General features: G+C 40.8%; 6 protein-coding genes across 6 annotated transcripts; 1 reads left to right on the top strand and 5 right to left on the bottom strand.

Annotated features, from left to right (window-relative positions):
- Positions 1-10,552: 10,552 nt before the first annotated feature.
- LOC120105093 lies at positions 10,553-11,716 on the bottom strand. The gene has a single exon (XM_039117184.1). The coding sequence runs from the start codon at positions 11,714-11,716 to the stop codon at positions 10,553-10,555; it is 1,164 nt and encodes a 387-aa protein (XP_038973112.1).
- A 34,923-nt stretch (positions 11,717-46,639) lies between these two features.
- LOC103721267 (LRR receptor-like serine/threonine-protein kinase EFR) lies at positions 46,640-50,388 on the bottom strand. The gene is made up of 2 exons (XM_017846216.3): positions 47,428-50,388; positions 46,640-47,255 (listed from the first exon to the last, which is right to left on the bottom strand). Exons 1-2 carry the CDS (start codon positions 50,348-50,350, stop codon positions 46,858-46,860), a joined length of 3,321 nt encoding a protein of 1,106 aa, XP_017701705.2. The 5' UTR covers positions 50,351-50,388; the 3' UTR covers positions 46,640-46,857.
- Positions 50,389-80,295: 29,907 nt separating this feature from the next.
- Positions 80,296-103,031, bottom strand: LOC103697470 (probable aldo-keto reductase 2). Its single transcript, XM_039117189.1, is given in 6 exon segments — positions 80,296-80,556; positions 80,558-80,871; positions 84,954-85,056; positions 85,135-85,307; positions 102,444-102,644; positions 102,727-103,031. Coding segments are annotated over 6 exon segments (1,023 nt in total). The 5' UTR covers positions 102,940-103,031; the 3' UTR covers positions 80,296-80,537.
- Positions 103,032-105,468: 2,437 nt separating this feature from the next.
- LOC120105092 (SKP1-interacting partner 15-like) lies at positions 105,469-107,375 on the top strand. Its single transcript, XM_039117183.1, has 2 exons — positions 105,469-106,065; positions 107,355-107,375. Exons 1-2 carry the CDS (start codon positions 105,469-105,471, stop codon positions 107,373-107,375), a joined length of 618 nt encoding a protein of 205 aa, XP_038973111.1.
- Positions 107,376-108,484: 1,109 nt separating this feature from the next.
- LOC103700686 (probable aldo-keto reductase 2) lies at positions 108,485-132,891 on the bottom strand. The gene is given in 6 exon segments (XM_039117188.1): positions 108,485-108,750; positions 108,752-109,065; positions 127,799-127,901; positions 127,981-128,153; positions 132,297-132,497; positions 132,580-132,891. Coding segments are annotated over 6 exon segments (1,023 nt in total). The 5' UTR covers positions 132,793-132,891; the 3' UTR covers positions 108,485-108,731.
- On the bottom strand, positions 120,599-127,792 carry LOC113461339. Its single transcript, XM_039117190.1, has 3 exons — positions 124,247-127,792; positions 124,084-124,159; positions 120,599-123,991 (listed from the first exon to the last, which is right to left on the bottom strand). The coding sequence occupies exons 1-3, from the start codon at positions 124,331-124,333 to the stop codon at positions 123,558-123,560; spliced, it is 597 nt and encodes a 198-aa protein (XP_038973118.1). The 5' UTR covers positions 124,334-127,792; the 3' UTR covers positions 120,599-123,557.
- Positions 132,892-144,179: the final 11,288 nt, after the last annotated feature.

Raw genomic sequence — 144,179 nt, 5'->3', positions numbered from 1 at the left:
TATTGGAGTCGACTCGTGCTTGACTGGAGACGACTCGGCCACTGTTCCAAATTTGAATTAAAGTGCATGCCTTGTCCTAGGGTCGACTCGGACCAAACTGGAGTCGACTCGCCAATAGTTGGAGACGACTTGGGCACTTGGGGGTCGGCTCATTCTCAGGAATCCAGAGGACATATTTTCTGATTTTCTTCCTCGAGTCGACTCGGATTCTCTTGGAGTCGACTCGGCTCTCAGAGTCCGAAAAGCCGATCCTCTGTCTGTTGATCTGTGCTGCCTCGGAGTCGACTAGCAGAGTCTCGGAGTCGACTCGGCTGACTTGGGGTCGACTCTGGAATTCTCGGAGTCTACTCGTTCGCAGGGTTACTAAGTTTGATTCTCTGCCTTTCAGTCAGCTTTTCTCTGAGAGTCGACTCGGGCATACTTAGGAGTCGACTCGCCAAACATTGGAGTCGACTCGCATCCTTCTGGAGTCGACTCGGTAACATGGTCTAAAACCCATCTCTCTGTCTTTCTGTCTGTTACTCCTTGGAGTCGACTCGGAACTGTAGGAGTCGACTCGAGCGTCGTTCCTTTGAATTTTTCTTGAAATTTGCTCTTCTAAATTGAAGCCTTTAAACTTGAACCTTGGGCCAATGAGGTGTGGCTTTCTTCCAACTTTTCTTGAGAGCTTTGGAGGCCTTCTTGTATTCTTCCAACTTGCTATGTTCCTTGCAAAATAAATATCTTTCTCCTTGCAACACAAACATTAGTAATTATACTTCAAGGTTTTGTGATCATCAAAATCAATCGTTAAATCAACCTTTGGGTCAGCAATCTCCTCCTTTTTGATGATGACAAAACTTGGAGTTTATGCAATATAAAATAGATTGTGTTTTAGAACTAATGCATAGCTAAGTTGCATGAAGTAGAAAACATGCATATTTAAAACATACTTCATGATAATATTTTAGATTTAATCAATTGATTAATCAATGCATAAAACATTATGAGCATATACTCAGATATTCCTCCCCCTTTTTGACAACATCAAAAAGGTTGCAAGATAATGAAACATTAAGCACAAAGATAATAATACTCAAATATTTTTTTTCCTTATTGTACTCTGATTTTCAGTTAATGCATGTCAAATTATTGCAAGAATATGAATCATATAACTCAAGGCAATAATGTCAGATTGAGATTAATCAGCATAGATCAGAGCCAATTAAGATGATTTTAGAGCAAATTATAAGGAGAGCACATCAAATGTGATTCCAAAGATAGTTTTCAAATCAAGTGTAGGTGGAACCTTTTTCAAGTTAATTCAAGGAGCATCAAGACTGATATTCAAGGAAGGCACGAATGGAAATCTAACCCCTTTTTTTGAAAGATCTTTAATAACAAGTATGAAAGCTTGTTTATTTAAGATCTTTGCCCAATATATTAAGTATTTAGCAACATGAGATCAATTTAATTAATTTTCAGAGTATAAGATCAAAACTTATATTCTTGAAAAACATACCATCATGTTGGATCATTAGTTCTTAATGACTTCAAAATTCTTTTATGATAATAAGAGCATTGGGGCACAAATACCAAAATATGAATTCATGCAATTTTTGATATATCTTAGAGCTCTTTTAAAGACTTTCTTTTATTCCTTTAGAGAGAAACACATTTTGATATATATAAGAATGAATTGGCACAGGATTGAAACTCTAAAGAGCAAGCCAATAAGAACTCATTAGTGAATTCCAAAATAGATTTTCTAATAAAGACAGATGGATTTTTTTAAAAAAAATAATTTTCAAAACAGTTGATTTGCCAATTAGGTGTATTTTACCATCTAAAAATCTATCACATATAGTAGTTACTTGAAATTTGTGTTCATGAGAAATACTGAAGGAAATTTAGCTCAACACATTATTCTCCCCCTCTTTCATTAAACTAGAGACTCTTAAGATCAACTGTTTGAATTGTAATTTGGTTCATGATTGATGCACTAACCAAATAACAAGCCTCAAGGTATATCATACAGATTTTCAGATTTAAATTTCAGATGATACATAATGGAGAGTATTAGGATCACTTCTCATTTAATATTCTTTCTTTCTCCTTTAGTTATGGATTTATGCGATTAAGCTCCATATGATCTCTCCTCCTAAAAATTTTCTTTCTCCCCCTTAATTTAACATTCCATTTAAGAGTTTAGAATTTGAAAATAATTTTCAATAAAATATTCAAATTGTCAATCTTGAAAATATATGTTCTATAGTTTCAGCAAAGCTTATACTAATGAGAGCATATTGAGATAAGACAACCTTTATAAAACTCAACTCAAGGTATAGGCTTTATATAATTAAGACAAGTAATGGCAACACAAGGAGGTTCATCAGAATCAATTCATAAAATATTCAAGGTATGCATCATATGATGGTAACTTTTGAATAAGATGAAAAAAGATTGATATGTCTAAAGCTTCCCCTCAAAAGATGCATTCTTATTTAATCATTCTTTTCTTTTTGTTGAATTTCAGATTTTAATGATGAGCGTGAATAAAACTAAAATTCTATGATATCAGGAATGTAGAGTGATCTAGAATTATTCAAAATTTGTAGCAATCACTCTTTTTAATCTTTCAAGAGCAAGTTATGTTTCCTCTTAATCTTTGAAAAAATGTTCTGAAATATTAATTTGAAAATAATTAATTTGAAGCTCAGTTTCTTTCAAAAGCAATTACATTTTCTTTCTTTTAAGAGTCATTTGAGTGAGCTGAATGTTTCTAGCTTTAAGATCGTTCATTCAAGGGATATAGAAGATCATTCAAGTGAATGTTTATAGAATTTAATTTCTTACTCATAGATTCAAAGTAATGCATACATGGAATGCAATGAATCGTTTTAATATCAAAATAAAGTTATATATTTAGAAACATTTATTCGCAATCAAGATCATTGAAAAATACATCACTTAAACCAATTTTAGTACACTTTAAAGATAAGAAATGATATGTTTCGGATGCGTATCGGAGCAATCAACCAAGGCATCAAAATTAATTCTATTTTTCCTAAGTTAAGATTTCTATTTAGAAATCATATTGAGTTATTCTCCTAAATGATGCGATCATTGAAGCATATAACTAAGGTTACAAAGATGTAACGATATAAGTATTTTTTTTTAAAATTAAGTTGAAACTTTTATACAAAATTGGATTCTGAACTTCATAAAAATTTTCAAGGAGGCTTTCAAGGTTATAATTTGAGATATGTATCTTCCAAATTGTAGCTCATCTTAAATCATTACGATTGAAAACATATATTTCAAACATATTAGAGCATATTCAGAATCTTTGTATTTAATGTTGAGTTTTGGTACGAATTAGAACATTATATACCAAAGTTAGGCTTGAAGGATAAAACAAAATCAATTCATTTTGCCTAAATAGAGATATCCTTCTCTTCTCCTTTTTACAAATTTATTCAACTTTCATATTTTAAAGATGATTGTGAACGACAAATCTAAAATTTCTTTTCAATAATACCCAAAAAAAATTTTATGTAGTATTTCAAACATTCAATCAAATTATCCAAGCATAGAGCATTCCAAAATATTGAGAACCCATAATTCAAAACATCATGCCATATGCAAAATATATTATGTGTTAAGTCATGCATTAAAATATTAAGAACATGCATGTCAAGGATCAAAATCAATTCTTTTCAAATAAACTCCCCCTATTTAAATATAATCTTGCACTGATTTCATCCTTAAGGTGTGTTTTCAAGTGACTAAAACTTGACTTGATTCTTCTTATATACTTTTATTTACTTTATCATTCATTTTCTCATTTTTTTTTGAATTTCTTTCCTTAACCAATTAATGGATATTTTGATTTTTTTTATTTTTACTTTTTTATGCTCTATACTCTATTTGCTCCCTATCCGGTGGAGTTGGAAGGGGCACGAGGTACTACCACTAGCCTTCCTCTTGTGCCGTCCCTAATATACCCTACACCGAATAGTTGGGTCAAATAGTGCCGGATACTACCACTAGCCTCCCCATTGGCACCATCCCTATGATGAGCAATTTAAAAAGGTTAAAATGTTCACTTCAAACTCTCCCTGTTTAAGTGTAATTAATTACGGATTTTACACCTTCCAAAAAAAATGCTCACACAAGTCTCACAAATGTGCCGAATATATTATGCTTGTTTTGATTTTCCTTAAGATTGGAGTATTTGCCTTTACTTAGATTTTACTTCTCTTGAATAATGTTCATTTTCTTTTCTTTATCTCTCTCTTTTTATTATTCTCAAGTATTACATGAAAGAGCAGAATAAAGAAATAATCTTATGTATCATATAGATGTATATCAGCAAACAACATTTTCATTATGCTCAAGGATTCATAGCTTCTCACAAGTTATTTTAAATCAAAATTTTAAGCATACACTTGTGTATTTCATGGTTATGACATAGGCAAAGATATATTTTAGTTTGGGCAAACCGTGAAACAATTTTTAAAAGCATAAGTCAATCAATACATATATAGACATGATATTAAGAAATTAATAATTAAAGACTATAATCATGCCATAATAAGATTTAAATTATTGACTTTGCTCAGTTAATTTATGAGAGAGGTATCTAAAACTACCGATTCATTCTGCATTCTTTAAGTCAAATACCTACTAGATTTCTTATGTGTAAACTTTTGGCTGAAGAAGATCCTCTCTCTTGTTTGCATGTGAATGTTTATTGTATCTTACGTGGAGGTATCCTTCAAGTTGAAATCTCTCATTTTCTTGCTCAAGGATCCTGCATTATTAACAAAATCCTTTTCTTTCTTGAAAGAAAGTCATTAGTTTCTTCAAGATACAAAATATTCATCCAACATATTTCTTAACTAGTTGACTCAACATAAGATATGACAATAATTGAATGTTGAGTCACTTTACTCAAGAGATTGCCTAAATATAAGTAAGCACACGTCACTTGGACTAAAGAGACATATTCATTAAGCAAGAGGGTTCAAGGACAAGCATGTGAGACAATAGGAAGATCCATCAAGGTCAAATCATTTCTTTGTTTTCAGAATCAATTTAGCTTAGATTCTATTTGCTAAAGATAATTATCAATACGATATACAAGTTAAGTTTTGATCAAATTATCTTAAGTAGCTATTTCTATTAAAAATTCTGATTATGACTCAGATTGTGACATAAAAGTAAAGTGATAAACTATATTCTCAATAAAAGATCTAGTTTTGATAAAAATAGTATGAATTAATATTTCTATAACTAGTATCTTTTCATTGAGTATTCTATATGCATTGCTTGATGAATGAAATCCAAAGATAGAAATATCTTCATCAGATTTGGCATTATTTTCATAAGAACATATCAAGCATATCATGTATAATTGAAAAATATGAAAGATATGCAATAGCTCATTTTCTATTTTTCAGAAGATCAAAAAGAGTTTTCATCAAAAATAGATCTAATAGAGACCATATGTATGACAAGTAGTGATGATAGCTTTTAACAAAAATCATTTAAGTAGATGACTATCATACAACATTGTCTTTTTCATTTCTTCAAGGATTCTATTAACCCTATTGTACTTATGGTGTTCTTGGTGCAGAAACAATTATATTCAATATTATTTTCTGTGCACAACTTAATAGAAAATTGGTTTTCTAAACTATGCCATGATACTTCTTTATCAATTCTTTATTTTCAGAATCAATTTAGCTTAGATTCTATTTGCTAAAGATAATTATCAATAAGATATACAAGTTAAGTTTTGATCAAATTATCTTAAGTAGCTATTTCTATTAAAAATTCTGATTATGACTCAGATTGTGACATAAAAGCAAAGTGATAAACTATATTCTCAATAAAAGATCTAGTTTTGATAAAAATAGTATGAATTAATATTTCTACAACTAGTATCTTTTCATTGAGTATTCTATATGCATTGCTTGATGAATGAAATCCAAAGATAGGAATATCTTCATCAGATTTGGCATTATTTTCATAAGAACATATCAAGCATATCATGTATAATTGAAAAATATGAAAGATATGCAATAGCTCATTTTCTATTTTTTAGAAGATCAAAAAGAGTTTTCATCAAAAATAGATCTAATAGAGACCATATGTATGACAAGCAGTGATGATAGCTTTTAACAAAAATCATTTAAGTAGATGACTATCATACAACATTGTCTTTTTCATTTCTTCAAGGATTCTATTAACCCTATTGTACTTATGGTGTTCTTGGTGCAGAAACAATTGTATTCAATATTATTTTCTGTGCACAACTTAACAAAAAATTGGTTTTCTAAACTATGCCATGATACTTCTTTATTTTCACAGTTTTCAAACCTTTTTCATCCCTTTTTGTGAGTTTGATCCAATGCAGAAAATTTTTCACTTTAAGTACCAAGAACAAACCCAATGTAAGCTTTTGAAAACTTAGTGACGGAAACAACATCTTTAGATTTAGAAATTGATTTTTGGTTTGTTTCCTTAGTTAACATGCATAGCAAACTTTGACCTTGCAAAAGATAATCTAAGTAAACCAATGATAAGGTCTTTTGAAATTAGGTCCATACTAGCATAAGTTAATTTTACATGCCCAAAAAAAATCTTTGATATTAGTATTTATAATGCATATTTTTTTAGAGCATAATAAGTACATATTCTTATGTCTATGATCAATAGAAGATAATGCCATGGATAAAACTCTCAATCAAGCATATAGAGAATTCATAGCGTTATTCTTAATAAGTTGATTAATCATTTAGCAACTTATCCAACAGTAAGTAAAGCATACAATAAAATGAAGTGATTTCATTATATATATATTTTTAAAAGTATTACCTATATCACAACATTGATTAATACCTGCAATTCATGTTTTAATCAGATACTAAGGCAAAGAGAATGCAAGGGTTACTAATTTCATTATTCTTTTCATTTCAATTACTTTTCTTAAGTATATTTTAAATTCTTTAACATGTGTCTAGAGCACCCATTGTTCAGATAATATCTTTTATTAGAACCTTGGAGAGCTAGACACACCTGCTGAAAAATAATCAGATTTTCAACTTAGGAACCCAAACTCTTTTGGGTCCTTGCAGGTTAACTATTATTGTTTCTTTTGGAACCCATATTTTCTTAATAGCTATTTTGTCCATAGGCTTGTAGATTTTAGGATTACAAGATGTGTATTTCTGCATATTCTTGTTAAATTTAACAGTCATAGATTTAACATAAGTAGATGATGAATTTTTAATTTTCTGATTTTGTTCATTAGGTTCATCGAATTTATGAAAAACTATTTTAGGATGAACAAAAGGGATTTTAATTAACTTTTGTTCATCATATTTATAAGAATCTGTTTTAGGATAGGCAACGGAGCATTTAACAACTATATTCTTGAAAGATTTTTGGATGTACCATGGTTGATATCCCAATCCAACTTTGTCATATCTAGCTCTTGAATTTTCTATCATTGAATTTAATTTTTCAGAGCTAAGAGTGAATCTTTCAACAATAGGTTTCAAATTTTCAACTTCTTTAGTTAGTTTTCTATTATCTTCTGAAAGCAATTCATTGTTTTTCTTAAGTTTATCATAGCTTTCAGTAAGAAGTTGATTTTTCTGATTTAGTTTTTTATTTTCTTTAATTAAGATTTCAGTTTCTTTAGTATGTTTCTTCATTAGTGTTTCATCTATAAGGATTTGTTTTTCATTCTTCAAGTTCTTGTTCTTACAAATAAGTTTCTTATATTCTAGATATAAATCAGAAAAAGCATCATAAAGTTCATTAAATGTGAAATCAGATTCAGGATTTACCTTATCTTCTTGTGCCATAAAGCACAAGTTAGTTACCTCTTGTAGTTCTTTGGAGCTGATTTCATCATTATTGCTCCTGGCTTTCAATTTCTTGCTTGACTCTCTCTTGGTCAAGGCTTTCTTGTTTTTAATTTCTTTCTTTCTTTCTTCTTGCTTCCTCTTCTTCTTTGTCTTTAGGAAGCTTTTGAATTTTTTAGGGATTGATGATGGATCTTTGTCTTCATCCCCAATATTTTCTTTTTCTGAGCTATCTTCCTGGTTTAGAGTGTTTTCTGCATGCTCAATGTTAGTCTTGCAATTATCCTTAGGTAATCTAATATGGGGTTTCTCAGAAATATCTTAAAGTTGCTTCAAGAAAATTCCATATTTGTTTGGCAGATAAACATATACAAATTTGGTTGAAAATATTTTCATTAAATGCACAGTACAGAAGGTTCATGGCCTTTGCATTTAGTTCAGCCAAATTTTTATCAAACATACTTTTAATCAATTTCGTGGGTGTGTGTAGGCCATTTGTTATGACATTCCATAGCTCATAGTTTTGTGATTGAGTAAAGATTTTCATTCTAGCTTTCCATTGAATATAGTTAGATCCATCAAACAGTGGAGGTCTGTTTGTGGAAAGTCCCTCAACAAATAATATGTTATGTGGGGTTGTCATGATCTTTGGCTCTAGTCGGTTAAGACTACAAATAATACGAGAGCACTTGCTCTGATACCACTTGTTGCCCAAGGTGACAACCCAGGGGGGGTGAATTGGGTTTTCTAAAAATTATGTTTCCTAATTTTTACTTTGAATTGAATGCAGCGGAATGATAAGATGTTATTTACTTAAGCTTTAGGCAATTACAAGTAAAGCAGTGAAAAATTAAGCTAGAGCAATTATACTATGGCTTTAGGGTGCAATTGATCTAAAATTAACTTATAGTTGTATGATCAATTTTAATCTATGTGTATGATAAGAATGGAGTGGAAGCTAAGCAAATTCTGAACAATCACTTATAACTCTATAGAAAACAAAGCTAGAGATATTACACAATCAAGTATGAATGTAAGGCATGAAATACAAGAGATAAGGCATCACAAACACAAAGATGTATAGTGGTTCGGTGCACCCCAGCACCTACATCCACTTCCCAAGACCTCTTGGAAATTTCACTATAATCCCTCAGATTACAGCCGGTTGTTTTACAAGCTCACAACCTAACTTCTTGTTTTCACGAGATCACAACGAACTCGGTCGGTTTTCACAGGCTCACCGACTAGAACCAACCGATTGTTTTTCTGGGTTCACAAACAAACCCAGTTGGTTTTTCCCGGTTCACCAACCACAACCTTACACCGTTGGTTTTCCTTTGGCTCACCAACAAACCTTAACCCCTTGATTCAATTTCTTGATTGAATCAAGTTACAAGATATTAGAACAAGAGTTTAAAACAAATACAAGCTTCTTAAACAAGCAGATATAACAATATAAACAAATAGAGTAAAGAGAAGAAGCCCTCAAACAAGTTTTGTAGATGAAGAAACTCGGCTTCTTCTTTACTCGACCCTCTTCTGATTTCACATGAGGTAAAGGATCACTGAGGCAGTACACAGTTGGAGAGGAAGCTTTGGGATTCACTCGGATGCTCTTCTTCTCTCACTTTTGCTTTCAATGGCCCTTTTGTGCTTTTGGAAGGTTTCTCTTGAAATCTCCCTTGAAATCTCTTCCCTATGTGTTCTCTCCCACTTTCTTAACTTCTCTCCTAGCTCTCCCCTTGATTTTATAGCTTTTGAAGACTTGGGAACAGAGATCTAGCCGTTAGAGACAAAAATAGAGCCGTTATGACCCGTCTGCACATTCTGATAATGTATCCGTTGGGATTGGAGTCGACTCGCGCGATCTGGAGATGACTTGGCTGTTATTGGAGTCGACTCGTGCTTGACTGGAGACGACTCGGCCACTGTTCCAAATTTGAATTAATGTGCATGCCTTGTCCTAGAGTCGACTCGGACCAAACTGGAGTCGACTCGCCAATAGCTGGAGACGACTTGGGCACTTGGGGGTCGGCTCATTCTCAGAAATCCAAAGGACATATTTTCTGATTTTCTTTCTCGAGTCGACTCGGATTCTCTTGGAGTCGACTCGACTCTCAGAGTCCGAAAAGTCGATCCTCTGTCTGTTGATCTGTGCTGCCTCGGAGTCGACTCGCAGAGTCCCGGAGTCGACTCGGCTAACTTGGGGTCGACTCTGGAATTCTCGGAGTCGACTCGTTCGCAGGGTTACTAAGTTTGATTCTCTGCCTTTTAGTCTGCTTTTCTCTGAGAGTCGACTCGGGCATACTTAGGAGTCGACTCGCCAAACGTCGGAGTCGACTCGCATCCTTCTGGAGTCGACTCGGTAACAGGGTCTAAAACCCATCTCTCTGTCTTTCTGTTTGTTACTCCTTGGAGTCGACTCGGAACTGTAGGAGTCGACTCGAGCGTCATTCCTTTGAATTTTTCTTGAAATTTGCTCTTCTAAATTGAAGCCTTTGAACTTGAACCTTGGGCCAATGAGGTGTAGCTTTCTTCCAACTTTTCTTGAGAGCTTTGGAGGCCTTCTTGTATTCTTCCAACTTGCTATGTTCCTTGCAAAATAAATATCTTTCTCCTTGCACCACAAACATTAGTAATTATACTTCAAGGTTTTGTGATCATCAAAATTAATCGTTAAATCAACCTTTGGGTCAGCACATCCGGACTCTAGGACTGGTCGAGGAGCTCCACACTTGTACATCTGGTCCACCACTCCGAGGTAGGGAGAGAGAACGAACCCTCTCCGCCAGATGCTCCCCGAAGAAGCGGGCCAATCGAATCTCATCCCAGTCGGCCTCCTCGGGGGACATGAGATCACAGACATGTAGACCCTCTTTAGCATCGACACTAACTGTAGTTGGCCAAAGGCGCAGGGGAAGGACATCAACCCATGGGTCACCGGTCACATCGATACTGCGCCCGTCGCCTATCAACCATCGGGTATGATCCGATACCATGGGCACATACCTCGCTATCTCACGCCATAGAAAGGAACAACTCCACCCTCCTCGGGCCCAGCCCTTCAGGCCTGCCCTCCCATAGCGTGCAATCATGATCCGGCTCCAAAACCCCTGCGGCTCCAGGATGAAGCGGGAGGCATGCCGGGTGAGGAGCAGCTCTCGTTTCTCCAGGAGAGACAACACCCCTAAACCACCTTCCCTAAGAGGAAGGCAGACACTCTCCCATGCCACCAGGTGCACCCCACGGCCCCCGCCAAGCGAGCCCCATAGGAAGCCCCGAAGAAGTCGCTCGATCTTCAGAAGGACTGATCTTGGTACCACCTTGTTTGCCATGAGATAAATGGGCATAGAGCCCAGTACAGATCTAATCAGCGTTACTCTACCCATCATAGATAGAGACACTGCCCTCCAACCCTCTAGCCTACTCTGGACCCGTTGCACCATCCCGGTGCACTCGGATACACGCAGTCTCCTACCTGTGATCGAAACACCCAGATAGGTCCAGGTCCCATCCTGCTCGGGCATCTCCAGAATCCTCCGAACCCCCCGTCGAATCCCGGGTGGCGTACTCGGGCTGAAGGAGATGGTGGATTTCTGGGCATTCACTCTCTGACCAGATGGATGGCAGTAGGTGGCCAAAACCTGCCTGATAGCCTGAGCATCCGCTATGCGGGCACGCGTCAGGAGGAGGCAGTCATCGGCAAAGAGTAAATGTGATATCGGCTGGGCCCCTAGGGCTGGGACATAAGCCTCCAGCTCTCTGACGGTGCACGCAGCCCGCAATGACCGAGACAAGACATCAGAACAGATGATGAACAGGTACAGGAATAGCGGGCATCCCTGCCGAAGCCCCATAGTAGATCTAAAGAAAGGGGACGGTGAGCCGTTGACCAAGATAGAAAATCTCGGACCCCAGACACACCCCATAACCCAACCAATTCAGGTGTCATGGAAACCCAGACTCGCCAAGGCTAGCCTAAGAAAACTCCACCTGATTCTATCATATGCTCGCTCCATTTCCAGTTTGATAGCCATCAGGCTCCGTCGCTTCGAGGCCCGTCGAAGATCCCACATCATCTCTTGGGCCACCATAACGTTATCGGAAATACTTCTGCCTCCCACAAAAGCATCTTGCTCTTAACAGATAATGCCAGAGAGAAAGGGCTTCATGCGATCCATCAGGATTCTTGCCACAACTTTGTATAAGGTAGTGCACAAACTGATCGGTCTAAAGTGACTCGGCTCGGACGCGTCCTGGCGCTTTGGTATCAGCGTGACAAATGTGGCCTTCCAGTCGTCAGGCATCGCTGCCTGACTGAAGAAATACAAAACTGCTTCCACCACTGCAATCCGGACAATGCCCCAGTATGTTGACCCCCTAATGGATTTTGATGAATACAAAACACTAGAGTATAATTCCATTTATCTTAACAATTTAATTGAGGAATTCATGTGTTTTATTAAGAATATTGTTAAGAAATGTCTAGGCAAGTTCCCATAATTTTTAAGGATTTATTGAAAAATTTTTGAGATGAAGAAAACAGATCAGGGACAGCCGAGACGTCTTCGGATAGTCTCAGAGACGTCTCTAGCACAAACAGGAAGAACTGGCACACTTGGAGACGTCCCCGGCACCTGGCGAGGCGTCTCGCAGGGTCGTAGTCGACTCTCTCAGTAGCGGAGTCGACTCTCTCAGTGGCGGCAGAAAGGCAGATTTCAAGTGATACGCGCGAGCCGTCCCCACAGTACGCGGAGTCGTCCCCGCAAGTTAAAAAGCTGAGTTTCCGAGTCGTCCCCAGTGTAGCGGAGTCGGCTCTCTCAGAGTTTTCCAGAGGATGTCTTTTTCGGAGTTAAGGCAGTGGAGACGTCCCCTGAAAGAGCGGAGTCGACTCTCTCAGAGAATTCCAGAAGACATGTTTTTCGGAGTTATAACGACGGAGTCGTCCCCAAGGCAGCGGAGTCGTCCCCATGCAAAAAGTGCAAACAAGCCGAGACGTCCCTGTAAAGCGCCGAGGCGACCCTCTCAGAAAAATAGAAAAACAAGGATTCAAACCGTTCATCATCGGAGTCGTCCCCGTAAAGTGCCGAGTCGACCCCAAATAAAGTGAAAAGTAAATTTATACAGCCGAGACGTCTCGTGTTGAAGCGGAGACGTCTCCGGAGCGCCTGGGACGCGACTGACAACTTTTGCAGGTTTGGTTTGAATTTCAAATCTCTTTTACTTTATCTCTAACGGCTATATTTGCTTTTTGGGCTATAAAAGGGAGTGCCTAAGTGCTTCTCAACAACTTCTAACCAACCCAAAAGCAAGATCATTCAAGAGAGAAGAAAGAAAAAGAGGTTCAAGGGAGTTAGTGCATTCAAGTGAAGAAATCAAGTGCTTTCAAGTTTTCCAACTGATTTCAAGCTCAACTACTCTCTTCCGCTCGGCATTCAAAGCTCACACTCAAGCCTACGCGATCCACATCGGAAGAATCATCATTTCCCACGCTTCCAACGGCAAAAGGATTCTTCCGGGTTTTAAAGTTTATCATTGTTATATTTGCTTATTTAGAGCTTTCCAATCGTTTGTAAAACTCTTTCAATATTGTGCTTGTTCCAGTCAAGGGACTTGGAACAAGGGAAAGGCGTCCCAAGCCTAGGTGAAATTGGGGGTTATAGGGTTTGTTGTTAGCCCGGTGTAAAACAACGAGTTGGGTAGTGCACTCGCAAAACTACCGGACTGTAATCTTGGATTATAGTGAAAATTCCCAAAGGTGCTTTGGGGAGTGGATGTAGGAGCAGTGGAAGCTCCGAACCACTATAAAACCTTGTGTTTGCGATTGACTGTTCTCATCCCTCTATCTTTACTTTAGTTCTTACATTTGCGTGTTTTATTTTTAATTAGTCAAAAAGTTTTAAAACACCCAATTCACCCCCCTCTTGGGTGACCATCTCTGGGCAACAAGTGGTATCAGAGCGGGTGCTCTGTGTATTTCTTGAAAGACCTAACCGTCTTAGCCAAAGATCTAGATGGCAACACCCTTTAACAATGTTCCTGCTGAGGGGCAAGCAACCAATAGACCTCCACTCTTCAATGGGACAAATTATACCTATTGGAAGACTAGAATGAGGATCTTCATTCAAGCACAAGACTATGCCTTGTGGAGGATTATAGTCAAGGGACCACAAGAACCATCACACATGGTAAATGGCATTCAAATTCCCAAACCTGAGGAGGATTGGGATGAGAATGATAGTAGGATGGTTCAACTCAATTCTAGAGCCATGAACTCATTATTTTGTGCTCTAGATGTAAATGAGTTTAACAGAGTCTCCACATGTAGTTCCGCTAAGGAAATATGGGATAGGCTTGAAGTTACCCACGAGGGTACAAATCAAGTCAAAGAGTCTAAAGTGAACATTCTAGTTCACAAATATGAGTTGTTTAAGATGGAACCCAATGAAACCATCACATGCATGTTTACACGCTTTACCAATATAATTAATGGTCTAAAAAGTTTGGGTAAATCTTATACTAATCCGGAACTTGTGAGTAAAATTCTCAGGTCTTTGCCAAAAGCATGGGAAGCAAAGGTCACGGCGATCGTAGAAGCCAAAGACCTCAACACTTTGGGATTAGAACAACTACTGGGCTCATTGATGACGCATGAGCTCACAATGAAGCAACATGAAGAAGAGTTGCCGAAGAAAAAGACAATCGCACTCAAGGCTACTTCGAGTGTGTGTGAAGAAGAAAATAGTGAGAGCGAAGAAGAAAGCGAAGATGAGGATTTGGGTTTGATAGTAAGAAAGTTTAAGAAATTCATGAGAAGAAAGAAACCCTTCCCAAGGAAAAAGTTTGGAGGGAGAAATGATTGGAAAAAAGAAAAAGAAAAAGAAAGAGACCCAATCATATGCTATGATTGCAAGAGACCGGGACACATTCGTTCCGAATGCCCTCAACAAAAGAAGTATTTTGGAAAGAAGAAGAAGAAGGCATTGAAGACAACATGGGATGATAGTGACACATCATCCTCCGAGGAAGAGAAGGAAGAGACCGCCAATTTGTGCTTCATGGCGTTCGAAGACAATGAGGTATGTCAAAACACAACTATAAATTTTACTTTAGAAGAATTGTATGAAGCTTTTCAAGAACTTATGAGTGATTGTAGTATGTTAGGAGCAAAGAATAAAGAATTAAAAGCCTCCAATCTAAAACTAAAGGATGATATTAAAAATCTATTGATTGAGAAAGAGAGCGTTGAAAATGTTAACACCATTGCTCTAGAAAATAAAAATTCAAAACTTATCATTGAAAATGAAACGGCAAAAACACTAATTAAGGAATTAAATCTAAAAGTAAAATCCCTACTCGATAATAATACCTCACTTGCACAAAATGTTGAATCCCTTAAAAAGGATAAGGAAGAACTAATTAAAGAAAATTTGAATCTTAAGAATGAGGTACATAAGTACAAACCAATTGTTGAAAAATTTACACAAAGCTCTGAAAAATTAAATCTTATTCTTTCAAATCAAAGAGCTGTTTTCAATAAAGCCGGATTAGGATATAAAACTAACAAACAACAAAAGTATCTAAAGAATTTCTTTGTAAAAGCAAAAGATGTAAAAACTGAAAAACCTACATGCTTTCATTGTGGAAAGAATGGACATAAAGCCTACTTTTGTATTCAAAGAAAGATCCAAACCAACAAGAGTACATTTGTAAAAGCTAAAAACATAACTAAAGTATGGGTGCCTAAGGGAACCAACTACACTAATCACGAAGGACCCAAGAAAACTTGGGTACCTAAGAGCTTCACATGATCATTTTGCAGGTATGCCTTGCAGCCGAGAATAAAAAGAGAATGTGGTATCTTGATAGTGGTTGGTCAAGGCATATGACCGGTGACAAGAGTCTCTTCGTCACCTTGAAATCAAAAGAAAGAGGAGTAGTCACATTCGGAGACAATGCTAAAGGTCAAATCATTGGTGTTGGTAAAATCTCCATATCACCCTCCTCATTTATTGATAATGTATTGTTAGTTAATGGACTAAAACATAATTTATTAAGTATAAGTCAATTTTGTGACAAGGGCTTTAAAGTGTCATTTGAATCATCACTATGCATAATTAGTAGTCCAATTGACAATGAGATCATACTCACAGGACATAGGCATGGAAATGTTTACATGGTAGATCTTGATGATCTCACCATGAAGGATGGCCAATGTCTTGTAGCCATGGATCCCAAAGTTAATGAGACTAGTTGGTTATGGCATCGTAGGTTAGGGCATGCTAGCATGGATTTAATCTCTAAATTAATTACAAAGGATCTAGTCAAAGGACTACCAAAAATAGACTTTGAAAAGAATAAAATTTGTGCTGCATGTCAATTAGGGAAACAAACAAGAAGTTCTTTCAAGTCTAAGAACATAGTCTCAACATCAAAACCCTTAGAACTAATTCACATGGATTTGTTTGGACCCACTAGAACTACTAGTCTAGGGGGTAAGAAATTTGGTCTTGTAATTGTTGATGATTTTTCACGTTTTACATGGGTTTCATTTCTTGCACACAAAGATGAGTCCTTTTCCGCTTTTATCAAGTTTCATAATAGGGTTTCGAATGAACTCAATCTTAAACTAAAAGCAATTAGGAGTGATCATGGTACCGAGTTTGAAAATCAGTATTTTGAAAAATTTTGTGAAGAAAATGGTATCAATCACAATTTCTCGGCACCTAGGATACCCCAACAAAATAGGGTGGTAGAAAGGAAGAATCGCACACTAGCAGATATGGCTCGTACCATGTTGTGCGAATCGAATCTACCAAAGTATTTTTGGGCTGAAGCAATAAATACTTCATGTCATATTTTAAATCGTGCTTTAGTTAGATCCATCTTAAAGAAGACACCTTATGAGTTGATAAAAAGTAAGAAACCAAATATAAGCTATTTTCATGTTTTCGGTTGTCGATGCTTTATTTTAAACAATGGAAAGGACAATCTAAGTAAATTTAGTGCTAAATCAGATGAGGGGATCTTCTTAGGTTATTCCTCATCTAGTAGAGCATACAGGGTCTTCAACAAGAGAACTCTCGTTGTTGAAGAATCCATTCATGTTGTTTTTGATGAAGCTAATGGAGATTCTTCTAGAAAAGAAGAAGATGGTGATGCAGGTATACTTGAAGACCGAATGAAGAAATTCTCCATACAAGACAAACAACATGAGGATGAGATCAAAGAAGATACAATTCAGCAAGATGAAGAAGATCAACCTCCATCAAGAAATCAAGATCTTCCTAAGGAATGGAGGTATGCACATGGTCATCCAAAGGATCTAATCCTTGGTGATCCTTCACAAGGAATAAGAACTAGATCCTCTTTAAGAAACACTAGTAATTATCTTGCATTCGTTTCACAAATCGAGCCTAAATCACTAGAAGAAGCTAAAAAAGATGATAATTGGATGAATGCTATGCAAGAGGAATTAAACCAATTTGAAAGAAATGAAGTTTGGACCCTAATGAAAAGACCCCCTAATGTTTCAATCATAGGCACCAAGTGGGTGTATAGAAATAAACTAGATGAAGATGGAATAGTCATAAGAAACAAAGCTAGACTAGTTGCCAAAGGTTATAATCAGGAGGAAGGAATAGACTTTGATGAAACTTTTGCTCCTGTTGCTAGATTAGAAGCTATTAGACTACTTTTGGCATATGCATGCTTCATGGATTTTAAACTCTATCAAATGGATGTAAAAAGTGCTTTTTTAAATGGTTATATAATGGAGGAAGTTTATGTAGGACAACCTCCAGATTTTGAAAATCACTTACATCCAGATTATGTGTATAAATTGCATAAAGCATTGTATGGACTTAAGCAAGCCCCTAGGGCATGGTATGAAAGATTAAGTAATTTTCTAATTGAAAATAAATTTAAGAGAGGAAATGTAGACAAAACCCTCTTCATTAAAAGAAAAGGAAATGACTTATTGCTTGTACAAATTTATATGGATGATATAATTTTTGGTGCTACTAATGATAGTCTTTGTCAAGAGTTTGCCAAGCTTATGCAGGGAGAATTTGAAATGAGCATGATGGGTGAGCTCAACTTCTTCCTTGGGCTACAAATAAAACAATCAGAGGAAGGCATCTTCATCAGTCAATCCAAATATATCAAGGAAATGTTGGAAAAATTCAAGATGAAGGATGCAAAGGAAATCAGCACACCCATGGGCTCAAGTTGCAAGCTTGACAAAGATGAAAAAGGTAAAAGTATAGACTGTAAATTGTACAGAGGTATGATAGGCTCTTTACTTTACCTTACTGCTAGTAGACCAGATATATTATTCAGTGTTTGTATGTGTGCTAGATACCAAGCATGTCCTAAGGAATCACACTTGCAAGCTGTTAAAAGAATTTTTAGATATCTAGTAGGGACATCTAATGTAGGCTTATGGTATTCTAAACAATCTGACATAAATTTAATTGCTTATTCCGATGCTGATTTTGCCGGGTGCAAACTCGACAGAAAAAACACAAGTGGCACATGTCAATTCTTGGGTGCTAATTTGGTTTCTTGGTTTAGCAAGAAATAGAATTCAGTTGCCTTGTCCACAGCTGAGGCTGAGTACATTGCAGCTGGAAGCTGCTGTGCCCAAGTTCTTTGGATTAAGCAACAACTTGAAGACTTCGGCATCAAAATGGACAACATACCAATTAAATGTGATAATACAAGTGCAATTAATTTAACAAAAAATCCTGTCCAACACTCTAAATCAAAGCATATAGAGATTAGACATCATTTTATTAGGGATCATGTGCTGAAAAATGATGTGATGATTGAATATGTATGTACTGAAAATCAATTGGCCGATATCTTTACAAAGCCCCTTTGTAAAGATAGGTTCAACTTCTTAAGAAATGCTTTGAGCTTGTATGACCCTAGCAAATAAATTCAACTTGTATTGCAATGCCTTGCTACTCAAAAAAAACTAGTAATCCACCTCAAGGTCAACATAAGTGAAAGCATGAATCCATCTAAGCTAAATGACGGACTGTTTGACTTTCCGGAGGATGGTTACCCTCCCTTGGACTCTTCATAGAGATATTTTCAGAGCCTATTTCATAGGTATTCGAAATTTGGTCAAACATTCCTCATTTCAACATTAATAATTCAAAAATCATTATCAAACCTCTATAGGATGTATTATTAAGGGGGAGGATCACAAACAAACTCATTCTGTATTCACCTAAAGAAATCATAATTAGTGTGATTAAATGAAACAAATTGGGAAAAGATAAAAATCAGTCTGAAATTTTTCAGTGCCGGAGACGTCTCTGGCAAATCGCAGAGACGTCCCCCCGGCGAGACATCTCGCCTTAGTCGCGGAGACGTCTCGGGGACCAAACGAGGGTTTTTTAAAATAGGTCGAAACAGCTCGAGCCGACCCGAGCTATCCGTTTCATCCCCGACAAAAACAAAAACCCTAGCCTCCATTTTCTCTCCAACACAAACCCTAGCCTCTTCCTCCTCATTTCACTAGGTTTTCCATTCAATGGCACCTAAAAGAGCTAGGAGGACCGGTGGGAGGCGTCCTAGGGCAGCGGCCGACGGTGAGGAACGGAGGGAAGAACCTTCCGCGCCGTCTCCTCCGGTTGCTCCGCCAACCACGACCATTTTCTGTGCAAATCGCACAGTAATGACCGGTAGGTACATAGACTTTGCATTTCTAGATAGTGAGGGGTTCTCTATTGGAGAGAGACTCCGTGCCCAAGGGTGGGAATACCTTTGTACCCTCAATACCTCGACCTACCCCGGCCTAGTTAGAGAACTATTTAGCAATATGGCCTTAGGGGACTTAGGGTACACTGCATATGTCCGGGGGACATTGGTAGAAATTAATGAGGATATTCTATCCACTGTTCTGCAAATTCCTAAAGATGGTGAGGCTCCGACCTCACATCCCCAAAGGAAAATAGCCCTAAACTTGCTTCTAGGAAGAGAGGACTGCGGCCCTCTTGATGTAGTCAACTCCCAAGACCTAAATGCCGAAATGAGACTACTTCTAAGTATTGTCAATCGGGTCTTGTTTCCTAAAACCGGTCGCTTCGATTTTGTTTCGGAGCGAGATTTAGTTATCATGCACCATATCCTACTAGGGATTCCTCTAAACCTCCCTAGACTCATGTTGAACTACATTGCTACATGTCATAGGTATTCTAGGTTTAGCATACCTTATGGGATGATCCTTACCCTACTCTTCAAACATTTCAAAGTACCCATTCCAGAAAATGAGCCTGCAAAACCCTTGAGAAACACCGACTATTATAATGAGAGCACAATGCATAGAATGGAGTTTCACAAGGTAGATGGGTCATGGGTCAAGGTACCAAAGAGAAAAGCTCAAACCCTAGAGCCTGAGCTCCCACTTCAGGAGCCTGACCATCACTCTCCTCCACATAGCCACATGGACTATCCTGATGTACCCTCCAGCTCAGCTGGACCTTCCACATCCATGCCACCACCTCCTCCAGTCAGTGGGCCCTTCTCCCTATCCGAAGACCAGATGCGCACTTTAGCATCTGTGATATGCCAGCAAATGAGGGAGGAAATGAGATCGATGATCTCTACTGAGTTGGCCCCCATCAGAGCTTCACATGAAGGGATTCTACAAGAGCTGAAGGAAATTAGAGCTCAAATAGAAGCTACAGCGCAAGAACTAGTTGGTGTGAGTGCCACCCAAACCTTCAGATCCATCGAGCTAAAGGATGACTTGAGGAGCATCTCAAATAGCCTTCAAGAGTTGACAAGCCCTGGAGGAAATGTGGGCACCTTGGTTGCCCAACTTAGAGGAAGAATTGAAAGGGCAACCATAGAATTTGAAGCACTAGTGGCAGCCTTCCATCAGTCACAGGGAGATCAATTCAGAACACTGCTAGATTCCATCAATGCTTTCATAGATGCAGCTGCTAGGGCTTATGAGCAACGTCGTCGATGAGGGACATTTTGTAGACATCTAGGGATCTTCTTTTTGTAAATCCTAGGCTATTTTGAAACACTTTTTGTATTAAAAATCAATACTTGTAATGATTTCTTCTCTTAACTTTGTACTGACTTCAAAGGTTTACAATGATACATGAATACAATTTCTTTTGAAACTTTGTGTACATTGCTAACTCTGTGTATGTGATTCTGTGATTGTGATGTGCCATAAAAATCTCATAGCATGCCTTAAGTGGTAAAATTTAACACAACTTATCAATGCATATGACACAGGGGGAGCACATCTTGTGATAACTATGATTAACAAAAAGAGGAGTCTGAAATGAATACCAAAACAAAGGGGGAGTGATATGAATGACTAAATTCATTAATAGAAATAACTTGGACAAGGGGAGCACAACTTGAATATCCTTGAGTGGTTCATGGAAATATGCTGAATTTTACTAGGAAGTATGCTTTAAGCACCTAAGGATAATTTGTCCCCTTCATTGTTGATGACAAAAAGGGGGAGTAGATATAATAGAACTTATAGAACTTATATATTAAGTAGACCCAATATGGATATTAGATACATTGGAATGCAAAATTTATGGGAAAATAAAGTAGATATATATATATATATGGAGTATATGGAGTAGAACTTAATTATGAAATGCAAAAAGAGGGAGTAGAACCAATATGGATATTGGATACATTGGAATGCAAAATACGAAATTCATACTCCAAAGTTGAATTAGAAAAGATAAAATTGAAGAATATTGGCTTTAAGATAATTGCCCTTCTGGAAAAGAAAGGGAGAGTCAAAAAGAACTTAGCTTTTAATTATCTTTAGCATCAATATTTCATTTTAACTTGATTCAAATTCAGTTGATATGCTAAAATTGCTCAAGAGCTATTAAGATTAATTTTATGCATAAGGATAGAACTGAAAATTGACTATTTTAAATTATGCACATTGTATCTAGCTCTAATCAAAATATTAGACTTGTACATCTGATCAAATACTGTGTATATGTTTAAAATTCGAATTTTGCATATACTCAGTGTTTTGTCATCATCAAAAAGGGGAAGATTGTTGACCCCCTAATGGATTTTGATGAATACAAAACACTAGAGTATAATTCCATTTATTTTAACAATTTAATTGAGGAATTTATGTGTTTTATTAAGAATATTGTTAAGAAATGTCTAGGCAAGTTCCCATAATTTTTAAGGATTTATTGAAGAATTTTTGAGATGAAGAAAACAGATCAGGGACAGCCGAGACGTCTCCGGATAGTCTCAGAGACGTCTCTGGCACAAACAGGAAGAACTGGCACACTTGGAGACGTCCCCGGCACCTGGCGAGGCGTCTCGCAGGGTCGGAGTCGACTCTCTCAGTAGCAGAGTCGACTCTCTCAGTGGCGGCAGAAAGGCAGATTTCAAGTGATACGCGCGAGCCGTCCCCACAGTACGCGGAGTCGTCCCCGCAAGTTAAAAAGCTGAGTTTCCGAGTCGTCCCCAGTGTAGCGGAGTCGGCTCTCTCAGGGTTTTCCAGAGGATGTCTTTTTCGGAGTTAAGGCAGCGGAGACGTCCCCTGAAAGAGCGGAGTCGACTCTCTCAGAGAATTCCAGAAGACATGTTTTTCGGAGTTATAACGACGGAGTCGTCCCCAAGGCAGCGGAGTCGTCCCCATGCAAAAAGTGCAAACAAGCTGAGACGTCCCTGTAAAGCGCCGAGGCGACCCTCTCAGAAAAACAGAAAAACAAGGATTCAAACCGTTCATCATCGGAGTCGTCCCCGTAAAGTGCCGAGTCGACCCCAAACAAAGTGAAAAGTAAATTTATACAGCCGAGACGTCTCGCGTTGAAGCGGAGACGTCTCCGGAGCGCCTGGGACGCGACTGACAACTTTTGCAGGTTTGGTTTGAATTTCAAATCTCTTTTACTTTATCTCTAACGGCTATATTTGCTTTTTGGGCTATAAAAGGGAGCGCCTAAGTGCTTCTCAACAACTTCTAACCAACCCAAAAGCAAGATCATTCAAGAGAGAAGAAAGAAAAAGAGGTTCAAGGGAGTTAGTGCATTCAAGTGAAGAAATCAAGTGCTTTCAAGTTTTCTAACTGATTTCAAGCTCAACTACTCTCTTCCGCTCGGCATTCAAAGCTCACACTCAAGCCTACGCGATCCACATCGGAAGAATCATCATTTCCCACGCTTCCAACGGCAAAAGGATTCTTCCAGGTTTTAAAGTTTATCATTGTTATATTTGCTTATTTAGAGCTTTCCAATCATTTGTAAAACTCTTTCAATATTGTGCTTGTTCCAGTCAAGGGACTTGGAACAAGGGAAAGGCGTCCCAAGCCTAGGTGAAATTGGGGGTTATAGGGTTTGTTGTTAGCCCGGTGTAAAACAACGAGTTGGGTAGTGCACTCGCAAAACTACCGGACTGTAATCTTGGATTATAGTGGAAATTCCCAAAGGTGCTTTGGGGAGTGGATGTAGGAGCAGTGGAAGCTCCGAACCACTATAAAACCTTGTGTTTGCGATTGACTGTTCTCATCCCTCTATCTTTACTTTAGTTCTTACATTTGCGTGTTTTATTTTTAATTAGTCAAAAAGTTTTAAAACACCCAATTCACCTTCCTCTTGGGTGACCATCTCTGGGCAACACAGTATCTCCGAAAAAAGAAGGGAGGGAAACCATCTGGACCCGGGGCCCTATCCTCCCCCAGAGCCCAGATCGCCGCTCGCACCTCCCCCTCCGTCACAGGTCGAACCAACAGAGCATTCTCGGCCACACCGATTTGGGAATCAGCTCTCGGGAGCTGGCCAACGGCGACGGGTCCACTATCCTCCGTCCAACGAGAGCGAAAGAAGTCGAGTAGGATATGGCTGATCGCCGAATCATCCTCAATCCTGTGGCCCTGCTCATCCCGCAAGGAACGAATCATGTTCCTCTGTCTTCTGATAACCATAGATCGGTAAAAGAAACTAGTATTCTGATCGCCCTCTCTGATCCACTGAATTCTAGATTTTTATCTCCAGAATATCTCATGTTGCCGCAGGATTGAGTGGTGGGTGGCGAGAAGACCCTGGAGGCTCACCATATCGGCCTTAGGGAGTGCGCCCACTTGATCTTCTCTTCTTTGGAGGTTTGGTGTCGCTTAGTCAACTCCAATTTACGTGAAACCCTCTGCATGGCGTCACCGCGAACCGGCAAACCCCAAGCTCCCCGGACAATGTCCCAGGATTGAGGAAAAGACATCCAAACCTTCTCGAAACGGAATGGGCTTTGGTGACTCGAACCCGATACCGTCGAAATCAGCAAGGGACAATGATCCGAAGCAATCTGGGGTAGATGACTAGCCCTATAGGAGGAAAATCTGATGAGCCAGTCAGTGGAAGCAACAGCCCTATCCAGTCGCTCCCACACCCTAGCTTGGCCGGACTGGTTGTTACACCAAGTGAACTGCGGACCGCAAAAGCCCAGATCAACTAGGCCATTACACGAGAGGAAATCACGGAACTCCCTCCTATCTGTAGTGTCTGTGAAGGCCCTACCCCCTCGTTTCTCACTTTCCGCCAAAATGCAATTGAAATCACCCACCATTGCAGTTGGAAGACCTTGAGCAATTAAGAGGGTGAGCTCATCCCACGGAACCCTCCTGGTCCGATAGTCGGTACTAGCGTACACTCCGCTCAAGACCCACGGAGCAGCATTAGGTTCCGAGATAATCATGAGAACCTGTTGGGAGCAGTTATGGAATACGTCGACTGTAGCCACACCCCGCTTCCACAGGGCCACGATGCCCCCGGACAACCCCTGGGAATCTACTACACATGACTCCCAGTCAACCTCAAACCGTCGTAAAACACGACCAAGACCTCGACCAGATAGTCGAGTTTCATAGAGTAGGCAGATCTCTGGACTATGGATCTGGATCAACCTCCTAAATGATGACATGAATGCCGGCTTTGCCGCCCCCCTACAATTCCACGCAAGAATCCTCATGGAGAAAAGTCCGAGAGGTCGGCCACAGGTACGTCAACCCTCTGGGCCGCAGGGTCCATCACCACCTCGTGGGTAGGGTTGACCTGCTGACCCTCATCCGCACTCGCCCCGGAGACGACTCGCAGCACTGCCGCCTTAACCCGTTGTACAACCGTTGAGTGATCCGCGGACCTGCTAGCAGCCCCCTCGAGACCACTCGAGTCACCTACCCCCAGCTCCATAGGTGCAGGCATATCCCGCTCTGCCAAGGAGTCACTCATAGGGCAGTCAGCACAGGCAATTATATTTCTTAGGAAGTAGTTTTGGCATACTCGGTGTACACCATGACAACTATGACGAAAAATGCCAAGAGTAGGAGTATGAGTCAAGGTGCAAGTATTCAAGAAAAAGTTCACAATCGGGTGAGTAAAATTGATCATATTCGTAGGCATGAACAGTCTTGAACTTGAGAAGATGGAGCTTGTGATTTTATATTGAAAGAAATTTAGATCCTCATCAAAAAAAGCGCACAAATATCAATGACCATAATATGGCCAATATTGTACAAACTGGTCCCAATGTGGCTGGAAATCAGAATGATGATACGAAAATAAATTCATGATGATAGCCATAACATGGATGTAGCTCCTGCCAAATTCAAGTCAATATTACCACAATTCTTTAGAGGCTTGATAGCAATAGATTAAATGAACAATGCTCTCGGACTATAGAAAGAAGCATTGAAATTCTGGTTTAAGCATCTCAAAGGCTTCAAAATAATAGGTCTGGGATCCTATTCATCCCCTTGGATGCCCTAAAAACAAAAAAAAAGTCTACAATCTACTCAATTAGAACGCAAAAACTATGCTAAAATAAGCATGAAAAGAGAAATACAATCAATTTCGTCATCAAAGAGCAGAAAATTTAATTTAAATCAAGTTAGTTATAAACTATTTCTAGAGACCCGCAATATTAGAGTAAAGAAAACAAAAGAAAGGAAAAGAGAGCTTCTCTAATAGTAGATTGATATAATTTGGCTCATTTCCTCCTCTTTAGAGCAGACCTTGAAATGCCTTTCAAAGAGGAGTATTTCCTCCTCTGTTTTCCTTCCCTCTCCTCCCTTGGTTTCCTTTTCTTCTGCTAGCCGAGCACCATCACCTCCTTCCTTTGCTTCCCCGACCAAGTACTAGTGAGACTGCCTTTCCCTTCCTCCGTTGACCCCACTTTCCCTTGTTGCACATGCTAGCCATATTAGATATAGTGGGTTGTGGCATAGAAGATTTGGACATATTGGAATGAGTACTATAGCTAAAATCTCAAAAATGAATCTTGTTGTCGGTCTTCCAAGCATCAAATTTGAAAGTAACAAAATATGTGATGCATGTCAACCTGGGAAGCAAACAAGAGCCTCATTTGAGAGTAAAAATTTTGTCTTGACCACAATACCTCTCCAACATCTCTACTTTGACCTATTTGGTATTTCTCGTACTCAAGTCTTGGTGGAAAGGCATATGCTTTTATCATTGTTGATGATTTCTCTAAATTTACATGGACACTATTTTTAGCCCATAAAAGTGATACTTTGGATACATTTAAAAATTTTGCTAAATTAGTTTAAAATAAAAAAAATTAAAATTAAAAGTATTAGAAGTGATCATGGTGGTGAATTTGATAATCATGCATTTAAAAATTTTTTGTAATGAACATGAAATATTATAATTTTTTCTCCCCAAGAACTTTCGAACAAAATGGAGTTGTTGAAAAAAAATCATATCCTACAAGAAATGGCGCGTACGATGATTTATGAAAATAAATTACCAAAGTATTTGTGGGCTGAAGCAGTAAATACTACACATTATGTGTCAAATAGAGTATTAATATGACCAATTCTTAAAAAGGCTCTGTATGAGTTATGAAGAGGGAGAAAGCCGAACATTAGTTACTTTCATGCATTTGGCTGTAAATGTTATATTCATAACAATAGTAAAGAAAATCTTGATAAATTTGATGTTAAATCTGATAAAGGTATATTTCTTGAATATTCAAATACTAGTAGAGCATATAGAGTTTTTAACAAAAAACTTTAGTAGTTGAAGAAACTATGCATGTTGTATTTGATGAAAATAATAATTTTACAAGTGAAAGTGTAGTAGTAGAAGAGAATGTAGGTACTCTAATTATTCCACTTACTATAACTCATGAAGAAGCTAGTGATGCTAACACTATAGTTGATGATGAAAGTGAAGAAGAAATCATTGAAGCGCAAATCATGAGTCAAATGAAAGTGAAGAACTCACAAATGATACGGAGCTAAACGAAATGGACGAACAAACAAGACAAAATATGGAGCAATGTTCAATAAATAGAAGGATTCTAAGAGATCATCCCACAAGTCAAATAATAGGTGATCTATCAAGAGTAACCACGAGATCATCATGTCGTACGTAATGTATGCTCACTCTTCACATTTTTGTCACAAATTGAACCTAAATGTTTCAAGGAAGCATAAAATGATAAGTTATGGATTAATGTTATGCAAGAAGAATTAGTTCAATTTGAAAGAAATAAAGTATGGAAACTTGTGCCTGGACCTAAGAACCAACCTATAATAGGAATAAAATGGGTGTTTAGAAGTAAAATGGATGAAAGTAGAGTAGTTGTTAGAAAGAAAGCTAGACTTGTCGCTAAAGATTATTCTCAAGAAGAAGGTATTGATTATGATGAAATTTATGCTCCTGTTGCTAGACTTGAATCCATTCACATGCCATTAGCTTTTGCCTGTCATAAAGGTTTTAAATTATTTCAAATAAATGTTAAACATGCTTTCTTAAATAGTTATATTAAAGAGGATGTCTATACTGAGCAATCTGAAGGGTTTGAAAACCCCAAGATGCCAAATTATGTCTACAAACTCGACAAAGCTCTATATGGACTTAAATAAGCACCTCGTGGTTGGTATGAACGCCTATCGATGTTTCTCATAGATAAGGCTTTAAGCGAGGAAGCGTAGACATCACACTGTTTACAAAAGGATATGAACACGATTTACTAGTTGTACAAATTTATGTGGATAATATAATTTTTGGTTCCACTAACGAACTCTTGTGTAAGAGCTTTGGTGGCCTAATGAGCAAGGAGTTTGAGATGAGTATGATGGGAGAGCTCACATACTTTCTTGGACTACAAATCAAGCAAGGCAAACAACGGATTCATCTAAATCATGCTAAATACGTAAAGGACCTGCTCAAAATGTATGGTATGAATTACTCAAAGTCGTGCCCTGCACCTATGAGTACTCCAACCAAACTTGATAAGGATGAACCAGGTAAGTCCGTTGACCAAAAGCTATATCGTAGCATGATTGGCTCTTTGTTATATTTGACTGCTAGTAGACCTGGTATCATGTTTGTTGTTTGCTTGTGTGCTCAATTTCAATCATCTCCAAAGGAATCTCATCTAATGTCGTCAAGAGAATTTTCAAGTATTTAGCACTACCCCCTTTTTAGGTCTATTTATTTCTAAAGATGCATGCTTTGAATTTCCTATTCTGATGTTGATTTTGGTGGCTACAAAATTGATAGAAAAAGTACTAGTGATCCATGCTTCTTTTTAGAAAATATGCTTATTTTTTGGTTTTCTATAAAGCAAAATTTAGTTGCTCTATCAACTACTAAGGCTTAGTACAGAGCAGCTGGTAGTTGTTGTGCACAACTTTTATGGATGAAACAACAACACTTTGACTATGGTTTCATTTTTGAGAAAATTTCTATACACTGTGATAACACTAGTACAATTTGTCTCTCTAAAAATCCTGCACATCATTCTAGGACTAAACATATTGATATTAGACATCATTTTATATGTGATCATATCGAAAAGGGGATGTAGAATTGCACTTTATTGATACTAAAAACCAAATTGCAGACATTTTTTACAAAACCTCTTGATGAAAATACCTACACTTTTTTAAGAGGTGAACTTGGAATGGTTGAATTGGAGCACATTGATTGAATTTCTTGCAATATGATTTTTCATGATAATTGAGTTCATATACATACCTCTGACACATTACCTTCATCGTTCCTCTCATGTTGAAAACACCAAAGATGTCATGAAGTATGGAGTATGAAGTTATCTAAAGTTTTAATGCATATTTCGGGCCTTACTTGATTTGCTTCACTTATACATGTTATGCATGAGTTATGCATGTTTAATGATCACATGATTGATTAAACCTGCAAAGCTTGAATGAGTTTGAATGCTCTTATTAAAATTTCACTATATAATTCAGCCTGAAATATTGTTTTGTCTTTATACATGTGTGTGCCGAATATATATGCTGACATGCCCCTATGTTTTCATTAGATATTCGACAGTGTAGGTTACCTTATCCCTCAAGATACACCTTTTTGATTATCACAAAAAGGGGAAGACAATTGAGCTTTAAATTGTATGCAACTATTAAGGGGGAGCTATGACTCCATGATAACTTTAAATTGTATGCAACTATTAAAGGAAAGCTATGACTCCATGACAAAGGGGGAGCAAAGGTTTTCAATTTGGCATTGACATATACATTTTTTAAAGCATATTCTGTAATCATCAAAAAGGAAGAGATTGTTGAGAAAAATAAGACTATGCATGTGTGTAATAATGTTTTAATGATCACAAAATTATTTAGTTCAAATATTGCATATTATGTGTGTAATATGTTTAGCTCGATCTTATAAAAAATTATTTAAGTTGCTTGAGATTAATGATCTTATAATTTTCGACTAATCCTTAGTGTTAGTCAACCTGCCCACTAATGAGATTTGGCCAGCCTATTAAGGTAAAGTAAGCTCCAATATGCTATGCCAATATGTTATAATGTGTTTGCTAAAAAGTGTACATGTATTTGATTGATTTAATGTATGCTCTTAGAGTCCAAATCAGCTAGGACTCTTTTAAACGACATATGGACTCAATAAACAAACTCCAAACAATCTAGGACTCTTGGACTCCAAATAAACTAGGACTATTGGACTCGAAATAAACTAGGACTCTGGGACTCCAATAAGCTAGAACTTACCCAACATCACATGAACTCAATGTAATTAAGGTTGGAACTCCTTGGACCCAATGTAATTTGGTGCTGGAACTCTTGGACCTAATGCAATTCGGTGCTGAACATCTTGGACCCAATGTAATTAGGTGCTAAAATTTTGTGGACCCAATGTAATTTGGTGCTCACCCAAGGAGAAAACTCAATCTCCATACATGCCTCAGGCTTGGGTTCATGCTCCTACACTACAAGAAAATACACTTTCAGCGACCACTTTCGGCAACTAAATGAATAGTGGTCGCTGCAAATAAGGCTATTTGCGACCAACATATTTGTTAGTTACTGAATGATTGTCCTGCACCGACTAAATGCATATTTGATCGCGGAAAATCAAAACTAAGTTAGCGGGATGGAGGTAAAACGTTTGGCGACTAAAGTTTAGTCGCTGAAAATAAGGCTATCTGCGACCAACATTTTTGTTAGTTACTGAATAATTGTCCTACACCGACTAAATGCATATTTGGTCATGGAAAAGTAATACCAAGTTGGCGCGAGTCCAATATTTCGCACGGGCTGGAGGTAAAACTTTTGGCGACTAAATTTTGGTCCTTAAAGGTTCACCTCCAGTGACTAAAAAAAATTCAGTCCAGGAAAACTTTTACGAATGGCGCCTTTTTTCGATGAAAAAATTGGACAGAAAGTTTGAGTTTTTTAATGACCAAATTTTTGGTAGTGGAAGGTTTCTGTAAAACCGAACGATGTTGTACTAGCCCCCGTAAGATGCTAATTTCTAAGTTCCAAAAAAAAAAAACTGCTTATTTTCAAATGGTGCCGTTTAACACCTTAATTCACTTAGGCATGTCCTCGTCTCTTCGGCTGAATCTCAATCCCACAACTTTCACTACCAGAAAATATGCGTATAGTGACGGAAAACTAGTGACGGCCCGTTATCTGTCACTATTTGTGACAGATTAGTGACATACAGAAATTTGGTCACCGTGGTGTGAACTTAGTGACAGATTAGTAACAGACCGGTCACAGAATACGCGGGTAGGATGGGCGCCAAAACTTAGTAACCACCGTAGTGACGGAATATTTGTCACAAAACTGGTAACCGAAATTGCAACCAGACAGTGACAAATTCAGCCGTCACAAAAATCGTAACTCAAGTATTTATAAATTTTTAAAAGATTATTTTTAGCAGTGATGGATTATTGACCGAAATTTCTGTCACCAAATTTAATTTTTAATTCTAAAAATATTAAAAATATTATTTTTAAATAATTATAATAAAAAAAGTTAGAAAGAGGAAAATTCAAAATGAAACTAAGTGCCGCCGCCCCGCCCAAATTCCCCCCCTTTCCCTTCCCAAAACCCTTGCAGCCGCTCAACCCGCGGCCCCGGCAGGGCCGGCACCCACCCATCCCCCCCCCCCCCCCCCCACGCGATCCCTAACCCCTCCTCCTCCTCTCTAACCTAAATCCAACAAATCCCTAACCGAAAGGCCATCCACAGCAATGACATCCATACCGTGGGGGCGTCTAGCGGCTCTCCGATTTCCACTATCTCTTCTCACCACTATTTTATCCTCTCTCCTTTGCGTTAACTCCAAAACCCTATCTTCCCCAATCCCTCTCCTCTCAAAACTCTAGCTCCCATGGCGGCCCTCCTATCCTCCCAGTCCCAGTGCCGCTTCTCCGCTGCCGCCTCGAGATCCTCCGTTTCGGCCAGGCGGAGCTGCTTCGATGGCCACCGGCGACCTCTAGGTTTTCCCATTTCCGACCATCTCGAAGGAAGAGAAGAAGAGATTGAAGGGAGATTTGGGTGTTTCTCTCCTTGCCTCTTGCTCCGTGCCCTCGCCGGCAAGGTGCGTCGGATGCTGGCTGGCGGGATCATCCGCCGCTTCGAGACGGATATTGTGTGCTTACGGTCCTACTATGGTGGGATTTTTGAGCTCTACTCGATCTAATTTTTGTTACTTAATGGAATTGTTTTCCAATGGAAACGACAAAGGTGGTAATTTGGGGATGATAAATTGATACTTTCTCTGTTGTGGTGGAATTTATGCTATCTATTTCGGAAAATGGATGGAAACTTCGCTGGATTGATGAATTTATTGTGCTTAGTTTCTAAATTAATGTCTTCGTTCGACAACAATTGTCGAACGAGTAGTTCTGACATCCTAATGATGTTATGGGATTCCATATTCTCTTGAATTTTTTTGCAATTTTAGATTGAGGTTCATGCATTTCACTATAGGAATTTAACTTCAATAGTGCAGAAATTGATTGTTTTTTAATGCAATTTTGATTATTTATATTTTTAATAATAAGCTTTGATTATTTTTCTTCAGTTAGATCCAAGGATATATTAAAATGTTAAATTCGCATTAGACTTCTCATAGTGTTCTGATTCTTTTTAGACTGCTTTAGATGTAATGCATTATGTATAATTCTCATTATAATTTCGATATCCTCCTTTTAACTTTTGGCTGTTTTATTGCATACTCTTGGTCAACAAATACCAACTCAGTATATTGGGCATTGATGAGAAATGCTTTTAAAAAAATGGCAATATTTATTTTCTTTCTTCCTAAATCTTTTCTCTTCAGTTCTTTGACGAAATCCAATTCATGAGATTGGTGACTCTTTGATGAAATTGACATCTATCACAAAGGTAAGATTTAAATATTGATATGGTTTTAATTCTTTCATTTTTTTTCGCAACTATGATCATTTATATCAGAGGTTGCTACAGCTTTTCTAACTTACATCTCATTTCAGCTTTCTCTCTCCCATTGTCAAATTCAAGAAATTGGATCTTCCCTCACGTCATGTGTGGTTTTGAAGTCAATAAGTTTTGCTCAAAACAAGATTACAGTATGTTTTACCTGCATAAAATACATGTAATTGTTGTCACAGTCCTTATTTTTTTGACCTAGTCCTAGCTTGTCTCTGTCACTTGTAACCATGTCTCGCTTCATTTCCCAGGCTCTGCCAGCTGAGTTGGCACGAAACATAAAAGTTCATAATTTAGATCTTGGGACCAATCTGATTGAGAATTGGTCAGACTTAAAGGTCAGTGATTAATGATGCCTGACTTTGTTACTTCAACTACATCTAAGGATGCACTAATTTGAGACTTTAGGTTGCATTGCTGCACAATCTGCTGAATTGACAAGGATCAAATGATTTTTTGATAATAAGCAAGGAAAGGTGGAAATAAGTTCCTTAATTGAAGCTTAGGAGTAAGGAGTTGCCTTTAATAGAAGACATAAACTGAGTGAAGCGAGCAGCTGATTCAAAACTTGGTCTTCCATCACATTAGCTATGGAGAGTACAGTGTTTGCGAAGTCAGTAGAATAGTGAAGAACTGGCGGATGTTGAGCTTGCGAGAAGAATCTTTCCAATCCGGTGTGCAATTAACATCAGAGGAGATGTCTAGGCAGGCACTTGGAAAAAGGAAGAGATACATTCTTGGATTTGGGGTTGGGCCGAAGCCCTCTTCATCTTCTTCCACACCTAGTCGTGTGTCACATCTTATAAGTTTGATGACAGAGTTCTTAAAGGAAAAGACTCAAACGCACAAGTCATCTATCCGTCATGATGGGGCCATGTATTCAACTGGTGGTATAAATACTCGTTGGTATGTATTCTCATTTATATTACGTAGGTTATTTAGAGATTTTGACCAAATTAAGCGAAATGTCATTGTGAACTTATACTTGAATTTTAGTTTATTATTTTTCACATGTGGTTATTGATTGTGTATTCTTTTTTACTTTCTCAGATACATGGTGGAGTTATGAGCATGTGAAATCTAGTTTTTGGTACATGGATAGCTTTTGTTCAGATGATCATGGTGGAGTTGTCTACAAGCAGAATCCAGTTTTTGGTATAAGAATATTTTTGTCTACATGATGGTTGTTTGGACGAATAGCAAGATCAGATATTTTGGAATTTTTAATTTACATTTTGATGTGTTTAGTGATGATTATCACCTTAACATATGGTATGGACGAAACATTGTGATGTATGGTTAATAGGTATGCTTGACGTTAGACTTATAGATAATGATATTTATAATGAATGATTATGGATTCTCCAACATTGTGTATACTTCTATTTGGATGAGCAAATGTATTGTGCAATATGGATATTGGATGGGCTGTGTTGGTTGTACAGGATTTAGAAAGAGCCCAAAATAAATATTAAGCTTATAATTTGAATTGTTAATTAAATACAGGTTAATACTTTCTGCCACCAAAAAATGTTTGTTGCCAATGCATTCCAATATATTCTGCGACCAAACTATTGGTGGGGGAAGATAGACATTCAGTGACCAATTTTTTTGGTAGCGGAAGACAAACATTCCACGACCAACTATTTGGTCGGCGTTGAAATTAACGACAACAGATTTGGTCACTGAAAATTTTCTTCGGCCACCAAATGTTGGTCGTTGTTGGTGTACCTTAAGTGACTACACAATATTGGTCGCCAAAATCTTTCAGTGACTAGGGTTCGGCGACGAAGAGTATGCTAGTCGCGAAAAGATTTTGGCAACCAAATATGGTTATTCGGCGACTAGAATCTTAGTCGCTGAATATGTATTTTCTTGTAGTGCTACATCAGGAAGACAGAAAAACTAAAAATCTAGAGAGAAAGAAGGGAATTCGGGGATGACAGAGCTCGATTGTGGTGGCACATCGGTCACCAGAGATTAGGAAGAAGAAGGGAGAGCTCGGTGGTGGACCAAGTAGAGAGGAAAGAGAATTTATAGAAGGCTTTTGGGAGAGATGATAAGCTCAAATCGGACGACCATTTGCCAATTGCAGCGGCCCCCAACGACCGCTGGCCGTTCCCACCAATCCGACTAATCCTCAATGGCCACGACTGAGGTGGCATCCCAACTGCTTGGGGATTGGGCAGAGGAGGAACACATCCTCCTCTGTTTTGATCCTAATTTTTTTGTAGTTGTCTGATTGAAGTCGGTGGGCATTACCGACTTCATTCTGGGATGGGCGCAATTTGGCTGATTCTTACATCCTCCCCTCCTTAAAAAATGTCTTCCTCAAAAATTGAAAACTCTAAAGTTTCTAAAGTTAAAAGTCCTCGACCCAAAAACTCATCATGCTCAAAATAGCTTGGTTTGGATAAAAAAATTCATATATACTACCAAAATTAGCACTAGATAAGTGACTAACTAAAATCTAAGGTTGAAGTCATTATCTACAATGCAGGTCAACTCCAGATTGGACTAGGAGAAATTTAATGCTAACTCCTCACAACAAGATCTTATAACTAATTGTGTTTAGAGTAGAGCTTGAAATGAAGATTCAAGACAAATATTATGGTAGGGTGTGGACCCACAAAAGATAAGGACCAACCCTAATTAGAGTCAAATCATTGATGGCTATATAGGTGATTCACAAAAGAATATGTGGTGATAGGCTTTAGAAAACAATGATCTATATCAAAAAAAATGATTGGTATTAAATCACAAGAGCAAGTCTCAGAAGGCAAAGTATTGATACCATAATTCAGTAAGTCACAAAGGCTATAATTTAACTAAAATTTGTAAATCATAAAAAAGGAACAAATAACGCTTGATTTATTTGGATACTTAAAAATTTAGATCATAATTAATCAATAATCTAGCCATGAAATGCTCAAATTTTTTCTTAGTATAGCCAACAATGAAAGAATCTATCAGAGAGAATAACATAGTCATATCATGATTAGCCTAGGAATCAACAATATTTACCTTCTCTTATTAACAAAAGCCTTCTTTATTAAGAAATCTAGTCTTCTATGATAACATATTACAAAACACAGCCAATATTTTTGACCAGTTTAAAATGACTCAGTTCACAATACTTTTGCTATGCAACTCTGATCAATATTTTCCAAAATTCTCTAACGATCTTAGATCATTTTTTAATAAATTCCAAACAAAGATCATTTTTTTATTCTCCAAGTACACTAGATCATGATTAACCCTCGAGATAATTGCTATATTTGCACCATTGTATGATCAAATAATCATATTCTAGATCCAATTTGAGCTAAGCCAATTCTAGATTTTCTTGACAAATCCATTATACAATTTGATATTGATCTCTCTTTAAAAATATTAATTCTATGCTCTGATGAATTAAAAGATTTTAGATTAACTTACTCATGAGCATATTCAGCCATCTCAAATCTTTTTTTTTAGTTAAACCTGTTTAGGCCTCTCATGAAATTTCACTAGCATTTCACCAATGATGAAACAAAATCCATGATCAACTCATAAACTTGATTTTTTTAATTCAAAAAATTCTAATAATCTAGTTCAAAGATTTAATAAAAATTCCACCAAGATATAAGCTCTATGATTTCACATTAAGATCAATTCCACCAATAAGAAATATTTTTTTTTAATTTCAAATATACATAATCTTGTAAATCAACTAGACTATCTGAAACAAAAATACTAGTCTACCTTAACTTAGAGGATCTACTCAAAATATCATAAATTTATTAACTATTTCATCCTTTTAGTAATAGTCCTTTTTTTAATCAAAACATTAACTAATGTTAATTTAATTGATCTATCACAAAATCATAAACTACTGCATTTTATCCATAGTAGAACACTTGAGCATGAAATATTCTGCAAAACTGATAACTAATTTCAAGTTCTTTCAAAAGCATAAGCTACAAATCTAAAAGAAAAGAGATCTATACTAAAATATTTTTGATCCAAGATCAACTAAAGTAGGAACCAATATTCCATTAATTCTAGACTTGAGATCCTAGAAATATATATATATATATATATATATATATATATATATATATATATATATATATATATATATATATATATATATATATTCATAGAAGATAGGAGAACCTACTAATGAAAATAACACAATGATATCCATAAAAGTCAAGAATCAAAAATACTATCCTTTTCTTTGACAACAAAGTTCTTCTTGTCAAGAAAAAATATCAATAACATTTCCAAACCATAGAGTTAATATTGCTGACCAACTAAAAAAAATAATTAAAACCTCCATACTTTCTCTAGATTTATGAAATAAAATACCAATCTACATTGTAAACTGAAAAGATCTAAACTCTTGAATCTCATCCCCAAATATGTTTCCTTCGATACACAAATTTCAACCTCGAAAAATATTTCAATGAATATCATAAAATATTTTCTAGCCCAAGCCTTAAACAACTTTTTATGAATGAACTTTAATTTGCCATCAAAGTAATTAACTTCAAGCTAGAAGTAACATCACAGTACCCTATATCAAGTTGAACTTCCAAATCACTTATGTACTAATAAACAAATAATTACAATGCACGATAATATTCCATGGCTAATACTCCTTCACTTAATTTTAGTCAAAATCTAATTTAATCATAACTTGAACTACAAATTGCTCCACCGAGAGAACTCTCCAAATAGTTAGCTAGCATTCTAATTTCAATGATATCTCAAACAAAATTCAAGTAAGATAATACAAATTTATCAATAACAAAAGCAAACAAAGACATTTGTCTCCTTACCTAATTTTTACCCATCTCTCAAACTTTCTAACAAACCCTAAGGATCCTAAAAGCTAAGCTCCGATATGACTACTTCAATCACGATTCTTAGTAATCTTAAATCTAAGCTCGATACCACTAAATTTGTCATACTCCGAATCTAGAGTGTAACAGATACTGCATACCTGCATAGCAGACCATACAAGCATGCAAGGCTACAGATCATATCAAAGCAACAATTCTTAAAAATTAATTTAATCAAGATCATATACAAATAATTTTTACAACCAATTGTGCCAAAGTGACATAAGTCATCATATGCTTAATTATTTATTCAAATCAAATAAAATATTATAACTAGTCTAAATAGTTTAACTAGAACTTCAAAAAAAAAGAGAATATCTCCAGAAGATCTAGCGCATTCCCCCAAGTCTTGAGCAATCATGAATCTTGATTTGAAAAATAGAGAAAGAAAAGATAATGAGCTACACTAGCCTAGTAAGCAACATAATACCCCAAAGTGGGGTCTAAGCATGTCAAATAAATAATTAGTTAAAGAGCAAGATATTGTTTGGAAATAAATCAATTTTTGAATCATACATATATCTCTTTTGAAGTTTATTATTATTTCATAAACTAATACTAGAAACCCAACATTAAGATATGGCTACATAACTCAGTGGCATGAGTTAGAATGCACAAAGTGTCGAATACCACTAGTCTTAACCAATCTACTTAAACAGCCATGAATTCATGATTACTGGCTTCTTAGTCTTATATAAAATGCTCCTCGTGCCGTAGATCCACAAGTTAGACATTACTAACCTCCACGCATGCACGATGGATGGCGATGCATGGAAAACATACCGCATAAAATGTCCAATATAAAGACGGGATGGCTTGGAATCACATAAGGCCTAGCCGATCATAGAATGGAAAGTGCGAAGCCACCAAGGTTGCACTCTCTTGTCTTTTCATCTCATCAGCCTTTTACCCCCTCTCTTTCTCCTCCATATTACCATTCTTTTCCAACTACAGATTGAAAGGTGCATTTTCTTCTCCTTTTGCTGCTGCACCTTGTGATCTTATTGGTGCAACTTTGAGGATCCATATGGGTATGTGTTTAGACCCACTTAGATATGTATTGGATAGATCTTAGATACTTGTACAGGGTCAAAAAAAATCTAAATAACACTTTCTAGCTAGCCTTTTTGAGTGAGGTCCTCAGTTGTGACAAATGGTATCAGAGTGAACTCGGCTCATAATGAATGTGGACTAGTAGATACTGCAACACATGTTCATGGAGGTTGACTACGGACCGATCGTGGTGGTTTTGATTAGATTTAAATAATTTGGACCCTTAACCTAATGAAGGCGTCGAGCTTAAACTGAGGAAGTTTGTGACAATCCATGCAGGTATGTGTTTAGTCCCACATCAACTATGCATTAGATAGATATTGGATACTTATATAGGGCATAGAAATCCAAATAATACTTTTTGGCTATCCATTTTTGGTAAGGACCGGCGTGGTGATAGCAACTTTATTTAATACTAGAAGTAGGATAAACTAAGACCCATTTTTGCTCTCATTTGAACGATATTGTTTCTTAAAATTGTGGGTTTTGGAAACTGAACTTGGTGTATAATGTAGACCTTGGGGAGCCCAAATGATGGTATTTGCACCGGTGGCCGTTTGACATGATGGTGGACTTGGTCACATGGAAGACTAGGTTTACATGGTGGCCAAGAAGGAGGTGCAAAGAAGAATCAAAAATCACAGCAGAGCTGTTGGCAGTAGAGCTTTGCCTTATTTTTTTTCTGAAGAATGTTTGACTCTAAAATTGGGTTATGGTGAGTCCTATCTGATGGGGACATCAGAGCCCTTCATTCCGATGATCGCGCCTTCAGAACCACTCACTCGCATTCGCACTAGAGATTGGCATCATTGTGGCTAGAAGATGCTCTTGAGCCATCAGATTGAGTCAGGCCCTAGATTGGATCCATTCGAGTTGGTGTCATATTTTTTTATTACCTTATTAGTTGCTTTTGTTTGAGTCGATTTGGTTGTGTTTCTATTATTTTGGAGTTGATTTGGTTGTTGAGTCAAGTAATTGGATCAATTGATCAATGTAAGACCTAATTATAAAGGTCCAATTTTGGGTGTGATCAATTAGTTTAATGGTCTAATGTTAGTAAGGTTTAATTTGGTATGTAATCGATTTATTGACTTAGTCAATTAATTGAAGGTTCCAAATTTGGTTAGTTGTTAATTATTTGACTTGGTCAATTCATGATGTAAGGCCTATATAAAGACCACCCGCTCATGAATTGGAAATTGATGATTGAATAAAAAACCCTAGCCTCCTTTCTTCTCCTTCTTCCTCCTCTCCTTCTCTTCTCCTTCTTCCTCCTCTCTTTCTCTTCTTCTTCCTTCTTCTCTCTTTTCCCCGCATTGGTCCGTCAGCAGCTTGGTATCAGAGCCTCGGCTTTGCCTCTGCTGCCAAAGCCTCAGGATCCGATTTATGGACGGACCACCTCCGCTTCGTTTTCCATGTCTGCCACACGAGTTCTTCGTTGGATTCATCGCACCGCGGATGCTAGATCGCATTAAGGACCGTCGCGCAATGAGCACTGCGAAGAGAATGGGAAACCTGATTTCCATTTTCTCTTCTCTATCTCTTGGTTCACAACAGAAAAGGGTGGTAAACCCTTTTGGCAGCCCCTACCCACCAGCCACCAAGCATGAGGCGATCTTCACTGCCGGCTGCCGCTAGCAGCGCTGCACACCACCACCCCACCTTGGACCGCTTCTCCCCATCCCCCACTTCTCCAAGACCGCCGGCCACTTCCCCCCTCTCCTGCCGTTGTTGGGGTGACCTCCTTCACGTCTTCATTCCCTATGAGCACGCGCCCACTGCTACTGGTCATTCCGATGAAGATCTCGACGCCTATCGCAGAGTCCTCCTCACTGTGACCCGAGGAAGTCCCGCCGCCTGTGGCCAGTCATCGGAGGCGACCATCGTTTCGAGGTGCTCGCGACCGGCCACCGCCCGTCGCTGCTGTCCATGGAGCCACGGCCGTGATCCCTGCCCCAACCCGCAGCCACCCCCACAAAGATTAGTGTCCTCCCGAATCGTCAGGAGGTTGAAGAAAGGATTAACACGTAAGGCCTAAACCTGTTAACCCACAATCCGGTAGCTCGGATCCGCCAAAAAAAAAAAAAGATGCATGATCGCATGTGCCTGTTAGAGAGAGAGAAAGAGAGAGAGAGAGAAAAGGAAAAAAAAAATAATTACCTGTTCATCTTTCCCGATCATCCGCACGGCCGCCCCTCGCCGCATCTCCAGCGAGCTGCGCCGCCATGCCCACACGCCTTGCGCTCTCCCTCCTCCAACTGGCTCCTCCTTCTCCTTCGTCGGCCGCCGCCCAAAGCTCTCGGCCCCCGCCGCCCTTGAAGTGCGGCTCTTCCCGTCGCCGAACGCCGCCTCCTCCGAGCCCCTCCTCTGATCGGCTCCTCCTTCTCCTCTATCTGTCGCCACCCGAAGCTACTGGCTGGTTCTTGCCTTCTCCTGTTCCGCCGTCGTCCACCGCCCCGAATGCCACCGCCATCCACCATCACCTTCCGCTCGAGCACCACTGCCACCTCCTCCCTCTTCCTTTGCCATCGCTGAGCTCCACCCCTTCGTCCCCTCCTCCACCTCACGGCACCGGCCAACACCACGCCACCCAACCGACCGACCCCCCCATCTCCCTCTCTCCTTCATCTTCCCCTAAGATCCAAACCGCTTTCCACCCCTCTCCACAACACACACCCGAACCCAACATACCAGGATCCCTCTCCCTCACTCCTCTCGATCCACGGGCCAACAGGTCCAGCCTACAGCATCGAGCCCACCACCTCTCAGTTTCTTCTCACGGGCCAAATCTCCCTCGGCCCAGCCTGCAGCCCCTTCTTCTCAAGAGCCAAGTCTATAGTCCCGCACCGATTTAGGGCCCAAGCCGCCTTGCCCCTTGTCACTGTAAGGGTCCAACATGCCCTATTCCATCGCAGGCTGCACAGTTCCGCCCCCTCTTCTTTAAAGGCCAACCAAAACCCGCCAAATTGTAGTGACCAGGTCCGAGTTGGAGTCAGTTGGAGAGACATCAACTGCAACCGTGCCTTGATCGATACCCAGCCTCCAAGCGATTCTGATTATCTGCTTCACGACAGGTAATAAGATTTCTATTTTTCTTGGGCTTGTTCATTTAATTATGTTCTAGTTCTCTTGTATGATAGCCGTATTTTTGAAAAATTACTTTGCTGTCAAAAAAATTCAGAACCTAGAACATCTACTACCAAACCCATCCTATTTATCTTTTAAAATCTATATATTAAATTAGCACACCCTAGCGATAGGACGTTTCTCAACATCCTTCGATCATATTACTTTAGGATCAGAACAACCATAATGCTTGATTGCAACCTAATTTCTTCAATTGATTAATCTTATACTTTAACTCTGAAATAACTGAAGTAAAATCAGCAACATTTAAATTTTAAGTTACTTTTGTGAAAGCTTGCTGATGTCTGAATCATAGTAGGTTGCATTGATATGTTGTCCTACATCATCTTTTAGCATCGATTGAAATCATTATATTTACTAGGGTTCAGTATTGACATTGCATTTCATATCATCATATATAGTGTTATCATTGCATGTCAACCCATAGTAATAAGGAGTACGAAGCCGATCAACCTAAAGTCCCCTTAGCTACCATGGACTCCGAAGTTCTGAAATTCAAGGACCAGTTCGCTGCCTTACGAGCTGAAAGAGAAGAAATCAGATAAGAGATCCATGAATTCTTGTGAAACTGTAGGACCCCTAAACTGCCAACCTTCGTTGCAACCTAGCCTAAAATCGGTTTAGCTGTACCACCTATAGTCCTTCCCCATACCTTTAGGAACCAAACCCAATGTTCTAGGTGTCAATAATTTGGCCACATACCGTCCCAATGTTTCACTAAGGCCTATCTGATTACTAAACCAAAAGCTGAAAACTAAGAGGCCGAATATGTCAAAGAAGTCTATGAACCAAACATAGAAGATTATGTAGACGACTTTGAAGATGAACCCATCGGATTAGAACTTATCCAAAATGATTTCCAAAGAAAAACTATTGACCTAAGCACAAACAAACCACTCCACATCACTATATCGAAAGAGGTAGTAAAAGATGTTGAAAGTCGATTACCCATGTTTACCCGTGTGGCTCGAGTTAACAATATGGAGTCTAGCTTTGAACACCCCACCACTGTAGATCTGATCCCTATGATTCATCAGCATAGGGTGTCTGAGTCTGCACAATCATTTGCATCATATCTACAGATCAGCAAACGCATTCACTCTAATAACTTAAAAAATAAATCTCTTGCTGATTCGCACAAATGTTATCAAGAGTTAAGTGTAAGAGATTATGTCATGGTAAGAATTAGGTGCGAATGATTTCCTTCCGGAATGTTCAAGAAACTGCAAACTCGTAGTGCGGGTTCATTCAAAGTCTTAAAGAAAATTAATTTGAATACATATATTGTAGATTTTTCTGATGACTATAGTGCAACATTTAATATTAAAGATTTAATCTCCTACAAAAGGACAACAATCATTCATTCTGACCCTTTTGTTGACACACCTGCCCTTATTGATCACCCTGACCCATTATCTGCTGTTGAGCCGCCACTTTCAAAATTTTATGCACGCAGAGAACAAAAAGAATATATATTAAATGAGCAGGTTATGTCAACCAAGAACGGTGGATACTAATGTTACCTTGTTCGGTGGAAAGGCCGACCAAAGTCTGACGTGACGATTTCTAGAGCCGAGTTGCAGCACCTTGACTCTGATCTCCTAGAGCAGTACAACAGCCTGCCAGACCTACACCCGACGGGGTCGAGTTTTTTCCACTTGGAAGGAGTTGATAGGGACATCAGAGCCCAGCCTTCCGATGATTGTGCCTTCAAAGCCAGTCGCTCGCGTTCGCATCAGAGATTGGCATCATTGTGGCTGGGAGATGCTCTTGAGCCACCAGATTGAGTCAGATTCTGGATTGGGTCCATTCGAGTCTGCATCATGTTTCTTTTATTACCTTATTAGTTGCTTTTGTTTGAGTCAATTTAGTTGTGTTTCTATTATTTTGGAGTCAGTTTGATTATTGAGTCAAGTAATTGGATCAATTGATCAATGTAAGACCTAATTATAAAGATCCAATTTTATGTGTGATTAATTGGTTTAATGGTCTAATGTTAGTAAAGTTTAATTTGGTATGTAATCAATTAATTAACTTAGTCAATTAATTGAATGATCCAAGTTTGGTCAGTTGTTAATTGTTTGACTTGGTCAATTCATGATGTAAGGCCTATATAAAGGCCACCCTGCTCATGAATTGAGAATTGATGATTGAATAAAAAATCCTAGCCTCCTTCTTCTTCCTCCTTTTCTCTTCTTCTTGCATTTTTAAAACCTCTTCTTCCTACGTCTCTATAACCTCTTCTTCCTCCTCTTTTCCTTCTTCTTCCTCTTTTTCTCTTTTCCTCTTCCTCCTGCAGTGGTCCGCCATCACTATCTCAATCTTTTTGGGAGTAAAGTTTTTTTAAAAAGCTATTTACTGTTTGGTAACTACATTTCTAAAGTGTTGTGAAATGTTAATGTGTTTGGCAAAAAAAAATAAGAAAGTACTTTTGGTATGATAAAATGACCATAAAAGATATTCCATAGTACTATACAAGAGAACAAAATAAAATATAATATATATTAATATATAAATATATGATATAGTATAATATTACTGTAATGTAATATAATATTATTATAATAAAGTAATATAATATTGTATACTATAGCACAATAATATAATATAATTTGATATTATCTAACATAACATATCAATGTATTATGATATAATATCATATTATATTATATTTATAGTATAATACAATAATAAAGATATAAAATATTATAATTATTATCATAATATATTAATATTTTATTAATATAATATTTTTAGAAATTAATTTTTGGATTTTTTATTTTCTTTGTTGGGACTCTTGCAAATTTATATAATAGAAAGGGACATTTTCTATAATTATCATATTTTATCATGGGTATTTTGTTTCAAAAAGGAAAAATTTTATAAAACAAAATAGCTTTTCGACGCATGCTAAATGTGCTTTTTAGAAGAAGCTCCATTTTGGAGTTTCTCCCAAGTAGCTGTTTTAACTTTCTAGCAAAGCAAAAATAGATTTTCATTTTGTTTTACCAAATATCTCTATTCCATTCAAAAGTATTTTTGGAGGATCAGAAAGTACTTTTTGACCCACCAAAAGCTCTGCTAAATAGGACCTAAAGCAAAGTAAGTGGAAACCAGCATGAAAGGAGCACACCTGTTATGCCTCCGCCTGTGCAGGGCACGTGAGGCATCTAGTGCCCATGTGGGGGCCACATATATAAGGGGGAACATGGGGCTCCCCTGCCATATATTGTCTAGTTTTGGGGCCTACACGCGTGCCGCACGCACCGCTCAGACCCCTCTCCGGTTTTGTTTTTCACCCAATACGCGTCTGTAGGATTTGGAGACATCCGTCTCATATGTTTAGGCTCTGGAACGAGTCTTTCCGATGTAGAACTTTTGGGCCTCACACCCTTCCCACTATCGGACAAAAGTCGTCCTCGGCTCTGATACCAAATGTCATGCCCCCGCCTGCACGAGGCACGTGAGGTACCCATGCCCATGTGGGGGCCACATGAGAGGGGAATATAGGGCTCCCCTGTCAGATATTGTCCAGTTCTGGGGACCGTACGCGCGCCGCATGCACCGCTCAGACCCCTTCCTAGCTTTGTTTTTCACCCAAAATACGTCTGCAGGATTTGAAGACACCAGCCTCATATGCCCAGGCTCTGGAATGAGTCTTTCCAATGTGAAAATATTGAGCCTCACGACACCAACCATGCCTCACTCTGCACCGGACTAGTCAAGATGTCAATCGATTGCTTTGCACCGACGTCGTGGAAATTTTCTAGAAGAATCTTTTCCAACCCATCTCTGCTGCTAGCTTAAATTTTACGATTAGGAAAACAACATGATATGGTCGATTATTTTATAGATTTTAGTACTTTGATTCGAGGCTACATGTGACAGCTCTGCAAAATGTAACCAAATTTCCTCGGAAGTTATATTTTCTTAAGATCTTAAATTATGCCTCTTTATTTCTAGTTTTTCAGGCAAATTGGATGCCTTCTTTTTACGTTATGCCCCATCTTGCTTGCGTGCGCAGGCAAATGATAGACGCCCATATATCCTACAGGATTTAGCCCATATAATATGCAAGACTTGCCTGAGATATTATATTTTTCAGATGAATACTGCATAACATCAGGCAGTGGTAAAACTAAAACACTCAGAAAATTTTAAATATTAGAACTTTCGTAGGCAAAACAAATCCAATAGCTATTATCTTCAAATTTGATCATATGTCAATGCATAACATTTTTTTTCAAAACAGAAAAATTCCTAGGTTCTAACTCTTCTGCTCTTAGTCCTATAATCCCGTCCATGCTATTCTTCCATATCTGGAAAGAACAATAAAATATGGTGAGCTAATAACCTAGTAAGTACATATATGTTTCTAATGGGATCAAGCTTATAGCATGCAATATAATGTAAATATAGACATCATTTCCAAAGAAATAAATGCAATTATTGCCGCCCAAAATCTAATTTGATGGAGTTCGTGGTGCTGGTGTTGGTGATTGGCCGGTTCAGGTAAGGTTAGTCTACACAGATTAGGATCTGACCAATGAACAGAAAGACAATTATGGTTTGCCTAAACTCATCCAGCCAGGACCCTCCAATTCCTAAGTTTGGTAGAGCTTTAGTGGAATAGAATTTTGAGGAAGAAAGGAGAGTTAAAGATTACGAGCTATAAGCTATGAGCAAGGTGAAAGATCTTTTTGTTAGGGTTCTCTAGTCTGGTTTATATAGAAAGGAGAACGAGAGTCTACAGGAATCTAGCCACGAGATCCTCCAATGAGTGATTAATTATTCTCTTCCTTATTTGATGCTCTGAAATCGCATCAGTCCGGGCCATTTACTTAGAGGTCCACTCGGATGTTTACATAGGTTACAAAAGTGGAGGGGGAACCGTGTTATTAGAAATGATTTTTCGTGTAAAATGCCTATTTTTTAAGCCATGGTTGAAAGAAGAAACGGAAGGACATATATGCTCATTATTATATATTTAGATACAAGCTAATCTCAACGTCTCCATCTGTCACTCAATGAAATAATTAGTGCAGCAAGGAGCCAGTACATTATTCAAGAACCAAGACGCCCTGACATCCTTAGATATGTAAAAGAAGGTTGCAACAAAGTTGCACCAATATGCTTCGTTTGGCCAAAGCCTTTATTGGCTTCAATCACCAGATAAATTTGACGAGTACTCCTTCTTGATCTTCCTTAATCTAACAACAACGTCTTCCATCAATACTCTCTCTTTGGGCAATTCTTTGGAGCATAGTAAACCCAACTCCAGAACAGATGAAAGACATGCATGCTTTCTGCTCAAGCCTTCCATTAGCCTTTCATTGGAAAAGGTATGGCCAGCGCTACAACCTGCGGCATCTCTCAAAAGGTTGTCATCCACAACATTCAACACTGCGGAAGGAAATGCTTGATTCACCCATTGTCTTAAGCTCAACTCCCCAGCAAACATGGGATCAGTGGGCTTCTTTCTTGTAAAGGTTTCTAGCAATAGTATCCCATAGCTATAAACGTCGCTCCTTCTTGACACTTTTCCATTTAATCCATACTCTGTCAAACAATACACGCATCCAAAAATGAATGTTAGTCATAAGGTCTTTTTTTGGTCCCAAGCTGGTCGATGAAGCAACTATAGCTGAAAGGTGTTTTTGTTATGGCTTAGGAACGTTTTATTGTTGGAAGGCCGGTACATTGCTAGAATTGTGGTTAGAAATTTGTGTACCTGGAGCCATATAGCCAATTGTCCCAGGTGCAGTCGCAGATGCTATGGACCTGCTAATGCCATGAAGCAGCTTGGCGATGCCAAAGTCAGAAACATGAGCCACCATGTCTTCATCCAGCAATACATTGCTTGGCTTCAGATCGCAGTGTAGCACGACCTCCATGTGGTGGTGGTGGAGGTACTCCAGTGCCATCGCCACATCTAGCACAATATTTATTCTCTGAATAAGGCTCAAGAAATAATTGTAGGAGTACAGCCATCTCTCGAGGCTGCCATTGGGCATGTACTGGAGAACCAAAGCCTTGAAGTCCAAGTTAGAAGTGGCGTTGAGTATCTTGACAAGGTTCCGGTGCCGAGCCATGCGCAATGCTCGGCATTCTGCGTGAAAACTTTCAGAGGCTCCTTCAGTTTGCAAGTTTAGAACTTTTATAGCTACAAGTGACCCATCTTCTAGTTGTCCCTTGAACACTGACCCGAAGCTCCCGGATCCCAGAAGGTTGGCCTCACTGAAATTGTTGGTAGCACGGCTGAGTTCATGGTAGGAAATCAACCTATTGTCAGGCACTTGTACCCCGTCAGCTGGAACTGCGGTTTTCTTCCTTCTTCTCTTGAGCTTAGTTATCAGTAAGTAGACGCAGGCAACCACCAGCATCATAGATGCAATAATAGGAAGGGCATATATCAGTATCCGCCTTGTCAATCTCGAATGAGAGACACCACCATCATTATGGGAGCAAGCTGACATTCCTAGTAGTGTTGCCCCGCATAACGCAGCGTTTCCCATCAAAGATTGGATTGTGAGATTGGAGAAGACACCACCTTCTGGAACCTGACCTTCTAGCCTATTAAATGAGAGGTTCAAGTTGTGAAGCAATGTGAGGTTGGCCAAGGATTTGGGAATGGCACCGGAGAAAGAATTGGATGACAGATTCAATGACTGTATACTGATCAACTGACCAAGGGATTGTGGAATTGGACCCTGGAATGAGTTGTGTGATAGATCCAGATAAGCTAGTGTCATGAGACCACCCAAAGTTTCCGGGAGCTTACCATACATTCGGTTAGCAGAGAGGTCCAATTTAGCGATAGCATGTAGGCTTCCCACATCTATTGGTAGGAAGCCTTCCAAAGAATTATAGGAAAAATTAAGTTCCAAAATATCACTTAGGTGCCAAATGCTTGAAGGTATGGCTGATGACAGCAAATTGATGGAGAGTGTCAAGGATCGCAGCCGAGTCATGTTTCCAATACAGTCAGGTATCGAGCCCGAAAATATGTTCTCATCGAGATGAAGCATGAATAAACTCCTTAATCCATCAAGCTGTTGCGGGATGGAGCCTCCGATCCTATTATAGGAAAGATCCAGCATCTGTAGTTTCTCCATGTTCATGATTGATGGGGGAATGGCTCCCGTCATCCGGTTATCAGACAGGTCCAAAGAGATGAGGCTGCTTAAATTGCTCAACCCAGAAGGTATCCTTCCCTTGATCTGGTTGGTGTAAGCTACAAATTCTAGAAGATGTGTCGAGAGGTTCCCTATGGATTCAGGAAGATTTCCATCAAACCCATTTTTGGAAATAACCAGATTCTCTAGGCTCCTGCAGTTGGACAAAGAAGAAAGGAAGTCGAGCCCTCCGCCCAACCCGTTCCTCTCTAAGTTGAAAAACTGTAGGGCCGCTAAGTTCCCAACCGTAGCGGGAACCATCCCAATCAGGGCATTATATGACAGGTCTACCGCAGTGAGCATGGAGGCGTTGCCCAAAGAATCAGGGATTGCACCACTCAGGCGATTCCCCGACAAACTCAGGAGATGGAGCTCGGAAAATTGGCCAATGTCCACTGGAATTTCCCCGTGCAGGCTGTTGTTGACCAGGTCAAGTTCACTCAGCTTTGTGAGGTTGCTCAGGGCACCCGGGAACGTTCCCGTGAGGTAATTGCTACCCAAATATAAATACTCGAGCTCTGACAAGGTTGCCAGTTCCGCCGGAACCGGTCCGGTCAATTGATTGGCCGACAGTGACAGCATGTTAAGATGTGTGCATGTGGCGAAACTGGACGGAATGGGCCCGGTGAGCTGATTAATTGAGAGGGAGGTTCCGCGAAGCTGAGGTAGCCTGAAGCTCTGATTTCCGACTCCAGCAATGGGCCCTGATAGGCTGTTCTGCTCAAGGAAAAGGGCCTGCAGGAGAGACATATTGAGGATGCTCGGGGGTATGGGACCGGATAGCTGGTTATTCTCAAGGACGAGGGTCTGAAGTTGGGGCAGGTAGCCGACGCCCTCAGGAATGGGGCCTGAGAGGTCGTTATTGCCTAGGAGAAGGACGTTGAGCATGGACGCGTTGTTGGCCAGGGAGTGTGGGATCGGGCCGCTCAGGCTGTTGTTTTCAAGAACCAGCTGCTGTAGAGCAGTCAGCCGGGCAAAGTTTGGAGGAATTCCTCCGGTGAGGTTGTTTAGTGAAAGATCAAGATAGTCGAGTTTCGTGAGGTTGCTCAAGCTGACGGGGATCCCTCCTGTAAGATGATTCCCGTCTAGGGCAAGAAATCGGAGGCGGTGCAGTCGTCCAAGAGCATCCGGGATGGGGCCGACGAGACTGGTGTTTTTGAGGATGAGACGCGAGATGAATGAGAGGTTAGCAAGATGGGGAGCGATGGTACCTTGGAGAGGGAAGTCACTGAGCACCAGGGCGGTCACTCTCTGGCGACGGCGGCTACAGGAGACTCCAGTCCAGCTGCAGAAGGAGGTCGTAGTGTTCCAGCTTCTAGCCAAGATGCCGTAAGGATCAGACGCATGGTCCTTGAAGGCAAGGAGAGCATACAAGTCGGTGATGCTGCTATGCGCAGAGGACTCCACTGGTTGGGGGTGCCATGGCGTTGAAATCAATACTAAAATTGCCAATGACGAGAGAAGAGCAGGAACCTCCATGAATGGAGAGAATTCTCCTTTTTAAGATATGTGAGAGAAGGGTGGGGAGTCCGGAGAACTGAGAGTGGGGTGCCTATATATAGAACCCAAGTTTTTTTTTTTTTTTTCCTTTTAATGGCATCTAGTAGAGAAAAGACATTAAGGTTCCCGGAAGTCCATGCATGAATAGTACCCCGAAGTCTTGAAAATTTTAAATTATTTATATTAAAAGATTTAAATTTTTTTAAAAAATATTTCTGTTGCTGGAAATTGGACCCGGGGGCGATCTTGGGTCGGAGAGAGGGGGCAGCAGGTCCTCCCGGCGGGCCGGTGATCCGTTGGCGGGTGCGTCCTCCGTCTGGGTGCCTGCAGACAAACCGGTGGCCGGGTTTTCCGGCGCCGGCCCTCCGACGCTCAAGTCAGAAAGGAGGGCAAACAGTGTGGACAGAAGAAGAGAAACAGTGTTTTGTGGAGTGCGTAACTTTTTCCTCCAACCAGCCACCTGAGAAGCCAAGGCTCCCTTTTATAAGCGGGGGTCGGTTTACCTGTGATGTAACGGGGCGAGGCCATAGTACGGCTCGGCATGTGGTTCAGGTCGGCGCACGAGCAGGCGAATCATTGCGCTGATGTCGGCGATAAGGGCGTCGTACGACCCGAACTAGCACGCTACCAGGCGAATTATTGCATTGGTGTCGGAGGTAAGGCCGAGATCAGAGACTTATCATAGTCGATTATCATAGTCGATTGGACTTTACTGGGCTAGCTTGCCGTGGAGAGCTGAGAGCCCGTAGATGACAGGAGCCATGCGCATTAATTGTGGAGTAAGCCGGAAATCCCCATTAATTGTGGAGTAAGCCGGAGATCCGCATTAATTGTGGAGTAAGCCGGAGATCCGCATTAATTGTGGAGTAAGCCGGAGATCCGCATTAATTGTTGAGTGAACTGGAGGTTTACAGTGGCCATGCGCAATAAATGCCGGGGGAGCGGCAGAGTATGGTCCTCGGCCGGACCTCAGAGGGGTATGGCCGTAGTAGGTGGCTGACAAGGGTAGACCTTGAGCATCAGGGTTTTCCTAGGTCGGAGGTTCCGAGGTCGGATGTCTTGAGGTCGGGCGCTCCGAGGTCGGACGCCGACTTCGGCCGTCCAGGGTCGGCGATTGTACGACTTCTTAGGGGCATTTGTGTCACTGGGGGAAAAATCTTATTCCCCCAACACTACCCCCCGACTTCCGAGTTCGAGCGGTCTGCAGGCTCGGACGTGGGAAGTAAAAACTATCGTTAAAGTTGGGGGGGAATCTCGTCCGCGCCCTTGCGCTTCTCGGCGCCTTTATGACGGGACCCGCGCCCTTGGGCGCTTCGAGGTTGCTTTATTCAGCGAACTAATGATGGGGCTTGTATCCTTACGTTTTCCGAAGCAGCTGTAGCGGGGGTGGCGCCTCTCGGATCTCCGTGATCACTTCGTGCGGCGGACCCATGATGAGGGTCCTCGAGCTCGACGAGGCGGCGCCTCGATCTTGTGGTCGAGGCTCCCCGCTCATCAATGAGCATGCCGTTTCGCGCTTCAAAACGGACACGCGGCATGACCTGAGGTCGGGCGTTTCCGGTCTCGTGTTAGTGGATCATAGATCTAGTGAGGTGGAGGCTATATCGGGGCTCCACGTGTCCCAGAGCCTTATTAAATGAGGGGAGCGAGGGTGATGTCCGCTCGTTCTCCGAGGCGATTTGATCATGCGGACCCATGATGAGGCCCCGAGATCCGATGGGACGGCGTTTCGATTTCGTACCCGATTTATTGATTCGGAGTGAATGCGGTGCCTCGGCCTCCGAGGTCGACACGTGGCGCAATCCAGTCGGGGGATGGGAACCGACCCTATCGATCGGGGCCGTCAGGGGGGTCTATATAAACCCCACGAGTCTGCCCTAAGAGTTCCATTTGGTTGCTTTGCATTTTCCATTTTCGCCGTCTCCCACCTTGCTCTACCCCCTGACCAAATCTTGCCGTCGGTGCCCGGAGCGATTTCCGGCGATGTCCCGTAGGTTCCTACCCTGTAACTGCTAGGGTTCCTCTTCCTTTTCCCTCCTCAGTTTTCAATCTAGTTTCATTCTTCTGTAAAATGGGTCTCGGTCCTGAGGAGGTGGGATCAAGTCTGTCGGGGGAGGAGTTGGAGTTAATCCGCTCCCGATTTTTCTTCTAGCCCGGGTTTCGCCTCGAAACTGCGGGGCCGGAAGATAAGGTGACGCGGCCGCCCCCAGGTCGGATCGCGGTTCACCGCGAGACCCTCTGGGCTGGCCTTCGGTTCCCTGTTCACGAGTTCGTGAACAACTTGCTGGCCGAGTACCAACTCGTCCCAGCACAGCTTGCTCCGAACTCGTGGAGAACTATCGTCGGGTTCCTCTCCCTGTGTCTCGGGCATGGGATCCCGATCACCGTGAGCGTCTTCCGTCGGTGTTTCTTATTAAAGAAGAACCCGGCGGACGCAGAGTGGCTATACTTCGCCTTTCGGGGCGGTATGTCACTCTTTCATGGGGCCCCTTCCTCTATTCATGAGTGGAAGGGGAAGTTTTTCTTCCTCGCGTCCGAGGCGCCGTGGGGGTTCAACCCGAGGTGGGGGCACCCTCGGTTGAAGACCCTCAACAAGCTATCCGAGCCCTCGGGAAGGGAGCTGAGGGTCCTGGACTCTCTGCGGGCTCTCGGAAAGGGGTACGACCTGACCGAGCTCCTACGGGAGGACGCCCTGGCGAGCGTGGGTCTGAGCTCGGCGCGCCCCGAGGGTAAGAGCAGTTGCATTACCTTCTTGTCTGCCTTTTCTTTTCGCTTACATTGGTCTAACACTTGGAAAATTTTTGATTTCAGATATCCCTCACATGCCGACCAGCAACGTGTCCCTCTTCTCCCGCCTGAAGAGGCGAGAGGCCGAGGCCGGGGGAGCTATTCCCCAGCCTCGGAAGAAGACGAGGTCGGCCGGTGCTTCCACATCGGCCGGGACGAGTGGCCCCGAGGCGGGAGCCTCCACAGCCGACCCGAGGCGGACGCGGGCCGCCAGCGACGCGGGCCCAGCGGCCCCCCTTTGTCCTGCTCCCATCGCCCAGCGGGAGGGGCCGTCCGTGGTCCAGCTACGGCGCCCGGGGCCCGAGCCGACCCGAGGCCCTGAAGCGAGTGGTTCCGGGACCTCGGGCTCGGGTGTGTCGGGCTTTTCCTGGGCCTTCCGAGAGGAGTCGGCCGAGCCGGACTCCCCTATTCTCGAGGGGAGCTCGGCCATCCATGACGCCGAGGTCGCACGCGCTGTATTTCGGCGTGCGATGCTTCCTGCAGACCGGGCCGAGTTTCGGAACCTGCCATTGGAGGAAGTTGTTGACGGTACTTACCGCAACACCGCCCGGGTAAGTTCTCTTCTTAATTTCCTTAAAGTTATTAGTGAACTTACGTGCTTTTCAACTCACGACCATCTTTGTTCCTTTCTTTGCAGCATATCCATGAACTTGACACCTTGGTGTTTATCGCCCAAGGGTGTCAAGAGGAGGCCCGACGGCTCGGCCGGCAGTTGGAGCCGGCCAAGAAAAGAATCGCCGAGCTGGAGGCAGCGTTGGCCGAGGCCGAGGCTCGGAGGGAGGCCACCGAGGCCGGGCGCCTCGCTATGGCGGAGGTGCTCGAGGAGGAAAAGGCCACCCATGCCTTGACCAAGTCGGCTCTGCGCGCTTCAGAGGCGCGCCTGGGGGAGGCCCAATCCGAGGTCGCGGGCCTCAAGTACGAGGGCGGGGTCCTCCGCCTCAAGATCGAGCAGCTCGAGACCCGGGAAAAAAGGGCGCTCGAGCGAGCCGAGCATGCCGTGGAATTCTTCAAGGAGTCGGAAGAGTTCCGCGACATGTTAGAGGAGGAGACGGTGGACGGGTTTCTCCGGGGTTTTGACAACTTCCGGAAGCAGATGGCTCGGATCTGTCCCCAATTCGATCTTTCCACAGTTCGTCCGAGGATGAACCTGGGCTACGGGTCAGATACGGACGACATCCCCGCCATCTTGACGTCCGAGGCGGGGTTGTATGAATGTGCCCCCGCCGAGCCTGCGACGGGGGTGGCCGAGACGGACGACGTCCCGAAGGCAACACCCGAGGCCCCCGCCACCGACCCCGAGCCCGTGCCGGCTGAGGGCCCCCAGGTCATCACCGTGGACGACCCTGAGGGTGACGCGGATGTTGCTGCCGCCCCTTAAGACTTGGCGTATTTTTTCTTTTTTATTGTATCCGAGGTCGGCTTTTGAATGGCTGACCTCCAATTTTGTAATTGGCCTTCCGGCCCTTTATCAATGAAAGGTCCCTTTTATTACTTCGTTCTTCTCCCTTTTCTCTTGTCGTGAATGAGGCCGGGGCCTTAATCTATCGTTCCTCCGACTTCTAACTTTGTATCTTAGTTTTCGAGCTGCTTAACGAAGTCGCCCTTTTTCCTGGGCTATATCTTGGCCTTCTCGGATTCCAGTCATTCCGACCAAAGGGAGCTCCGAGCTTAGGTTTTTAGAAAATTTCTCTAAGTCCTATAACTCAGATTTTAGAATCGCAAAAGTTGCCATGCCTGGCCTTTAGGTTCCTAAGGCATCAGGGTCGGGCCTTAGCCCTTCAAGTAAGACCGGGCTAGGTCTGTACGTGCCGCTATTCGGGGAGTCTAGTCGGGTTTCCGAACTCGACTCCCGGATCCTTCGTAGGGAGCGCGGGCTAATAGTCGAATTATCGCCGAAGGTTTTCATAGTTATCGTTCTCGGACTCTGCCGAGATTTCGGTGAGCAGGGCCAGAACTTTCAAAGATTGCCTCGGCATCTTTGTGTTCGACTGGTACGCCCGCGGTCGGGATCATTTTCTCAGTTAGACATCGGAGTCTACGTATGGGGGCCGAGTTGGGCCCAAATTTATGAATACTTGTACGAGTTGTGGAGATTTGACAAGCGGAGCATGCATAATGTTGTTAGGAGATCGGTCTTAAGCCGACCCATTGGAGTAGCCCAACTTTGGGCGAAATAAGTCTCCAATTTTGACTGAGATTCCGCCAGCAGAACGTAGATAAAACTTGACAAGGAGGGCGTCGAGTTAAATGTACCTTTTGTATTCCCAGAATTGTGTTCCACACGGCAGAGTGGATTGTTCCCCTTGTCGACTTTCGGGGTCGCTTTGACTTGTTAGGGGGGGCTCGAGCCTCTTATGGACCCGATGACGCCCGCCGAAGTCGAGAGGATCGGGGAAAGCTTTACTGATCTGTAGCTTTTTCCGAGGCCGAGGGAGTTTGAGACCCTACAGTCGGACCTCAGGGTGCCTCGACCTTGGTCGAGGAGTCTTGTGTCAGGTCGGCGGGTCTGAGGATGCTTTGCTGACCTGTAGTGCATCCCGAGGTCGAGGGAGTTTGAGACTCTACGGTCGACCCTCGGGGCATCCCGACCTTAGTCGAGGGATCGTTCGTCAGGTCGATGGGTCTGGGCACGCTCTATCGACCTACGACGCTTCCCGAGGTCGAGGGAGTTTGGGACTCTACGGTCGACCCTCGGGGCATCCCGACCTTAGTCGAGGGATCGTTCGTCAGGTCGATGGGTCTGGGCACGCTCTATCGACCTGCGACGCTTCCCGAGGTCAAGGGAGTTTGGGACTCTACGGTCGACCCTCGGGGCATCCCGACCTTAGTCGAGGGATCGTTCGTCAGGTCGATGGGTCTGGGCACGCTCTATCGACCTGCGACGCTTCCCGAGGTTGAGGGAGTTTGGGACTCTACGGTCGACCCTCGGGGCATCCCGACCTTAGTCGAGGGATCGTTCGTCGGGTCGATGGGTCTGGGCACGCTCTATCGACCTGCGACGCTTCCCGAGGTCGAGGGAGTTTGGGACTCTACGGTCGACCCTCGGGGCATCCCGACCTTAGTCGAGGGATCGTTCGTCAGGTTGATGGGTCTGGGCACGCTCTATCGACCTGCGACGCTTCCCGAGGTCGAGGGAGTTTGGGACTCTACGGTCGAACCTCGAGGCATCCCAATTTTAGTCGGGAAATCTGAGGATCACAGACGACCCAACATTAGAAGAGAATTATAATCATTAAGACGGGAGAAGTATTTGCAGAAAAGAGGTTGAGTCCATTGTGCTGATTGTCTCGAACCCCTAGGGGTTTCATTGGTAGTACATCCGTAGATTCTCGGAGTTCCAGCTTCGCGGAATTAGGGTCCCCTCTAGGGACTTCAATTTGTATGCTCCGGGTCGCTGTACTCGGGCGATTTGATACGGCCCTTCCCAATTTGGGGCGAGCTTTTCTTGCTCGGTCGGTTGAGAAGCCTCGGCTCTCCTAAGGACGAGGTCCCCTACTTTGAAGAGCTTGGGCTTGACTCTAGAATTGTAGTATTGGGCCGTTCTCTGTTGGTATCTTGCCATACGGACCTGGGCGACTTCTCGTGTCTCTTCAACGAAGTCCAAGTTGCTCCTGAGCTGGAAGGAATTGGTGTCGGGGTCGTAATGCTCCACCCTTGGAGAAGGAAGGCCGATCTCTAGCGGGATGACGGCTTCAGTGCCGTACGCTAGGTTGAAGGGGGTCTCTCCTGTGGGCAGTCGGAAAGTGGTCCGGTACGCCCAGAGGACGTTGTACAAGTCCTCGACCCACTGTCCTTTGGACCGATCAAGCCTAGCCTTAAGTCCCTGCAAAATTATACGGTTAGTTACCTCAGTTTTCCCATTTGTCTGGGGATGGGCGACCGAGGTGAAGCGGTGGTCAATGCCGAGCTCAGAGCAAAATTTTCTGAAGTGGACATTATCGAACTGCCGACCATTGTCGGATATAAGGATACGAGGTAGTCCGAATCTGCAAATTATGGACTTCCACACGAAGTCCCGCATCTTTTGCTCGGTGATCCGGGCTACAGGTTCGGCTTCGACCCATTTGGTGAAGTAGTCGATGGAGACGACCATAAATTTTCTTTGCCCGGTGGCCAAGGGAAAGGACCCCAGAATGTCGATCCCCCATTGGGCGAACGGCCAGGGGGCGATGATGGAAGTCAGCAGGGCCGAAGGTCGGCGTTAGACATTAGCGTTCCGTTGGCATCGGTCGCACTTCCGGACGAAATCCATCGCATCTTTCTGGAGCGTGGGCCAGTAATATCCTTGTCGTAGGATCTTATGGGCTAATGCCCGACCTCCCAAGTGATTTCCGCAGATTTCTTCATGGACTTCTCGGAGGGCATAGTCCGCTTCGGAGGGGCGGAGGCATCTGAGGAGAGGAGAAGTAAATGATCGACGATAGAGTCTATTCTCGTACAAGACATACCGGGGGGCTTGGCGTTTGATTCGGCGAGCCTCTGTCTCGTCATGAGGTAGGGTCCCGTCTTGGAGGTAGCAGATGAACCCGTCGATCCAGCTTGGCTCGGAGTCGATGCACATGGCGGGCTCGAGTTCCTCCGTGCTGGAGATCCGAAGATACTCGAGCGTTGTTCCCTTGGAAAGCTCGCTCATGCGAGAGGTCGCCAACTTGGACAACTGGTCTGCCCTGAGGTTCTCCACTCTGGGAATGTGCTGAATACTGAAAGAGTTCAGAGTAGACGTAAGTTTCCGCACCTTTTGGAGGTATTTCTGCATGGATGGCTCTTTCGCCTCAAAGTCTCCCTGAATCTGGCTCACCACCAGCTGGGAGTCGCTGAAGGCCCTCAGGTCCTCCACTTTCAGTTCTTTCGCCAGCTTGAGCCCGGCGATGAGAGCCTCATACTCAGCCTCGTTGTTCGAGGCCGGGAACTCAAGTCGCAAAGCTTGCTCGGCCACCACTCCATCTGGACTGGTGAGGATGAGTCCGGCTCCGCTACCCCCCGAAGTTGAAGACCCGTCCGAGTGTAGGACCCATGGTTGCCTTGGTGCTTCCTCCGTGGATTCGGATGGCAGCTCGGGGTCGTCCGGCAGGGTGCACTCCACGATGAAATCGGCGAGTATTTGAGCTTTGATAGCCGGCCTGGGCCGATATTCGAGGCCGAATTTCCCGAGCTCGACCGCCCATTTGGCGATCCTCCCCGCACGATCCGATCTTTGCAATACTTGCTTCATGGGCTGGTCGGTCAGTATAGCTATTGTGTGGGCTTGGAAGTAAGGCCTGAGTCTCCGAGCCGAGATGATGAGAGCGAAGATGGTCTTCTCGAGCTTGGAATATCGGGTCTCAGCATCCCTGAGGACCCGACTAATGTAGTAGACCGGCTTTTGGAGCTTGTCCTCTTTCCGGACGAGGACTGAGCTCACTGCGACTGGGGAGACGGCCAGGTATAAGTAAAGGATTTCGCCCCTTTGTGGCTTGGTGAGTAGCGGGGGAGAGGCCAGAAGGCTCCGGAGCTCTTCAAAGGCCTGCTGGCATTCTTCTGTCCACCGGAAGTCCTTCGGCCGTTTGAGGCTCTTGAAGAATGGGAGGCAGCGTTCAGCCGATCGGGAGACGAACCTCCCCAAGGCGGCAACCCGCCCTGTGAGCCGCTGCACCTCCTTGACTGTCTTCGGTGGCGCCATTTCTTGCAGTGCTCGAATTTTCTCAGGGTTGGCTTCAATTCCGCGCTGGGTGACTATGAAACCCAGGAATTTGCCCGAGGTGACTCCGAACGCGCACTTCGCCGGGTTGAGCTTCATTCGGTATCTCCTGAGCTTGGAAAATGTCTCGTTGAGGTCAGCTACGTGGTGTTCGGCCGCTCGGCTCTTGACCAGCATGTCGTCCACGTAAACTTCCATATTTCGGCCGATCTGATCTTTGAAAATTCGGCTGACCAGTCTCTGATAGGTGGCCCCAGCGTTTTTCAGGCCGAAGGGCATCACCTTGTAGCAGTAGGTGCCCTTGTCGGTGATGAAGGCCGTCTTCTCCTCGTCTTCTGGCGCCATTCGGATTTGATTATACCCTAAAAAGGCGTCCATAAAAGTTAGCAGTTGGTGTCCTGAGGTGGAGTCGACGAGCTGATCGATGCTTGGGAGGGGAAAGCTGTCCTTTGGGCAAGCCTTGTTCAGGTCGGTGTAGTCCACGCACATGCGCCATTTCCCGTTGGCCTTCTTTACGAGGGCTACGTTGGCGAGCCAGTCCGGGTAAAAGACCTCCCGGATGAAGCCGGCTCCGAGGAGTTTATCCACCTCCTCGGCCGCAGCTCGTTGTCGTTCCGGGGCGGTGCCCCTTTTCTTCTGCTTCACCGGTCTGCTGGTTGGCTTCACCTGGAGTCGATGGACCATGACCTCAGGGTCAATTCCCGGTACGTCCGCGGGCGACCAGGCGAAAACGTCAGCATTGTCCCGCAGGAAGTTGACGAGGCGATCCCTCTCGCGGGCGCCAAGGCCGGAGCCGACCTGCACAGTTAGCTCGGAAAAATTTTCTTGTAGTGGAACTTGAACAAGAAGCTCACCGAGATCTACTTGCTTCTTCCAGAGGGTGTCCCTCGCATCGAGGGTTTCTATGGGTAGTGAGGGGCCCGTTGGCTGGATCGGCGCCTCGGTTGGTTGCCTTACTTTGTGGGCCGCCATGTAGCATTGCTTGGCAACCAACTGGTCTCCGCGGACCTCGCCTACTCCTTGGCCGGTGGGGAACCGCATGAGCAAGTGGTGGGTTGAAACTACGGCTCGAAGGGCGTTTAGCCCTGGCCGCCCAAGGATGGCGTTGTAGACCGAGGGCAGACGAACCCCAAGGAAGTCTGTCCTCACAGTGCTCTCCCGGGGAGCGAGGCCAACTGTGACGAGGAAGCTGGCCTCTCCTTCAACTGGGACCGAATCTCCGGTGAACCCAACCAGTGGGGCATTGATTCTCCGGAGATGTCCTTCTGGCAACCCCATTCTTTGGTAGGCGTGATAATACAAAATGTTGGCTGAACTTCCATTGTCAACTAGGACACGCTTTACATCAAACCTATTTACAATCATAGAGATGACCACAGCGTCATCGTGAGGAGTCTCGACCCTTTCTAAGTCCTCGTCCAAGAACGAGATGACTTCATCAGTGCGTGGGCGCTTCGGGGGTGCTCCCTGGGCGGCTGCTCTTGCCGAGGCCCTCCCAATCATATTGATGGTGCCGGCGATAGGCCTATTGTCGTCCGGATTTTCGGTCGGTACGACATTCTCCGCCGGCCTCCTTTCCTCGCGTCGGTTCCTCACGAACCGGTTGAGTACTCCCCGACGGATGAGCGCTTCTATCTCGTCCCGGAGCTGGAAGCAATCCTCCGTGTCGTGCCCACGGTCTCGATGGAAGCGACAGTACTTCCTGGGGTTACGGGGAACTCCCGTGTCTCGCATAGGAGGCGGGGGTCGAAAAAAGTCCCGGCCCTCGATTTCCATCAGGATCTCAGCCCAGAGAGCGTTGACAGGTGTGTAGTTCTCGTGCCTCCCTGGGTACGTCCGAGGCCGTGGTGGAGACCTCGGTCGAGGAGGGGTCCTCTGCTGAGGTCGTCCCTGCTGTCGGGGCGGGCTCCTCAGCCGGGGGAGATTCTTCTCTCGATGGAGAGATCGGCTCCTTTGTCGGCCGCGTTCCTCGCGGCGTTTCTTCTGCTTCTTTGAGGCGGGCTCAATTGCTCCCCGCCTGGAGGCGACCGCCTCCTCGGCCTTGGCATACTTCCGGGCTCGGGCCAGCATCTCGGTGAAGTCGGCCGGAAAGCTCTTCTCGATGGAGAAGAGGAATCGGTAGGAGCGAACCCCAGTCTTCAAAGCCGACATGGCTATTGACTGGTCTAGCTCGCGGACCTCCCATGTGGCGGCGGTAAAGCGATCCAGGTACTCCTTGAGGGACTCCCCCTCCTTCTGTTTGATGTCCAAGAAGGAATCTGACGTCCGTCGTTGGCGTCGGCTGGCAGCAAAATTGGTAGCGAACTGCCTGCCGAGTTGCTCAAAGGAGAATACCGTGTTCGGCTTCAGTCCAGAAAACCAAAGCCGTACGGTCCCTCGGAGGGTTGCTGAGAAGGCCTTGCAAAGTATGGCCTCCGAGGACCCTTGTAGGGCCATGAGGACCCGATAACTCTCTAAGTGGTCGAGGGGGTCGGTGATTCCACTGTAGGGCTCCACCTGAGGCATTTTGAACCTTGTGGGAACCGGCTCATCCTCGATCTGGCAGGAAAAGGGGGACTTGGTAGTAAATTCGAAGTCTCCCTCCTGTCTCGCCTTCTTGCTGTGGAGCGCTGCAATTTGACGCTCCAGATGCTCAACTTTCCTGTCGAGCTCCCCCACCCGTGGAATTGTCGCCGTAGTCTGCGCCGGCCCACGGCGGTCTGGGGCTGACTCAGCCTCAGAAGGTTGGGGTCTTCTGTTGAAATCTTTCCCCGGTAGCTCTCTTTGGGGGGAAGTCCGCTCTTCATCGTTGGCTCTGGAGGAGCCATGCAAATTCTGGCCTGGGAGAACCGGGCCGTTGGGAAGAAATTCCGGCAGGACCTGGGCCTGTGGGGGAAGCGTCGGTAAAGCCTCCTCGCGCCGCAGGCCTTGGACGGCGGCGGTCAGGGCCTGGACTTGTTGCACCAAGGCATTAAACTGTTCCGGCTGGACCTGAGGAATCGGGTCAGCCGGAGTAGGCGGATTCTGGACGGAATGTCCAGGACTCTGTGGGGGACGCCGGGAGATGTTGGAGTCTCCCTTGCTTCTCAACTTCATGATCGCTACTCGGGCCCTTCCTCTAGCGCCAACTGTTGCTGGAAATTGGACCCGGGGGCGATCTTCGGTCGGAGAGAGGGAGCGGGAGGTCCTCGCAGGGGAGCGGCGATCCGTCGGCGGGCGGCGTCCTCCGTCTGGGTGCCTGCACACGAACCGGTGGCCGGGTTTTCCGGCACCGGCCCTCCGACGCTCAAGTCAGAAAGGGGGGCAAACAGTGTGGACAGAGGAAGAGAAACAGTGTTTTGTGGAGTGCGTAATTTTTTCCTCCAACCCCCCACCTGAGAAGCCAAGGCTCCCTTTTATAAGCGGGGGTCGGTTTATCTGTGATGTAACGGGGCGAGGCTATAGTACGGCTCGGCATGTGGTTCAGGTCGGCGCACGAGCAGGCAAATCATTGCGCTGATGTCGGCGATAAGGGCGTCGTACGACCCGAACTAGCACGCTACCAGGCGAATTATTGCATTGGTGTCGGAGGTAAGGCCGAGATCAGAGACTTATCATAGTCGATTATCATAGTCGATTGGACTTTACTGGGCTAGCTTGCCGTGGAGAGCTGAGAGTCCGTAGATGACAGGAGCCATGCGCATTAATTGTGGAGTAAGCCGGAGATCCCCATTAATTGTGGAGTAAGCCGGAGATCCGCATTAATTATGGAGTAAGCCGGAGATCCGCATTAATTGTGGAGTAAGCCGGAGATCCGCATTAATTGTTGAGTGAACTGGAGGTTTACAGTGGCCATGCGCAATAAATGCCGGGGGAGCGGCAGAGTATGGTCCTCGGCCGGACCTCAGAGGGGTATGGCCGTAGTAGGTGGCTGACAAGGGTAGACCTTGAGCATCAGGGTTTTCCTAGGTCGGAGGTTCCGAGGTCGGATGTCTTGAGGTCGGGCGCTCCGAGGTCGGACGCCGACTTCGGCCGTCCAGGGTCGGCGATTGTACGACTTCTTAGGGGCATTTGTGTCACTGGGGGGGGGGAATCTTATTCCCCCAACAGTAACATAAGTATTATAGATCATTACAAATCCCAAGTTTAATTTCAGATTTGACTTTAGAATCGTAATGTAAGCATTACGACGACTTTGATTTCGAATTTAAATTTAAAATTCAAAATGGCTTATTCTTCCTGCACATTGTAACATGTGCATTACAGATCTTATCGCGCACGTGCTAATTAGCCTTTGTGAGATACTAGATTTAGCAAGCCATTAAGATCTTTATTGGGAGAGCTGTTGTGGCTTTTATAGGCCTCTCCAACAATTACCTTGATCGAGTCTATAAAAGCCTTTACAAGCCCAAAACGATTATGATGCTTTCAGTTTCTACCAAAATTTCATTAACTTCTCAATTTCATAAGCTTATTATTTTACAATCATTTTGGGCAACTAAAGAAGAGCCGATTAGATCAGGCCTCCTAAGTGATCATGCTTGTGATTAGAGAATTCAAGCAGAGTTAAAGTTTAGTATACCTTGAGGATGATCTTGCCATAGACCTATACGAGAGGGCAAATTTTATTCTTAATGCAGTGTTTTTCACACATCTCGATTCAGACATATTTTCTTTCTTTTATTTTTTTAATTTGTATTTTTATTATTTTTTGATATTATTAAAATTTGCATCCATTAGCAATTTTTGAAGACCACACTTCCAACAATCTAAGAGCAAAATTCGGTTTTCTGAGAAATTGCGAGTATTTGCACGCTTGAAAGAATAATTAATTTTGTTTTAATTGAATAGTATTAGTAACTATCATCTTCTCATTTGAAAGGCTTAAATCTTTACCAAATCAATTTTCAAAAGAAAATTGTATTGTTATGAAATCTGTGCGAAATGGAATCATTTTACTTGCTACTTAAAATCTGTGAAGAATATAATTTGAAATTCTCAAAACAAAATCTTTTTTGCTCTCTAATTTAAAATCTGGGCAGAAACAAGTTTAATTACTCAAGATAAAATCCCTATTTTCCTGCTCTAAAAATTGTGCAGATAATTAGTTTTGATTTAAAAAATAAAATCTAAATAATTATTGTTTTGAAATCCGTCCAGAACCATAGTTTTGATTTCCAACATAAAATCCAATTAATTACTGCTTTTGAATCCATGTAGAAATTATTAAATTATTTGAAACAAAAATTCTTTTTCCTGTTGCTTTAAAAATAGTGCATAAATTTCTAAAACATCAATTTAACTCTGAAATATTTTATTTCATCTGCTTTGATATCATGCAGAAGTTAAATATTATTTTCTTTAATATTTAAAAAAGGAAATATATGTAGAACTCTCCAAAATTTTAGATTTAAATTTAAAATTTGCAAATAATCTCAAGGTTGAATTCAACATTTGAGAAATACTTTTAAATTTGATTTCAAAATTTTAAGACCCCACGAATACGCCTATTATTTTCATTATCAGATTCAAATTTAAAATTATAATTATTAACAATTTTCTGTGCATATTTATTTTATTAGTGTTATTTGCTCTTTATGTTAGTGCATTTATTTAAATTTTGAATTTCAAAACAAAGTGTTGTATCATTGGAAGACATTAATTAGTCACTTAAACATATAAAGACTAAGCAACTGAAAACTTGTGTTTGCAGAAACAACTAAGCGATCAAAACTTTATAAAATGGCTTCTTTTAATAATCATAGTGCTATTAAACTTGAAAACTTTAATAGTTCTTGCTTTACAACATAGCAGAACTAAGTGAAATATTGGCTCACCACTCAAGATCTGATCTCTGCCATAAAGTTTTCCAAACCAGAACCATTTTCTAGATCAACCACTCAACCAACCACCACCTCAAGAATCATGATCCTCTAGCTTCCAATTTAAAACCTTTGAAGAAAATGATTTCCATGGTTGAAATAGGATTCTTAATGCCCATTCTGATTGCCTACATGATGTATACCTTCCCACAAATATGCACTAGTTAATAATGGTATAGCATTTTTGATTTTTTATTTGTAAAGATTATTTTAAAGTTTATAAGTGCCTAAAAGTACTGGAGTGTATTTTTAAAATACTTGATTAAGTTTTGGTTTCTATTCAAGGTATCCCATTAAAGTTTTTATTAATCTTTAAAGTATTTGGTAAATTTTCTATTGGCATATTTAGATATTCTAAATTTGAAATTTGAACACGACTAGCTGGAATAGAAATTCTAAGGAACATTTTATGGTACTATATATTTGCACTATTCAAACCATATTTATAGATAGTTGGTACCCAAAGCTTCTAAGACCAACCTACAAGTGATATTGTATTGACGCTTGGACTATGTGGTGAACCATGCTAGTAGATATCAAGAAAATCATTAAGCTCTAAAAGTTCTTTTCTGAGAGAAGGGTGGGAAGTGAGAACAGAGACTGGGTAGCCTACGGAACTTACGTATTTCCTTTTTAATAGCATATAGTAGTGGAAAGACTTGGTTTGAACCAATGAGACACGACGACGTACAGCGGTGGGGCGGGATAGGAAATTTCTCAGAGTCACATCCTTCTACTAAAACATTTTAATTGACCTCGTCAATGGACGAAGTCTACCATGAAGCCAACCTGAAAGGAATGAGTTTATCTCTTAGAGAAGGGCTAGAAGAGATTATCACCCGTTGTGTTCAAGTAGGGGTGCAATTATATCATATTAGACCTGATCCCGATCCAAGTCAGTTTTTTGTCCAGGTTCTAATTTTGGACTCAGACCCAACCCAATAAAAGATCGGATTGGGTCTAGTCGGGCCTACAGCTACAATTTTTGACCCAATGGATCATTCAGATCAAGTCGGGTTGAATCCATGTATAATCCAATCTTAACCTAAAAAATTTGGATCCGATTCAGGTCGGATCCGGACCCCATTCAACTTTACAGAGTACACCCAGAATCGAATGAATTCGGCACAGAGACATGGTAACAAACAATCAAGACTATAATAATTTTTAAGTATTGCAAAGACTAAAAAATTCATCTTGTTTTCTGGATAATTCTTTTAAAACTGCTTTTTGCCACATTTTTTCAGTATATTTCGAGAAATTGCAACCCCAATCGAAAAAGAAAAAAATAGAAAATTTACTAAACAAAAGTAGAAGGAAAAAATTCAAACTTTCAACTGGAAAAGGGAAAAAGAACTAAAGGATCTCAAGAAAAACTACAGTACCTGATCAGAAGCGACTCCTCCAGCACGTCCATGGTCTCCAGTAGCCCCTTCTACCTCTTCTACACCTCCATCTCTGCAAACTCCTTCCTGTTTAATCTCAATCTTGCCGTCGAGCAGCCACTATTCCGCCCAACCGACAAGTTGCACGACTCCTCCTCCTGCCCTTCTCCGTCCCTTCCCTGCCACCTCCTTGTCCTCCAGTAGAACGATCCGGTGCCGCTCCGACGACTCGTAGATTGAGAAACACTGAATCCACCCACTGAACCCCGACCCTTTGATCCCATTTCGTTTCTCCAGCGCAATCGACATCCCTCTGATTGCCCAAACAATCATTGCGACCGACTCAAACTTGATTAAACCCTCCACCAAGATCCACCGAATAGTCTTCCGATCCTCCAGCGCCAAATAATGATTCCTCTCGACAAGAAAGAAGAATGAAGACCCCATTCAAATGGGTCGGATCGGATCGGATCGGATCAGTTCAGAATTTAGTAAACCCTGATCTGATCCGAAAAATAAAACGAGTCTAACTTTAGAACCCACTCCGGCTCCATGGGTTTTTTAAATTAGATCGGATTAGATTTAAGCGGGTCGGGACGGATTGCATCATTCCGGCCTATTTACAGCCTTATCCAAAGAGGTGTGGACTGAGAGTCTGAGAGACTAAGGATGATCAACCATAAAGGACTGAAAAAGCAGAAAAAGGAAGTTAGTTTAAAAAATTTATAAAAATAGTGATCTAGGTGGTAGGTACGCTTGTCGGTAGAACGGTACTGCAGCCACCGATTTTATGTCCAAGCTATGGCCAATCATGGTGTCGCAGGATCATCAGCATTTTTCTTTCTTCTTGGTGGAGGGCAATTTATTTTCAAAAGAAAAAGATTCTTCGTGCAAGAGAGTCACAAATAGGATGGGCCCTCCAGTTCAAAGAAAAATAGCTTTGACTCGGTAGTCCCATCATAAAAGTCCTCGAATGGAATTCCACATTGGCACAGGCTGGCTGAATTAACGCTGAAACGATCTAGACACTCGTGGAAGGGTAAAATGGATTTTTACTTCTGGTGAAAGCATGAGGATAAAAATTGTGCACACTACTTATCATTCCTCCCAACTCTAGATCCCGAGTCAGAGATCACAGTAACGATCATATACTCATAAAAAATTCTCTTTACAAACATGTAAAACATCTCATCATAATATTATAAATAAGCAGCAAAATAAATTTAAATAATCAATATTCAAACATTAATTTAAATAATTAGGATCAAATTTTAATGTCTCACAAAACCAACCATATCTAAAAGATCTTACATTAAAGTCTAGTCAAATCCAAATCTAAATTAAAGATCAAGTTTGGCCTTTAGCCACTCCCAATCATAATCTTGTGCCATCTTATTTCTCAGAACTGTAAAGACAGTAAGATATGGAATAATGAGCTAGACAGCCAAGTAAATAATAAACACTTTAACCAAATTAATTAGACAATAGATTTAATAATAATTTATTAAAAAATAAGCACTACAAAAAAAATGGTCTTTTCCGGCATTTTTTACATCCTTTACCGATGCTTATAAGCGTCGGTAAAGATCCGCCCGACGCTATCCAAAGCGTCGTCGATACCTGAGTGGAAAAAGTTTTTTTGGAAAGCATTGTGAAAGGTCGGTTTTTAGCGACGCTTTCGAGCGATGCTTAAAAGCGTCGCTAAAAAACTCGAAACCGACGCTTATAAGCATCGGCTTTAAAATTCAATTTTTTTTAAAAAAATTAAAAGTAAAATGTGCTCGGCAAGAACCTTCAACGCATATAGATGCAATTATGGCCACAAAAAATGCAGCAAGCGCTCGGCAAGAACCTACACCAAAATGATGCCTTGCAACAAGAGGAAGAAAGCGACAGAACAAATTATAACAGAACAAAATAGAAGAAGATCGCTCGATCAGAAGAAAAGAACTGGAAAAAGCTTAACTTGGCAAGATCATGGAATCATAAAAGCATAAAACAAACTCCAAACATGCATATCAAGAGGAAAATAAAAGAAACTGCACTCCATCAAGGACCAGAAATGTGAACAGCGACAGAAGAAAACAAAAAAAAATTCGAAAAAAAGAAGAAATTTTACAAAGATTGCATGAAAGAAGAACTAATACAAATTAAATCCATCAAGTAGGAACCTGGGAACGGTCGATTGATGAGGATGAGAGATAACGGAACCAGGGCATGGCGCTCGCCGGCCTGGAAGGAGAACTTCTGATGGTTCATGGCCTGGGTGTAGAACTGAGAGAGCGAGTTGGCCGCACAGCAGAAGATGGAGTAGAGCGTCCAATCCACCTCGTCGAGGCGCGTTGCGTCTGATTTCAACTTCCACACCATGGATTTGATTTCGAGGAAAGGGATCTGCAAAAACCCTCCAAAAAATTAACAAAAAATACTAGCCTTGCCAAGAGCAAATAACCCAAGAAACGAGAGAAGAAGAAGGAAGGGCACCGGAAGAGGGTGAGGTCGACGGTGGCTGGGAAGCGGAATGGAGAACGCCGATCGGAGCTCGGAAAGCAAGATGGGGAGGCGATGGATTGATGTCGGCGTCAGATGCTTTTGAATGAGAGATTGATGAAAGAGAGAAGAGGATAGACTTTTAAGGCAGCTAGGGCATCAATAAAAAGTGGGGCGAGGGGTTGGAAAGTGATTTGGCCTCTGACGATGCTTATAAGCGTCGTCGTAGGTCCAACTTACAGCAACGCTTTTTAAGCGTCGTCAATTCCAAAAATTTATCGACACTTCTAAAAAGCATGGGTAAAGTTTAGCGCTGAACCAAACTTTTCCGACGCATTCTTCTAGCGTCGGAAAAAAAGCATCGGAAAATCTATTTTTTCTATAGTGAAGAATGTGCTATTCATTAATTCAAAACCAAATTTCAATTTGCAGCATTATCAAAACATTATGCATGCGAAAATCTCAAAATCAAATTTTGTTCATGAATCTAAATTCAACCATAAGCTATAACCATATTTTTTCTATAGTAAGGTTATGATACCATGTATTTTCTTGCAGTGTGCCATGCATCATCATCGAGCAAAGTCTTTCAGGACCACGTATCTGCTTGCGGTATGTCGTACATCTTCTTACGGCATAAATCTTTCAGGATAAATCAAGTACCAACATATTAGCCCCTAATAATAGAGCCCTTAACATAGCCGGCCGAGGGTTCAAAATAATCATATAGTTCATGTCCCAATTCAATAAAGATATAAAAAATCATGCAATATCGAAATCAATCGAATGAGTTTAATATTTTCACCCATGCATCATTATAATATTCTAAAACAAAGCATATTCAGTAATAAAATACTGTACATCAAATTCATGCATCATGAATCATATAGTTTAAATTTATTAATATAATAGTTATAATTTACTAATAGATCTAGAAAAAGGGTCACATTATGTAACACCCAACACAGCTAATAAAAAACTAAGCCTAGTCCACTTGAATGGACATATGCAAGAGTTAGAGTAAGAGATCAAAAAAATAAGATAAATCTTTGTTCGACTTAGAGTAGGAGAAGAAAAAAAAAGGATAGAGCTCTATTTGACCTGGAGTAGGAGATAGAGCCTTATTCAATATGGAGTAGGAGATGGGCTCCTCCTCCATCTCAATTTAAAGACGCCCACACCCCCTATTGTCTCACCGCCGACAGATTTTGCCGATCACCACCGCTAAACCACCACCATTTTCTTTTTTCTTCTCTTGCCTTCCGACGATCTTGGCTCATGGTGCTTACCAAAGATTTCAATTGAGCACTCACCAAAGTCCGAGGTTCTGAGAAAAATTTTTGAAATTATTTGAACCTATAGTTTGGTTTCACTTGCAATATAGGTAATGTAATCCTTTTTCTAGATTTATCGGCAAATTATAAATATTTTCTAAATCGAATTATTCTTAATTTGTAAACTTGATGCATAGTATTTTATTATTATATACATATTTTGTTGGAATATTGTATGATTCTCGATCGAACATATTGATTTCAATATAGATTATGCTTGATGGATTTTCGATATTGTATGATTTTATGTATCTTATAATTTGGAATACTAAACATACTTTTACAAAAAAGAGGTTTGATTCAAAATGAATTTGGACTCGCAGCCAGACTTTGTTTTAATACCCTGCCAATAGGGTTGCACGTTGGCACTTTGATAACCTACCAATGGGGGTCGTATGTTCGTATTTCGATACCTTGGCAGTAGGGGTTGTACGTTGGCACTTCAATACCATACTAGTGGAGGTTGTCCGTTGGAATTTCGATACCTTGCTAGTGGAGTTTGTATGTTGGCATTTTGATACCCTACTAGTGGAGGTTATACGTTGGCACATTAATACCCTACCATTGATGGTTATGCGGTAGCACTTTGATGTAGCCATAGTTCATAGTTATCGAGTTAAATTTGATGATTTGAAAAAATTTAGATTGATGAACGGAATTTGATTTTGAGAAAGATTGAATTTGGTATGCATAATGTTTTGATAATGCCACATACTATGATTTACTTTTGAATTGATGAATTATTCCATATGTTTCTTTTCTATAAATAATTATTTAATTTATTGCCTAATTAATCTGGTTAAAATGTTCACTACTTACTGAGCTACCTAGCTCATTATTCCATATCTTACTATTTTAATACATTTGAGAACTAAGATGGCATGGGGTTATGATTGGAAGAATAACTAGAGACCAAATTTGATTTTTTTAATTTAGATCAAAATTTGACTAGAGTCCGATATAAAATTTTTAAATATTGTTGGTTCCGTGAGACATTAAATTTAGATTCTATTTATTTAAATTAAAATTTGAATATTTATTATTTAAATTTATTCCAGTGCTCATTTATGATATCATGATGAAATACTTTGCATACTTGTAGAGAAAGTTTTTTATGAGTATGTGGCGGTTGCTGCGACCCTTAGCTCGCGATCTCAGATTGGAGGCATAACAATTATTATGGTATTAGAGCATAAGTGGATAAATTCTAAGACAAGAAATGTAACATAGGATAAGTATTGTTGGATAGACACTAGGGTCATTGGAATGTAAATCTATATTGATTCCAGAATAAGCTACTTGAAAAAATTTTCTGTTAAGCCCTTATGATTATATATGAAAAGGTTACTAAGGAATTATGATAAAATTTTATTTATAAGATTTTGACACATGATGGAACGTTGGGCAATCTATGGATTCTGTTATAATTAGTTAGATTTGGATCTAAATTAAGTGCAAGAGGATTGGCCATGAAATATTATCATGCATTGTGACTATTTGTTTATTAATTATTTAAGTGAACTTGGAATCTCAAAAATTGATATGGAGGTACATTGAGATATTGCTTAATTTTGAAGTTAATTATTTAGTAGCAAATTAAGGTCCATTCATAAAAAGTTGTTTAAGATTTGAGCTAAGAAAGTTCTTTTACTATATCTGATTGGAATATTCTTTAAGGTTTGAACCTGCATGTAGATCATGTATGAAACTAGCTTGTAGACAAAAATAAGCTTGGAGATATCGTGTATAGGTCTATTTTCTTATTGAAGAATTGATTTTATTATGAGATAGTAAACTATTCATCCTAATGGAATCATTAATAATTTTAATCTTTTGACCCAAATAATAGATCTTATTTGTGTCTATTTGAGACTATGTGGTGTGTATAAAACTTCAATTCAAAATTTGGGTTCATAAGTTGATCTAGGAACCTTTGCCAATGTTATTGAGGTTACCTGGTAAAATCTAATTTTGTATGAAGAATTTAAATTTTAGAGTTTTACATAATTATCACGAAAGATTTTTTTGATATGGTAGTGTTCTTCACATATCTCAATCCAAGCACGTTTTCTTTCCTTTAATTTTTATAATTTATATCTTTTTACTTTTTGATATTATTAAATTCTGCATCTATGAGCAATTTCTGGGCACTATACTTCCAACAATCTAAGAACAAAATTTGATTTTCCTAGAAGTTTCAAGTATTTGCAAGCTTGAGAACAAAATCAATTTTGTTTTAATTGAATCGTATTAGTAACCATCATCTTCTCCTGTGAAATGTTTAAATCTTCACCAAATCAATTTTCAAAAAATAAATTGTATTGTTCTGAAATCTGTGCAAAATGGAATCATTTTACTTGCTACTTTAAAATCTGGATAGAAAATAATTTGAAATTCTCAAAACAAAATCCTTTTTGCCCTCTACTTTAAAATATGTGAAGAAACAAGTTTAATTGCTCAAGATAAATTCCCTATTTTGGTGCTCTGAAATTATGCAGGTAATCAGTTTTAATTTTAAAAATACAATCCAAATAATTAGTGTTTTGAAAGCCATGCAGAACATTAATTTAGATATCTAATATAAAATCCAATTAATTGTTGCTTTAAAATTCATGTAGAAATTATTAAATTATTTAAAACAAAAATTTCTTTTCTTTCTGCTTTAAAAATAGCGCACAAATTTCTAAAACTGCAATTTAACTGTGAAATAAATTATTCCATCTGCTTTGATAATCGTGCAAAAGTTAAAAATTATTTTCTTTATTATTTAGAAAAGGAATTATATGTAGAACACTCCCAAAATCTTAGATTAAAATTTAAAATTGAAAACAATTTCAAAGTTGAACTCAACATTCGAAATGTACTTTAATATTTGATTTCAAAATTTTAAAACCCCATGAATACACTTAATTATTTTCATTATCATATTCAAATTTAAAACTTATAATTGCTAAAAGCCTTCTGCGCTTTTTTTTTTTTATTAGTGCTATATGCTCCTTATGTTACTGCATTTATTTAAATTTTGAATTTCGAAACTAGTGTTATATCATTGGAAGCCATTAATTAGCCATTTAAACATATGACGACTAAACACCTGACAATTTGTATTTGCAGAACCAACTAATCCACCAAAACTTTATAAAATAGCTTTTTTTGATAACCATAGTACTATTAAACCTGAAAAGTTTAATGGTTCCTTCTTTACAGGGTAGTAGAGCTAAGTACAATATTGGCCCACCACTCAAGGTCTGATCTCAGAGTTTTCCTATCCTAAACCACTCAACTATCCACTACTCCAAGAATCGTGATCCTCTAGCTGCCAACTTAAAACCTCCGAAGAAATTGATTCCCATTGTTGCAATAGGATTCCTAGTGCCCTTTCTGATTCCCTAAATGATGTACACCTTCTCAAAAATACGCACCAGTTCAATAATGGTATAACACTTTTGATTTTTTATTTTTAAAAATTATTTAAAGGTTTATAAGCGTCCAAACGTACTGTAGTGTATTTTTAAGTACTTGAGTCTTGGTTTCGATTCGTAGTATCCAATTAAAGTTTTTAATAATCTTTAAAGTACTTAATAATTTTTTTATTGGTATATTTAGATATTCTAAAATTTGAAATTTGAACAACACTGGCAGCAACACAAATTCTAAGGGACATTTTATGGTACAATATATTTGTACTGTCCAAACAATAGTTATAGATAGCGGGTACCCAAAGCTTCTAAGAACAACCTACAAGTAATACTATATTAACTCTTGGACTATGTGATGAACCATGCTAGTAAATATCAAGAAAATCATGAAGCTTTAAAAGTTCTCTTCTGAGAGGGTTCTTTTCCTGAGAGACGTGGGAAGTGAGGAGCAGGATGGGGTGCCTAGGCAACTCGTGTATTCATTTTTCCTTTGTAACAGCATCTGGTAGAGGACTTTTGGTTACCCCCGATAAGACACAACGATAGCAGTCGGGCAGGATGAGAAATTTATCTCAGCCACGTCCCTCCAGTCAAAAATATCAATTGACCGCGTCAACGCACGAAGTCTGCGATGAAGTCAACCAGAAACGAATGTTTTTATCTCTGAGAGAAGGGCTGGAAGAGATTATCACCAGTTGTGTCCAAATAGGTGTGAACTGAGAGACAAAGGATGATCAATCACAGAGGACTGGGAAGCAGTGGATGGAAGCTAGTCAAGATGTTAAGCAAATTATAATCATGATGAAGTAGTGCTTGTAGGTAGAATGGTACTGCAGCCACCTATATTTTGTCCAAGCTAGCGCCAATCATGATGTCGCAGAATCATCCGCATTTTTCTTTCTTCTTGGTGGAGGGCAGTTTATTTTCAAAAGAAAAAAATTCTTTGTGCATGACAGAAGAGAGTCACAAATATGATGGACCCGCCACTTCAAAAAAGAAAAGCTTCGACATGGTAGTCCCATCTCAAAAGTCCTGGAAGGGAATCCCACATTGGCACAGGCAGGCTGAATTACTGGCTGAAATGATATAGACTCTCAGTGGAAGGGTGAAATGGATTTCTACTCCGGGTGAAAGTATGAGGATAAAATTTGTATACACAACTCGCCATGAAGAATAAACTGAAACGATATAAGCTCTATCCTTTCTTTTCCCTCCATTGAAGCTCTAAGAAACCAAGAATTATGGCATTTAGAAGTAAAGCACTTGTAAGACTGTATAATATAAGCCAACACTAAAATTCCATGAAGATGGTGGAAAACGTACAACTGCTTGCATTGTTCGGGGTTTGTGTTGCTCCATTAATCTGTTCTTAATTAATTATCATTCTACATGCTCTCCGGGATTCGACGAGGTGTTTTTCGCCACTGAGCTGGCCCCTGTGAATTCTTCCACCAAGTTCTTGATCTTTCTACAAGAGAAATATTTTTAGATGTCTTAAGGCACTTTAAAGCACACCAAAAGCATTGAGTTCGCAGTGCTGCCACGTTCTAAAGGTGGTCCCAGCAGCACCTCATCTCTAGCGGTGTCCGGTGGATCGGGCATGCCTATCACAAAACATAAGATATTGTTAGCTTTCAATGTTGCAAGGTCTAAAATCTGGCTTGAAAAAGGTTATAGAACTAGGAACACAGTATTATTGTCACGCCCCAAACCCGCCATCCTAGTCGGCCACGTAACACAGCCGCCCACTCCCTAGAGTAAGGCCCTAGAGAATATACTAAGCCTAAAAATTTATCACAACCTCAATATCCGTGAACAAAAATGATCTTAGTTCATAACAACAAAATTGGTCTAATTGCAAAATTTTATCATCCAATCAGTATCAATGATGCTCTATCTATTCATTCTTTTTCCATATAGTCTCAACCATAACTAAGTATTAAGCCACTTGCCGCATACAACTCAGAAAAGAAAAAGGGATAGGGGGTTGTGATATTTACAGCTTAGTAAGAATTCCGAACTGCTATACCATAAGTAATAAGAAAATAATCCATGAACAAAATTAGATGAAACGAATACCAAATCAATACTCGAAAAGCTCATAAAAATAACATGCACATAAGTTTTTATTATCATCTTTTCAAAAAAACATAATATATATATATATATATGTGTGTGTGTGTGTGTGTGTGTATTAAATGTAACCAATTATGCTCTTGGTTGCCACGATGATGAACTTTAAGAGACATAAAATAGGCACAAAATTAGTAACGAGCACAATATACCATCAACATATCCCTGCAACAATTTCGTGAATCAAACAATAATAATCTAACAGTGTCATAGGATTGAAAGAAATATTGCATAAAATCTAGGAAATTATGAGAGAATTCCTCAATAATTCTACTAGCCTAAATCCTTGCACTCGATATAACATTTTCGGTATGTCCAAAAAGTTGGAATTAGGAAAATATTTCTCAATAATTATACTAACCTAAATCCTCCTACTCAATATAGCATCTCAAATATGTGCAAAATCTAGAAATTAGATGAGAAATTCTTAATAATTCTACTAGCCTAATCCTCCCCCTCGATATAGCATTTCAAGAAATATTAACATGCATGCTTATGTCATAGAAATATACATGCACTTAATCACATAATAAAAATACTAAACTATCTATTTTTTATTTATTTAAACAAGCCCCAAAACTATACCAATTATATGATAATTATCCAATGCAATCATATTGCCCAGCTTTGCAGCCCAAGAGGATGGGTAAATTAGGTTTTTCAAAAACTTTATTTAATATTGTCATAGAATTAAATACTTAACAAATGAATATTGAATTCAGAAAATGAGCACAAAGTAGATATGCAAGAAATTAAAGCAAGAGAAACAAGTAAGGCAAACAGAAGAGATTTATAGTAGTTCAGTGCCAACCATACACCTACATCAACTCCTCAAGACTTTCTGAAAAATCACTTTAATCTATAACCTAAATTACGACCTAGTTGTTTTCTGGATTCACAACCAAAACCGGTTGATTTTTTCAGATCAATTAACCAAAATCTTAACAAATTATTTTTCGGGTTCACAATTAACCCAAGTGATTTTCCCAAGCAATCAACCAAAATCTTCTCCGAGCCTATCCCAAACTCAACACAATCCAATTTCAGATTTGGATGGACCTTTTTCTAAGTTTCAATTCCTAAAACTTATTACAGCAAAGAGTAGAAAAGAGTGTCGTTACAATGAATATAGCTCCAAAACAATAAATGGAGCTAGACTCTGTAGGTTGACTTGATTACTCCTAAAGACGCTTCACCAACTTTTCTGATGTTGAAGATGTAATCGTTCAGCTCACAATGAAAGTTCTTAAATGATTTGCTCATTAAAGCTCTCTATTTTTCTTTCTCTTTTCTTGCTCTAGTAGATTTTTCTTTATGGTGCTTGAGCTTTTTTTTTTTTGGTATTTCCATGCATTTATACTTTTTGAAGAATGTTGGAACACTTTTCTAGCCTTTAGATAGTTAATAGACCCATTGTGAAATAAAAATAGCCATTTGGACTCGCAAAAAACTAGTTATTACTATTGTTGGACGCAGAGGGGTCGACTCGCTATTTTCTGAGATCGACTTGAGATTTTCGAGAGCTAACTTATGGTCTTCAGGAGTCGTCTCGAGCTTGCTTATGCTTCTGTTGTGCTTTGTCATTCGTTTGCAGCACTTGTGTAGTCGGATCTCTCAGTTCAAGGGTTGACTCAAGATTTCTAGAAGTTGACTCTTCAACGAACTATCTTTCATTGCTTTCTGTCTTTCCATTGTGGCCGTTTTAGGGTTAACTCATCTCTTTCTGGAGTCGACTCTAGCTTGATTGGAGTCAGCTCATGAATTCCATGGGTCGACTCGCCAACTTGATAATTTTCTCAACTCTCTATCTTTTCTCTATGGCTATTCTGGGCTCAACTCATTTTTGTCTAGGGTCGACTCTAGTCTGTCTAGATTCAGCTCATAAAGTCCATCGGTTGACTGGCCAATAAGATAAATTCATAAGCTTTCTGTCTGCTCTCTGAGACTATTCTAGGGTTGACTCATGATCTGTTAGAGTTGGCTCATGAAGGTGCATCAGTCAGCAACAGTATGTCGGAGTCGACTCGTTGCAAGCTTTGGGTCGACTTTTGAGGTAGCTTAGGATAAAATTTTTCATGCTTGTCTGTGAGCTTCCAAAAATTGTTTTCATGTCCTTTTGAAGTTAGCTTTCTAATGTGGTGCTTCAAATGGATAATCTTTTTTTGAGAGTAGTTGAAGGCTTTTTTCTTTGCTCTCTTAAATTTATCACTTAAACTCAAATCAATTGGATTAGTCAACTTTTGACTCAACTATTTTGCATCATCAAAATCAATCCTTTAGGATCAAAAAATTATAATATATCAAGCCTCAATATTCTAGAGATATAAAAGAGATATAAACATGTTATATAATACAAAGACAAATGTTTCACGGTTTTCTAAAAATATAAATATGTCTAATTCATGTAAATTTTATATCATGCCCTATAACACAATTATCATCCTCTCATATTTTTGTGGTATTCTAAATGAAATTAGAAAAATCACAAAAATAATTGGAGTTCTAATGAATATTTTAGAATTTTCTATAAAAATTAAGAGAAAATAGCGTATGACACACAACTTGACAATAACTAAAAAATAGATATAATATGAAGCCCCAAGAACAGAGCTTTATGGTTTATCTAAGCACAACAAGCCAGCACAGTCATTAATTTTATTAGCTAAAGTTATGTTTCTACGTGTACCACAGCCCACCAAACTTGACTAGAGAATGCATGCATGCCATGTGAATGTCACCTCACCGCTACGTGGCAATCACATCACAAGAATGCTCCACCATATCATCACCATGATAGCATGCAAGTGCCATGTCAGCCACGTCAATTACACGTTGCTAACATGTCATCAACAGGTACTAGCCATGTCATAGCCATGCCCTATCACATCATCAACATGGTAGCGCTAACGCATTAATACGTCAGCAGCAATGGTACAGAATGGTTAAACTGTGGCAATGATAATGGGAAATAAGGTGCGGAGTTCATTTAACTTGCGAAACCAGCCACTCGATTCCTTCGATGAGAGTTTTCTTGTTCATCTGCCAATGTCTTGACCCTTATAACTTTCTCTTGGCCGACTTAGACATGTGGCCGCTCTTTGGGAATCCCACTGACCTACTCATGCATGGAAATCATGGATCATGAAGTGCCTTGGTTTGAGAGAAAAATGATTTGAAAAATATGGGTCAAAAATTGTTATAAAACTAGTGCTGCAATTTTTCTCTTAAGCCATGTGTTAGAATTGACTCCACTGAAAATTTTCAGGATTGATAACACTCCAATAGGCTATCTTATATATAATAATGAGCTTTAATATTAAGTAATGAAAAGCTGCCATTAGAAACCACCAAAGACCTATTAAAGGCCAATCCATAGAAAACCATATGAATAAAGGATTTCAGAAGTACATTCATCTTCCTTAAAAGCTCTTTGAAGAATGAAAACTAACCTGGATGCTCTGAACCAATGAAAGAAATCAAATCTTCAATCGAAAGGAAATTCGACAATATACCTTCCAGAAGCGTGTGATCGATGTCTACAGGATGTTTCTTGAGCTAGGATTACATAATTTGGTCTTCTCGTATACTCGAACTTCTTCCTTGTTGTAGCATAAATTTCTGGTCGAGAATCTATTTACAATTGAAATTGAAACTCCTTTTTACAACCCAAGAGTCATTTGGGTTCACGGACGGTAGAGGGAGATTAGTGAGAGAGAAGAGAATCATTCTCTAATATCTCTCATTTCAGATTCCCATGCTATTTTCATAAAGAGGTTAGGGAAGTTTTAGGAGCTTATAGGAGTTGTGATAACTACACCAAGTTGTTGTCACCATGGAATAAATCCCGCAAGAAACAGCACTCTAACTAGTTTAGGGCATGATCTCACGGGCGCCCAACCTTGGTTCCAATTAGATCTAATCTTGAAATCTAGGAGTTCATAGTTCCTCATGCCTTCTTCAAGAGTCTTCTATGATTTCAAAAATACATTCTAGTTCTCATTATTTAATAGTTGAAATCAACTTTCCAAAGAAGGTTCTTGTGCCACACGGCCTATGATCAATGTCCCCTAGCTCTTTTGATTTGAGTTCTTGTTTATTTTAGTAGAATAGTTAATGCTTAGCCTCGTGCTGTAATATCAAAAAGAAAAAAAAAAAAGTTGAGTAATCGCTCTGAACACCTGACCACGTTCACATGGGTATGCATCTTCTTCTCCCATCCATGAAAGAAAGGCATGTCATTGATGTTGGGGCTAATATGTGCAGCCAAATTCTTAATGGGACAACTCCAGCATGTCAGAGTTAATTTGTGGATGGAGACTAGAGAAATATCTCCTTTTCCTAATTCTTAAAGGAAAAGAGGATGAAGGAGAAAGGAGAAGGGAAGGAGAACAGGAAGAAGAAGGGTTTGCGTGGTTCCATTTCTGTCCTTAGATCTAATCGCCCAATGAATTTGTTGACAAGCAGCTCCAGCGACCACTTGAGATTGTCCCACAAATCTGACCCATGAGTGGCTTAATGAGCATAAAGATGAGCAGAGTGAAATCCCCAACTTAACTTCTACCTTGAACTCCAAAGATGATAGGACCCTAGCACTTACATCGACTTTAAGACTAAGTTACATGTGTGAATAATTTCTAAAAACTATTAATAATCAAACAAAAATGTATGTTGCATTTTTGAAACAAAAAAGTAGTTTGCATCACCAAGTGCAATTTCTGTATAAAAGTATTCAAATGTAGTGTTCTCTTGCTTGCGTGCATGCGTGTGGATGGAAGTTAGACAAAAAAAAAAAAAAGAAAGAAATTAGATTAGATAGGAAACCACCATCCATCCTTCCTCGCATGTGCACTCTGTGGTAGTTGATGGCAACAAATAACACATTTTTATTGAACACACTAGGAGTCTTAATGTTACAAAAAGATATTAACTCAGCTTTTATTTTAGGCAAGCCACAAACAGAAGCTTAGCCAGCGTTCACTGCAAATCATGCACATTGGTGAACTCAAACATAAACGCAACAGTCCTTCCATACTCTCAAAATTCATAGATAATTGCTATCAACCTGCAACAAGGCACAAAAAGGCAGGCTGCAAAAGAACCATCATTCAGCTTTCCATGAAGGGAGGAGTATCAGAGTCCCTCCATGTGCTCATTGAAGAAGCATATCTATCACCCTTGACAGCATCTGTTGAAGCATACGACTCAAGTTCAGCCATTTCTTCAGGCGTAAGTTTCACTGACAGTGCTCCAATATTCTGGTTGAAGTTCTCAATCTTGGTGGTGCCTGGTATAGGACAGACATCACTTCCCTGGTGATGAACCCAAGCCAATGCAAGCTGTGAAGGGGTGCATCCCTTCCTCTTAGCCATTTCATTTACGCGCTCAAATATAAGTGCATTTTCCTCGAGATTCCCAGGTTGAAATCTGGGCACACTCTGCAAAATCATTCATCTTTCAATTAATGGAACATGAAACAAAAGGCTCAAATACATACAAACAAGAAAGCAAAGAAAATGTACTCAGACATCAGCCGTGCCGGTGACATTAATAGTTCAGTTATCTTCTTTTGTTAACATAAACAGAATCTACAAAACTATAAAACAATCGAAGAGCAAAATGCCGGAAATGAAAAAGCTCTGAAATGTTTGACCAAAAAAAAGGTTCTAAGATGAACAATTGATCCAGAAGAAGAAACAAGTATGAGATGTGAAAACAAAATTACAGGAAATTGGTTTCTGGGTAACTATAAACAAAAATAACTACTATTTTAATGCAAACATTACCTGGATGTGCCTCTGATTCCATTTCTCCTTTATATGTCTAGGAGGCAATTTGGTTGCATGCAATTCAGCTGCACATAATTCAATGACAGTCTGCAATTCAACTGCTTGCAATTGGAATTGTAGTTGTAGAAAGGGGCCTTGTTTGGTTATCAGTAATTGAAAATTGCAAATGTAATTACAACTGTTTCGTTGTTTGATTTGGACAGAGATACAGTTACCCTACAATTAAACTAGTAAGGCTATCCCTGACAAACAATAAACTATTCGCCTTTTCGATGATAGTATAACATTTATCATATTATTTTTATAATTATAATAGGAAAAATATTGCTACTAAATTATCATTGGCTTAGCATAAGAATAATTACTAATGTAATTACATGAATGTCAAAACAATTTAATCCAATAATAACGAGACACATTGCTATCATATGAAATTATAATTATAATATTTTAATGTTAATGAAATAACAATACTATAATAATCATACAGTATCCTAGTAATAATAGTAACATTATTACAATATTCTAATAATATTAAATATAATATATTTTACAATCATTATATTAATAACTTAATACTATTCTAAAAATATTATATGACAATAACATAAAATTATTATAATATGATAAAACTATTATAACGCAATAATAATATAATATAGTATAATAAAAGTATAGCAATAAAATATTATAATCTTATATAATATTACTATTTATGATAATATCATTATAATAGTATAATATTACTTCATTAATAATATTGCAATAATATTATTATTATTATTATTTTAATTACAAGGATAATGTGGAGAAGAAGGGGAATGTTTGGAGTGGTAAGTGAAACTCTTCTAAAGGACTTTTCCTATTACAAGATTCCTTGTAATTAGAATAACCAATTTTGTTTACAATTTTAATTACAACTTTTGGGACCTTTTCCTGAGTTGAACTGCAACATGCAATTGCAATAGCAGGCCTCCAAACACTAGTTTTGGTTGCTTGCAATTCAATTGGTCAACTGCAACTGTAGGATACGACTTACGGGAAACTAAATAGTCCCTATATATCTCTATTTGCATCCGTATAAGGGTATAGTTATATTGTGCAAATTGCAAAGAAAGGTCTACACTGTAACGATCCAACACCTTAATCCCAAAAGGCTAGTCAGAATGTGTTTGGATTACTTGGCTCTGTTCAAGTACCCAGAATATGTGCGGCGCATAATCAATGTAGAATTAAGTACATGCCCACAAAAGCCCTCACACACTCTCCCTATATAATCTCTTGCATCCTCGCCAGGCCAAAGGTCCAAATAAAATCACAAACACAACAATCAACCAATAGTCAGTCCCAGAAAGGCCTATATTGCAGTGTTCTCTAGTCCATATAGGCTATGAGCCGGGTCCACCTTGATACTATTTCCAACAACCCAGAACCTCATTCAAAAAGATTATTCAAAAGGTACTCTTTAGATACATTGGCCCTGTATAAGTATCTAAGATCTGCCCAATGCATAACTATGTGGGACTAAACACACACCCACATGATCCCTCGTATACACCCACTTGCAAATTTAGTGATAGCGAAAGCAAAACAAAATGAACCACTAGTGTGATATACAAGGATTGAAATGATTACATGTTCTTAAAAAAATATGTGCTTCAGACCCCTTGGGTGTATCACGCCCACCAAATAGTTCTAGCAGCATAGTATGTTTCTTTTTCTTCTTTTTTCTTTCGGGGGGGGGGGGGGGAGGGTGTGCTCAAATCATATGAAAACTTACTATAAGCATTTTAAAACTTGGAGATAGAATCCAACAATTTTGGTTATCCTTTTTCAAACCACATAATTGAACTTGGCAATGCATGTGAAGTTCTCTCATTTTAGTCTAATGTCCTAAAACTATGATATGTGCATCTGTATATACATAGATATGGTGTATATGTATATACACATTGATATATACACAATCCCATATTTAATAAATTCATGTTCTGTATGGTAAGAAAGATAGGAAAGGTCACCAGCAAGAAAAATGGAAACCATTTAATGGTCCATTGCATTCTAGAAGATAGCTTTTCCATGTTGCACCTTTAGATATTCTAAGTTCTTTATAAAAAAAATATACAAATAAAGAAAAAGAAAATAAGAACATTGCCATCCATGTTTCATCTCATTGCATTGCACTTGCCAAATGCCATTGTCAACAAATGTCAACACTACAATTTATAAATGCAGAAGTTGTTAAAATATATAGCCTAATGAACTAAAATTATGCACAGTCAAACTATAATTATAATTCGCTTTTGTTGGGATCATGAACATAGGCATGTTGTGATCGAGGCAAAGGCAACAACTCAATGTTGTGTGAACTAGACTCCTGCATTCACCTTATGCAATAGAACCTTAAATACTTATCAAATTATCTGGATATGGATTTTGCAGATTGATGGTGGAGTTGGCCTTTCTAACAATGAATATTATCGACCATAATGGAAGTAGGTTTTTTTTTCTTTCTTTTTTTTTGTCTTTCTCTCTACCTTGCCCTTTAGAGTAAAAAAAGTCCGCAAAATCCTCTCCATTTTCGGCCCTAGAGCAATGGGCCATGTTTAGGCGGTCTAGTCTGGCAAAGTTGGAATGTGGAAGGGATGGGAAGGTTCCAAGCTTGAGTTCATAGGTTGCAGTGCAGATTTTGGCTTCCTTCTCCGACACTGATAGGCCTTGCCGCTTGTTCTTAGAAGTGCATTGTTGTTGGTTGCAAGCAAGGTGGAACTTTTTTTCTCCAAAGATGGAGAGGTTCGGTAGTACAGGAGAAAAGAGTGTCTTAGAACTTGTGAAGATATGGACGAGGATGTTGACATCCTCCATTATCTCTTGGTTAGGCCTTTGACGGGCCTTCATTTGGGCTATGAGCCCTTGTTTGGTTGTTCTGGCCTTTCGGCCTCTTGTTACGTGCTGATCTAGCCCATATTGGGAAAAGAACTATGGTCCCTTGGCCAAAGCCCCTACCAGCTGCTTGCCAAATGAGGCAAGGCGGTTAAACTCACCCATACTTTGTATCAAGTGGCCATTTGAGCCGGTCGCTAGAAAAAGTAGGCATTTTGTTGCCTTTTATAGCTTGGTTAAGGACTTTGGTGGGAAAATAATAATATGAAATGTCATGTTTCTTGTATCCTTGAGCTAATTTGGGGTAGTTGTGGAAAAATATAATGAAACATCTAAACCAAAAAATATTTTACAATATTTTCTACAATAACTACTTTTAACAAACAAATATATGTAATTTGCTAGAAATTTTTTTTCAATATGTTCCTGTATCCTTTTTTGTTTCCCGTTTTTGTAAAATCAGTTACTTGGTTACTCATCCAAATCAAATTCTCTCATCCATGTCCAGGCTACATTGATCCCAATGTGAAAAGGCAGCAATAAATGAAAACGAATGGACACACATAACACATGCATATGATTGTATTACTGTTTTCTAAATGACAAAATGACCTCAGTTTTTGTTTCATCCTTGAATTAACACAAGCAGCAGTCTTAGTTGCTTAACTACCAGATGCGACCAATTTTGATAGGTAGATTATTATGTTTATATGGTCCATTGATCTATCCCGACCATACATTTGATAACTACCAATATCTCATCGCATAATGTACCATTAGCTCTTTTCCAGATACATATATAATTATTTTCCAGATACATATATAATTATTTTATCAGAAATACGCACCTTACGGAAGTCCTGGTCTGACAAAGTATCGGCCATTTTCGGTCCAACAGAAAAGAAACCCCTGCCTAATGGACTATATGCAACAATTCCAATACCAAGTTCTCTGGAAATCTCAAAACAAAAAGTAAGAAAAGCAATATTAGAAAATAAATGTTAGCCACCAATATGCAAACAAACTCACCTGCAAGTGGGAATTATATCTTCTTCAGCATCTCTTGTCCATAAAGACCACTCCAGTTGGACAGCAGTTATTGGATGAACTGCATGTGCCCTCCTGATTGTTGAAGCAGATGCTTCAGACAACCCAATGTATTTTATCTTTCCTTCTTCAACTAGTTTCTTGAGTTCTCCCATCTGATAATGGCAAAAGAAAATGATGATCAATTTACTAACCAACTTGTATTCAGGCAAAAAGGCGTCAAGGTACGAATATGAAAATATAATTTAATATTGGAACCTACAATACCATTCACAAGCAGGATCAATAATACGGTCAAATGATATAGCATTATAGGTTTTACTGACTAAACACGACTGGGGAAATTAAAAAAAATAAAATAAAATAAAATAAACAGGTGCATGATTACAATAAACTCAAATGCTTCATAATTGTTATCCTTCTTATGGCATGATCAGTAAATTATAAAACACATCTGAACGTAGGGTGATTTCACTTAGGACAATAAAGTGGCATTGTCCTCATACTAAGCTAGATTACAAGATCAGTCCTATAAACTTCAACAACCAGTGGCAGTCATAGCTTGGTAAAATATAAGCTTCTTCTCGTCATTTGAAAATAAAAATGTTATGCTCCTACTCTTCTTAGACCTTTTTCTTATATGATAATTGTGAGGACCCGTGCGGGCGTGTGTTTAGTCCCACATCGGTTATTCGCTGGGTAGATCTTGGGTACTTATACAGGATCAAGGAACCCAAATAATACCTTCCGGCTAGCCATTTTGGGTGAGGTCCTAGGTTGCTACAAATGGTATCAGAGCAGATCCGGCCCATAATCTATGTGGACTAGGGGACACTGCAGCACGGACCCATTGGGGCTGACCACGGGCCCATCGTGGTGTTTGTGATTAGATTTGAATAGATTTGAACCCTTAGCCTGACGAGGACGTCAGGGCTTGAACGGGGGAAGTATGTAAGGACCCGTGTGGGCGTGTGTTTAGTCCCACATCGATTATTCGCTGGGTAGATCTTGGGTACTTATCAGGATCAAGGAATCCAAATAATACCTTCCGGCTAGCCATTTTGGGTGAGGTCCTGGGTTGTTACAAATGGTATCAAAGCGAACCGGCCCATAACCTATGTGGACTAGGGGACACTGCAGCACGAATCTATTGAGGCTGACCACGGGCCAATCGTGGTGTTTGTGATTAGATTTGAATAGATTTGAACCCTTAATCTGACGAGGACGTCAGGGCTTGAACGGGGGGAATATGTGAGGATCCGTGCGGGCGTGTGTTTAGTCCCACATCGGTTATTCGCTGGGTAGATCTTGGGTACTTATACAAAATCAAGGAACTCAAATAAAACCTTCCGGCTAGCCATTTTGGGTGAGGTCCTGGGTTGTTACAAATGGTATCAGAGCGGACCCGGCCCATAACCTATGTGGACTAGGGGACACTGCAGCACGGATCCATTGGGGCTGACCACGGGCCAATCGTGGTGTTTGTGATTTGATTTGAATAGATATTTAAACCCTTAGCTTGACGAGGATGTCAGGACTTGAACGGGGGGAGTATGTGGGACCCGTGCGGGCGTGTGTTTAGTCCTACATTGATTATTCGTTAGGTAGATCTTGGGTACTTATACAGGATCAAGGAATCCAAATAATAACTTCCGGCTAGCCATTTTGGGTGAGATCCTGGGTTATTACAAATGGTATCAGAGCGGACCCGACCCATAACCTATGTGGACTAGGGGACACTGCAGCATGGATCCATTGGGGCTGACCACGAGCCAATCGTGGTGTTTGTGATTAGATTTGAATAGATTTGAACCCTTAGCCTGACGAGGACGTCAGGGCTTGAACGGGGGAGTATGTGAAGATCCGTGCGGGCGTGCGTTTAGTCCCACATCGGTTATTCGCTGGGTAGATCTTGGGTACTTATACAGGATCAAGGAACCCAAATAATACCTTCCGGCTAGCCATTTTGGGTGAGGTCCTGGGTTGTTACAATAATACTCTTTTTTACACTTCAGCCTCATGAACATTCCCAACTGGTTCTAAAATGTGATTCTCTGTTGTTACCACCTCATTCGCCTCTACATCACATGCAGATGGACCTTTGCATAACTTCCTTAGCAGTAATAATGATAGAAGACACATTCACATAGTCTACCAACCTCCAAGTCAATTTACAAAAGACCCTTTTAAAATCCAACCACCAAACTAGGATCTCAGTCCATTGTTCGTGCTGAAAAGGTTTCAAGCTCATAGCAGAAAGCTCATCCCTAAGTCACAGATTTCAATTCTTTAGTTCTAACAAAATATCACTTCCCTTTCGTAGCCCATATTATGCCAACATATCATCATGATGTAGAATAAAACACTGTCAGTAACGAATGCTTTTTTTCTAATCAATGGTCATTCTACTTTAACAACTCTCTCATATGAAGACACACCCCATAGGCAATACTTCCCCTACCTAGTGAAACTTTAAGAAAGTAAAAGCATCTCTTATTTTGGTATATTTTTGTCCATCAAGACATAATTAAGGGTAAATATTTTTACCATGTTTTCATATGTTTTCATGAAAGAGGGGTTCGGAAAAGTTTCTTTGACCAAGAAGTGCACAAAGAAAGTACAGATGATAATATGCATTAATAAAATTTAAGAAAGCTTAAATAAGTAAGCTTAAGTAATGAAAGTGAGAAGGGAGAGACAAGAATGCATCATGTTCTAGAAAGCACCTTAAGTTTTAGAAAGCCTATGCCTCTGAGGTGAGGCAGATATTTTAAAAACATAAAAACATGAGCCGGACAATCCAGGTTCTTCAATCAGACATCATGTTCTACGAAGCACAATGTACGTGTTGAAGTCTAACCCAAAAAAAATATATATATATACACCTTGCACAATATTCTTAGGAACAAAACCACATACCTTTTCTTTTCGAAGCAAGATGAAAGAAATTCATGATAAGAAGTAATTTTTAAAAATGAAATTCATTCAATTCCTTTCTCTTGACTCCTAGGAGAAAACATCAACAGCCCCAAACATATGCTGGAGAACTCCAACTACCAAGTTCTCAAGTTAGGCTATCTTGGTCCACACAAACCTTACTCAAGGTTTAGGACTAGGCGTAGGCCAGAACCCATGATCGACCATACCAGCTCAAGCCCCAGCATAGATGAAATCAATTCCAAGCATAATTAGACCAATGACCCTTGTTCTCCTTACATCTACCCCCAAGCACAAACCTTGTGAAGGAAACATTTCCCGAGTTGTCCGATAAAATCGAACGCCAGGCATGAAAAATCAGTTTTAAAATTTTTTATTTTATTTATAATAATTATAAATATTAAATTTAACTTTTATGTAAAATTACCTCAAGCCCGTAGCGGAAGTTGGTCGAGGTAATTTGAATCTGGATCTGGATCTAGATCCCTGAAGGTAGCTCTGCAAGGCCTGGATCTGCAAGCCCTCTACTTCGCATGCACGTCAAGCTTCGCAAGAAGGTTGGATGATGTCTTTACTCGTGCAAAACAATCTTTTGCAAAAGGACCCTTGGAAGAAAGGAAAACTAGAAAAAGGACCTTCCTATTTCTTTCTTTCTTCTCTTTCTTTCTTTCTTTCTTTCTTCGGTTTCTTTCTCCCGTTTGTTCACAGCACGCCTAGGCCGAAGAGACACCCGTCTCTTGATCCTGATCACAGAGGAATGGAAGGGAGGAGAGGACGCCGGACCTGGGCCGAACTCCAAACCACCAGAGAGAGAGAGAGAGGAACTCCTTCCTCACTCTTCTTCTTCTTCACAGAATAAACCTATCTCTCTGTCTCACGTTTTCTTCCCAAGAAAATTTTCTCTCTCACTCCATTCGAGAGGAAACGGTGGCCTACAAATAGGCCAACGCTGAGAGGAGTTAAGAGGCGTAAATGGTCTAGCGTTATTGAATTCATTCATTATCAAATATGAATGAATTTGATAACAATTGTTTCAAAAACAACCGTGGAATAAAACAGTGATTAATGTCAATTATTGCTGGATTTCAAAAATCAAACTGGACTGGAATGTTGGCGGTTCAAAACCGCACATTCCGGTCCAGTCGGCCGTCTGGCCGGAGGCCGGTTGGCCGCGCAATCGACGGTCGGAAGGGTTGCGGACACGTGAAACAGAGAAGCTCTGTTTCATGCGTCCCAGGTGAGTCGGGGCTCACAAAAAAGGTGCTAAGGGTCCATGTGAAGGGAGTGGTCCACGGGTCCATGGGATTTATTCACGGTCAGCAACCACTCTAAATGGGAAAAGTCAACTTGTGATACAAATGGGTTAGCCCATTTGATCATAAGTTAGTCAATTTGGTTCTAAACCAAATTTGCAGCCCATTTGAATGAATTTTTGACCCGAAAAAATTCCACATGAGTCTGACTCATAGGAGATTCAATTGGGTCTAGTTTCGGCTCGATCCAAGTCCGACTTAGATCAGAACAAATACGAAATTAAATCCCAATTAAATCATGATCGAGCCCAATTCCACTAATTTAGACTCAATCAAATCCAATCTCAACAATTGAGTCCTGATCAAGTTCAATTATATTAATTAAAACTTGATTGACCCGAAATACAGACTTAATTAGTTGTTCATCCATGAAATTTAGCATGTACCTCATGTTCAGTGCTAGCTGAACATAGACAGAGCCAAATTCCAAATGACCCATAATTTAATTCTTAATTAAATTGGGTCAAGACCTTCCTACTTAGCTTGACTAATGTGCGTGACTCCGATAGGTTCGAACACTAAGCCGGTAGTACATGGACTACTCCATGAACTAATCGAGGTGACCATCTAGCAATGATACCCGACGTCCGGATAGGTCAAATATGCAAAGCAACATTCAAGAACCTAGACGTATGGTTGTTGCATAATTCATCCCTATGACCTTCGATGCTCAAGATGACCTCAGAGTGGACTGTCGAACTCTGGGTCCGGTCATTCATAGTGTATTTCAATTAATCAAATCAAGTGACTTATCACTTGGTTTACCCTGGCCAAGGTTTTACTGAATTGAAATACAGTGAGACATCAACTCCTAAAATCTGAAGCGGTCAATCCCATCTTGACTCATACACAGACTTCGCGAGTACTTGACTGCACCCAGCATCTTTCCGATCCCTGAATTAGAAATTCAGGTCATCCAGTGCCTAAATACAGTGAGTTGCTTGCAAGTCACCGTGACAGTCTCAGGTCTAAGGGGTACTTATGCCCATACGTTTTACGAGCTAACTCCCGACAGTGGAGTGCTACGCAGGTGAGTCACTATTCAGTGACGATGTACTCCTACATCTCACCTGTATGCCATACAGTGTCTCCACACTCCTTGGTTTAAGAGGACAACCAACTAAATGGCACACAACGACCTATACTTGACATAGCTATCGTCCAATTGACAGCTCGTCATTTGGTCGCGAACTGGTTTAAGGACTAAATGATAAAACCTCTTTTATCCACTAAATTAGTCCTAAGGACTTCATCACAATACACAGGAGTTCAATTTGAAGATGCAACACTTGTGATGAATAGAAAATTGCCAGAATAAATTTTTATTCATTTTAATAAAACATATACATAATTCAATTTCTTACAACTAATAAATTGGCTTTGGGACACAATTCCCAACAACTCCCACTTGGACTAAAACCAATTTGCACAGTATCTTATACCTATCTTCGATTTGTGATAATCGAACTCCTTTACAGAAAGGGCTTTAGTGAATGGGTCAGCTAGGTTCTCCTTTCCATCGATCTTCTGAAGATTGACGTCACCTCGTTCCACGATCTCTCGTACAAGGTGGTAGCGACGCAGAATGTGCTTGGTCCTGTGGTGAGACTTTGGCTCCTTTGCTTGTGCAATGGCTCCAGTATTGTCACAATACAAAAGAACTGGACCGTTGATTGAGGGAGCAACACCAAGTTGATTTACAAACTTCTTGATCCAAACAGCTTCCTTTGCCGCATCTGATGCAGCAACATACTCTGCTTCGCATACAGAATCGGCTACTGAATGCTGTTTGGAACTTTTCCAGCAGACTGCTCCTCCATTCAGGGTAAACACAAATCCAGACATACTCTTACTGTCATCATGGTCTGACTGAAAACTAGAGTCTGTAAACCCCACAAGTTTTAAGTCAGATTCTCCATAGATTAACCATTGGTCCTTAGTATTTCTTAAATACTTAAGGATGGTTTTCACCACCTTCCAATGGTTCTCACCCGGATCAGACTGATACCTACTCGCTACTGCTAGTGAGTAAGCAACATCCGGTCTTGTACATGTCATGGCGTACATAATAGAACCTACTGCAGAAGCATATGGGATTCTACTCATACGCTCTCTCTCTTCGGAAGTTGTCGGACAATCTTTCTTAGAGAGAGAAATTCCTTGGCCTATCGGAAGATAGCCCTTCTTGGAATTCTCCATGTTGAACCGCTTCAACATAGTGTCGATGTACGTGGATTGGGACAATCCAAGCAACCTCTTAGATCTATCTCTATAGATCTTCATCCCTAGGATGTAGGATGCTTCTCCCAAATCCTTCATGGAGAACTGTGATGACAACCAGAGTTTCACATTCTGTAATGCAGGAATGTCATTTCCAATTAAGAGAATGTCATCCACATACAAGACAAGGAATGTGATCACTGAACTGTTAGTCCACTTGTAGACAAAAGGTTCTTCTTCGTTCTTAATGAAGCCATACGTTTTGATAGTTTTATCGAAACGTATGTTCCAACTTCGAGAAGCTTGCTTAAGTCCATAAATAGACTTTTGTAGCTTGCATACTTTGGACTCGTCTGTGGATGTGAAACCCTCAGGTTGTATCATATACACCTCTTCTCCCAGCTCTCCATTTAGAAAAGCTGTTTTCACATCCATTTGCCAGATTTCATAATCCATATATGCTGCAATAGCAAGCATGATCCGAATAGATTTTAGCATTGCCACAGGGGAAAAAGTCTCGTCATAGTCGATGCCATAACGTTGACGATACCCCTTGGCAACCAGACGGGCTTTATAGGTCTCCACCTTTCCGTCTGCGCCTCTCTTTCTTTTGAAGATCCATTTGCACCCTATGGGTTTTATCCCTTCAAGTGGATCAACTAGTGTCCATACACTATTGATTTCCATGGATTCCATTTCGGATCTCATGGCTTTAAGCCATAATTCAGAGTCGGACCTCTGCATAGCATCCATATAGGTGATCGGATCCTCATTGTTCTCATCGAGCTCAATGGGATCTGCGTCTTGGACCAAGAAACCATAGTATCTATCCACTTGACGCAGTACTCTACCTGATCGCCTTAATGGTGCTTCTACATTGGGCTCCAGGTTTGATCTAATTGAATCCGGTTCTGTGGGTTCAGTAGATTGTGTTAAATCTTCCACCTGCTGAACTTCACTAAGTTCAACCTTAGAGGCAACAATTCCTTCACTAAGGAATTCCCTTTCCAAAAAGGTTGCCTTAAGTCCTACGAACACCTTTTGTTCATTAGGAAGGTAGAAGTAATAACCCCTAGTTTCCTTGGGGTACCCTACAAAATAACACTTATCGGACCTAGGACCAAGTTTGTCAGTTTGAGAACGTTTAACATAAGCCGGACATCCCCAAACCCTAAGGTATGAAAGTGTCGGCTTACGCCCAGTCCATATCTCATATGGAGTCTTCTCAACAGACTTACTTGGAACCTTATTTAGTATTATACACGCAGACTCTAAAGCATAACCCCAAAAAGATAGAGGCAGACTAGTAAACCCCATCATGGATCGAACCATGTCTAACAGAGTTCGATTCCTCCTTTCGGATACACCATTGTGCTGAGGTGTTCCTGGAGGGGTCCATTGTGAGAGAATCCCATTCTCCTCTAGATAAGTCAAGAAATCACCGGAAAGGTATTCTCCTCCTCGGTCTGACCGAAGGATCTTAATACTCTTTCCAGTCTGTTTTTCTACTTCATTACGAAATCGTTTGAACATTTCAAATGATTCCGACTTATGCTTCATCAGATAGACATACCCATACCTGGATAGGTCATCTGTGAAGGTTATGAAGTAGGCATAACCATCTTTGGCACTTACGTTCATAGGTCCACATACATCAGTATGTATGAGGCCAAGAACATCGCTGGCTCGTTCACCCTTTCCAGAAAAAGGTGACTTGGTCATCTTACCCAGAAGACAGGATTCACAAGTTGGCAATGATTCACAATCATTGATTTCTAAAATGCCCTGTTGGGCTAACCTGTTTATCCTGTTTTTATTTATGTGACCTAGCCGGCAATGCCATAAATAGGCTTCATTGACATTATCTAACTTAGGGCGTTTATTAGAGGTATACATTACATTCACAGGCAGTGATAGAGTATAAATGCCATATTTCAATTGTCCACGAAAAATTTTAATACCATTCAAAATGATATCACAAAAATTTTCTTTTATTGATAAGCAATAACCATTTTTGGCCAAAAGGCCTACAGAGATGACATTCATTAAAAATGTTGGACAATAATGACAATCATCTAATATGACTACTCTAGATTCAAAAACAAGCTCAATGACTCCTAAAGCTAGGACTGGAACTGATCTTCCATCTCCAACGTTCAGGAATCTTTCGCCACTCTTGAATCTTCTACTAACTTGAAGTCCCTACAATGAATTGCAAATATTAATTGGACTTCCGGTATCCAATACCCAAGCAGTAGAATCATAAATAGAAAAATTACAAGGTGTTATCATATAATTACCTTGTGCAGCAACTGTTTGCTGCTTTTTCTTCTTAGGCCTGTTTGGATCAAGGGACGCTATGTAAGCCGGACAATTCCGCTTCCAATGACCCATCTTCTTACAAAAGAAGCACTCTGCCTTGCTCTTATCGGCTTTACGCTTCTTAGTCTGGCTGGGCTTAGAGACCCCAGCACGAGCTTTTTGCACCTTCTTCTTCTTTCCTTTCTTAAAGGAAGAAAGTCCTGCAGAAGTCCCACCTACCATATTCACCGACTCCTTTTTGAGTTGGTGATCCTTCTCATAGGTCTGCAGTAAACCTAGCAAACCATGATAGGATACTTCAGGTTTAGTCATTCTATAATGACTAAGGAAGGTCAGGTAGGACTTGGGAAGTGAGTTCAAAATGGCGTCCTTGCCCAATTGCTCGTGCAAAGGAAAGCCAAGTTTACTTAGGCGATCGATTTGTTCGACCATATACAATACATGATCGGTGACCGATGCCCCTTCCCTCATGCGGGCATTGAATATAGCGCAGGAGGTCTTATGTCGTTCAACATCATCAGGTGTGCCGAAAGACTTCTTCAACATTTGAAGGATTTCCACTGGCTGCGCTTCCTCGAATTTACGACTAAACTCGTCATTCATCGAGGCCCTCATGATGCAACGCACTGTAGTGCGATCGTTGAGCCACTTCTGATAAGCGTCTCTGATTGCACGTGGTGCATTGGCTGCAGGTTCCTCAGGTGCAGGATCCGATATCACATACAGGATCCGCTCATGCTCTAATACTATTTTCATCTTTCGATACCAGCTATCGAAGTTAGGTCCATTAAGCTTATCATTGTCTAATAGTGTTCGGAGGGACAATGAGTTAGCCATATCTGAAAAATAAAGGAAAAACCCAACTAATCAGTATATGATTTATTTAATCCTAAAGACTTGGACTTTAGTCAAAAGTTTTCTCCCACTATTTTAATCGAATTAATAGCCTTTACCTTTAATTCGAGGAATTACTTTAATTCCCTAGTGAGTACTAGAATCCGCATAGACTGCATACAGGCCCGAGGAAGGCTCGGCCAACCCATTTGCATCTAAGGGTAGGTCTATTACCAATTGTTTCTCTAACCAATTTCTAGTAATCAATTTTGCCCCAGGTGGTAATCAGTAGGCGGAGGCCTCCACTGAAGATCCTGGTTAGGTCCAACCATTAATGAACTAACTCGATGACACTACCTAATGTATGATCAGGCCCGAGGAAGGCTCGGCCAACCTAATCACAATTAGATAGCTCAAAAAGCTATCATATAACGAAGGATAATTCCAGTATTCAGAGGAACACCAGACGGAAGCGTCCTGCATGTTCAACTGTAATATTGGACCCATTATCATTCACCTTAATGGGAGGCTATGATCTAGTTATCTATATAACTTTATCATTTTAAGGACCTAATAATTTAGAGGATTTTAAATGATATGTAACACTGACCGATAATTCTAAATCCTCCCACTGACTTCACCAAATCATATAGAGGACTAGCTCTTATTGGTCTATTAGACACCTAAATCAGTCACACTGATTTTTCTTAATGGCATGGGTGAGTGCCAAGTCTCAAGGTACCTTAATCAAAACTTGATCGACCAAATTGGCCAGGTAAGAGAGATCATGGGAGGGTTACGCCATTAACCTCTTTCCTAGACACCAACTATGTTGGCCAGGTAAGAGGTAGCCCCAATTAAAAACCATGATCAAATGCCGACTTACCTTAGACACCAATTGGTTTATCAAGTTGATTTAGGTTATCCTTGGGAACTCGGGCTCGACCACTAAGCCACAATCAGATCCAATTGAAATGTTTGGATATGATAAACTACAACTATTGAGTTTGATCATTTTATAAACCTTGATTTAGTCTAGTTCAACTATTGATTAGATTAAATCATGTTTCTTAAGTTAGTCCATTTCAATTTGATTTCATGATTAGGTCTAACCTAGTCAACTAATCTGATTGTGCTAACCCATCCCCAAATCCCATGTTCAAATTTAAATTTTAATTCAAATTTCAAATTTTGAATTTTAAATCTTTATTTGAAATTCAAATTTTAAATTTTAAATTCAACATTTAATTCTTTATTAAATGCATTATGATCATGGATTCAAGGTGTCAATTTATTCCAAATATAAACAATTTATATTTAAATTTTGTGGCCACAATAAATTTAAAACTGAAATTTCATAAACATCAATTATGCATAATTTCACAAAAATGAACTATTTATTTTATGATACAAATTTATCTCAATTTTGTGCTAGGACAACCTTTTCACTATAAGGGGTTAACCTTATAGCAGGACAACCTTATAATTCAGCACAAGATTGATATTTTATCAATAAATCTAGATCTAATCTAAATTTAAAAATTAAATCATGCATAATTCTAGATATTATAGGCCAATTCCATCGGCCAACCTGGCTCTGATACCAGTTGAAGGAAACATTTCCCGAGTTGTCCGATAAAATCGAACGCCAGGCATGAAAAATCAGTTTTAAAATTTTTTATTATATAAATATTAAATTTAACTTTTATGTAAAATTACCTCAAGCCCGTAGCGGAAGTTGGTCGAGGTAATTTGAATCTAGATCTGGATCTAGATCCCTGAAGGTAGCTCTGCAAGGCCTGGATCTGCAAGCCCTCTACTTCGCACGCACGTCAAGCTTCGCAAGAAGGTTGGATGATGTCTTTACTCGTGCAAAACAATCTTTTGCAAAAGGACCCTTGGAAGAAAGGAAAACTAGAAAAAGGACCTTCCTATTTCTTTCTTTCTTTCTTCGGTTTCTTTCTCCCATTTGTTCACAGCACGCCTAGGCCGAAGAGACACCCGTCTCTTGATCCTGATCACAGAGGAATGGAAGGGAGGAGAGGACGCCGGACCTGGGCCGAACTCCAAACCACCAGAGAGAGAGAGAGGAACTCCTTCCTCACTCTTCTTCTTCTTCACAGAATAAACCTATCTCTCTGTCTCACGTTTTCTTCCCAAGAAAATTTTCTCTCTCACTCCATTCGAGAGGAAACGGTGGCCTACAAATAGGCCAACGCTGAGAGGAGTTAAGAGGCGTAAATGGTCTAGCGTTATTGAATTCATTCATTATCAAATATGAATGAATTTGATAACGATTGTTTCAAAAACAACCGTGGAATAAAACAGTGATTAATGTCAATTATTGCTAGATTTCAAAAATCAAACTGGACTGGAATGTTGGCAGTTCAAAACCGCACATTCCGGTCCAGTCGGCCGTCTGGCCGGAGGCCGGTTGGCCGCGCAATCGACGGTCGGAAGGGTTGCGGACGCGTGAAACAGAGAAGCTCTGTTTCATGCGTCCCAGGTGAGTCGCGGCTCACAAAAAAGGTGCTAAGGGTCCATGTGAAGGGAGTGGTCCAGGGGTCCATGGGATTTATTCACGGTCAGCAACCACTCTAAATGGGAAAAATCAACTTGTGATACAAATGGGTTAGCCCATTTGATCATAAGTTAGTCAATTTGGTTCTAAACCAAATTTGCAGCCCATTTGAATGAATTTTTGACCCGAAAAAATTCCACATGAGTCTGACTCATAGGAGATTCAATTGGATCTAGTTTCGGCTCGATCCAAGTCCGACTTAGATCAGAACAAATACGAAATTAAATCCCAATTAAATCATGATCGAGCCCAATTCCACTAATTTAGACCCAATCAAATCCAATCTCAACAATTGAGTCCTGATCAAGTTCAATTATATTAATTAAAACTTGATTGACCCAAAATACAGACTTAATTAGTTGTTCATCCATGAAATTTAGCATGTACCTCATGTTCAGTGCTAGCTGAACATAGACAGAGCCAAATTCCAAATGACCCATAATTTAATTCTTAATTAAATTGGGTCAAGACCTTCCTACTTAGCTTGACTAATGTGCGTGACTCCAATAGGTTCGAACACTAAGCCGGTAGTACATGGACTACTCCATGCACTAATCGAGGTGACCACCTAGCAATGATACCCAACGTCCGGATAGGTCAAATATGCAAAGCAACATTCAAGAACCTAGACGTATGGTTGTTGCATAATTCATCCCTATGACCTTCGATGCTCAAGATGACCTCAGAGTGGATTGTCGAACTCTGGGTCCGGTCATTCATAGTGTATTTCAATTAATCAAATCAAGTGACTTATCACTTGGTTTACCCTGGCCAAGGTTTTACTGAATTGAAATACAGTGAGACATCAACTCCTAAAATCTGAAGCGGTCAATCCCATCTTGACTCATACACAGACTTCGCGAGTACTTGACTGCACCCAGCATCTTTCCGATCCCTAAATTAGAAATTCAGGTCATCCAGTGCCTAAGTACAGTGAGTTGCTTGCAAGTCACCGTGACAGTCTCAGGTCTAAGGGGTACTTATGCCCATACGTTTTACGAGCTAACTCCCGACAGTGGAGTGCTACGCAGGTGAGTCACTATTCAGTGACGATGTACTCCTACATCTCACCTGTATGCCATACAGTGTCTCCACACTCCTTGGTTTAAGAGGACAACCAACTAAATGGCACACAACAACCTATACTTGACATAGCTATCGTCCAATTGACAGCTCGTCATTTGGTCGCGAACTGGTTTAAGGACTAAATGATAAAACCTCTTTTATCCACTAAATTAGTCCTAAGGACTTCATCACAATACACAGGAGTTCAATTTGAAGATGCAACACTTGTGATGAATAGAAAATTGCCAGAATAAATTTTTATTCATTTTAATAAAACATATACATAATTCAATTTCTTACAACTAATAAATTGGCTTTGGGACACAATTCCCAACACCTTGGCCCTCCTCAAACAATAAAACTTAGCTTACACTTAACTCTCATTCCCATCCAACCCCTCTTCCATACTCAATGCTATACGGGGAAAAAAAGGAAAAAATGACAAAAAATGAGAGACATATTCAAACTCACCTCCTTTATGAGATAGTTTGGACCAATCCTTTGAGAATCGGGGAGGGACACGAAAGCAATGGGATAGATGTGAAAAGCACTCAGAGACATGCAAAAACAGAGAGAGAGAGAGAGAGAGAGAGGGTGGGAGAGAGGTGAGAAAATGAGAAAAGAAGAGGGCCACCACCAAATGCCACTCGAATGAGGAAAGTTAGATAGGAGAAAAGATTAGGTTTAGATCCCTGCTTAATACTATTTTTTTCTATTTCTTTTTTAATAGAAGCATGGAATCTGATGCAAAACAGATGCTTGGTTATCTTGTTTTTGTTTTTTTTTCTGAAACAACTTTCATTAGTTTTTAGAAAAAGTAGAAGTGAAATTTTTGCTTCCACTTTTTTTAAAAGTGGGTTTGCACCTCTCTCGTCCCCTTTGCCCGACCTTCTCATGATCAACACCCGACCTCCCTATGTTTGCCTCGAGGACTTAACCCTGGAGCAAGACCATCTCGCCGATATCACCACCGTCGAGCACATTGGCCTCTTCTACCTAGCTTAAGACCAGATCGACTCTGCCACCAGACCCACCTCCTCTCTCTTGCCTTCTACTCCACTCTGCCTCCTCCTATGCCCCCAACGAGCTCCCTGCCTATGATGACAATAACGTCACCTACCAGCCTTGCAACCATCCAAGCAACCACGGCCAAACTTTGCCATGGCCGTCGCCATCTCCGACATCACCCAAACCAACTCCGTCCTCGAGATACTTAGTCAGCGCCCCGACCATGAGGCCATCAGCAATGCTTGTGCCCTGATCGCCAAGATCGCCGAGATCGAGGCCACCCTCACACGGAACCTCAAGAAGATCGTCCATGCCCCAGTGGTACCTCCCAGCCTTAACACGGTCGAGTAGCTTCTCTTGTTAAAAAAAAAAAGTGCAAACCAAACATATTTTTTAATATCAAAAATCTAAAAAAATGGAAATAGAATTCCTTTTTTCCATTTTTTTTAAAAGAAAAGGTGACAATGATGCCAAACACAACCTTAAAATTAGTTTTATTACTTGCTTCTTATATGTTGGCCTTTGATATTTGATCCATAAATCATCCTACTGAAAAGGTTCAAGAAATGTTTCTTTATTTTAAAATTTTAAATTTTGATTGTAGAAAAGGAAAAAAGAATTGAGCTAACACTGGTCAATCAAGGAGGAAACCTCCATATCATCAAGCTAATAATACACTCATCGTCAAAGTCTTTATATATTATAATAAACTTGAAATTCCTTTTGGTAAGTTCTCTTCAACCTACCCCATGTCATACTGAAGTCGTCATCACCAAACAAATATATGCCAAAGAACTAAGCAACAAGGGCAGGTCATGGTATTAGCTCGTAATGAAAGGAAGAAGAGCAGAATGTGCTAAAAATGTAGGCCAGACACCTAAATTTGCATCAATGAAGGTACCACCATAAGAATTTATGGTTTCACAATAATGTGATGATAAGGCTGCAGCTTGAGGAAGATCAAGATGAATGAAAGTGGATGGCCAGATAAGGAGAAAAAACAATAGGCTCGTGACTCTCCTATATGCTCGACATTAAAATCTAATAAAGAGAACTGAGCTTGAGAATTGGATAAATATAAGCTTAGCAACTAAATAAATCTCAAAGAAAAACACCCTTGAGGTGAACCTAAGAAGCCTGATAGAGCTTTGCAATTTCTAGCAGGTACTCTTGTTTTTAGTATGATAGCAAGATTTAGCACCAATCCATGTGACAAAACATACATGACAGCTTCTTAACTTGAGCTAGTCTCCGCTTGAGGGCAGCTCCTGTACCGATATTTGAGGCATTTTTTTAAATTACTTTTACCCTATTATGGATTTTTATACAGGTTACATCTTTCATGCTGACAACATCTTTTCATCCAAAAAGTCAATACATAGCAAACACTTTGATTGCCATGTATGATATAGTTGATCTTTCTATTGAATTAGCTTCTTTGAGCTCACTAAAACAACATAAAAAGAATTGATTGAAAATAAAAAATATATATATCTTTACTACTAGTTCAAAAAGAATCATGTTAGGTCCAGTTTCCTACTCCTAATGAAGTCTAATTAGATTCTTTTAAGTGATGTTAGAGTCTGACAACTTTCATTTATGTGATTAACTAGTCACCATTAGAAATCAATAGGCCACTATCTGTGATGAACCGGAAGGTGCTGCTGCTGATTTTAGTTCCTTATGTCATGGAAAAAAAGGTAAAGTTATGGCATGTAATAATCAACATCAGATATTAATTAGCCATTATCTATGATGAGGCAGAAGGTGCCGCTGCTAATTAATTTTATATATTTGTTTATTGAATAATACTCCAAAATGGCAGCAAAGATGTCCATCACTCAAAAGTGTACAAGGGGTTCTGTCAGCTACTAAGCAGCTAAGATGGAGAGGAGAACTATGCGGCCATGCAAATGTCACATAATGAGAAGAATACTAGTTATAAAGGAATATTGCAATCCTTCCTAACTTTTTTCAGTTAAGCCTGATATTTTTAATCCCTACTGAGTCGTAGATAGAAAAACAATAAAATGGATGTTAGATCCTATGGAGTAGTGAACTCGATGCTCATATAATGAATGATTATTGAAGATCATCTTATGTGACAGTAGTCAGTAAAGCCAGGAAAAAGAAGCACTAACAACACTGATCCAAAAGATGCATGTTGTTCTAGAAAACCTAGCAACCAAAGCAACCAAAAGGATGTGTTTTATTCTTAAGGATCCTTTCCTTTTTTTAGGATTATAAGGAACAATGTATATTCTAAGACTAAAGATAACATCAAGGTTAAATAGTACTCATAGCTCAAGGGAATGATGTAGGGTTAAACTTATAGGTGCCTTAGCACAAAAGCCAAACTATAATAATCAGCATTTCTTTTTGGCGCATCTTCACCAAGTAACTAAATATAAATAGCTCAATTTTTTGGCCACAGTAGGTGTTTTTTCTGGATTCCATTTTATGTACAATTGTTTGATTGCAATCAGAATACGTAGTATCTTTTGTTTTTTTATAAAAAAATATCTTTGTATGAAGTTTTTTAGATGGGTACAGGTTTGCATTAAAACTAGAAGTAAATGCATTTCTGGGATAGTTCAAATTGGTTATATTATTAGATGCAGTAAGTCCCATTGTTTTAGATTGTTGTGATTTTTCTATTCGAGGAAGATTATTGTCCAGATTGCATTAAGAGTTTTGGCTTAGCTATTGCATGATCCTATATAAACAACGCCTATTGGCTTGAACAAGATATCAAGATAAATACCAGGCTTTCTTTATAGTGACAATCACTTTAGTCCTTGCTCAAAAGCATGGTTTGAAGCTATGAGCTTGTTCAACAAAAACAGATGAGATTCCTCTACCTACCCTTCAACTTTGTCTTCCAAACATTTGCAATTACTTCAATATTACAATTAAATCTCTTGAACAAGTACAGATTATTTTTCCTCTCTGAGGTTTGCATTTCTCGAGAACTGCAAAACCTTAAGAGACATTTGGAAGGATGAACTCACCGTAACCTCGATGGGGACCCGAGTGTCAATTCGGTGCTGATGGTAGAGATCGATGCAGTCGACGCCAAGCCTCTTCAAGCTCGCCTCACAGGCGGCCCTCACATACGCCGGATCCCCACGTATCTCCCTCTTCCCATCAGAAAAACTGATACCAAACTTGGTCGCCAGCTCCACCTTCTCCCTCATCCTGCCTTGCAGAGCCTAAAACAAACACCACGCAGGCATCAGGGAAGGACCCATGCGCAAGCCTCCAGTAGCACAAGAAGAGGGCAAAAGGGTTTACCTTGCCGAGGAGAACCTCGTTGGTGAAGGGGCCGTAGATGTCGGAGGTGTCGAGGAAGGTGACGCCGCTGCAGATGGCGTGGTGGATGAGCGCGATCATGTCGGGTTCCGGCTTCGGGGGTCCGTAGAAGGCGGACATCCCCATGCAACCCAGGCCCTGGGCGGAGACCTCCAGGCCCTGGGAGCCCAGCTTCATGCGCCCCACTATCGCCATGGCTCTTGCACTACCTACTGCTGCTTCCTGTTCTGTTTTAGGTTGGGGAAGGCTGGGTTAACACATTGCCTCATCATTTTATACTGTCTAGGGATAAACGGAAGCTCTTGCGTCATTACTCAGGAAAAACCGAATTTAAAATTTAAAAATAAAAAAAAAAAAAACATGTGAATGCACACCGACGAAAGCACTTGCGTCAGCTTTGTAAATGTTGTAAACCACTAAGATATCTGAAGGATCTTATTTCTTCTTCTTCCCTCCTTTTCTTCTTTCGTTCTTCTTCCCTTCAAAATCAATCAATCATATCTATAATAAAATCATATATCGTCATAATTTTCCAAAATAACATATTCGGTAATAACATACTATACATCAAATTCATGCATTATGAATAATACCACTCAAAAATCATGAATATAATAATTTTATAATTACTGATAAATTTAGAAAAAATGAAATATTACTTACTTCGTGAGAGAATCCAAAGTATCAATCCAATCAATTTCAAAAATTCTTCGAAAATGTTGGTATTTAAAAATTATATTTCTATCATAATTTATCATGATTATTCTGGAAATAGAAATCCTAATTCAACACTTTCCTAGCCGTTAGATAGTTAATAGAACCATTGTAAGATGAATATAGCTATTTAAACTCGCAAAAAACTAGTTGTTACTGTTGTTAGACATAGTGGGGTCGACTCGCCATTTTCTGGGGTCGACTCAAGATTTCGAGAGCTGACTAGTGGTCTTTAGGATTCGTCTCGAGCTTGCTTTTGCTTCTGTTGCGCTCTATCATTTGTCTATGGCACTCTGTCATAGATCTCTCAGTTCAGGGATCGACTCGAGATTTTTAAGAGTCGACTCAATTACTTTCAAGGGTCGACTCTTTAATAGACTACCTTTAGCTGCTTTCTATCTTTCCACTATGGCTATTCTGGGATTGACTCATCTCTTTCTAGAGTCGACTCTAGCTTAATTGGAGGCGGCTCGTGAATTCCATGGGTCGATTTGCCAACATGATAATTTTCTTAACTCTATCTTTTCTCTGTAGCCATTCTGGGGTCGACTCATTTTTGTCTAGGGTCGACTCTAATCTGTCTAAAGTCAGCTCATGAAGTACATGGGTCTACTCGCCAATACGATAAATTCATTGGCTTTCTGTCTGTTCTTTAAGACTATTCTTGGGTTGAAATATAATCTGTTGGAGTCGGCTCGTGAAGGTGCATTAGTCAGCGACAGTATGCCAGAGTCGACTCGTTGCAAAAGCTTTGGGTCGACTCTTGCGGTAGCTCAGGATGAAATTTTCTATGCTTGTCTATGAGCTTCCAAAGATTGTTTTCATGTTCTTTTGGAGTTAACTTCTCGATGTGGTGCTTCAAATGGATAATCTTTTTTTGAGAGTGGATGAAGGCTTTTATCTTTGCTTTCTGAAATTTATCACTTAAACTCAAAGCAATTGGATTAATTAACTATTGACTCAACTATTTTGCATCATCAAAATCAGTCCTTTAGGGTCAAAAAAATTATAATATATCAAGCCTCAATATTCTAGAAATATAAATATGTTATATAATACAAAGACAAATATTTCATAGTTTTCTAAAAAAAATAAATACGTCTAATTCATGTAAATTTTATATCATGCACTATAACACAATTATCATCCTCTCATATTTTTGTGATATTCTAAATGAAATTAGAAAAATCACAAAAATAATTGGAGTTCAAATGAATATTTTAGTATTTTCTATAAGAAAAATAAGAGAAAATAACGTATGACACGCAACTTGATAAATGACGATATAATATGAAGCCACAAGAAAAGAGCCTGATGGTTCATCTAATCACAACAAGCCAACACCGTCATTAATTTTATTAGCTAAAGCCATGTTTCTACGTGTATCACAGCCTACCAGACTTGACTAGAGAAGGCATGCATGCCATGTCAATGTCACCTACCGCTACGTGGCAATCACATCGCAGGAATGCTCCACCATGTCATCACCATGATAGCATTAACATAACGGCATGCCAGTGCCATGTCACAGCCACGTCAATTACACGTTGCTAACATGTCATCAACAAGTAATAACCATGTCATAGCCATTCCCTATCACATCATCAACATGGTGGCGCTAACACACTAATATGCTAGCGACAATGGTTACAGAATACCTAAAGTGTGGGGGTGGTTCTATATACACCCCCCCTATTGCTCAGGACACCCCCCAAAAATTAAAAAAAAATTAAATACTCTCTACACCCCCCCATTTGCTAAGGACACCCCTAAAAAATTAAAAATTCCTAAATTACCCCCCACCCTCCCCACCCCCTCACCTAAATTGCTCTCTACACCCCCCAAACCCCCCCCCCCCCCCCCCCCGCTCTTCCCCTCCAAAAGACCCGCCGGCTTCTCCCTTCCGCCGTGCCCCCGGCTCATGTGCCTCGCGTGTATGACTTCCCGCCGCCGCCGCCGCTGGAGGCGGAGGCGGCTGAGCAGGAAGAGGAGGAGTCGGGTTCTCTGCCGATGAGCCCCCCCATCCTGCTCCTCCCGCCGGACGCCCTCCACAACGTCCTTGGCCGCCTCCCCCTCCTCCAGGCCCTCGCCTGCCGCTCCGTCTGCCACCTCTTCCGCGACGCGATCTCCTCCCCGTCCTTCCTCGCCGCCCTCCCCCCGGTCCGCCTCCTCGCCCTTCGCCACCCCCGTGCAGCCGCTTCCACCCCCTCCCTCCACGCCTTTGACACCGCCCTCGGTCGTTGGCTCTGCCTCCCCCTCTCCTTCCTCCCCTTCCCCTCCTCATCCCCCGTCACCGCTTCCCCCTCCCTCCTCTACCTCTGGGCTGACACTTCCGCCGCCCCCTCCGCCGTAGGCGACCCTAAGAACCCCAAGTCCCTCATCCTCTGTAACCCGCTCGCCCGCTCGTACCGCCTCCTCCCGCCACTCGGCTCCGCCTGGTCCCGCCACGGCACCGTCCTCGCCGGCCCTGGCGGCGCCGCCCTCGTCCTCACCGAGCTGGCCGCCATCGCCTATGCCCCCGGCGCTGACCGCTGGCTCAAGTTCTCCCTCTGCGACGTCGGCTTCTGTTCCCTCAACCTCCCTTCCAAGCCCCCCGTTCCCCCTTCTGTCCGGCTTCTGTTCGGCTGCACAGAGCCGGACAGAAGCCTTCTGTTCGGCTGCACAGAGCCGGACAGAAGCCTTCTGTTCGGCTGCACAGAGCCGGACAGAAGCCTTCTGTTCGGCACTGTGCAGCCGAACAGAAGGCTTCTGTTCGGTTGAGGGTTGCCGAACAGAAGGCTTCTGTTCGGCACTGTTCAGCCGAACAGAAGCCTTTTGTTCGGCGATCCAGTGCCGAACGGAGCACGAACCGTGAAAAAAAAAAATTTCGAAACAAGGTGGAACATGTACCTTTGCGGCCGATTCTTCGTCCCAAATCACTAGTTGCTTGTCCATGCTTCGAATGGGGCTTAAATCTCCTTCAAAGATCGCCTAAACGATGTAAATGGATCGAGGGGTTTAAGGGGGGTTTGAGGGGTGTTTTTTTTTTTTTCTTTTCAAAACGAAACGGAGGAGGAGGAAGGGGGGGTGTACTGAGAAAATTTCAAGGGCAATATGGTAATTACACTAAAGGTTAGTTTGGGTATTTTTTTTTTGTTTTTGGAGGGTGTCCTTAGCAATAGGGGGGGTGTATATAGAACCACCCAAAGTGTGGCAATAATAATGGGAAATAGGGTGCGGAGTTCATTTAATTTACGAAACCAGCCCCTCGATTCCTTCAATGGCAGTTTTCTTTCTCCCATCTGCCAATGTCTCGACCCTCACAACTTTCTCATTTCTTGGCCGACTTGGACATGTGACCGCTCTTGGGGAAGCCCTTATATTGACCTACTCATACATGGCAACCATGGATCATGAAGTGCCTTGGTTCGAGAGAAAAATGATTTGAAATATATTGGTCAAAAATTGTTATAAAACTAGTGTTCCAATTTTTCTCTTAAGCCACATGTTAGAATTGATTGCGTTGAAAAATTTGAGGATTCGTAACACTCCAATAGGCTATCTTATATATAATAATGTGCTTTAATATCAAGTAATAAAAAGTTGCTATTAGAAGCCACCAGAGACCTATTAAAGGCCAATCCATAGAAAACCATATGAATAAAGGATTTCAGAAGTACATTCATCATCCTTAAAAGCTTTTGAAGAATGAAAACTAACCTAGATGCTCTGAACCAATGAAAGAAATCAAATCTTCAACCGAAAGGAAAATCAACAATATACCTTTCAGAAGCGTGTGATCAATGTTTACGGGATGTTTCTTGAGCTAGGATCACATAATTTGGTCTTCTCGTATACTCGAACTTCTTCTTCCTTGTTGTAGCATAAATTTCTGTCTCTAATATCTCTCATTTCAGATTCCCATGTTTTTTTCATAGAGTGGTTGGGGAAATTTTAGGAGCTTATAGGAGTTGCGATAACTACACCAAGTTGTTATCACCATGGAATAACTCCCACATGAAACAGGGCTCTAAAGGCTAGGGCATGCTCTCACGGGCGCCCAACCTTGGTTCCAGCATAGATCTAATCTTGAAATCTAGGAGTTCATAGTTCCTCATGCCTTCTTCAAGAGTCTTCTATGATTTCAAAAATACATTCTAGTTCTCATTATTTAATAGTTGAATATAAAGAGCGAAATCAATTGCTTTCCAAAGAAGGGTCTTGTGCCACACGGCCTATCATATAGACTGATCAATGTCCCTTAGCTCTTTTGATTTGAGTTCTTGTTTATTTTAGTGGAATTGTCAATGCTTAGCCTCGTGCTGTAATATCAAAAAGAAAGAAAAAAAGTTGAGTAATCACTCTGAACACCCGACCACGTTCACATGGGTATGCATCCTCTTCTCCCATCCATGAAAGAAAGGCATGTCATTATTGTTGGGGCTAATATGTGCAGCCAAATTCTTATTGGGAGAACTCCAGCATGTCAGAGTTAATTTGTGGATGGAGGCTAGAGAATATCTCCTTTTCCTAATTCTTAAAGGAAAAGAGGATGAAGGGGAAAGGAGAAGGGAAAGAGAACAGGAAGAAGAAGGGTTTGCGTAGTTCCCTTTCTGTCCTTAGATCTAATCCCCCAATGAATTTGTTGACAAGCAGCTCCAGCTACCACTTGAGATTGTCCCACAAATCTGGCCCATGAGTGGCTTAAATAAGCACAAAGATGAGCAGAGTGAAATCCCCAACTTAACTTCTACCTTGGAACTCCAAAGATGATTGGACCCTAGCACTTATATCGACTTTAAGACTAAGTTACATGTGTGAATAATTTCGAAAAACTATTAATAATCAAAAACAAATGTATGTTGCATTTATGAAACAAAAAAATAGATTGCATCACCAAGTGCAATTTCCAATCCAAGTTATAAAAGTATTCATATGTGGTGCTCTCTTGCTTGCGTGCATGCGTGCGGATGGAAGTTAGAAAAAAAAAAAGAAATTAGATAGGAAACCACCATCCATCCTTGTTCTCATGTGCACTCTGTGGTAGTTGGTGGCAACAACTAACACATTTTTATTGAACACACTAGGAGTCTTATTGTTACCAAAAGAGATTAACTCAGCTTTTATTTTAGGCAAGCCACAAACAGAAGCTTAGAGTAGCCAGCGTTCACTGCAAATCATGCACATTGGTGAACTCAAACATAGACACAACAGTCCTTCCATACTCTCAAAATTCATAGATAATTACTATCAACCTGCAACAAGGCACAGGAAGGCAGGCTGCAAAAGAACCATCATTCAGCTTTCCATGAAGGGAGGAGTATCAGAGTCCCTCCATGTGCTCATTGAAGAAGCATATCTATCACCCTTGACAGCATCTGTTGAAGCATACGACTCAAGTTCAGCCATTTCTTCAGGCGTAAGTTTCACTGACAGTGCTCCAATATTCTGGTTGAAGTTCTCAATCTTGGTGGTGCCTGGTATAGGACAGACATCACTTCCCTGGTGATGAACCCAAGCCAATGCAAGCTGTGAAGGGGTGCATCCCTTCCTCTTAGCCATTTCATTTACACGCTCAAATATAAGTGCATTTTCCTCGAGATTCCCAGGTTGAAATCTGGGCACACTCTGCAAAATCATTCATCTTTCAATGAATGGAACATGAAACAAAAGGCTCAAATACATACAAACAAAAAAACAAAGAAAATGTACTCAGACATCCGCTGTGCCGGTGACATTAATAGTTCAGTTATCTTCTTTATTTAACATAAAGAGAATCTACGAAACCATAAAACAATGGAAGAGCAAAATGCTGGAAATGAAAAAGTTCTGAAATGTTTGACCAAAAAAAAGGTTCTAAGATGAACAATTGATCCAGAAGAAGAAACAATTATGAAATGTGAAAACAAAATTACAGGAAATAGGTTTCTGGGTAACTATAAACAAAAATAACTACTATTTTAATGCAAACATTACCTGGATGCACCTCTGATTCCATTTCTCCTTTATATGTCTAGGAGGCAATTTGGTTGCATGCAATTCAGTTGCACATAATTCAATGACAGTCTGCAATTCAACTGCTTGCAACTGGAATTATAGTTGTAGAAAGGGGCCTTGTTTGGTTATCAGTAATTGAAAATTGCAAATGTAATTAAAACTGTTTCGTTGTTTGATTTGGAAAGAGATACAGTTACCCTACAATTAAGCTAGTAAGGTTATCCCTGACAAACAATAAACTATTCACCTTTTCGATGATAGTATAACATTTATCATATTATTTTTATAATTATAATAGGAAAAATATTGCTACTAAATTCTCATTGGCTTAGCATAAGAATAATTACTAAAGCAATTACATAAATGTCAAAACAATTTAATACAATAATAACGAGACGCATTACTATCATATGCAATTATAATTCATAAAATTTTAATGTTAATGAAATAACAATACTATAATAATCATACAGTATCCTAGTAATAATAGTAACATTGTTGCAATATTCTAATAAATTAAATATAATATATTTTACAATCATTATATTAATAACTTAATACTGTTCTAATAGTATTATATCACAATAACATAAAATTATTATAATATGATAAAACTATTATAACACAATAATAATATAATATAGAATTGATGGAGACATCAGCTAGGCCACCATTTTATTTGCATATTTATTTTATTTTTATTTCTGAGCTTGTTTGCATTTTAGGGCTTATTTGTGTTATTTGTGGGCTTATTAGGAGTTATTTTTGTGTAAGAGGGTTTTATGTTAATTGTGTTTATTTGGCCCTATATGTAGGAAACTATTTTCATGATTAGGATTTTAATGAACGATTAAGAACTTTCTTTTCCCCCACATCTCCTTCTTCTCTCTTCCTCCTTCTCTTTCCTCCTGTTCTTCCTCCCCTCCTCCTGTTCTTCCTCCCCTTCCTCTGTTTTCACATTTTACAATTACAACAATCATCCCGAGTTGAAGTACCAGCGTGGCAGCCACCTCTCCCGGGAATAATTTTGCATCAACTTGGTATCAGAGCCTCGGGTTTTGCCTCTGTGCCAAAGCCCCGGTCCCTAAACAACGTCTTTCTCCCTTGCTGCCACTTGAATCCACCGCCACCCCCGCTACGCAGCCTCATCCCACCGCCTCCGCCTCCCTAACACTGCTCTCCATCGACTTCCCACGGCCCACCACCCCTTTCCTCTCTCTCTCTCTCGATGCTCATAAAAAAAAAAAAGGAATCTCTCTCTTTCTCTCTCGGTTCAAACCAGAGGAGAAAGGAAAACCCCTTTCCACCGTCGAGCCACGCCGCTTCCATCCTCCGCCTGCGCCGTTGCCAGACGTCACCCGAGCTCCAGACTTTACCCGAGCCCCATCAGCCAGGTTCCCATCTACCCGTTCCCCTTCCCCCCTTCCCACCAGTCATCACGCCCGTGCTTGCCTCCACCGCCGCCATCAGTCGCCGCCAGCAACGCCCGAACCACCATAGGAAGATCTTCCCCAGCTCCGCGTCGCGCCGCCTCCCCGCCGCCGAATTCCGCTGACGAGCAGACCGCCCGCAGCGCCACCCCGCTTCCGCCTGCACCGCCGGAAGCCGCCTTCGGCCGTGACCGGCCATCCCTCTCCGGCCGCCGTCCGTCGCCGCAGAGCCCCGCCGCAGCCCGTCCCCGCAACCGCCGCCACGAGGAACGACCCGCCCTCCCGAACCGTCGGGAGGTTGAAGACCATCAGCCCTAACGGGTAAGAGCCAAACCCGTTAACCCGCTCCCCACTAGCCCGATCCGTCCCCCCTTCAAAAAAAAACAAAAAAAAAAGCTACGCACGTGACTTGCACGTGATGGACCCTTAATGGGTTTTCAGAGCGGGTCAAACCCATTAACCCGACTCTTAACGGGTCTGAGTTAAAAAAAAAGAGAAAAAAAAGGAAAAAAAAAGACCTACCTCTGTTCGTCTTCTCCGGCCGCACGCCGCGCCGCCGCCCTTGAGCGCCGCTCCACCCGTGCGGCCGCCAAGCTCCGCCGCACGCCGCCCACCCTTCGCCGCTTCCGCTCCACCGGCCGAAGCCACCATCCCCTTCTTTCTTCGGTGTCTGCCTCCACCGCGCCGCCCAACCCCTCCTACTTCTTCCCTCGAGCTCCGCCTCCGCCGTCGCAGCAGCTCCGCCGCCACCCGCTTGCCGCTTCCTCTGCTCCGTCGCTCCGGCCGACCGCAGCGCCTCCTCGACTGCGGCCACCGGCTTCGGCCTTCGCCATCAACGCCGCCGAAGCTTCCGCCCTCGCGCTCCGCCCTCCCTTCGCCGCCACCGTCGCCGCTGCAACAACCTCCTCCATCTTCCTCACCGGCCATCGCCCCTCCCCAAAAACCAAATCCCCGTTCACCCCATCGGAACCCCTCCTTCCCCCTCTTTCTGACCCACAGACAGAGGCCCTCGGGGCCATCACTTCAAGCCCATCCAGAGGCCCAAAGGCTAACCAGTCCCCACATCAACCCCAGCAGGCTCTTCATCAACCCGTGCGCCAGCAGCATCCCCTCTTCACAGCTTCAACCTCCAGCCGTTCATATCTCCTCGGCGTCCACTTCAATCGTGCAACAAGCTGGGTTCAGCAATCAACACCACTGAGTTCCTGCATTGCGTCCGACGACGTCTCCATTGCTTGAAAAGCCACAAGCGAACGACTCTGATCGCCTACTTCACGATAGGTAATAAGGTTTCCACTTTTCTTGGGCTTGCTCATTTAATTATGTTCTAGTTCTCTTGCATGATAGCCACATTTTGAAACTTATATTGCTATCAAAATTCAGAACATCAAACCTTTCATTTCCGAACCCATCCTATTACCCATTAAATCTTGATATTAAATTAGCACACTCTTGTAACAGGACGTTTCTCAGCATTCTTCGATCAGATTGATTTAGGATCAAAACAACTGTACTACTTGATTGCAATCTAATTTCTTAAATTGAATAATCTTAATCCTTAATTCCGAATAACCGAAGTAAAAATCAGCAATATTTAAACTTTAAGTTATTCTTGTGAAAACTTGCTGATCTCTGAAATCATAATAGATTGCATTAGTAGGTTGTCCTGAATCAAATTTGATATTGCATCATATTTATTAGGGTTTCATTAGTAATATTGCATTTCACATCATCATCTAGTGTTGTCATTGCATACCAACCCGTAGTGATAGGGAGTATTATTTCAATCAACCTAAAATCCTTGTAGCTACCATGAATCCCGATGTTTTGAGACCTCTCATGGAACAGCTCGATGCCATGCGGGCTGGAAACGAGGAGTTCAAACAAGAAATCCATGAGCTCATGCGAAATTCTAAGACCCCTAAACCACCAACCCCCATTACAGCTCAACCTAAAATCGGTTTGGCCGTACCACCTATAATCCTCCCCCATCCCCCTAGGAACCAACCACCTCCTGTTCACCAGCGCGATCTAGATGCGAGGCTGCTGCATACCGTAAGAATAGAGGCCCCTACCTTTGCTGGTCAATCCGAGCCAAGCGTGTATCTCGATTGGAGAGCCGCCATGGATAATTACCTTAAGTGGAACGAAATGACTGACGATAAAAAAGTGCGATTTGCCAAAATGAAGCTTATTGGGTAAGCTCACTGGTACTGGCATAATGTTGAACATATGCGTGAGATCCAAAGGCTTCCTCGTATAACTACATGGGAGGATATGAAAGAAAAGCTAAATGAGAAGTATCTGCCATTTTCGTACCGACAACGCCTTATGGATAGGTGGCAGAAGCTAACTCAAAGGACATCGACGGTTGCTGATTACATCGCACGATTTGAGGAGTTTCATAAAAAGTGCGGTGTAATAGAAGGGGAGACCCTTACCCTCTTTAGGTTTCGGGCAGGACTCCGCGAGGAGATCCAGAAAGAACTACTTCTCCGAGAGATTACCACTCTTAATCAAGCATACCAGTTGGCTCAAGATGTAGATAGTTTCTTAAGACTACCTGTGGTGAGGCCCATCGACCCTCGACCACTGGCCCTAGGAGCCCGACCTAACCAAAATTATCTCCCACAACCTAGACCACTTTTCAATCCTCCTAATCAGCTTGGCCTAACCCCAGCACCGACTAGGACCTCCCCGATGCCTGTCCCAAACCCTTCAACTGATAAGGAAAAAGGAATATTGGGTTCCTACCCTCCTTCTCGAAGCCAAATCCAATGCTTCTGGTGCCAAAGGTCCGACCACATTGCGTCCCAATGCCCTGCCAAAACTTACCTGATTACTGAACCAAAAGCTGGGATCCAAAAGACCGAATATGTCGAAGAAGTCTATGAATCAAATATAGAAGACTATGTAGAAGACTTTGAAGACGAACCCACAGAATTAGACTTTGTCCAAAATGATTCCCAAAAGGAGCCTATTGATCTAAGTACAACCAAGCCACTTCACATCACTACTATCGAAGAGGTAGTGACAGATATTGAGAGCCAGTCACCTGAATTGGCACTTGTAGCTAAAGATACCCATGTGGCGTCCAATCTTGAACATTCCCCTATAGTAGTTTCCCTTCTAGAGGAGTTTCATGATGTAGTCCCTGATGATCTTTCAGATGCACTTTCTCTAATGTGTGATATCCAACGTGCAATTGATCTAGTTTCCGGAGCATCTCTGCCCAACCTTCCACATCATAGGCTCAGACCGAATGCATATGCTAGGACCTGAAATTTAATGTTACCGACAGTTGAGTTTGCATGTAATAATTCGGCTAACAAGTCCATAGATATGAGTCCATTCGAAGTGGTGCATGATTACAAACCTAGGCAACCCATAGACATGTTTTTCATGTCTCATCAGTATAGAGTCTTTGAGTCTGCACAATCAATTGCATCACATCCACATTCATTGCATCAAAAAATCAGTAATTGAAGTCACTTTAATAACTTAAAATATAAATCCCTCGCTGATTGACACAGACGTTATAAAGAGTTAAGTGAAAAAGATTACGTCATGATAAGAATTAGGTTTGAACAATTTTCTTCAGATACGTTTAAGAAATTGCAAACTTGTAGTGCGGAACCGTTCAAAATCTTAAAGAAAATTAGTTTGAATGCATATGTTGTGGATCTTCCTGCTGACTATGGGATTAGTGCGACATTTAATATTGAAGATTTAGTCCCATACAAAAAGACAATATTCATGCCTTCTGACCCCTTTATTGATATACCTGCCCATGTTGGACACCCTGATCTATTACCTGCCGTTGAGCCACCACCTCCCAAATTTCATGCACGCAGAAAACAAATAGAACATATATTGGATGAGCAGGTTATTTCAACCAGGAACGGTGGTTACCAACGTTACCTTGTTCGGTGAAAAGGTCGACCAAAGTCTGATGTGACGTGGATTTTCAGAGCACAGTTGCAGCGCCTTGACCCCAATCTTCTGGAGCAATACGACAACCGGTCAGACCTGTACTCGACGGGGTCGAGTTTTTCTCATCCGGAAAGAGTTGATGGGGACATCAGAGCCCTTCATCCAGATGATCCTGAGCCTCCGGATTGAGTCAGACTCGGATTGGGTCCATTTTTTCCCACCCGGGAGGAGTTGATGGGGACATCAGGTAGGCCACCATTTTATTTGCATATTTATTTTATTTTTATTTATGGGCTTGTCTGCATTTTAGGGCTTATTTGTGTTATTTGTGGGCTTATTAGGAGTTATTTTTGTGTAAGGGGGTTTTATGTTAATTGTGTTTATTTGGCCCTATATGTAGGAAACTATTTTCATGATTAGGGTTTTAATGAACGATTAAGAACTTTCTTTTCCCCCACATCTCCTTCTTCTCTCTTCCTCCTTCTCTTTCCTCCTGTTCTTCCTCCCCTCCTCCTGTTCTTCCTCCCCTTCCTCTGTTTTCACATTTTACAATTACAACAATCATCCCGAGTTGAAGTACCAGCGTGGCAGCCACCTCTTCCGGGAATAATTTTGCATCAACTTGGTATCATAGCCTCGGGTTTTGCCTCTGTGCCAAAGCCCCGGTCCCTAAACAGCGTCTTTCTCCCTTGCTGCCACTTGAATCCACCGCCACCCCCGCTACGCAGCCTCATCCCACCGCCTCCGCCTCCCTGACACTGCTTCTCCATCGACTTCCCACGGCCCACCACCCCTTTCCTCTCTCTCTCTCTCGATGCTCATAAAAAAAAAAAGGAATCTCTCTCTTTCTCTCTCGGTTCAAACCAGAGGAGAAAGGAAAACCCCTTTCCACCGTCGAGCCATGCCGCTTCCATCCTCCGCCTGCGCCGTTGCCAGACGTCACCCGAGCTCCAGACTTTACCCGAGCCCCATCAGCCAGGTTCCCATCTACCCGTTCCCCTTCCCCCCTTCCCACCAGTCATCACGCCCGTGCTTGCCTCCACCGCCGCCATCAGTCGCCGCCAGCAACGCCCGAACCACCATAGGAAGATCTTCCCCAGCTCCGCGTCGCGCCGCCTCCCCGCCGCCGAATTCCGCTGACGAGCAGACCGCCCGCAGCGCCACTCCGCTTCCGCCTGCACCGCCGGAAGCCGCCTTCGGCCGTGACCGGCCATCCCTCTCCGGCCGCCGTCCGTCGCTGCAGAGCCCCGCCGCAGCCCGTCCCCGCAACCGCCGCCACGAGGAACGACCCGCCCTCCCGAACCGTCGGGAGGTTGAAGACCATCAGCCCTAACGGGTAAGAGCCAAACCCGTTAACCCGCTCCCCACTAGCCCGATCCGTCCCCCCTTCAAAAAAAAACAAAAAAAAAAGCTACGCACGTGACTTGCACGTGATGGACCCTTAATGGGTTTTCAGAGCGGGTCAAACCCGTTAACCCGACTCCTAACGGGTCTGAGTTAAAAAAAAAAGAGAAAAAAAAGGAAAAAAAAAGACCTACCTCTGTTCGTCTTCTCCGGCCGCACGCCGCGCCGCCGCCCTTGAGCGCCGCTCCACCCGTGCCGCCGCCAAGCTCCGCCGCACGCCGCCCACCCTTCGCCGCTTCCGCTCCACCGGCCGAAGCCACCATCCCCTTCTTTCTTCGGTGTCTGCCTCCACCGCGCCGCCCAACCCCTCTCCGCCTCCGCCGTCGCAGCAGCTCCGCCGCCACCCGCTTGCCGCTTCCTCTGCTCCGTCGCTCCGGCCGACCACAGCGCCTCCTCGACTGCGGCCACCGGCTTCGGCCTTCGCCATCAACGCCGCCGAAGCTTCCGCCCTCCCTTCGCCGCCACCGTCGCCGCTGCAACAACCTCCTCCATCTTCCTCACCGGCCATCGCCCCTCCCCAAAAACCAAATCCCCGTTCACCCCATCGGAACCCCTCCTTCCCCCTCTTTCTGACCCGCAGACAGAGGCCCTCGGGGCCATCACTTCAAGCCCATCCAGAGGCCCAAAGGCTAACCAGTCCCCACATCAACCCCAGCAGGCTCTTCATCAACCCGTGCGCCAGCAGCATCCCCTCTTCATAGCTTCAACCTCCAGCCGTTCATATCTCCTCGGCGTCCACTTCAATCGTGCAACAAGCTGGGTTCAGCAATCAACACCACTGAGTTCCTGCATTGCGTCCGACGACGTCTCCATTGCTTGAAAAGCCACAAGCGAACGACTCTGATCGCCTACTTCACGACAGGTAATAAGGTTTCCACTTTTCTTGGGCTTGCTCATTTAATTATGTTCTAGTTCTCTTGCATGATAGCCACATTTTGAAACTTATATTGCTATCAAAATTCAGAACATCAAACCTTTCATTTCCGAACCCATCCTATTACCCATTAAATCTTGATATTAAATTAGCACACTCTTGTAACAGGACGTTTCTCAGCATTCTTCGATCAGATTGATTTAGGATCAAAACAACTGTACTACTTGATTGCAATCTAATTTCTTAAATTGAATAATCTTAATCCTTAATTCCGAATAACCGAAGTAAAAATCAGCAATATTTAAACTTTAAGTTATTCTTGTGAAAACTTGCTGATCTCTGAAATCATAATAGATTGCATTAGTAGGTTGTCCTGAATCAAATTTGATATTGCATCATATTTATTAGGGTTTCATTAGTAATATTGCATTTCACATCATCATCTAGTGTTGTCATTGCATACCAACCCGTAGTGATAGGGAGTATTATTTCAATCAACCTAAAATCCTTGTAGCTACCATGAATCCCGATGTTTTGAGATCTCTCATGGAACAGCTCGATGCCATGCGGGCTGGAAACGAGGAGTTCAAACAAGAAATCCGTGAGCTCATGCGAAATTCTAAGACCCCTAAACCACCAACCCTCATTACAGCTCAACCTAAAATCGGTTTGGCCGTACCACCTATAATCCTTCCCCATCCCCATAGGAACCAACCACCTCCTGTTCACCAGCGCGATCTAGATGCGAGGCTGCTGCATACCGTAAGAATAGAGGCCCCTACCTTTGCTGGTCAATCCGAGCCAAGCGTGTATCTCGATTGGAGAGCCGCCATGGATAATTACCTTAAGTGGAACGAAATGACTGACGATAAAAAAGTGCGATTTGCCAAAATAAAGCTTATTGGGTAAGCTCACTGGTACTGGCATAATGTTGAACATATGCGTGAGATCCAAAGGCTTCCTCGTATAACTACATGGGAGGATATGAAAGAAAAGCTAAATGAGAAGTATCTGCCATTTTCGTACCGACAACGCCTTATGGATAGGTGGCAGAAGCTAACTCAAAGGACATCGACAGTTGCTGATTACATCGCACGATTTGAGGAGTTTCATAAAAAGTGCGGTGTAATAGAAGGGGAGACCCTTACCCTCTTTAGGTTTCGGGCAGGACTCCGCGAGGAGATCCAGAAAGAACTACTTCTCCGAGAGATTACCACTCTTAATCAAGCATACCAGTTGGCTCAAGATGTAGATAGTTTCTTAAGACTACCTGTGGTGAGGCCCATCGACCCTCGACCACTGGCCCTAGGAGCCCGACCTAACCAAAATTATCTCCCACAACCTAGACCACTTTTCAATCCTCCTAATCAGCTTGGCCTAACCCCAGCACCGACTAGGACCTCCCCGATGCCTGTCCCAAACCCTTCAACTGATAAGGAAAAAGGAATATTGGGTTCCTACCCTCCTTCTCGAAGCCAAATCCAATGCTTCTGGTGCCAAAGGTCCGACCACATTGCGTCCCAATGCCCTGCCAAAACTTACCTGATTACTGAACCAAAAGCTGGGATCCAAAAGACCGAATATGTCGAAGAAGTCTATGAATCAAATATAGAAGACTATGTAGAAGACTTTGAAGACGAACCCACAGAATTAGACTTTGTCCAAAATGATTCCCAAAAGGAGCCTATTGATCTAAGTACAACCAAGCCACTTCACATCACTACTATCGAAGAGGTAGTGACAGATATTGAGAGCCAGTCACCTGAATTGGCACTTGTAGCTAAAGATACCCATGTGGCGTCCAATCTTGAACATTCCCCTATAGTAGTTTCCCTTCTAGAGGAGTTTCATGATGTAGTCCCTGATGATCTTTCAGATGCACTTTCTCTAATGTGTGATATCCAACGTGCAATTGATCTAGTTTCCGGAGCATCTCTGCCCAACCTTCCACATCATAGGCTCAGACCGAATGCATATGCTAGGACCTGAAATTTAATGTTACCGACAGTTGAGTTTGCATGTAATAATTCGGCTAACAAGTCCATAGATATGAGTCCATTCGAAGTGGTGCATGATTACAAACCTAGGCAACCCATAGACATGTTTTTCATGTCTCATCAGTATAGAGTCTTTGAGTCTGCACAATCAATTGCATCACATCCACATTCATTGCATCAAAAAATCAGTAATTGTAGTCACTTTAATAACTTAAAATATAAATCCCTTGCTGATTGACACAGACGTTATAAAGAGTTAAGTGAAAAAGATTACGTCATGATAAGAATTAGGTTTGAACAATTTTCTTCAGATACGTTTAAGAAATTGCAAACTTGTAGTGCGGAACCGTTCAAAATCTTAAAGAAAATTAGTTTGAATGCATATGTTGTGGATCTTCCTGCTGACTATGGGATTAGTGCGACATTTAATATTGAAGATTTAGTCCCATACAAAAAGACAATATTCATGCCTTCTGACCCCTTTATTGATATATCTGCCCATGTTGGACACCCTGATCTATTACCTGCCGTTGAGCCACCACCTCCCAAATTTCATGCACGCAGAAAACAAATAGAACATATATTGGATGAGCAGGTTATTTCAACCAGGAACGGTGGTTACCAACGTTACCTTGTTCGGTGAAAAGGTCGACCAAAGTCTGATGTGACGTGGATTTCCAGAGCACAGTTGCAGCGCCTTGACCCCGATCTTCTGGAGCAATACGACAACCGGTCAGACCTGTACTCGACGGGGTCGAGTTTTTCTCATCCGGAAAGAGTTGATGGGGACATCAGAGCCCTTCATCCAGATGATCCTGAGCCTCCGGATTGAGTCAAACTCGGATTGGGTCCATTTTTTCCCACCCGGGAGGAGTTGATGGGGACATCAGGTAGGCCACCATTTTATTTGCATATTTATTTTATTTTTATTTATGGGCTTGTCTGCATTTTAGGGCTTATTTGTGTTATTTGTGGGCTTATTAGGAGTTATTTTTGTGTAAGGGGGTTTTATGTTAATTGTGTTTATTTGGCCCTATATGTAGGAAACTATTTTCATGATTAGGGTTTTAATGAACGATTAAGAACTTTCTTTTCCCCCACATCTCCTTCTCTCTTCCTCCTTCTCTTTCCTCCTGTTCTTCCTCCCCTCCTGTTCTTCCTCCCCTTCCTCTGTTTTCACATTTTACAATTACAACAATCATCCCGAGTTGAAGTACCAGCGTGGCAGCCACCTCTTCCGGGAATAGTTCTGCATCAAGAATAATAAAAAGTACAGCAATAATATATTATAATCTTATATAATATTACCATTTATGATAATATCATTATAATAGTATAATATTACTTCATTAATAATATTACAGTAATATTATTATTATTACTTTAATTATAAGGACAACGTGGAGAAGAAGGGGAATGTTTGGAGTGGTAAGCGAAACTCTTCTAAAGGACTTTTCCCATTACAAGATTCCTTGTAGTTGAAATAACCAATTTTGTTTGCAATTCTAGTTACAACTTTTGGGACCTTTTCCTGAGTTGAACTGCAACATGCAATTGCAATAGCAGGCCTCCAAACACTTGTTTTGGTTGCTTGCAATTCAATTGCAGTCAACTGCAACTGTAGGATGCTAATTACAGGAAACTAAACAGTCCCTACATATCTCTGTTTGTATCCATATAAGGGTATAGTTATTTTGTGCAAGTTGCAAAAAAAGGTTTACACTATAACGATCCAACACCTTAATCCCAAAAGGCTAGTCAGAATGTGTTTGGATTACTTGGCCCGGTTCAAGTAACAAGGATATGTGCACATATCAATGTGAAATTAAGTACATGCCCACAAAAGCCCTCACACACTCCCTATTTAATCTCTTGCATCCTCGCTAGGCCAAAGGTCCAACTACAATCACAAACACAACAATCAACCCATAGTCAGTCCCAGAAAAGCCTATATTACAGTGTTCTCTAGTCCACATATGCTATGAGCCGGGTCCACTTCGATACCATTTGCAACAACCCAGAACCTCATCCAAAAAGATTATTCAAAAGGTACTCTTTAGATATATTAGCCCTGTATAAGTATCTAAGATCTGCCCAATGCATAACTATGTGGGACTAAACACACACCCACATGAACCCTCGTATACCCACTTGCAAATTTAGTGATGGTGAAAGCAAAACAAAATGAACCACTAGTGTGATATACAAGGACTGAAATGATTACATGTTCTTAAAAAAACATATGCTTTGGACCCCTTGGGTGTATCACACCCACCAAATAGTTCTAGCAGCATAGTATGCTTCTTTTTCTTTTTCTTTTCATTGGTAGCTTGAGGGGGGGGGGGGGAGCTCAAATCATATGAAATCTTCCTATAAGCATTGTTGTGCGCTCAAATCATATGAAATCTTCCTATAAGCATTTTAAAGCTTGGAGACAGAATCCAACAATTTTGGTTATCATTTTTCAAACCACATAATTGAACTTGGCAATGCATGTAAAGTTCTCTCATTTTAGTCTAACGTCCTATAACTATGATACGTGCATCTGTATATACATAGATATGGTGTATATGTATACAAATACACACTCATTGATATATACACAATCTCATATTTAAAAAATTCATGTTCTGTATGGTAAGACAAAATAGGAAAGCTCACCAGCAAGAAAAATGGAAACCATTTAACAACCCATTGCATTCTAGAAGATAGCTTTTCTATGTCGCATCTTTAGATATTCTAAGTTCTTTATAAAAAAATATATAAATAAAGAAAAAGAAAATAAGAACATTGCCATCCATGTTTCATCTGATTGCATTGCACTTGCCAAATGCCATTGTCAACATATGTCAATACTACAATTTATAAATGCAGAAGTTGTTAAAATATATTGCCTAATGAACTAAAATTATGCATAGTCGAACTATAATTATAATTCGCTTTTGTTGGGATCATGAACAAAGGCATGTTGTATCAAGGAAAAGGCAACAACTTAATGTTGTGCAAACTGGACTCCTGCATTCACCATATGCAATAGAACCTTAAATACTTATCAAATTATCTGGATATGGATTTTGCAGATTGATGGTGGAGTTGGCCTTTCTAACAATGAATATTATCCACCATAATGGAAGTAGGTTTTATTTTCTTTTTTTTTTGTCTCTCTCTACCTTCCCCTCTAGAGTAAGAAAGTCCGCGAAATCCTCTCCATTTTCGGCCCTGCAGCAATGGGCCATGTTTAGGCGGTCTGGTTGTTGCTCGAGGAAGCGAGAATAGTACCGGCAAAGTTAACATGTGGAAGGGATGGGAGGGTTCCAAGCTTGAGTTCATAGGTTAAATTTGGCTTCCTTCTCTGACACTGATAGGCCTTGCCACTTATTCTTAGAAGTGCATTGTTGTTGGTTGCGAGCAAGGTGGAACTTTTCTTCTCCAAAGCTAGAGAGGTTCGGTAGTACGGGAGAAAAGAGTCTCAGAACTTGTGAAGATATGGAAGAGGATGTTGACATCAAGGTCCGCCGTACCGGTACCGGTCGGCGTACTGGTGGCCAGCCGAACTGGTACGGTACCGGTCCGGTCCATACCGTTTTTTTTTTTAAGTGTTGTCTCTGTTGGATCTTAAATTAAGTATTAAGTAAAGTTTGATGTTTTTTTATTGCTTTTTTCATGATTTTTGATGTTTCTATATTTAAATTTAGGGTTGAAATTTGAAACATAAATGATGCATGTTATTACTTCCTTCCGTTCCAAATGATAAAATGATACACATCTTCAAATTAAGATACAATCATTTACATACATTTAAAGCACTCTCGGATATCAAAATCGGGACGAGTGCCGATGGCTCTCGTAGATATCCGGATCATAAGTATAGTCAGGAGGAGGCAGATCAACCCAATCAGAAAGAACGCGCGCCAGGTTATAAGAACTGTCGGATCTCTCGCTCACGCTCTGGCTCTAAGAGGTGTCCTCTGATTGTGTAGGGGCCCATCGAAATATGACGGAAGCAAAATCCGATGCACCATATCCATATTCGTCAGGCTGAGGCTGTGGATAATAGAATCTGTATCCGTATAAAAGCTCATCTGCAGCTATATCCTGTCTTCCTGAATGACTTCGAGGAGCCCGTCTTCTATATCCAATGATATCCTCACAGAATCTGTCAGGTGGTCGACCGTGGTCCGTATCCTGTGTAGCACCCGTAAATTGGGACTCACCGGTGAAATGAAGACCACCCTCTGGCTGTGTCTCATAAGTACCATATTGTCCTCCGCTCCCTCCATGGCTAGAAGATCCATCACTACCAGAACCTTCATCGCTGCTAGTCCAAGTCTCCTCCTCGATACTCTCCATTGGAACCCTTTGTTTATCCTTTCTGGCCCTCTCTGTCTGGCTATGTCGCCCTTCTCTACTGAGCATCCCTCGATCAGCTCTCTCGGAGGGTGTCTCGTACAAATCATGTGGTGACTGGCTCCCCTATGACTGCAGCTAATCAGCTCTGGGAGTGCGTGAAATATTGCGCTCAGCCCATTGCTCTGGATCGACCCTAGCCTCGGTGGCTATGAAGCTAGCTGGCCGTGGAAGCGATCCTGGCTCGTCAAGTTCGGACTCCTGCTGCTGAACTACAAGCCAGTCGAGCAGTAGATCATCGTCATCATCGGTGATGGTCCCATACATAGGATCTGCATACTTGAGCTCTGCTTCCTCTTGAATGCACTTTAGCCTCAACCGCAAATTGTAGCACACATAAACAAGATCGTTGAGACGCTTTTGTGCCAAACGGTTCCTTTGTTTGTTGTGGATGAGGGCGAAGGTAGACCAATTGCACTCACAGCCACTAGAGGAGACTGTTTGGGAGAAGATTCGGATAACTATCCGCTTTAAATTTCTTGCGAACCCGCCAAAATGCACCCACCATTCAGCTGCAAAAATATTTATGAAAATTACATATATAATAGTTCCATATTAGTAACCAAGTAACACCAGATGAATGTCTTTCTGATATGTGACGTACCTGGATTTATATTGTGTTTGCTGACGACAGCCGCTCGTTGGCCAAAACTATAGCTGCCCTCTCTAAATATTTTGCTCTGTGAAAAAGAAGCGTGTTCTACCATGTTAATAATTGAAGATAACAGTATACTTACACATGCTGGTAATTACTAAATCATAGTTACCTCTTCAAGATATAGGGCCGCTTTTTCTGGATCATGCTCCATCTTGTAAATCATATTGCGCAAAGCATCCAGAAGTGTTTCATCCATATCAATTCCATCTATACTGTACTGAAACCGGAGGTTTAGATAGTATGTTGCACATATACGAGACTATCTTAGCATAATTACATAAGTACATCCATCACTTTAATTGTCAATATTCTTGCTTACCTGCTAGATGCAATTTTTTACCCATTTGTGCTCCCTACCGTCGCTCAATGATGTTGATGTACGACTGGCCATGCGCTGAATCTGTCTCCATAATCTGATCCTTTGCCTTAACCATCATGTGATACAAAAATTCCATCTGGGGGTAAATCTCGCTATCTACGGCCCGCAGCACTTCATATAATGGTTTGATAGCCTTGACTATTGTAGTAGCCCGCTGCCAGAATGACTGTCTCGTCACCAAGTCTTCTATCTTGCTCCCTTTAGTGCCGGCATAAGAATATCTACTATCATGCCACTCGGGAATGACAAACATCTGATGTAGGGCTCCTATCTTCTCGAGAATATTATCAAGTGCGATGAAGTTGGTAGCAAACCGTATGACTCCTAGTCTCAGAATCTCTCCCCCTGCATACTTTCTCATCAGTGAAAGGACCCAATTATGGTTATAAATATACCTGGTGATGCGTTGGGTTGTCTCCACCGTTTGCTGCACCCTACGGATCTTTTCAATATCCATTAGCATGAGATCAATACAATGTGCAGCACATGGGATCCAAAAAATATGTGGTCGCCGCTCCATCAAGATCTTCCCGGCAGTCTTATATTGCGGCCCATTATCAGTGACGACCTACACGACATTCTCCTCTCCTACCAGATCAATCACATTCTCCATAAGTTTCAGCATGTACGCAGTGTTGTGCACATAAGCCGAAGCATCAACCGACTTCTGGAAGAAGGTCTTTGCATCACAATATGTCAAAAAGTTGATGATGCTCCACCTAGTCGGATTGGTCCAACCATCGTACATAATGGTTAGTCCATATATGGGCCACTTGCTCTTGTAGGAGTCAATCCAATTCTCCAGCTCCTTATTGTTGTCAAGAAGCTCACAGTAGATGTCCTTCGGATCTGGAAGAACTACACCGGGACCGGTAGCTTGTATGGCGGCAATGGCAGACCTGTAGTACGTATTGTCTGCCACATTCGCTGGAATGTGGCTGAAGTGAAACAAGGATCTAATAGCTCGCCACATAGTTTCTTCTTATCCTTCATCCACATTGTATCTACCCCTTGCTGCCTTGAATCTCTGCTGCGGAGAGCATGCGGATCTACATCATTAATTGTCGCTCCTTATGGAATTTCTCAAGATGACTTCTTTCAGCTACCAAAACTATCCAGCATAGATGCAATCCGGCCACGTTCTTTGTCGACGCCCTTCCTGAATGAAGTTGTCCTCAAGAACTCTGGATCTTGTCTAGTGCTCCCAGAACCGTCGCCCGACTCATATGCAGAGGGCCCAAATCGAGCCCTATGCCTGGCCATCTCCTCCTGTTGCCACTGATTATCCAGGCTTGCCTGCATGGCCGCCTGAATATTTACCTCCTCCTCATCAAGATCCTCAACCTCCTCTGGCACTCTAGAGTGATAGGAAGGTAGCTCTGCCGCTCGGCAATCCACCTTCATCCTCTTCTTGAAAATCCTCTCCTTCGCTTTTTTGACCTCAACGAGATTCTACCTCATCAGCACACGAATCTCGTCCGGACAATTCGGACACGTAGCAACCTCACCGGAATTTCCGGCTAAGTGTTGCTTCAACCTGATTACCCCTCCTCCCTTGAAGATCTTGTCGCAAAAGTTACATTAAAACTGGTGTCGTTGTCCCTCTCTTCTAAGTCCTCGCCCATAAGACCAACCAATATCACTCTTTGTAGGGTTCGTTTTTCTTGATGGCTTCATTCCTACCATAAATATGCAACATATCAAAAAATTAAGCTAATGGAGTAAATTTTAGCATGATCTTATTTTTTTAAGCAATTTATAAACTATTTTTTTAAGCTACTTATTAACAAAATTAATGAAATAACATAGGACAAAGAAACCACACCTTAAATAGTCTTCGCTGGATTTTTTTGGAAGGAACTCCTCCTGAATTTATGGGCTATCTCTCAAATCTTTCCTTCTCTGGTTATCCCTCAGAAGCTCGCTGGATTTAAGAACTCTGGATGCTCTCATTCGGTTTTTATAACCGAACGAGTGAGGAAGGCCGAGGAGCAGGACGAGTGACTGTGCCATTGCCTGCTATCTCAACCACCAAATTTAAAAAAAGAAGTGGCCGTTGTCGGTCACTTCTTTTTTTCAAAAGAATGAGAAGTGGCCGAGGCCACTTCCTTTTTTTCAAAACAAACAAAAGTGGCCTCTTGGCCACTTCTTTTTTTCAAAAGAAAGAAGTGGCCTCTCTTTCTGAAACCACGCGCGGCGCAGTGGTTTCAAAAACCACAGCGCACGGCACTATGGTTGTTTAAAAAAAAAAATGGCGTACCGGTGCGAACCGGCCAGTTCGCACCGGTACGATGCCAGTACGGACCACATACCAGTCGGCTCTCCTATAAAAACCACCCGGTACCGGATTCCACGTGGATCCGATACCAATCTAAGGCCGGATCAGTACGTACCGGCCCGTACCGGCCAGTACAGCAGACTATGGTGGACATCCTCCATTATCTCTTGGTTAGGCCTTTGACGGGCCTTCATTTGGGCTATGAGCCCTTGTTTGGTTGTTCTGGCCTTTCGGCCTTTGTTACGTGCTGATCTAGCTCATATTGGGAAAGAAACTATGGTCCTTTGGCCAAAGCCCCTACCAGCTGCTTGCCCAATGAGGCAAGGCGGTTATACTCGCCCATACTTTGTATCAAGTGGCCATTTGAGCCAGACACTAGAAAAAGTAGGCATTTTGTTGCTTTTTATAGCATGGTTAAGGATTTTGGTGGGAAAATAATGATATGAAATGTCATGTTTCCTGTATCCTCAAGCTAATTTGGGGTAGTTGTGGAAAAATATAATGAAACATCTAAACCAAAAAATATTTTATAATATTTTCTACAACAACAAATTTTAACAAACAAATATATGTAATTTGCTAGTAAATTTTTTTTCTATATGTTCCTGTATCCTTTTTTGTTTCCCTTTTTTGTAAAATCAGTTGCTTGGTTACTCATCCAAATCAAATTCTCTCATCCATGTCCAGGCTACATCGATCCGAGTGTGAAAAGGCAGCAATAAAGGAAAAAGAAAGGACACACATAACACATGCATATGATTGTATTACTGTTTTCTAAATGACAATATGACGTCAGTTTTTGTTTCATCCTTGAATTAACACAAGCAGCAGTCTTAGTTGCTTAACTACCAGATGCGACCAATTTTGATAGGTAGATTATTATGTTTACAGGGTCCCTTGATCTATCCCGACCATACATTTGATAACTACCAATATCACATCGCATAATGTTCCATTAGCTATTTTCTATATACATATATAATTATTTTATCAGAAATACGCACCTTACGGAAGTCCTGGTCTGACAAAGTTTCGGCCATTTTCGGTCCAGCAGAAAAGAAACCCCTGCCTAATGGACTATATGCAACAATTCCAATACCAAGTTCTCTGGAAATCTCAAAACAAAAAATAAGAAAGGCAATATTAGAAAAATAAATGTTAGCCACCAATATGTAAACAAACTCACCTGCAAGTGGGAATTATATCTTCTTCAGCATCTCTCGTCCATAAAGACCACTCCAGCTGGACAGCAGTTATTGGATGAACTGCATGTGCCCTCCTGATTGTTGAAGCAGATGCTTCAGACAACCCAATGTATTTTATCTTTCCTTCTTCAACTAGTTTCTTGAGTTCTCCCATCTGATAATGGCAAAAGAAAATGATGATCAATTTACTAACCAACTTGTATTCAGGCAAAAAGGTGTCAAGGTACGAATATGAAAATATAAATTAATATTAGAACCTACAATACCCTTCACAAGCCGGATGAATAATACAGTCAAATGACATAGCATCATAGGTTTTACTGACTAAACACAACTGGGGAAATTAAAAAAAAAAAAAAAAACAGGTGCATGATTACAATAAACTCAAATGCTTCATAATTGTTATCCTTCCTATGGCATGATCAGTAAATTATAAATCACATCTGAATATAGGGCGATTTCACTTAGGACAATAAAGTGGCATTGTCCTCATACTAAGCTAGATACAAGATCAGTCCTATAAACTTCAACAACCGGTGGCAGTCATAGCTTGGCAATAAGCTTCTTCTCATCATTTGAAAATAAAAATGTTATGCTCCTACTCTTCTTAGACCTTCTTCTTATATGATAATACTCTTTTTTTACACTTCAGGCTCATGAACATTCCCAACTGGTTCTAAAATGTGATTCTCTGTTGTTACTACTTCATTCGCCTCTACATCACATGCAGATGGACCTTTGCATAACTTCCTTAGCAGTAATAATGATAGAAGACACATTCACATAGTCTACCAACCTCCCGGTCAATTTACAAAAGACCCTTTGTTATTACCTACGATCAAACTGGTAATAACTGTCTAGCATTCACTCTTTCAGTTCTTTTAAGCCTTACCTTGCAGCCTTCAATTTCTAAAGACTACAGTCTGCACATCCTAATATTTTAAAATCCAACCACCAAACTAGGATCTCAGTCCATTGTTCGTGCTGACAAGGTTTCAAGCTCATAGCAGAAAGTTCATCCCTAAATCATAGATTTCAGTTCTCCAGTTCTAACAGAATATCACTTCCCTTTCGTAGCCCATATTATGCCAACATATCATCATGATGTAGAATAAAACACTGTCAGTAATGAATGCTTTTTTCTAATCAACGGTCATTCTACTTTAACAACTCTCTCATATGAAGACACGCCCCATACGTAATACTTCCCCTACCTAGTGAAACTTTGAGAAAGTATAAGCATCTCTTATTTTGGTATATTTTTGTCCATCAAGACATAATAAAGGGTAAATATTTTTACCATCGTTTCATATGTTTTCACGAAAGAGAGGTTCGGAAAAGTTTCTTTGACCAAGAAGTGCACAAAGAAAGTACAGATGATAATATGCATTAATAAAATTTAAGAAAGCTTAAATAAGTAGGCTTAAGTAATGAAAGTGAGAAGGGAGAGACAAGAATGCATCATGTTCTAGAAAGCACCTTAAGTTTTAGAAAGCCTAAGCCTCTGAGATGAGGCAAATATTTTAAAAACATAAAATCATGAGTTGGACAATCCAGGTTCTTCAATCAGACATCATGTTCTATGAAGCACAATGTGTGTGTCGAAGTCTAACCCAAAAAAAAAAGAAACATACACCTTGCACAAAATTCTTAAGCAGAAAACGACATACCTTTTCTTTTCGAAGCAAGATGAAAGAAATTCATGATAAGAAGTAATTTTTAAAAGGAAATTCATTCAATTCCTTTCTCTTGACTCCCGGGAGAAAACTTCAACAGCCCCAAACATATGCTGGAGAACCCCAACTACCAAGTTCTCAAGTTAGGCTATCTTGGTCCAAACAAACCTTACTCAAGGTTTAGGACTAGGTGTAGGCCAGAACCCATGATCGACCATACCAGCTCAAGCCCCAGCATAGATGAAATCAATTCCAAGCATAATTAGACCAATGACCCTTGTTCTCCTTACATCTACTCCCAAGCACAAACCTTGGCCCTCCGCAAACAATAAAACTTAGCTTACACTTAACTCTCATTCCCATCCAACCCCTCTTCCATACTCGATGCTATACGGGGAAAAAAAGGAAAAAATGACAAAAAATGAGAGACATATTCAGACTCACCTCCTGCATGAGATAGTTTGGACCAATCCTTTGAGAATCGGGGAGAGACACGAAAGTAATCGGATAGCTGTGAAAAGCACATAGAGACTTGCAAAAACAGAGAGAGAGGTGAGAAAATGAGAAAAGAAGAGGGCCACCACCAAATGCCACTCTAATGAGGAAAGTTAGACAGGAGAAAAGATTAGGTTTAGACCCTGCTTGGCACTATTTTTTTCTATTTCTTTTTTAACAGAAGCATGGAATCTAATGTAGAACAGATGCTTGATTATCTTGGTTTTGTTTTTTTTTTTTTTTCTGAAACAACTTTCATTATTTTTGAAAAAAGTAAAAGTGAAATTTTTGTTTCTAGTTTTTTTAAAAGTGGGTTTGCACCTCTGTCATCCCCTTTGCCCGACCTTCCCATGATCAACACCCAACCTCCCTATATTCGCCTCGAGGACTTGTCCCTGGAGCAAGACCACCTCGCGATATCACCACCGTTGAGCACATTGGCCTCTTCTACCTAGCTTAAAACCAGATCGACCCACCTCCTCTCTCTTGCCTTCTACCCCACTCTGCCTCCTCCTATGCCCCCAACGATCTCCCTGCCTGTGATGACGATAACGTCGCCTACCAGCCTTGCAACCTTCCAAGCAACCACAACCGAACTTTTCCATGGTCGTTGCCATCTCCGACATCACCCAAACCCACTCCGTCCTCGAGATCCCTGGTGAGCGCCTCGACCATGAGGCCATCAACAATGCTTGCGCCCTAATCGCCGAGATTGAGGCCACCCTTGCACAGAACCTCAAGGAGATCGTCCGCACCCCAGTGCTACCTCCCAGCCTTAACATGGTTGAGTGGCTTCTCTTGTTGTTAAAAAAAAAAGTGTAAACCAAACATTTTTTTTAACAGATATCTAAAAAAATGGAAATAGAATTCCTATTTCCAGATTTTTATTCTTAAGGGTCCTTTCCTTCTTTTAGGATATATTCTAAGACTATAGACAACATCAAGGTTAAATAGTACTCATAGCCCGAGGGAATGATGTAGGGTTAAACTTAAAGGTGCCTTAGCATAAAAGCTAGACTATAAAAATCACCATTTCTTTTTGGCATATCTTCACCAAGTAACTAAATATAATAGCTCGATTTTTTGGCCACAGTAGGTGTGTTTTCTGGATTCCATTTTATGTACAATTGTTTGATTGCAATCAGAATATGTAGTGTCTTTTGTTTTTTTTAAAAAAAATATCTTTGTATGAGGTTTTTTAGATGGGTACAGGTTTGCATTAAAACTAGAAGTAAATGCATTTCTGGGATAGCTCAAATTGGTTATATTATTAGATGCAGTAAGTTCCATTGTTTTAGATTGTTGTGATTTTTCTATTCGAGAAAGATTATTGTCCAAATTGCATTAAGAGTTTTGGCTTAGCTATTGCATGATCCTTATATAAACAATGCCTATTGGCCTGACCAAGATATCAAGATAAATACCAGATTTTCTTTATAGTGTCAATTACTTTTGTGAGGACCCGTGCGGGCGTGTATTTAGTCCCACATCGGTTATTCACTAGGTAAATCTTGGGTACTTATACAGGATCAAGGAACCCAAATAATACCTTCCAGCTAGCCATTTTGGGTGAGATCCTAGGTTGTTGCAAATGGTATCAGAGCGGATCCGGCCCATAACTTATGTAGACTAGGGAAAACTGCAGCATGGATCCAGTGGGGTTGACCACCGACCGATCATGGTGTTTGTGATTAGATTTGAATATATTTGAACCCTTAGCATAACGAGAACGTCAGGGCTTGAACGGGGGGAGTATGTGAGGATCCGTGCGGGCGTATGTTTAGTCCCACATCGGTTATTCGCTAGGTAGATCTTGGGTACTTATACAGGATCAAGGAACCCAAATAATACCTTCCGGCTAGTCATTTTGGATGAGATCCTGGATTGTTGCAACTTTAGTCCTTGCTCAAAAGCATGATTTGAAGCTATGAGTTTGTTCAACAAAAACAGATGAGATTCCTCTACCTACCCTTCAACTTTGTCTTCCAAACATTTGCAATTACTTCAATATTACAATTAAATCTAATTGGCATCTCTTGAACAAGTACAGATTATTTTTCCTCTCTGAGGTTTGCATTTCTCGAGAACTGCAAAACCTTGAGAGACATTTGGAAGGATGAACTCACCGTAACCTCGATGGGGACCCGAGTGTCAATTCGGTGCTGATAGTAGAGATCGATGCAGTCGACGCCAAGCCTCTTCAAGCTCGCCTCACAGGCGGCCCTCACATACGCCGGATCCCCACGTATCTCCATCTTCCCATCAGAAAAACTGATACCAAACTTGGTCGCCAGCTCCACCTTCTCCCTCATGCCGCCTTGCAGAGCCTAAAACAAACACCACGCAGGCATCAGGGAAGGACCTATGCTCAAGCCTCCAGTAGCACAAGAAGAGGGCAAAAGGGTTTACCTTGCCGAGGAGAACCTCGTTGGTGAAGGGGCCGTAGACGTCGGAGGTGTCGAGGAAGGTGACGCCGCTGCAGATGGCGTGGTGGATGAGGGCGATCATGTCGGGTTCCGGCTTCGGGGGTCCGTAGAAGGCGGACATCCCCATGCAACCCAGGCCCTGGGCGGAGACCTCCAGACCCTGGGAGCCCAGCTTCATGCGCCCCACTCTCGCCATGGCTCTTGCACCACCTACTGCTGCTTCCTGTTCTGTTTTAGGCTGGGGATGGCTGGTTTAACATATTGTCACACCATTTTATACTGTCTAGGGATAAACGGAAGCTCTTGCGTCATTACTCAGGAAAAACCGAATTTAAAATTAAAAAAAAAAGGTTAATTGACTTTCCCATCCCTCTAAAGACTCCAATGTAACAAAAAGTCCTTGTTAATTAAATCTAAAACAACCGGTCCAGAAACTTTCCAAACTGTAATTCCCGGTCCCTGAGCCCCTTTTATTTTGAAATAAGATACCGAAAATGCCCCTTCCCTCATGATCTCCCATTCTTCCGAAGAAGAAGAATTTCAGAGACTTTCCAAACTGTAATCTCCCAGCCGCGGCTGCTACCGACCGCGGCCTGCCCCCTCCCGCGGCCGCCGCCGGCCCGGCTCGCCTCCTCCCGAGCCCCCTCCCGCGGCCGCGCCGCCGGGAATGCCTCCGCCCCTGCCCCCATGGGGGGAAGGTGCCGAAGAAGAGGAAGAAGGGCGCCGTCCCGCGTCCTGCGGCTGTCGCCGGCCACGGCCCGCCCTCCTCCAGCGTCCGCCGTGGCCCAGCCCCTTTCCGGCGCCGCCGGCCTCGCGGGAAGAGAAGAAAGAAGAAGAAGGGAAGAAGAGAAGAAAAAAAAGAAAAAGAAAAGAAAAAGTTTGAACTGGGGTCGACTCCTGCTCTGCTGGGGTCGACTCGTGAGAATCTTGGGTCGACTCGCTCACTTCTACAATAATTTTCTAAGAACACTTAACTGTGTGCACAGTCCTGTTAACTGTGTTCGCAGACAACTTAACTGTGTGCCGCCAGCTCGCGAAAGGAGAAAAAAGAAGAAAGAAGAAGAGAAGAAAAAAAAAGAAAAAAAAAAGAAGAAAAAAAAGGAAAACATAAAAATAAAGTTAAATAAGCTTGGAACAATTAAATAAGTTTGGAACACACTTAATCTAACATGACACACGGTTAAATAAGCTTGGAACATATTTAAATCATCCCGGAACACACTTATTCTACCCCAGAACACAGTTATTTCGACTGTGCACACAGTTAAGTGTTATTAGAAAATTATTGTAGACTTATGCTGAGCTGGGGTCGAGCTGGGGTCGACCCCTAAAGAGCTGGGGTCGACCCCTGAAGACCTGGGGTCGACCCCTAAAGAGCTGGAGTCGACGCCTGAAATCAGGCAGAAAAACAGCTCTCTGGAAAGCCTGAGAGAGTCGACTCCATGTGAGCAGGGGTCGACCCCAGGTCTGTGAACACAGTTAAGTTGTCTGTGAACACAGTTAACTTGTCTAGGAACACAGTTAACTTGTCTAGGAACACAGTTAAGTTGTCTGTGAACACAGTTAAGTTGTCTAGGAACACAGTTGTTTAGGAACACAGTTAAGTTGTTTGGGAACACAGTTAACTTGTCTGGAAACACAGTTAAGTTGTCTAGGAACACAGTTAATTTGTCTAGGAACACAGTTGTTTAGGAACACAGTTAAATTGTTTGGGAACACAGTTAACTTGTCTAGGAACACAGTTAACTTGTCTAGGAACACAGTTGTGTAGGAACACAGTTAAGTTATCTGTGAACACAGTTAAGTTGTTTAGGAACACAGTTATCTAAGAATACAGTTAAGTTGTTTGGGAACACAGTTAACTTGTCTAGGAACACAGTTGTTTAGGAACACAGTTAAATTGTTTGGGAACACAGTTAACTTGTCTAGGAACACAGTTAACTTGTCTAGGAACACAGTTGTCTAGGAACACAGTTAAGTTGTCTGTGAACACAGTTAAGTTGTTTAGGAACACAGTTATCTAAGAATACAGTTAAGTTGTTTGGGAACACAGTTAACTTGTCTAGGAACACAGTTGTTTAGGAACACAGTTAAATTGTCTGGGAATACAGTTAACTTGTCTACGAACACAGTTAACTTGTCTAGGAACACAGTTGTCTAGGAACACAATTAAGTTGTCTGTGAACACAGTTAAGTTGTTTAGGAACACAGTTATCTAAGAATACAGTTAAGTTGTTTGGGAACACAGTTAACTTGTCTAGGAACACAGTTAATTTGTCTAGGAACACAGTTGTCTAGGAACACAGTTAAGTTGTTTGGGAACACAGTTAAGTTGTTTGGGAACATAGTTAACTTGTCTGGGAACACAGTTAATTTATCTAGGAACACAGTTAACTTGTCTAGGAACACAGTTGTTTAGGAACACAGTTAAATTGTTTGGGAACACAGTTAACTTGTCTAGGAACACAGTTAACTTGTCTAGAAACACAGTTGTCTAGGAACACAGTTAAGTTGTCTGTGAACACAATTAAGTTGTTTAGGAACACAGTTATCTAAGAATACAGTTAAGTTGTTTGGGAACACAGTTAACTTGTCTAGGAACACAGTTAATTTGTCTAGGAACACAGTTGTCTAGGAACACAGTTAAGTTGTTTGGGAACACAGTTAAGTTGTTTGGGAACACAGTTAACTTGTCTGGGAACACAGTTAATTTGTCTAGGAACACAGTTAACTTGTCTAGGAACACAGTTATTTAGGAACACAGTTAAATTGTTTGGGAACACAGTTAACTTGTCTAGGAACACAGTTAACTTGTCTAGGAACACAGTTGTCTAGGAACACAGTTAAGTTGTCTGTGAACACAGTTAAGTTGTTTAGGAACACAGTTATCTAAGAATACAGTTAAGTTGTTTGGGAACACAGTTAACTTGTCTAGGAACACAGTTAATTTGTCTAGGAACACAGTTGTCTAGGAACACAGTTAAGTTGTTTGGGAACACAGTTAAGTTGTTTGGGAACACAGTTAACTTGTCTGGGAACACAGTTAACTTGTCTGGGAACACAGTTAATTTGTCTAGGAACACAGTTAACTTGTCTAGGAACACAGTTGTTTAGGAACACAGTTAAATTGTTTGGGAACACAGTTAACTTGTCTAGGAACACAGTTAACTTGTCTAGGAACACAGTTGTCTAGGAACACAGTTAAGTTGTCTGTGAACACAGTTAAGTTGTTTAGGAACACAGTTATCTAAGAATACAGTTAAGTTGTTTGAGAACACAGTTAACTTGTCTAGGAACACAGTTAATTTGTCTAGGAACACAGTTGTCTAGGAACATAGTTAAGTTGTTTGGGAACACAGTTAAGTTGTTTGGGAACACAGTTAACTTGTCTGGGAACACAGTTAACTTGTCTGGGAACACAGTTAATTTGTCTAGGAACACAGTTAACTTGTCTAGGAACACAGTTGTTTAGGAACACAATTAAATTGTTTGGGAACACAGTTAACTTGTCTAGGAACACAGTTAACTTGTCTAGGAACATAGTTGTCTAGGAACACAGTTAAGTTGTCTGTGAACACAGTTAAGTTGTTTAGGAACACAATTATCTAAGAATACAGTTAAGTTGTTTGGGAACACAGTTAACTTGTCTAGGAACACAGTTAATTTGTCTAGGAACACAGTTGTCTAGGAATACAGTTAAGTTGTTTGGGAACACAGTTAACTTGTCTGGGAACACAGTTAAGTTGTCTAGGAACACAGTTAACTTGTCTGGGAACACAGTTAAGTTGTCTAGGAACACAGTTAACTTGTCTAGAAACACAGTTAACTTGTTTGTGAACACAGTTAACTTGTCTAGGAAAGCCTGAGAGTCGACTCCAGGTGAGCAGGGGTCGACTCGTGCTGTTAAGGGGTCGACTCCAGGTCTGTGAACACAGTTAAGTTGTCTGTGAACACAGTTAACTTGTTTAGGAACACAGTTAACTTTATTTTTATTTTTATTTTATTTTATTTTCTTCTTTTTCTTTCATTTTCTTTTTTTTTTCTTTTTCTTTTTTTTTTTCTTCTCTTCTTCCCTTCTCATTCTTTCTTCTTCCTTCTCCTCTCGCGAGGCCGGCAGCTACGGAAGGGGGTCGGACGGTGGCGGCCGCATGATGGGGCCACCGGGGGGGGCAGCGGCTCCTCTTCTTTGGCACCTCCCCACCGTGGGGGCGGAGGTATTTCCGGCGGCGCAGAAGGGGGCAGCGGGTGCGGGAGGGGGCGGGCTGTGGCCGGCGGTAGGCGCGGGAGGGGGTGGGCCGTGGCCGGCGGCTGCCTTTTTCTTCTCCTTTTTCGGTGGGAATGGGAGAGGCGGGGGCATTTTTGTCCCATAAAGCAATGTTAAAATATATATGGACCGGTTGTTAAACAACCGGTCAACAGGGATTTAATGTTAAAGTTCGGTCAATAAATGGACCGCTGAGCAAGTTCCCCAAACCCATGTGGATGCACACCGACGAAAGCACTTGCGTCAGCTTTGTCCTGGCTCGCATATTTTAAGTTTTGACTTCAACATCTACGTCAATAAAACTAGCGGTAGAGGTGAAGAGTACCGGTATTATAACTATAAACATAGATGTAAATATAAATTAATTACTAAGAATACAGATATAATTATAAATGTAAATGATATAATTAAATGTTGTAAACCACTAAGATATCCAAAGGATCTTATTTCTTCTTCTTCTTCCCTTCTTTTCTTCGTTTATTCTTTTTTTTTTTATCTTTCTTCTTTCCCTTCCTTGTTTCTTTCCTTATTCTTCTAATATATATATATATATATATATATATATATATATATATATATATATATATATATATATATATATATATATATATATATATATATATATATATATATATATATATATATATATATATATATATATATATATTATGCTTTAACATCATTTTAGCTCTAATGGCATCATTTTTCATAATTTCATTGCATTTCTTTGAAGGTAAATCATCGTACAACATAATCAAAGTACTTGATGGATATAAATCTACTCTTATCGAGTTTAATTTTATTGTTTAATTTTGTAGGAGATATTATAGACAATGTCTAACAAAAATGTCGCCCCCAACCCAAGTTCGTGAACCGAATGTTGTGGCAACCGCTGCATGTTCGTAGGAAATCCTCCCTACAAGCATGCAAGGCATCTCAACATAATATCATAAGCATGCAGCGGAATAACTTAAATAATAATATTCAAACTTTATTTTAAATACTAATGCAAAAATTGAAAGGTCTCACAATTTCTAACATTATTCTAAAATAATGCATCAATTTAAATAAACTTAATCTAAGATAATCAGTGCGAAAATCCTGCTATTCACTCTCCGATATTGAAACCCCGGTCAGGCTAGTTCTCTAAATTTGTTATAAAAAAAAAAGTCATATGATAAGATAAACAGTTCAGTAACCAATGATCACTTTAGCTAAACAAATCAGATAATCAAATAGATAATAATTTGCAGAAAATCAGCATATATGCAGTACTAATATATAACTCAAATTTTTTTAAAAAAATTAATTTTTTTCATGGATTCAAATTCTTTCAAATATTCAATTTATCTTATCAATCTTGAGCTATAACCACATTTTCTCTGTGGCATGGTCATAACATTATACATCTTCTTATCGTGAGCTATGCATCATCTTGCAGCAAAGTTCTTTCGGGCAACATATCTACTTAAGGTATGTCACACATCATTTTGCAATACAACTTTTAAGACAAATCATGTGCCAACGTATTAACCCCCATTGGCGGGGTCCTCAACATAGCCAAGTCAAAATTTATATAATTTTAGGATTTTAGACTTTTGTTCTAAAATAGTACGATGTAAAAATCAATCAATTATGTCCATAATAAGATCATATACTTCTGAGTCCTCATCCTGCTTGTGACCAGAAAAGATCCTACGAACAACACAAACGGGTAGATCGGATCCTTCGAGTTCTACCACAGGGGCTTCTTCCTCATTACCTTCCTTCTCTTTTTCAACCTCGGCAGGTTTAGGAGGAACTTCAAAGGGCTCCGCGATCACGTCTTCTTTACAAAACAACAGAAATTGTTGGTCTTTAGTAAGGCAAACAACCACAAAGTGCCCTCACCCCACCGCACTTGTAGCAATCGTCGTTGGCTTTCTCTCTGCGGCAAAGGACCTTTTTCCTTTTCGCTGGTCCTTGTTGCTCCTCACTCCAGATATAGACCCCTATTTGTAGAAGTTTTAGATCTCATAAATAGAAGATTACTTTGAGGGAAAGGAACGCCCTTGTTGTTGCATTTTGGAAAGCGTCGCTCAACTTGTGGATTGATAGGGCACCGATGTCGCGGTTGCACCTCCACGCGAAGAGCAAGTTGATATGCCTCCTCCAAACTGAATATTCAAGATGTCACCAACTCTCTTCGAATGTCCTCCCTCAGTCCGAATCTCTAACAAACCAAAGCTTGTCGCTCCGTCTCCATAACTTTGTTGTGGATTGTCAGTTCGTGGAATCAGGCTGTATAGTCCTCCACAGATGAACTTCCTTGGTGGTGCTTCCGCAGATCTTTGAAGATAGTCTCTTCATAATCAAGAGAAAAGAACTTCTCTTTCAACCAAAGCTTCATCTCTTTCTAATCGGTTATGGGAGGCTGACGAAGGTGATGAAGCTTCTCCTCCATGCCGTGCCACCAAACTCGTGCTTGGTTCTTCGGCTTCATCTTCACGAACCGAACCTTCCTCTCGCTAATCATGTTGTACTACTTGAAGTAATCTTCGAGCGACATCAACCAATTCTGAAAGTTGCTTGAATCCATGCTTTCGCTGTAGTCAGCAACATCGACACGTACCCACTTCGATGCATCATCATATTCCCACTATTGTTGCTGCCAATATAGGTTCCCAAAATTAATCCCCATGTGAAGATTAATTGGAGGTGGGGGGACCCCTAAGTGGGCATTGGGGTGGAAGACCTATAAGAGAATGGATCTCGGCTTCGGAATCGCCTCCTTGTGGTACTTTTAAATTTTCTAGATGTTCATGCATGCCATGATCATCTTCAAAGTTGTTTGGCTCGGAAAAAAATGCGCTCCCAAACGGCATCCATCTTTTAATTCAAGGCAGCCATTTGATAGAGAACTTTAGCCATCATCTCAGCACATTGCCTTTCGTTGTTGTAGGAGCGGCTGCTCTAGTACTCATGGTGATCAATTTGCTCTAATACCAATTGACATAGACGAAGATGGGTAAGGTTGCTAAACTTAGGATGATGGTGGTTGATTCTTCTTTTTTGTTTTTTTTCAATGGTGACTAAGGTTTCTCTTGCGGATCGAGGAAGAAGATAATAGGACGTGGCTAATTAGATTCAATTGGGTTCAATGCGTGTGTGGCCAAATTGGGGATTGTGCTTGAAGATTGTGGGCGGATGGAATTAGGTTGGGACCCAAAGTTTGTTTGGGTTTGGACGTGATGGGTTGTTGGCGTGAATTAGGATTAGGAGTCCTAATGGAACTAGGACTTAGGGGATATGTGGCATGATAAAGGAAAGATAACTAGGGATGTGGGGGAAGAGTCTCACTCCCACTCAAATACCTCAAGGGTTGGCGTGAAGAGGAGAAGGAGTCTCACCTTCACCACTTCAACCAAACTTGGCATCGCACCAAGAAAAGAAAAGAAAAGTGTCTCACTTCCTTCATAAGAAAGGCTCTCAAATTTTCTAAAATTATTCAACTCTGATTTTATTCTTCAACCTTTCCTTTATATAGAGTAAGAGGTTGAAAAAATAAGGACGCTTACAATCAAAATTTTAAGACTCCAACTAAACATGGACTCTTTTAAACACTTAACTAATTTAACAACAAATTAAATAGACTCCTACTCGAATTGGACTCTTTATGGTGCATGGACTAAGCATCCAAATCAGCTAGGACTCTTTCCAAATGACATATGGACTCATCACACAAGACTCCAAATAAACTTGGACTTTTTAGTTGTGCACGCCTATAACCACTTCACGCACGCCACAAATAAGTCTTCACGTACACCCTTAATTCCATCCTAACTTCAGACTCTTTTGGAACAAGTCAACAAGCCAACAAACAATCAAAGACTCTTTCTAACTTTGGACTAAAAATTTTGGATTCAATGTAACATTGGACATGCCCAATGTTGGATCCAAATCCTTAACTCAAGACTTCTAATAAATGTAATTTGGCGTTGAAACCCTTGGACCCAATGTAGTTTGGTACCGGAACTCTTGGACCCAATGTGTTTTGGTGCTGAAACTCTTGGACCCAATGTAATTCAGTGCATGACCAAGAAGAGGACTTAATCTCCACACACGCCTCATGCTTGGGCTCATTCTCCTACATTGATTTATCATGATTATTCTGAAAATAGAAATCCTAATTCCAACACCCTCATAGGGCTGACCTAATGGAAGTGCTTGACACCCCAATCAATCCAACCAAAGTAAAATTTATCTGATCATGCTTGAAATTCAACGCAACCGATCATGCTTGCATTAGGATATAGGAGTTTTGATAGAGATCAGAGGTGACCGATTCTAACAATATCCAAAAAGGGCAAAGGTAAGGGTTGGCATGCCACTCATCGACCATGGATCAGGATCCTTCACTAGTGTTAATCCAAAATCATGAAGAAATATACCATACTAGATCCAACATCTCTAGAGAGAGAGTAGAGAAAACATCGGCGGTGAGCTCCGATCAAGGCCAATTCTCCAATGAGGGTGAGAGAGGAGTCATGGAGGGCCTCTAAATAGGCTTGGGTGCGACCGAAATCCTACCTATAATTGGATTCCGTCCGATGATTTTGGGGAGAAAGTAGACTCTTATCAGGAGTCTCTTCTCCATTCGCACATGCATAACACGTGCATCCTTTGTCTTCTTCTTCTTTTTCTTTTGGCTCGGGCCAAGATGACTGGGCCGGTCAAGTGGACCAGGCCCAGTTTGCTAGATTTTACATTCTTCCCCCTAAAAAAAATTCATCCACAAAATTTTCTTTTCTTGCTCTTTCAAAAAGCTAGGGATACATAGTTCTAATCTCATTCTCAAGTTTCTAATAATTCTACTTATCAATACAACTTCATCATTAGATATTATCATAAGAATAATGTCCAATACCTCTAGACTTGATTTTTTTTGTAGATGATCTAAATCAAACTTCTCTCTTATAAATGAAAATTAACACCCTAATTCTGAATAAGAATATCAAGTTTCTTTATCAAAGTATTAACTTCTTTTGATTATTCAATTTATCACAATATTAGATCATAAACAACTCCAATCCACCCCTAGTAGAATATCCTTGAAGGTTGATAGATAACTTCAATCTCTTTCAATCAGATAGAGAGTTGATATTAATTGAAAAGGTACCAAATTTGAATATAGAAGGAAAGAGATCTACGCTAAAATATTCTAATTCCAAGGTCGAAAATCAATGGTCCACTAATTCTAGTCTCAAGATGCTAAGAATATTATTGGCACAGCATAAAATTAGAGAACCTATGATAGTATGGTGATATCCAAAAATCAGAACATTGTCACTTCGTTTATCAAAGTAATTCTACTATACAAAGAAACAGATCAAGTCTTTTGTTATTAAAACTTGCTGAATAAAGAGATAATACTTCTGACTAACTTAGAAAAATAACTCAGACCACTACATTTTTGCTGCGTACTCTAATTCGAACCACCAAAATCCTATGGATTCACTAATAACTTTTGATCAAAATATTACTTTGTATTATGAACTAAATCAACATACATTGGTAAAACTGACATAATCATTCCTCCTAGAGTTTTCTTCATCAAGATCTTTGGCATCTATCAAAAATCTTTCATAATAATTAGCCAAGTCTCTAAAATTCAAATTACTCATGCAAAACTAGATTTCACTAACAACCTCAACAACAATGGCAAAAGATCCGTAGATCAATTTATAAACTCAAACTTTGAATTAAAATTTTTATACGCACCACATAGTTTTCATTAGATATAAATGAGATCTATCTGTAATATCCTCAAGCATATTTTTTTTCTATAAGGTAGTTTAATATATGACCTACATCCAAGTTCAAATCTCAAATAGTATTCCAATCAGGTATCATAAAAATTTTTCATAGCTCAAATCTTAAATAACTTTTTATGAAGAAATCCTACCTTGCCACTAAATAATAGATTTCAAAAGTAAGCAATTTCATAGTATACTCTCATATCAAATTTAGGCTTCCAAATCTATCTAACTCACATAGTATTCTATGGACAATCTTCTTGCACAAAATAATATATATATATATATATATAAATTATAAAAATTAAAAGAAAGAAGGTGTGCTTGGATAGAGACGTGTGAAAATACTATGCTAAGAATGAGATTCGTCCCCTTGTACAGGTCTATGATGAGATCATCCTCAAGTTATACTGAACCCCGGCTCCACCTAAGTCCTCCAATCACGAGCACAATCACTTGGGAGGTTTGACCTAATTGACTCTTCTTTAGTTGCCTAAAGGGATTGTAAAAGAATGAGCTTATGAAATTGAGAAATGAATGAAATTTTGGAGGAAAATTGAAGCAAAAAGATTGCTAATGGGAGCTCCCTTAGAGTAATAGCATAAGGCCAAATCTAGGTGTGGATGTGATTTACCAAGATCTAGAATCTAGAGCCTTTTCATAGGCTTGGCCTAGATAACCATTGAAGAGGCTCCTAAAGCCCTCAATGGCTCTCCCAATAAAGGCTTAATGGCTTGCTAATGTTGACACCTAATAAAGGCCCATCGGCACATGTACAACAAGATCTATAATGCATATGTTACAGTGTCCAAGTAGAATAAGCCATTTTGAATCTCAAATTTAAATTCAAAATCAAAGCCATCGTAACGCTTAGGTTACAATTCCAAAGTCAGATCTGAAATTAAACTTGATCTATAATGTTTTGTAATGATTAGGTTGCAAATCGAAATCAAATTTAAATTTTAAATTCAATTGGAGCATGTGGCAAAATATACTAACCGAGCATGCATATGCTCATGCATGCCATGTCATGTCACATATATGGCATGGCCAACCGAGCCAAGCATGTGTAATCACCAACCCACCTTACGAATGTGAGCTTGAACGAGCAGAACATCTATAAATGCAAGGGTACTTACGTTAATTGTCTAATGTATGACTATTAAAAATCAAAGTTTTAAAATTTTAAATAATTTTAAAAAGAAAAGAATAGTTTTTAAAAAATTTGAAACTTTTAAAATAAAAAAATTAAATCTTTTAAAATATAAAAATTAAAAATTTCCAACATTTTTCAAGTTGACTTCATGCATTGACTAGGTCAAGAGTGGAACAACATGTGGCCGAAAGAAATTTTTCTCTCCTGGCACTATTATGGTCCTATCCCGTTAGAGGTAACCAAATGCCTTTCTTCTACTTGGTGCTATTAAAAAGATAGAATTCCATAGATACCCCATTCTCTGTTCTCCTCACTCCCCACCCTTTTGTCATATTTCTTTTTGAGAGGATTCTCTCATTTTTCTTTTT

This window comes from Phoenix dactylifera, unplaced genomic scaffold, assembly GCF_009389715.1.
Source record: "Phoenix dactylifera cultivar Barhee BC4 unplaced genomic scaffold, palm_55x_up_171113_PBpolish2nd_filt_p 000189F, whole genome shotgun sequence".
Classification (NCBI taxonomy): Eukaryota; Viridiplantae; Streptophyta; class Magnoliopsida; order Arecales; family Arecaceae; genus Phoenix; species Phoenix dactylifera.
This window is presented reverse-complemented; position numbering and strand designations above follow the sequence as displayed.

Coding starts and splice junctions, on each gene's coding strand:
- LOC120105092 (XM_039117183.1), top strand. CDS start 105,469: ATGAGCCCCCCCATCCTGCTCCTCCCGCCGGACGCCCTCCACAACGTC. Junction 106,066..107,354: donor AGCCCCCCGTTCCCCCTTCT/GTCCGGCTTCTG, acceptor CTCTCATTTCAG/ATTCCCATGTTTTTTTCATA.
- LOC120105093 (XM_039117184.1), bottom strand. CDS start 11,716: ATGGGGCTTCGGCAGGGATGCCCGCTATTCCTGTACCTGTTCATCATC.
- LOC103721267 (XM_017846216.3), bottom strand. CDS start 50,350: ATGGAGGTTCCTGCTCTTCTCTCGTCATTGGCAATTTTAGTATTGATT. Junction 47,256..47,427: donor AATTGGCTATATGGCTCCAG/GTACACAAATTT, acceptor ATTGTTTGACAG/AGTATGGATTAAATGGAAAA.
- LOC113461339 (XM_039117190.1), bottom strand. CDS start 124,333: ATGGATGAAACACTTCTGGATGCTTTGCGCAATATGATTTACAAGATG. Junction 124,160..124,246: donor CGGCCCTATATCTTGAAGAG/GTAACTATGATT, acceptor TCTTTTTCACAG/AGCAAAATATTTAGAGAGGG. Junction 123,992..124,083: donor CAAACACAATATAAATCCAG/GTACGTCACATA, acceptor ATATTTTTGCAG/CTGAATGGTGGGTGCATTTT.